The following is a 144179-nucleotide window of genomic DNA, read 5'->3' on the forward strand; positions in this document are numbered from 1 at the left end:
AAAATTCAGCTGTTGTCAACTCAGTAGTAAATTTAGATTGTAAGCGATGGCATGTATCAACAGTATGTAAAGATTGTTTTTATCGCTGGTAGTTTATTGTTGCTTTCTTGTCAATCGTTCGACAGATCGATAATATTGATTGGACGCTAACACAACAGTAATCGGCAAAATAATTGAATCGCTTACTAAAACAGCTGCTTGTTTTAATTAGTAAAATTGAAAACGAGTTGGAAGTCGTTGTGAGAGGTAATCTTTGCATGACATTATTTTCGTTTTGTTATTTATAGTTTCCAAAACTATAGGTTGTATATGGTGCAATCTGACGAAAAGTTTAGCTCATCTCACGGGCAAAAAGTGTATTTTAGACCTTGATCATAGCCTATTCCGACCTAGGATTCGTCTCAACCGTAAAACTTGAGTTAGAGTCGAAAATAATCACTTTACGCCATAGTGATGAAATCTATTATCATTGTTTGAAAACTTTCCTAGTGGAAAGACATCTTTACTATTTCGATGAAAAATGGTACAATCGTGTTATCCTGAACATGTTTACTTATATGCCGTGTCACACATTAAAACAGGTTATCTCCAATATCTAAACAAATATCACGGTCGCATTCGAGATTAGTTCAAACCTTTGCTATTGGATAAAACTGTGAGTAACGGTAAATAAAATGATTTCTTAGAAGCGTGTAGTAACAAAGCGAAAACTGTTACAGCACTGGCTTACTCATTGTAATCAAATCATCTTGAGATCGTTAACGGCAACGATCAGTAGTGGCTTATCAGTGGTGACGCGGCGGAGTTGGGTAGCGTTGTGACGATGGACGACGATCAGTCGTGGGGATGATGAGAAATGTAGTGGCGGGAGCGGGAGTGGCCATGTTGCTGGGGCTGGTCACAGGGATGGTAGGCCTCAGGTACCTTCCCAGGAGGTCTAAGGAGGCAGGCAACACAACCGTCGGTGGAACCGTTGGCGTCTCTTCAACCGACGGCAATTTCTTACCTCTGTCGTCCACCGACGTTGCCACTGTCAACTTTACAGAACATGTTACCGACGAACCCAATCGGAATTCTTCGATTTTCCAGGAAAACAATGACACAGAGGTAAGTAAAAAGTGTAAATTATCGAGGCACTCTTATTTGTATAGGTTATAGTCGTAGTATTTACCTCCTGGATTGAAAATCTATACAGATGATATGTCAAGAGGTTAAGATACCTTTTTCCGTCATCTATTTTTATAGTTGTAAACTTAACAGCACGCAATAATATGGATCCGAAAACACCAAACCCAACCTATTATCTTTAAATGGTATAACACTTAAAAGACTATCCAATTATGTTCATAATAAAGTTGTCGTTTGTACATAGAAGCTCAAACAAATGCAATACAATTCTGATGAATATTGTTTTGATTTTGTGTTGAATTAACGTAGTAAAAATAGTTCATGTACTGAGTTATGATATTGTTAATGCAAGGATTTATGACAGAAAAAAAGGATATAAAGGACAACCAAAAAGCAAATGAAATAATATTTAGTTGTTCTTTATTGGAGAAGTTGTGAAGTGATATTTTTATAGTATTTATCATCTCGAATTTCGTTTTTATATCCAAACTAATTAAATAAGTAGTCCAGTATTAGTTTGTAAAGAGGAAGAAATCTTTTATGTTAAAGGAGATTCTACTCTTTACTAGGATTTATCTCGTTATGGTTCAGAATAGTTTGTATGAAAAAAGGCTGGGTTCAATGTTTAAGTGTATTGAGTTTACATGAATTTTGTCATTAAACACTGGTCACAATGATGTTGTTTTGGCTGGCTGGGCTAGGATTATAGGACTTTGCTCTTTTATATTATTCATTTATGGCCTTTTACTGGCAATGTGAAAAGAGTAGAGCTGTACACAGTGCATTTAGATTATCAAAATCTCAACATCTAAAGTAAAAGTTGCTCTCTGCCTCAACATTGCTCCATATAGTCCATGTATTGTTTGGTAAACATACACCATTTTGAGAGTCGAGGATGGGGGGGGGGGGTGGCATGGTTTTCAACCGAGAAAATATTTGTAAATGTATGTGTCTTTAACACAAAAAAAGTTTTTTTAAAGAAAAAATCTTTATACCATTTCAAATAAGAGTGCTTCCCTCAAAAATCTTTCTATTACAAACTTACACAGTAAAAAATATTGAAGATGTACATTTTTATGTAATTGGTAGTAGGACTTTATCACGATGGAAACTATTTTTGTATATATAATTGTAGTTGTGAAAGCTAATTACGATTTTAGTGAATATTAGCGATAAGGGCTTGAAGGATTGAAAATCTATCGCCCCCGGGGGATAGGATTTTCAATCCTTTGAGGGCCCTCCTCAATGTACAATTTTTTTTTTTATTCGGAAAGAGGCTTCCTCAGGCCTACATCGAGTCTGTTCACTTACGAGTTCTAGAAAATTAGGAAACCATCACAAATTCACTTGAAATTACGGCCTACCTGTGGTTGTTAATCTTACAATGAAGTCAAATCTTTGGACATTTGCGATTTCTTTCATGGTTTAGGCTGCCAGTTGATCAGTCTCGCTTGAGGCAGTTGCCAAAGTTAAACGAAATTTTAATTTTACATTATATCTGCTGGTTGCCTAAAATCTTTAGTTTTCCTTACCCTCACATATGCATAGTAGTAACATTTAATGGGTACTATTGGTGATGGAAATTTCTGATTACAGGTCAGCCTTGTATTGGATGAGTCAAATCGAAATTATTCAATGTCAACAAACTTGACTGAAGATGTAAGTTTTGTTTTAAATCTTGTGCTGTATTGAATGAATGAAAACCTCACCTTGAAAATATTTTCTGTGATTTTAGTCTGATAATTCTTGTAGGGAAAAAGAAAAAAATAGATTTTATTGCACTCAAATTTCTGTACAATGTTACTGTCAAAATACACTTCAACATATTGTATAAACTAATTTATCCATATTCTCCATGCTCAAAATGAGGACACCAAAAATATTAAATCTAAAAAATTAACTACTAGGCAGAGGGCAGTGACCAATATCTTAATGACGTAAATAAAGAGATTATAAAAAGTTCTTTAGAGGATAGCTACTTGACTTTTATAAAAGGGAGTAAGGAGATTCTTCAAAATATCCTGATACTATAGTGAATTCATTAAGACATTTTTTCTTTGAATCATCTGTGCAATCATCTTATTCTGTGATAGGCTACCTAAATCATCAGGATTGTTTTGAGTGAAGTATGCACAAATGGTTGTACATTTAGGAAATAAAATATTATTACAAAATTGCTTTACCAAGACAATAGGTGGTTTAATTTGAACTATAAAATCTTTAGGATTTAGATTATGACAAGATGGGTCAAGAGATGCTCACAGAAGCTACGACGATACTCGACACAGGGATCTGGGACTTTGAGAGACGCACTGAGGATGGAGATGCCATCTTTAGCAGACAGTTGGACAATGGGAACATGGTGTACCGGCTGACTGTGAGTAATCCATCAAATAAAGCTATCAGGAAATTCCTTAAAGCAAGAGTGTCAGGCAATCCTTCTCAAAGATAAAGTAGTACCAGACCACGATGGTCATAAGGTGGCGCTGGGTCAAAAGAATTTTCCATTTCCTTAAACATGAGCAGTTATAATTTCTGTTTCAATTCAATGAATAGTTTGATACTCTTACAATTATTTGAGGAAATTAATACCTATGTATGATTCACTAATAAAAAGTGGTGCACCAATGATCTGATGATCAGGAAGAAAATTGCTCAAAAGAAGTTTAAACCACTGGATGCCTTATTGAGCTTTAGTGTTCCTCCTACAGTTGACCTAAAGGGTAAAGCGGCTTGTTATCTCTCCAGCAAGTGCAATTGGTTTTCTGATAACTTTTTGTCTGCTCTTTGGGACTGTAATGTGCCAATACCATACATTAATTTGACAAAAGCAGGTGACTCTCTTTCTTCAGCTATATTATCTTTGACACTTGTTCAAAAGAAGGTGGAAGCACTGGACGCACTGGTCCTGATGACAAACCATACAAGTGAACTTTGCTCACCTGTTCTTGGTGTTCATCTGGCCATGTTTAATGTATCTGAGTGTAAATAATGTCAAATGCATTTAATTGACGGTATAATGTAAGTTCACAGAAGTCTTTGGGTGAACTGATGCTTGTAGGTGCCAATAAACTGCTATGGAAAATCCTAAAAAAAAACCATCAAGCAAGACAAGCAACAAGACTTGACCTGTCTCATGTGTTAGCAATGAATGTTGTATTTTGTTTTATTTTTAAAATTGTACATTTAAATCTACTTTTTGGTTACTATAGGGTATAGTGGATATGCCACCACAAGATCTCTTAGTCATAATCTGGGATGGGCTACCAGACTACCCCAAGTGGAATCCCTCTCTTTTGGAATGCAGAGTTCTTGAGGTTTGTAGTTTGATGTCTCAGGAGTTTAGCTAATAAATTAACTATTCACTGACCACACCACAGACATAAAAAGAGCAAAATTATTTCAATATCAGTTGTCTACACAACATGCACGGGCCTTATGCATACGCCATATGCCCCTTACTGTACATCAACTTGGAGCCACCATAGCGACTTTCAACCAGCTGGGAATTATTTTAAAAATTGTCTGATTAGACATCACTACTCAGCAGACATAAACAATTACAATCAAAACTTTAATTTTTCACCCTATGATGCTGGCCTTTAAAGTATTAGACTGTTTCATATGTGTCAGTACCATTGGCCATCCCAGCATCAGGGACTACCAAAGTGAAATTTGCTCAAGCTGCTGTGAAAAAGATTGAATCTGGTTGCTCGAGTAATAGACAACCATGAAATAGTCTTTCTAACTGCAAAAGGTTAGGCTTTAATATTTCCATGTTACATTATTTCTCAAAAATCTTTTAGTTGGACTCTTAACACTCTAGTACAATTCAACGAACTTCTGAAGTTCTAAGGTCTACAATATTTGTGTTAGTCCACTGAATTGTTTGAAGCTGCTATGCATGTTAGTCACTAACACTTACACAGATTTTCTGATATGATTTTTTCCAGAAAATAAATGACCAAACAGACATATCATACACAGTGTCAGCCCCAGGTGCCCGAGGCTATGTAGCTAGTCGTGATTTTGTAAGTTTGCGTCACTGGGAACTACGACATAACACTTACATAGCAGCAAGCAAGTCCATTGACTTCTCCAGAGCTCCATCCAACCCTGAATATATTAGGTAAACTCAATAATTTCATTTCTGCACAGTTTAAAGTTGTGATATTTTTCCTCCTTGCCAAATTTCGTTCCACCACTGACTTGTATTAAAGACTTTGATATTTAGAGCATAAATTATTCAGTCACTTAAGGTTGGATTCAATGAAAACTAATAATTGTTGCCAATTCTGTTCTTTATTTCACTTTTGATACTTGCAGATTGCTAAATGAAGAAAATCTTTTTGCAGAGGTAAAAACGGTCCAGGATGTATGGAGTTACGTCCTCTCAGCAGCGATCCGTCCAAGACTGAATTTCGTTGGCTTCTAAATACTAAGCTCAATGGGTGGATTCCTTCCTACATTGCAGATAAGGCATACAAGAAGTTTATGACAAAATACATGATCTTTCTGCGAGAATACTGCAAAATTATAAAACAAAGAACTACAGACTTCACAATATCCACGACAACAACCAAAAATATAACGGTTTAAATTTCATCCATTTAGTTAATTTATCAATACACGAAAAGTGTTCGTCCCAATTTATCAATATTCAAAGTACATTATTTTACTTTATGTATATTTGAAATCTCAGATTTGTCTTTCTTTGTAAAATTTAGATAAGGGATGAAAGTCAAATCCCAAAAATCTGATCATATTAAAATTGAATAACAGGTAAATCCAATCGATCTTCAAAAGTTGTTTTTAGATATAACAAATACATTATGTTTTTTATATTATATTGTTGATTTTTAAAACAAAGCAGTTGTTTTTGCAGAGAAAAAATAGTGAGCAAGTCTTTTTATTTTTCAATACAGTTGCAGGCAGGGGCTTTTCTGCGTTATCCCTCTCCATTGCACACAATAACAAAGTAAAAACTAATTGCTGAGCAGACACTAGCCTTGTAATAACAAGAATACCTGATTAGGTAGATTATATACCAAATAGCCCCTTTTCAGCAAACCTGCATATTAAAACATAAAAAATAACCTACAATGCAACTTTTGAAATTTGAATTAAGATACATCCCTAAACACACAGTCTATATTTAGTAGCTTATTATTCATAAGAATATCATGGTAGCAAACGTAATGGGTTTAGTATCTTGATTTTCTCATTTACCAAAATATGTGTAAAACCAAATGTCTAAACTGAATTGAATAGTTAAATATTTTGGAATTCGTTGGGCAAGAAGTGAAAACCAAAGTAATTAACAAATATTTTAATCCATCGTACAACTTGGTAAGGATACAGAAATCTTATTTACCAGATGTTAAAATAAGATATAAACATACATACATAGCATGATAAAAATACATAACCATTAAAATATTCATAAATAAAACAAGGAGATTGATGGTACTGAAAGCAAACCATGTCTAGTCCTAAATTACAGCTATAGTATAGTACATACATTTATTTAGTGTATAAAGTTTTATAATTTTTGGCAAAATATGCCTGTTCCAAATATAAATTGACTAGTAGCAATTAAAATAGGAAGAACAAATAAAATCATGATGGAGTCTGATAGCATTAACCTAAGTGATAGGTTAAATGTGTAAGTTACTACAATACTAATGAGCAGGGTTTCAATACTACGTTATAAGCTACAAGTTGAAAAACAAAAGAAAATATTACGATTTACGAATTACCGAGGCACAGAGTAATCTTTTAAATAAGACCTTTCACATCTTATAATTTTACACCAAGAGGGAACTATGTATTCCATATGTATAATCACATTTAGTTTGGTATGAACTGAAAAACCTTATTTTACCCATTTAATGATTACAAGCGTGCATTTTTTGTCCAAATGTGAAGAACGATAACAGTCACATAGCAATATTAAAGCGGGTATACTTGTAGAGTAAACATACAAAATAATTAGGAATATAAACTAGTAATTCTGTAATTTTGATTGCAGATATAATAAATATGGTACTTTGTGAAGTTGAAAAATAAAAATTGTTAACTGGAGTACAAATGAAGCCGTCCAACAATCTTCCAGGAAAATTTGATGATCAAGGGGGGATTTCAGTGCTATGTCAGTTACTAGTTTTTAAACAATTTTATTAACAAGAAAATACCCATTCATCGCATACGTTATATCACTCTGTGCCTCTTAAATTAGGCTGTTGTAACGAAATAACCTCAAAATGTTATTATTCAATATATAATAACAATAATGTATTTAATTAGATCATCTAGGCCTACTTAAAATAAATATAACCCACACTAATTAAAATTAGGATATATATGTTGCCCTTTAGTTTTGACTTCCAATCTTTAGTTTTTCCATACCATATTAACATGACATGTCTTTCACAAATTAAATTATTCACGAGTGACACTTAAATTATAAATATGTAGAAAATCACTCTACATATATCAGTTAAAACACACTCGAGTAATTACTTTTAATATACATACAACAAATATGACATGTGCGGAAATACATCGGAATATATTGTGCTCAGGTAGGCTCTAAATAACATCAAATCAGAATATTTGTGCCATTACAGTTAAGAAGTGAGAAACATTAGCTACAGATAGTAGATTGTGTACTTCATTCGGCACGTTTTACAATAATAAAGAAAAAGTAAAAGTACGATTTTAAGACATTACATTGGTCATAGTTGCAAATAACTTATAATAACTGTACACATATACAAAAAGGTTGTAAGCATTGTTGATGATAAAAATTAAAATTTGTGCATATTTTTAAAGTGGAGTTTATTAACTGAAAATTTTAAAATAATTCCTAATATATAGGTTGATTTTATAAAAGTAAAATACTTTTGTATAACACAGTGAATATGTGTTATGAAAAGTTTTGTTTAGTGTTGGCATCCAAGCAACAAAAATGACTAAACAATTGTCATTGTGCAGCATTGTGTAGGATTAAAATACTTTCAGAAATAATATTTAATTAAAAAAAGCTATGTGGACTATAGTAAAAATTTAAAGAGTCCATTTCACAAACCAACGTACAAATCACTGCACAAAATTCAAATAACATTAAGATATTTTGACTAAGGAAAAGAGTTTTTGACCTAAGTCCAAATAAATCTGATTTACAATACAGGATTTTATTAATAGAAGGGTGGATTCATTATTTTGAATTTTAGCCTCCTGATCACATTTAAATACTTAATTAGTGTAAAATACCTGCATCAATGCCATCTGATGCGTTGGCGGTGGATTTATCATCTTGATGAATAGTTTAATTTTAAAGTGATAAAAAGCTGTTAATATTATTAATAACATCCATTCCAGAATTTATAGTCTATCAAGAATTCCTGTTTTAATTGTTATATCCTCCCATAAATATGTATTAGAATTTTTACAAGTGCCAATATTACAGGCAAGCATAATCTAATGGGTACCTATATCAAAGAAATTTTGTTCAGAAGCTAAACGATTTACAAAAAGGAATATGTTAGTTGAAGTCTGATCTAGTTCAAAATAAAAAGAAGATTATATTTCTTCTAATTGTAGATACAATAAAATCAATAAAAATAAGTATTTTACTAATTTTACTTTATTATCTTATCATTTAACAGTCTTCCTCCTTGATCTATACTGCTTCGAGCCTATCACAAAATATTAAAAATAGAATTTTATTTATTACAAAGCTAGTTTACTGATTAATGGAATTTCATACTGTTATCTCTTTTCTTGAGGGTTCTATCTTTACACCGAAACAACAGTCTTAATTATCATCATAGATCGGTTATACTAAATAAACCTTTTGCTTATATATTTGTATGGTTAATTGAAAAAGGATTATTCATTTGTGAACACTATACTTACTATAATTAAGTTTTATAAATAGGGTGGTAAAGTGGATTATATGGATTTATGATGTTTAAACAACAGGTTAACATGAGCAAGCAACAAGACCAACGTTTAGGCTGAGTTCTTTTGTGAAACACAAACATTTCTACAACAGTAGTATGAATAGACGAAGAACTAAAAGCTTGTTTTGAGAATCACATATTATAAAGAGTGAAATAATTAGAGTAGAACCCTCATATCCAACCTCGGCATGACTCCTCACAATACCCGACTTACAGGGTGTCCACCACAGACCGGAAATTCCGGGAATTATGAATTTGTTTTGAATATATTTTGAAATTTCATTAGGAAAACCTGATTTTAGTCTGTGGTCACAGCAAAATTTAGAACATCTCCCGTGGTTACAGCAAAATTATGAATGTGTTCCCATGTTCACAGTAAAATTGAAAACATCTTCTACATCTTTCATGGTCATGGTGAAATCCCGGTGACGTTTACAGCAACTTCATTATCTCCTATAATCACAGTAAAATCATCCATTTTCGATGGCGCATCTTCACAAATGCTTTCAGTGGCAGCAGAAATATGCGATCTGAGCTTTGTTTCACTTGATAGTATTCGTTGTTATATAAGTTTTTCAATTTAAATTTCTTTATTTACTAAGAAAAGTATACATAATACAACATTTGAATCGAGTCAAAGATTACATATCAATGTAAATATAAATAGACAACTCCTTACATAGATGTGTTTCCTTAATGTCTAGTGTTCTTGAGGGATATGGACAGCTTTTTCTTGAGAATAAATGTCCATGTTTATTAAGACATTTTTATTTTGTTAAAAATTTTGTTGGAACATTTTCATTTCTAATTACTCTAGGGATATATATATATATATATATATATTTTATTTTTTAATTACCAGCAAATGATGGTTTTTTTCATAAACTTTAAACTGTGCCTGTTTTTCAACAAAAGATTTTTCCTTGTTTCATATCGGTGCGCCGGTAGGTTGAAGACATCAGATGAGGTTTTAATAATAAAAAAATAGGATCAAAAATAGATTGCCTGTAAACAGTTATAGTATAGTACCTTATTTAAATTAATTTTAGTTGTTGTTTCAAATACACAGATACTAAAGGAAATATGTGGATGAATAAATGCAAAGTAATTTTTTTCTAAGTTTTAACATTACGGTACAGGACAATTTTTGAAAGGGCGAAATTCCAGAATTGATTTTTGAAACTATTTGACTTAGTTCAAATTCTGATCTATTCTTCTGAAAAATGTTGTGCTGGTCTTTTGCTCAATAAATGACGAGTTGTACATTATTTTAGTTTTGTGGTGTTTTAAATTTGATAACTTTTTTCTTAATTTCATATTAGGTTACATTATTTTTTAATTCAATTCAATTAGTCATTGCCAGGTGAGAGCAATGATGATGGTACAGTAGCGCTGTTGGTTATCTGTACTGAGTTCAAACCTGATCTATACTCCATTTTGTCCATACAAATCTGTATCTGTGGTATATTAAATTAATTGATACTATAATTATTCTCGAACCCTGGAAACTTCCCAGCACACTGACTTGGGCAATCTGCTTGCGAGAGTTGTTGACGATTTCCCCGCTATCACTACAAAATTGTGCAAATATCAAATTACAAAATACAGCAAGAAAAACATCACGTTACATTTCATTGGCACCTGAACAGGGATTTTTAGCGCCAATTTATAAAATTCTCCCCCGAAATTAGCAGTTCTCTCTACTTGTGTCGCGTAGCCGTTGTATATGATAGCATCGGTCAGAGAAGACCCGTTACACTGGAGGTGCACTTAATGTAGATTGTTTTTATGTCCAATTTCCTTTCTATGTACATTGCGAAGTCTTTTTTTAGCCATCTGTGTGAAGAGTTCAACAACCTGAAGTGACTATTTGTCTCCAATGGGAGTAGATCAGTTCAGGCTCTTGTCACCTATTTCGTACACAACAATGCAATTCTGTGAGTTATGTCTGAAATCAGTAGCACAGTGATTTTGCGTATCCCCACTTTAACCCTAGGATAGGCCTCAGACGGCCTGCAGCTAATTCCCTTACCAAGATAGATTTAATCAAGTTCTTCTTTCAACTTTGTAAGCACAGCTTCTGCATCAGTCGTCTTCTGTAGATAAAAATAAACTATTTTTGTGTAATCCCCATACCTCCCCATAAACCTTGGCGGAGAATGGCCAAAGCTATTACTCAGGCAAGGGTGGTGAATCACGATCACAAATATAACATCAGGTTCATAACATGCGTACACATTTTCAAAAACGGAATTTACATACCACAAGTACGTCTTGGAATATATGAGGAACAATGATAAAAGTATCCCTCTATAATTTCACAGTCGGCGTAGGTAAAAACATTACCATGACCACTAGCCAGCAAACCTAATATTGTTTTTTGTGAAATAAACTTTCTTACATGAAAAAAAGAGATTTTCCTCCTCCCAATATCCAAAATTTAGGCCATTCTGATCATGGCCCGGTCCCGTTGGTCATAGTTGGATATGAAGGGTTCTACTGTATTACCAGACATCGCATGTTCGAGACCACCCCCTGCATTATGCTTTCACTGTAGTCAACACTGCCTTGCTCTTGTGTCTTACTGTAAGGGTATTTTACTAACTTCAGATCACCGCACAGATAAGTTATCTATGGTGTCGGACATTTAGGGCTTTCAAAATCACCACAGTTTGTCCTGTTTAAACTGAACAAGTATTGTTATCCTGACAAGAGAAAAAACATTAGGAATAGTAGTCCTCTTAATGTAGGAAGAATAAAGAAGTAAATAACAATAATAATACCACTAACATTATTCAGGTCAAATTACAAATAAGAAGAGAATCTACTCGTTTACTCAAATATATTTAGCAGCGTCTGAACTTAAACCGACATTTTATGTAAGCTCAGAGCTAAGTTTGTACGAAACATTTACCTACATTTTACATCATAATTAAAATATCATTTTTTAAACTTACATTTTATAAAAGACAAGCTTGTTAAGCTACTAATACACTCAAATAGGCCTTGATAAATAAGAAGCTGCTTTTGGATGCTTTTATAAAGCCTAAGTCAGTAAATATTTACTTTTTCCAGCTCTACTTGGTGTGGTTAAAGTGTTCCTGTATATCGTATTCTATAAATGATAGATACCCTAAACATCACCCGAGTTGATTAGGCTTATCTTATAACACATACTTCAGTTAAACCACTTATGTGCTGAAACCCATAAAAATACCAGTTTAAAGAGTTTTGGAAAAGTACCCTAAACCTTCTCTTGAGCATAGGCACACAAGTACCTTATCCGTTCATATCAGTATACAGAAAGTGGATATAACTAAATACATCACCAGAGAGTGTCTAGATTGGCTCCAAAGTTATGTTAACCTTTAGTATAAGGCATTATTTTTTAAATTTTTTTGTCCTAGAACGCTAGGCACGAGCCTGGGATTGTTTTCACATTACTTCAGGCTAGACCTAGGGGTTGCGGCATTATCTTTAAAATAAAATCCATTGGTGACTTGGCGGGGATCGAACCCTGGACCTCAGGGACTGAAGTCCCGCGCTCTAACCACTACACCAGCTCGATCCCCGATAAGGCATTGTTTCATATGCAATATAATAATAAATGACGAAGGTAATAAAGGATTACATTCAAATCCCTGTTTGTTTATGGCCAAAGTTTTGCATAGTTTGTATTGATGTATCATGTTATAATCACTAATATTGAAACACTAGAGGTAGTCTAAGCAGGTACAAACAATGCTTTGTAGATAGGAATTGAATCATGAAGTTTTATGTAATATGATAAGACCAGGTTGTGATTTGTAGAGGCGATTTATAGCTTATTTTTTAAACACAGAAAACCTCATATAATTTGATTTATACCAGGGCTTCAATCGTAATTTTGATCAAAATTACATTTTAATAAATTGGTCTTAAAATTCTAAAATCTAACTAAATTAAATGGAACAACAAATTTTGTTGATTACTGTTGGCATCTTTTAGCCAGCCCCATTCTAACACTTAAAATATATCTTTAAAAATTTCCTTTAGTTACTTAAAACGTCAATAGCAAAATAGTCACCCCTACTTAAAACATTATCACTCAAACAGTTTTTCCCATTAATATATCTTTAATGGGATAATTTCTATATCAAAGCCCTGGAAATTAAACGATACAACCGAATCCACCTGTTTGATACAACACATACATCCAGCACATACATGTTGCTTGAACCAACTATGAAGCCAATCCATCACTGCCTCAGAGTCGACAGTATAGTTTGAGGGAAGTCACTCCAACTTAGGCAGGATTACATAGCGTGTACCGTAGTCACTACAACATAAGGCGCTTGGCTGACTCAGACAAAGCAGATCACTTAGCTGTCCTCTGTGACATCACAGCTTTCATTGTCCACAAACTCTACATGAGTGAATGGGAAATTCCCCACCTTTCCATTCAATTCCCCCTCCCACTGACCGTTAATGTTCATTTTTGTCACCTTGATCACGTCTCCTATTTCTAGCTTCAGAGCAGTTTTATCGTAAGCATTGGGTACCCGAGGCTGCTTCACACGGGCATAAGCTGGTAGTTTGCGCTGAAACAGACAAGAACAAAAGTTATTTAGCATTTTATATCCATGTTATGGACTTTAAGAGGCACTTAGTTATAGAATTTTATGCGAAAAAATATTTATTTTAAATGAGAATCAATTTGAAATGATGAATTTAATCATAATCAGCACCAAACCTTAAGCAAACAGCAAAGGGAAAAACTAGGGATGGTCTGGCACGGTAATGTTCAGATAATAGATCCCACACTTATGAGAGGATGTACCTGTTGAATGTTGTTGGTGGGGACTCTACGAGACGCCAGGTCTGGGGCTGTAGATACAGTCGCAGGATGTTCCCTACAGTTCTGTGTGTGCTGGCCTCCATCGTACTGTAAACAGTTGTTTCTTTAGAAAGTCATTGGAAAACTAAGAACGTAAAGTAAGACATTTGAGTACTTGGACAATGGAATGATACAATTAATATTTTTTCCGACTACATTTTGTTTTAGCTTGTAAGAATAAGAATAAGAATAAGAATCGTTTATTGCCGTTAAACATGTACATGCAATGGGCAAAGTCACATTTTAAAAATATCTTAGCCTACTTAAAAATAAACAGATGTATAGGCCTAGACTTTAACACAGAATGGTAACATTGAATCGTTGAAAGTCATTTTCAAGAACTCGTTAACACTATACATGGGGGTTTCCACTAACCAATGTGACAAAACTCTCTCAAATTTACTATTACTAACTTCTTTTGCGCTATGAGGCAGTTTGTTAAACAAATTAATACTAAGAACATTGAAAGACTTGAGGGTTTTACTTAACCTACAATGTTGCCTATAAATATGATGACTAGATCTTGTGAAATGGTTGTGGATTTGGTTTGACAAAGTGAGGTTATCTAAATTCTTCTTAACATAACATAAACACACAAAAATATATACATTTATCACAGTTAAAATCTTGGCTTGTTTGAACAAGGGCCTACAGTGCTCATCAGGGTCTACATTAAATAAAATCCTCACAGCCTTTTTCTGGATCACTAAAACTTCACTTATTTTTGAACTATTGCCCCAGTACAAAATAGCATAGAGCAAAACACTATGAAAAAAAGCAAAATAACAAGATCTTAAGTAATGACTAGGTAGGCTAAATCTAAGGCGACACAATATGTGAACAACTTTGGACAGCTTTGAACAAACCTTAGTAACATGAGTATCCCAAACTAACTTAGGATCAAGATGGACACCTAAAAGTTTAACGCTATTGTCATCATCTGCCTCTTTCGGTGCTCTTACGTCTAGAGAGAAAGTTATATTCTGTGTCTTATTCAAGTTAAGGAGAAATTTGTTAGCTGCAAACCATTCAGCTGCCTCCTTAAGAACTACTTCATTCATGGTGCAACAAAGGTCATTAAAATTTTTCTCGCTTCTAAAAAAGGTCGCATCATCAGCAAACATGACAGTACTAGCAGAGACATTATCAGGCAAGTCGTTAACCATAACCAAAAATAGGAATGGGCCCAGGACCGAGCCCTGCGGTATACCGTAGTCAACCTGGGTAGCGACTGACATTGAACCCTTAACACTAACTAAACAAAATAATGTATAAGTAAGTTTTAGATTAGAGCATATTAGCTGGTCAAGTACCCTTAGGTAAGACTATTTATCACTACTACTCAATTCGGTTCAGCTTTAAAGATTACTACTCACTCAAACCTAATAAATATCAGTGTATTTGAATATGAATATGTGAAACTCACTACCCAACATCGTCTACTATAGGATTTTAATGCCCTATAAGGTGAATTCATCCCCTGCTGAGTCCCTGGAAACCACATCACTCAGAGGCCCTGTCCCTTTTCTATGAGGTTCATTAAGCCTCAAGCAACCCCAGAACAGGGTTCTTTATGACCCAAGTATATCAACAGGCACTGTTCAGTCAGATTTTACTTGCACTTATTTATTAAGTACTTGAATCTATTTGGGCAATTAAAAACTTTTGCCATTTTAATTGCTGGGATACAAAGTAAACACTAAATAATTTCTTGATCAGCAACTCACTGTCATTCACCTATTGCGTCTGATAATGATTGGGGTGTGTAATGAAGGAATGTAAAGATGATATAGTTAACATTTTAAGGTATATCTCTAGTCCTGGTGTAGATATCACCAATGAATGCTGCGGTCACGGAAACGTCTCTGTTGTCGTCCGCGATCACGGCTAAATCATGAACATTTCTTGCGGCCATGTAGACATCATTGTCGTCTCCCACGGTCTCGAAACTTCATCGTCCACGATCGCGGCAAAATCTCGAGTATCTCCCGTGGCCGTGTAGACATCATCATTGTCTCCCGCGGTCACAGAAACGTCATGATCGTCATCTTGCGTGTTAAGGAACACGTGATTGTCGTCTAGAGAGATCGGGGCAAAATCATGAAAATTCCCGACTTTTTAAGACCATTTTAAAATTCAATACTATTTCCCGACTTTCCCGTTTTTCCCGACTACTAGACACCCTGTTAATTTCTGAACAAAATATATTTCAACTATTTCAGATATACGATGTTTACCAAAGCATTTTTGATAAGCCTCTGTGCAGTCTAAACTTGTTTCGAATATCAGGATAGGCTAGATATGATTTCCTTACCTTCTGAACGTATGGCACAGGGATTGAGCCGACCTGCCCAAGAACATTTCTTGCTGTCCACCATTGATCTTCATCTTTTGATATAACTGTGAGAATATCTCCTTTCCGGAAAGGAAGATCGTCTTGATCCTACAAGAAGATTACTCATAAATAATTCTCTTGAACTGAAAAAGTGATTTCACTAGTGATTCAATGATGTTTAGTTAAACCTAATTGAAATGTTTATTAGAGCTTTTATCTCGGTCGCCTACATTACATGAATAAACTTATTAGATATTGCTCAAAAATTAAATGTCAAAATAATTTTTATTCATAGATAGCCTAAGTTAGAAATAAAAGTGAGAAACTTTCTTCACTTCTTCTTGTCTGCTTTTTGGGAGGCAGGTAAATTATCTGAAAACTAGACACCGGTTTAAACAAATATTCATTTGTTCATAGGATAATACTTGGTATAGCCTAGCAACCAGAGAATAACTAAGATGTATCAGATAATAGAGATTGGGTGTTGCTGGCCTAGTGGTTAGCATCTCGGACTTTGGAGCGGGAGGGACAGGTTCAATTACCGCATTCACAACACACATAGGTGTGGACAACTTTACCTGAAAACGTCAAAGCACTTTTCCTGTAACTCATCAAATAAAAATGCCACTTCAAGCACCCTTCTCAAGTAAAAAAAAAATCCACCAGTGTAAAAAACACAAAGACATAAAAAAAGATGGATTAAGAAGAGTGGGATGAATAAAACAGATACAAAAGGGAAACAACCAATCTCATGATGCAAAGAACAGACGAATGTTCCAAATCCAACATCTGCAAAACCAACGTCTTGGACAAATCCATCTAGTGCGACAACCAGCAGCACTTCTGCCTACCTCACATATACTTTATAACACTTATGCCTTCCAACTCTAGCCATGAGTCACTAGCAAGTCAATGTTTACATTTTCTATTATGATGTTAATTGCTTCCAAGAGTATACTGTATTGTTGGATTTTTGTTAAAAAATATTCAAATTACTATACAGCAGACTAGTGGTTAACATATCAGGCTTTGGTGCTGGAGAGACCAGTTCAATTCTCAAAGCGTTCACAGATGACAAGTCTATGTTCGGTTATGTTGTTATCTGGCTGTATTTTATTGACCATAATACATTATAATAATTCTATTTTTTTCTCCTCCTAAAAACCTTTTCTCCTCTGACCATCCTACCTTTCTTGTTTTCCTATTTGAATTCCTGCATCGGATGGATGTCAGTGGTTCTATTGTACGTAATATATTTCTGTTCACATTGGATTGGACAATTTGCTAGGTACCTCCTAAGCCAGTGATAAAGTAGTGCATGAATTTGAAGAATTTTAATCGCTTATCTGATCAACACAAAATAGTGTATACTCACACTGCCGTCAAAGTCATACTTGGCCACAACTTTCTCAATTTTACGAGGTGCTGGCCTGATGAGTGGTGTGGTGTCCAGATAGTGCAGTTTGTAGAAGGCTAACAGATTTGGCAGGTCTGGAAACATTTGGTCTCCGATGCGGTACTTCGTGTGGTCGCTCTGTTGTATCTTGTTGATAATGTAATGGCTTACCTTACTATCTTCTCTGTAACACATAAACATTACATCATTAAAAATTGTTTTTCTTTGTCAAAGGAGATTATAAATGAAGCAACTGGCGAGTCAGAGGCTCAGTTGGTAGTGGGAAAGTTAACAAATCTACATCAGCAATGTCGTTGCTTCGCGTCCTTGCACTCGCCACTAAATGTTATCAGTACAGTTTACTATTCTACTGTACCAGCTCACTTCTTTATTTGCTGGAGAGTTCCACCTTGACTATAGATAGCACTTCACATTCTATTCCATATTAAAGTTGTTGCCAATTTTAGAATTCAAATGGACCTAGTTTATTTGAGCCACCGAAAGAGCTCTAATATAAATTAGTGATTTTGTTGAATACAACAACTTTTGAACGAAGCCAAACTGATAAGATTAGTTTGAGATATAGCCTCTTTCATCTTACATCAACAATCTCAGTAACAAAAACTAATGGTGGAAATTGTATTTTTAGACAGCAGCAAAATCTGTGAGTGGCTCATGCTACAATTTTAATGTTTAATAGTAAATAGGCTATAGCTAATCCAAATAGATGGGATTGTCCATATAGGATCAGACATCTTATGCATCCTAAAAACTTCAAACCCATAAGAACTTTATCTGGTAAAGGTTAATCTAAGACCATTTTAAATCACAAGCCAGCATAGCTCCTTCTCATAGCTGTTATACAGCAATAAAAATGTATTTTCAATTTTTTTAATGGAAAAATCAACTTTTTAAACAACTTTTTACGTGTGTTCTGTGTTTTCTATTTTAAATTTATGACAAACCTGAGATGAGGATAAACCTGATGATGTGGCAGTTGCCATGAAATGTGTAGTTTGTTTACCAACATCAAACAAGTATATTGTAAGGTAATAAAATATTTTTTTTACATTTTTAAACAAGGTAATAAATTGAACTGAAGATAGTTGACAATCAAAACATTATAAAACATAACCTAAAAAACACAGATCATGAACAATGTTTTAATGTTTTTAGAATATTAACCCTTTGCTGACTAAATGGTAATTACAACAGACATCAAACCAAACAAATATATGTATTGATTGTAAATATATTCATATTCATATTCTTTATTCATATTTTTTGTACAAAGGTGGTACAATGAATAGCGTCAATAAAAAGAAATACAATTACAATGATATTAGTAAATATTAACAAGTAAAATAATAACAAGTCTTTAGTTAGTTAAGAATGAAATACAAAATCAAAATAACTTATTGCTACCTATGCCAGGGAGGTGGAGAACTCTTCCATAGAATAAATAGCTAAATTTAATATATAATCTTTGAGTAATTTTTTAAACTTATTAAAATCTGTTTCTTTTTTTATATTTTTGGGGATAAATTTTTAAAATCTTTGGCCTGCATTGGACGGTTTTTTTTCATAAAACTTGAGCCTATGAGGTTCAACAACCCCACTTTTTTTCCTAAGCTTATAGTTGTGGCTTGTCATCGGTTTTTCACTTAATTCTTGTTTTCTAGCAATAAGAATAACTTCATATATACAGGGTGATCAACTCAAGGAGGCCACCATTGGGATATCGGAAACGGTTAGAATTAGAGAAAACTTTAAATGGGGGACATTCCTTTATTTTTTGTAGCAGTTAAAAATATGATTTTAGATTTTTGAAATTCAGCCGCCATTTTCCAAAATGGCGGCCAACTTTGAAATTTCTTATGGAACACCCTGTATTTGATCAGGTTTTCGGATAGAACAGGCAATTTAAAAACTTTTTTATTCTTGAGATTTTTTCGATAAACCCACTCGTTTAGGAGTTACAGCCTATGGAAAAATGACTTCCGGTGTACATTTTACACCATGTAGCTCCAAAACAAGCAGGTTTATAGCGAAATTGCGAAGATTAAATAAGTCAAATAAGTCTTAAAATTGCATCCACATTCCAAACATACCATAAAATCCGTTAAAAATAGGAATTCTGTTGTTTAAAAAATGGCGGCAAACTTGGAAAGTGGAAAACTGTGTATTTTATGGTCTTTTTGGAATGTGGATGCAATTTTGAGACTTATTTGACTTATTTAATCTTCGTATTTTCGCTATAAACCTGCTTGTTTTGGAGCTACATGGTGTAAAATGTACACCGGAAGTCATTTTTCCATAGGCTGTAACTCCTAAACGAGTGGGTTAATCGAAAAAATGTCAAGAATAAAAAAGTTTTTAAATTGCCTGTTCTATCCGAAAACATGATCAAATACAGGGTGTTCCATAAGAAATTTCAAAGTTGGCCGCCATTTTGGAAAATGGCGGCTGAATTTCAAAAATCTAAAATCATATTTTTAACTGCTACAAAAAATAAAGGAATGTCCCCCATTTAAAGTTTTCTCTAATTCTAACCGTTTCCGATATCCCAATGGTGGCCTCCTTGAGTTGATCACCCTGTATATTGTCCATAAACTGTAAAAATTTTTAGATGTGTAAAGTGTTGTTTGGCTGAATCATCCCCCTTTAGCTTGAGCATTATCCTGATAGCTTTTTTGCTGTTTTAAAATAGAGTCCATATTTCTTTGTTTTGTTGAACCATATGCCGAATTGGATATGGGAATGTACGTGAGCAAAATATATATTCTTTAAGGTGTTTATATTGCAATAAAAAGACATTTTTGATAGAGCATAAACTCCAGAATTAATCTTTAGCAGGATATTTTTAACATGCTCATCCCAATTTAGGTGCTCATCTATCGTTAAACCTAGAAAATTTATACTACTTTCCCTGTTGATGTTTTGTGATTTATATTCTAGTGTTGGATCTGAAGATTTTCGGTTTTGTTGTGTTTTAAACGTTATGAACTTAGTTTTTTCAGAATTTAAAATAAGGTTATGATAATGTAAGTAGTCTCCAATGTTATTAAGTTCATTAGAAGAAAAAATTTGTATCTCCTCCAATGAGTCAGCTGATAAAATTAAATTTGAGTCATCAGCGTAGGGACATAATTTTGAATTTTGTTTATGAATTATCATATTTTCCATGCCCCTCAAGTAACACAAAAAGAGCAAAGGCCCAAGAATAGAACCTTGAGGCACCCCAAATTTGACTGGTCTATAAGCTGAGTTTGATTTCATTACTTTATTTTTATCCGTTAGATGAGATATTTCTACATATTGAGACCTATTTGTTAAATATGAAGTGAACCAATCAAGAGATCTTCTTGATACTCCCAGAATTGTAAGCTTTTCTAGAAGTTTAGAGTGTTTGACACTATCAAAAGCTTTTGAAAGGTCCATGAATATACCTGTTGTACACTTACCGTGGTCAACTGAGTTGATCACGGTTTCAACAAAAGATACAGCTGCACTGACAACAGATCTCCCCCTTCGGAAGCCATGTCGATTTTCATCCAGCATTTTAAAACTCTCCAAATATTCATAAAATTGTAGATACACAGCTTTTTCATTTACCATTTACCAATTCTTTAGTAGTTGGATGCTCGACAGAACTAGTGTTATCTTGAAAAAGTGAATATTTTAATTTGGATTAAATAGCTGGATTAAAAGTAGGGGATTCAATAGAATTAAGGTATAATAAGGTAGAATAAGGTATTTTTCATGTAATTCAGTTTAACATAGATTCAATAAATATTATTTTCAGCTTTGACTCAACAATAGACTAATTAAAAACATTATAATCAAACACAACACCAAATAGGCCTAATATTTGAAAAAAAAAAAAATACTATGGTAAATAGGCCTACATTGTCATTACACTATTAACTGTTCAAATTTGATTTTACTAGGAGCCTAGTTCTGGTTTTATAGCCTAAAAGTAACACATTACGTAAAAAAAGCCTGGACATTGTAACTGAATATGAAATAAAAAGGCACTGGTCTCATTTTTTGCTTTCCAATACCTTCTCAAAATATGAAATTAAATGCATAAAACTTGTCATAGCTCTAAAAAGATGACAACTTGGAAATCTAAAAACAACAATCATTTTATCAAATCATTATCATAATAACTTGCATATGTTTATTTAAAGAACTTTATGAACCAGCATGATCAAACTATTAAAACTTGATTTTATAGGTTAAAGATATTTTTTTCTCATTTTTTACCTCCAAACATAAAATTTTACTATTCCTTTCCAAAACATTTTGTAAAGCTTAAAAGAAAATAATTAAGTAAAACATTAACCTGTACGTCTAATGGTTAGGGAAAAAATTCCACAAAACTGTAACTTAAAATTCTCATAAAAATCAAATAAACCGTCGTAGTTTAATGAATCTATTTTGATAAAATTTGGCAACATTTTATTTCATACAAAGCACTTTGTTATCTTCCCTGTGGCAGCAAATCTAAGTACAGTACACTCCCGATTAACCGAGGTTGTTGGGACCGAGAAAAATCCTGGACATCTCCTGCGATTATATCACTATCGTCTACCCCGATTACGGAAATGTTATCAATGTCTTATTGTGTTTGAGGTATGAATATATCGACCTCGCGAGCTTCCTAAACTATTTGCCCATGCCCACCCAGTCTTCCCAGTTGGTAGACATGGTCTTGGGCTGATAAGCCAGATTTTTTTGGAAGCCAGACTGCTGGTTCAAGACCGATCCCCTGCAGTCACCAATGATTTGGATATGTTACTTATACGGTAACGATTATGTATGATTAGCATGCAAATCAAGCAGGCCCATGGTGACAAACAGTTGATAATAATGTGTTTTTTTGTTGAGGCTTGTTAACAAAAAGGATTTAAAGTATGCAAGAAAAGCATAGCATACATACAAACCTAATGTATACAAGAGTACAGGATTATGCTTTTAGCAACAAGCAGACATTAGATAGTAGCAATGCAAGAGTTGGGTTGACCTCTTTAACAACAAAACCTAAAAAATTGGTTACTGGTAAGTTTATATAAGTACACAATTGAACTTTATTCTATGTTTATATGAATAATCCTTTTGGATTTTCTAACAGATATTTTTGTATTATTTCCCATTCTTAAAAATGTTGAGTTGGCCTTAAAAAAGTACCAAGAGCAATTTATTAGGTCTAAATAATATATTTTAAATTGGTAAGCCAGCTCACCTGACACACAGAACGTAGTCTCCATGTATAGAGTTGCTATCTCGTACTAGAAATACCCCTCCTTCCTTCTCTCCCATGAGCAAGTCAGTGGCATCTTGCCTTGACATTTGGCCAAAATACCAACTGAAAAAAAATCAAACATCACCTATAAACGTCTAAACTACAAAGGGTAAATTTTATTCAACAAATACCTTTGATGGGCTGTTTATAAAATTAAGGCTTTCCTCGTGGCCAAGTGCTGTGGTTAGGTTTCCGCAAGAAGGGGATCACACCCCACTGAAATCTATTTTCACTTGAGGGATGTGTGTGTAGACAAGTTTTTTAGATGTAGAAAATGTGCTTTTTAAGTGTTAATGAGATTGAAAAAGACTGTAAACATTTTCACTACATAGCCAGTCCCTATTTATACTGAAAGTAGGCTACCTTACATAAACTTACATAAAAAAATCTAGTAACACAAGAAACATATATTTACACTTACCGGTAGCCTACAAGACTGTAAATGCATATATAAAAGATTGGATGTGGTGATCAATTTCGATTGGACACTCCAATTATAATCAGACCCAATAGGTAAATGATAAATATGTCTATTTAATCTTTTATTTAATCTTTTGATTTAATTTTATTTTTAGTTTAATTTTATTAAATATTTTTTTACAGAGTGGAAAAAGTCTCGGGACGGTTAAATATTTCAGAAAAGTAATAAATATAGAGTAAAAAATTTGGTACACAGTTACTGGGCATTAAAAGCATTTTAACACATTATTCAGTGATACACTACCTCCTCAGGGGGACGCGACTTGTTAGGAGTCAGAAGAAAATCTTAAACGTAAGCATAGCTCGATATGCACATAAAATTAAAAGCCTTACCTAGTAGAATACAATGCCGCAAACTTGAACTCAAATGGACAACCGAGTCAAAAATGGCAGTCGTTCAAAGATTTCTTGAATATGCCATTTGAATCTTTGAGCATTAAAGCATTAGTTAGTTAGCATTAATTAAAACATTAGACTTAAGGTTTATTTTCATTTGTTCTATGACCTTATTTTTATAGTAATTTAGTATAGTTATTTAGTATAATTAAATATAAATATATACATGACAGTTATGTAGTACACATTTAGGCTACCTAGAGTTTCTTCTCTGAACTTCGGTTTCAGACCAAAAATAGATGCTGGTTATTTATGAACTTTGGGTTTTTAATATAAAAAAAACAACTACTAAGTAATTGAAAAAACGGCAAATTACTTGTTATAGACTATACTATTATCATAGAATGATACTAACATATTAAGATTTAAACATCAATTAGTCTTGCTCAATTTTATAAATACAAAAAATACCCGGGTATTTATGAATTCTGGATATTTACCCGGGTAAATACCCAGGGTATGTACCACAAATTTTAAATACCCGGATATTTTACATCTCTAGTTTCAAGTGTTATTAGACATATTTTTGTACAGGACTACTTTTAGTAGATTCATAACACGTGGGGCATACATGTATGCCGATCAAGAAGATAATTCCCCACAGTTTATATGCACCCTAAGCTTCGGTTGACGTGCAAGGTCTCTGAGTCTTACGATTTATAAGTTCTCTTCCTAAAACACGGCATAATTATAACAAGTTCTAGAATTTATTACTGCAAACAGTCATAAATTCTAGGCATAGTTCTCGTTATGTTGTGTTTTAGGTTTTTTATGTGTTTGTTCGTTTTCTAAGGACGCCGAAACCCGGGTCATTCACTAGGCCTATAGGCTAAAGGACTGTGAATGGAAATTCTGGGAAGTATTATATCAAACAGCTCTGGTGGCCGGTGACAATGAATAATAATTATAACAATAAGTGAGAATGTAATATAAAACAGTTACTTACATAATATAATAAACTAACTTGAATGAAAATGTTTATAACTGTAAACTAAACATACCTAGATTTGTCATAAGGATCGAACAACGAAGTCATGTTGATGATCTCTGTAGCAATAATGATCACTGCAGGACAAACTTACTATGTTTCCATCCTGAAAAATAGTTTCAAAAATTAATATTCTTTACTAGATTTTTTAAATAACAGGGTTGTTTGATAAAGTAGTGCTGCAGGGTCAGAATTACTGCAAACGGTTTACATAAAAAATTAAAACGTCTGCAAGAAGCATAAGTAGGTTTCATATTAAATAATAAGCCTTAAGTCTAAAAATATATATTTGTCATTACAGTAAGCTTACTATTGTCAAAAAACAAGGGGCATACAACAACAAAAACAATATGGGTAGCCAGCAACACTCCAAGTAGCAAAAATCCAGGTCCAAAAAGCCAAAGCATAGTTTCAGATGAAAAAAGTTCAACTAAATGGAGACAAAACCCAGGGACTCCTTTGAACTCGCTCAATAGACCCTTGGACAACATGACAACCGAAAAATTCCTTGGTTTCCAGCATGACAACGGACTAGACTGGAACGACCATACTGTCCATGTCTCCTGAGGCGCCCCAGAAATGTGTCACTGAGCAGTGATAAGCAGTGATGAGCAGTGATGAGCAGTGTCACTGACCAGCAAACCAGCTGGTGGTGTGTACATAGCATCACTGAGCATGCTCTGTTCCATTCACTCATTGCGAGTAGACTGCACCTGTGGGGTCAAGGAAAAAGTGGTACTCCAATAGGCTAGAGTATATAAAAAAAGTCCACACCGGTACAAAAAAAAAAAAAAAAAAAAACCCTACAAACCAATTATCCAGAGACTAGGAATCCCAAGAGTCTGCAGCCACCACATTTATGCTTGCCTCGTTGAAATTAAAAGCAGAGCTCCTAGGTCCGCTATAAAATCCTTCAGTAAACTCCCATTCAGTAGGCCATTCAATATCTGGACGTCCAGACGTACAAAACAAATTGCTGTAAAAGACTTGATGGTGTAAAGACCTTACTACAAAACAGCTGAGATCCATTAAGATAATCTTGAATGGGACAAACCTTTCTGCTGCTTGCCCACTATGAAATTGCAGGTCCTCAACTACAGTTTTTGTTTTTATGTTGTACGTGTTGTCGTCAAATATTACTTATCGAAACAATCTTATCTAAATTCATGGATGGCCTCTGGATCAAATTTATTAACTAATAAAGGTTTAAGTTACCTATTGTCTGTCCAAACAATCCATTTTAGCCTCTAGGCCGTTTTTATAGTAGGCTATAGGCTACTAAACTTACAATGGATCATTTTGACAGACCTGGTAGGCCTACAGGAACTGTTTGAAGTACCTTTATGAGTTCATTTATCTAGCTGAACACAACCAATTCAAAATTGACAAAGCAAATTGAAAAAATGATGCTGTATGATCCCGTTTTGCCAATTTGTAGTTTTATAGTAGTTCACGCAATGATTGCGTAAAGATAGTGTTAACGACACGAGTATAAAATTTAAGGTACGAGCCTTAAAAACTTTTACGAGTGTCGTTAACACTATTTACGCGAGTTGCGTACTACACTACTTTACCTGCGACGGTGTTTTAATTACCACTACTCGAATAACTTCTAAGAGAGGTTATGTTTTTGTTTATAACCTCTCATTGCCACTGACAGTGATGCAACGAAACATTGTATCAAACACTAATTCCACCAATCAACAATTAAATTGGCCTGAACAGCTGATTAGTTGAATTTCGAATCATTACAATTTTGCTTCTCCTCTCTCAATCCTTGAACCTCATTGGTTCGTTACCCGTGTTGTTATGAGTAAAACTATGCTGTTATGAAAGTAAACAATGCTGTTATGAGATACTTTTCAATTCTAAGAACTGTACTGAAACGGCTACGGTACTTAAAAAACGGTCGTAGGTAAAAAAGTTAACCTACTCACATTAAAAAATTAATAGGCCTACCTATTCATGGGAAATAAGTTAAGCAAAAACAGCTGACCAATTTTGCACCTAGCATTTTCATGATATGACCTTCAAAATGAAGCGTTTTACTTCATTATATGAAGTAACTAATAGTGTAGAGAGATCTTAGATTTAAACTTAATTAGACCAGCCCTACTGTACTTCATTAAAATTATTAGCTTTCCATGTCCCTTCCAAAACAGAGAAATTATTTTGTTTGAATTTGGATGGATTGAAAAAAGAACCTTCAAAGGCAAAAAGCTGGGACTCAATTGATTCTACTAATATATTTGGACATTTAATAAGCTGGTAATACAGTAGGTTGACTTTAAGGGTAGAAAGAGCTTTGGAGATTAAAGTGCTACCTAGAAAAGAAGTCCTTCATTGACCCTATGATAAGGTTTGGATGTGTTATAGGATTAAATTGGACGTGAGCAAGCTTACCTAGGATGCCCTGAAAGGTCAAAATTGAATCGTTATTGATAAATAATTGAATGATGTAAATTAATAAATAGGCCTATGTTGAATATGTATTGAACATGGAAAAAAAAAAGAATCTTTCTATGAGGTTCTAACTTAATACTGTAGGAAATTGATTATTGAACATAACCTTAAAAATAAGAGCTTGTCCTATCAACCAACTCTGACAGCTATTTTCGATGTCAATACATTTAGATGAAAGACTAAAACTTACATGAATAGCAGTAAATACAAGTCAAGCATATCACTCAGGGCTTATTTTTATCTTCAATCGAGATTTGATCACTAACAAATACACATCCTGTATGTAAACCAAATTGGATCTACACCAGAGGGATCTTCCACTGTCCAAGCTAACTAAACTTGTTCGAAAGCAATTTTCATTGAATTATGTGAGCCATGTTGTATATAGAAGAAGTATACACGTGATGTAAGCTCTTTCCTTGCAATTAAAATGTAATATTATCCACAATTTAATAGATTAAGCGATTGTGAATACCCAACTATAAAAATGCAGTGACATCCCGTCTTAGTCAACTCAACCCTCCAGAGATCCAGAGAACCCAACTATAAAAAAAATCAACCAAGGAATACGGAATCAGGACAGGAGTTTTAAGTGGTTTTAACCATTGTTTTAACTACGCTGTGGGCTGTATCATAGATCGTGTGGTCCCAGTTTATCGACATCCCAAAAGATCGACACTGAAATAGTCCCATATTGTCAATAACTCAAAATGTCGACAGTGTCGGTAATATGGGATGTCTGTAAAGTGGGATGTTGGGATATCGATAAACTGGGACCCCACGTATCGGATTAGTGTGCAGGAGGCCCCGGGTTCGAAACCCGTCGGGGACACTAACTTTTTGTCAAAGATTTTGCTTTACTGTATTTGATTTTTATTTTATATCTTTTTTATATTATCGGCAAGTTTGGTTGGTTAGGTTAAGTTATGACAGTTTAATTTTATAATACTAAATTTTAAAATTGATTTTATAATTGAATATTTTAAGTAAACATTCATTTCATTTTTATCTTATCTATTTTTTATATTATCAGCAAGTTTGGTTGGTTAGGTTAGGTTATGACAGTTTAATTTTATAATTAAAAAGTTCATTTTATAACTAAAAATTATAAAATTAATTTTAATTTTTCAACTTAGCGGTTCTAGCGGCGAACGCTGACACTACAAGATATGTTAGCCATCGTCCCTCCCGTGTGCCCCACCAAGCCACTAGCCTAGCCAAGAGCCAAGCCAGCCAGAGCCCAGAGCCAGCATTCAGCAACCAGCAGTAGCAGTAAGCAGTAGTGTCGCTGTCTGTCGTCTGTCTGTCGTCTGTCTGTTGTCCGTTCTACACTAAACTAAACTAACAGCGACTTAAAGTTAACAACAACACTAACTGAACTAGCACTACTGCTCGGTGACTGTTTTCTACTCTATTCAACAGTGGTTTAAAACTAATCTTAGATGTTAGGGTTAAAATTAATTCTCAGAGTTATTCAATGGCCAATTTATTGACTTGTAAATCTCTAAACGGATGTACAAGATAAGTTAAGTTACTTGAATAGGCCTAGTCGAAACTTAAAAAAAGTCGGTTGGTAACTGAATAACACGTGAAAATAAGGGCCTTACATATTCAAATCATAAAAAAAATATTAAAATGACTGAGAAAGACTACAGATCAAGGCCTACAGGTCTATCAGTAAGTACCCTGATATGTTATCTGCCAGCCGAACATAGGCTATGCTATACTAACCTCAAAATCTGAACTTTAAACCCTATTGTAAGGAACCGTAACTTAGGGGTGCAGTTTCTTAACTGGGCTACCCTACAAGTAATGAAAATTACGATTATATTGATTTATAACTTAAAGCAATTGACTACAGCAAGTTTTATTAGGTCATGTTAGGCTAGGCCTAGTTTAGAACAGTTTCATTTTAGGCTACCTTTAATTGATATAGGCTAGGCCTATATAAGCTAACTTATAGTCTTAACTGGTAAAAGTATCGATCATTTCTAGTTAACACGTTGAGTGTGGGCATTGATTATTGGATACTGAAGTAGACATCCCATCTATATGGACCAGCTACCAGCTGTAGCCAATTTTTCATCATTTCTATTGTAAAAACTTTGGACTTCGACCGATGACTCTGTGCCTCTGCTCTCTCCTAACTTGTCTAGGCCAACTGTCAGTACGTTTGTCAGATGGCGCAGTGTGAGAAAATTATTAACAATTTTTATAAACTCCCACAGCCCAGATGTGCGTGGAATGACTGTCACCATTTTGAAATATGTATCAGAAGTAATAGCCATACCTCTGGCGAAAGCTATTAATGGATGTTTACTGAGCGGAGCTTTTCCAATTCACTGAAGGTGTCCCAGTCTTTAAAAAGGGTAATCCAGCATCCCTCAGCAGTTATCGGCCCATCTCAGTAATTCCTGTTAATACAAAGGTGTTCGAGACCGTTATGATGAGGCAACCAGTGGACTACTTGGAGCGTAACTCCCTGCTTGCGGGTTCCCAGCATGTGTTCAGACGTGGTCGCTCGACTATCTCAGCTATCTCCGAGCTAATAGGAGAGGTCCTAGATACATTTTAGGATAGGGGCTCTGCTGCTTTGGTCCTTGCGGATCTCAGCAAAGCACCAACCATAAACACCGTCAACCATAAGATGCTACCTACTAAAAAAATTAGAAAACGCTGGGATCGGTGGCTTTGATGCTTTCAAGTCGTATCTCAGTGACCGAAGACAAGTGCTGTCGATATCTGGAGCTAACTCCTCACCTGGATTAGTTGAGCATGGTGTCCTGCAGGGTTCAGTATTGGGGCCCATCCGCTTTTTAGTCATGATAAATGACCTTAGTGCCATTGTAAGCGTCCTAATGTTTGCTGATGATACAACAATTGATGCCAGAGGATCTTCTCCAGTTTTGGCCAGCGAAAAGGCTGCAGAAGTTTTTGAGTTGGCAAAGACTTGGTTCCAACTAAACGATTGAGCCTCAACCGAGAAAAAACCCAAGAGATTGTGTGCAGTCTCAGTCGTACAAACGTTGACATCTTGACAGAGGTGAAGCTGCAGGGGTTCGTCATAGATGCAAAGATTAGCTGGAGGGGACAGTGTCTGTACGAAGCTCTCTTGAGTCGTCCATGTACTCCGCAGACTTAAAGCTCTGTTGACGAGGCATTACCTGACCACTGTCTATCATGGCTTGTTTCATTCCCACCTCTCCTATGGACTCCTGCTTTGGGGACACGCTGCAAGGTGTGAAGATATTCTTCTCCTTCAAAAAAAAAAGAAGGCGTTTGGGATCATTACATCGAAGAGTGACAGTGAGCACTGTAGGCCTATCTTTAGAAGCCTAAAAATCCTTACTATCTTCAGCCAGTATGTACTGTTTAGCCTCTGTTATGTGAGGGATAACTTATACCAGCTCACAACAAGGGAATTCCACCACTCCCACAACCTTCATAACAGAGACCAGCTCCACATACCTTACTGCTGGCTGTCCAAAACGCAAAGCTTTTTCCGCATTAGGGCTCTGAAAATGTACAATGATCTCCCCCAAAAATGTAAGACTTGTGAACCGTCCGCTTTTAAAAAGAAAAATAAAGCCTGGCTAGTCGACCGACCACTGTAGCCTACTCAGTTGACGAATATTTTGATGTTCCATTGAGTGTATGCTCAACGCCATCTTGCCTAAAGTATTGTAAATAGGTAGTTTAAATATTATTTTAGTTTATCTTTTACACAGTCTATCCAGAAATTCTGCTCAACGACGTCGCAGCAGGTATTAAAGATATTAGTTCGGTATGAGCACAGCCATTGCCAGGGAACTTTATATTTAATCGTTGCCAGCCTTTAGCTTGGAATGCAAATTTATTTTGGTGTAGGTTGGTACTAAAATTTTCTGTAAAATCCCATCTGGCATTGCTTTTGTCCCGGTTTTAATCATTTTCTCCCTCCGAGTGACAATCACAAAGAGACTTGCTACGAATCCAGGCAGTGCTGCTACCTGTAGGTGTTTCAGTGATCTTCGTCCACTCTCGGGGTAACGCAGCACCATCACTGCCGCTCTTTTGCGACTCGTCAGACTGAAATATTTGATTGCGTTTGCTGATTCGCTGGCGCCTGGGCTTTGCCCCCATTGTCGAACGCCTGTTTATGGGTTTTCAGCACTCAACGTGTTAAGAAACTGTACCCCAGTGGTTTTTTTATAAATAATGAGCAAAGCATGTTTGAAATCTTGTGGAAGTACCTAACTTAGTTCCACAGAGAACCTACGATACGTATAGGATGACAGTTTCATTTCATGTAGGTTAGGTTAGTTAAGTTAAGATCAGTTTATTTTAGTTTATTATAAGTTAGGCCTCATAACAAACAAAGTAGGGCCTAGGCTAACTTAGATTGACCTGTCATTTACAAAGTTTGACCTTTTTATAAACTCAAAGAGGACTTAAATACAAATTGACGTCTTTTTAATTTTATACCTATCTTAACAATTTACATAACATACAGTAAGCTATCAACTTCAGTTTTCATAGTCTAAGTTAAATGTTATATTTTTTGTCATCATCATAACTTACACTAAATTAAGTTTAACTAGGCCTAAGTTAAGCCAAACTGAACAAAAATAAAGCAAACTTAACCGCCTCAACACTGTGTAAAAGGATCTTCTTAAAAGACCCAATTGCTTATAACGTTCATATTTAATACAAACAATCAATATTATATAACTTGAAAATTCTTACCCAGGTTTTTTAAAAGGCCTAATTCTAAGACTTTAGCTAAACTACCCAAATCTTGTTATGCAGGCCATCACAGAGCATGGCCATTTGTACTTCTGAATACATGTGTACAAGACTTATGATGTAGTGTTTCACAGTGACCCGTGTGAGTCACAATTCTTATAATTTAAAGAATTTATTCTATTTTAAAGATTTCATGTGTTTCCCAATGCCAAACAGCTTCCAAAGTTTGATAAGTTTAGAAGAGAGATGTATCTCTAAATGCACCTAATTTCATTACGAAAAAAATTAAATTTGTGATTGAAACTTGTAATTTCAGAAAGAAGAAATTGCCAAACAGTTTCAACTGCCAGAAAGGAAGTCTAAAATCGCGACATTGTTAAAGCAAGATGGACAGGCCTATTGCTTGTGTCGCTCCTCAGACAGCTCTCGCTTTATGATGTGAGTAGTAGAGATTTAAGTTATACAGTAGAACCTCGCTAATTAGAATTTCAGAGGAAATACAATATATTTCAAACTATAGGAAGTTTGAATTAAAGAGGTCAGAATAATTAAAATTCAAATTATAGAGGTCCCAGTTTCAAGTGTAGAGAGTTTGAGAGAACGGAGAACTAATGAACACATCGTGGGATCATCAATAAGAGCGCCAGTTCATGTTTCAACAGGCGTATTTGTTATCCTGAATTGGAATTAGGCTACAGAGGCTTACGGTAACGCAGTTCGACAACTAGACACACACTTAACCATTTGTTGCTTTCACCATTTTGAACCATTTGTCATTTGTTGCTTTTGTGTAGAGGTTGACTTCGAATTTTAGAGGTAACAGTTCGAATTTCGGCAACAAAATTCAAATGTAGAGGCTCAAGAATGTGGAAATTCGAATTGTAGAGGCTGCATTAAGCATAAAAATCACTTTTAACTATCAGTATATTATTTTTAGAATTTTAGAGGTTTTCTGAGGGGAACAGACGAAGATTACTAATTATAGAGGTTCGAATTAGCGAGGTTCTACTGTATATGGTACAACAGGATAAGTAGTAATAGGTTGTTGATCAACAACTGTTGCCAGGCTAACTTGTTGCGGTGAACTTCTTGTTATTAAAATAATGCTTTTGGTTCCGTTGCGACGCCTTGGCAGATCCACTGAACACCTTTTTTAAAACTAATAGTTTTTGACAAAAATGTCATTGATAGGATAGAGTAGGTAGTTTTTGTAGTTGTGTGGGACTTTAAATAATTGAATTGTTTAACCCGTTGCTAGAGGTCGCTTGTTATGGCAACATTGGCAACTACTAGTGAAAAATAAATTTTTGCGCTGTAAAGATTGTTGAGGTTTTGATGCGTAGGCCTATTTACTTTAGTATTCTGCTGCTTCTCGATTGTGCATAGCTGATTTTTAAAGCCTTTTACATTGATTATTATTTATTAGTATGTGGGCCTTAGTGTGATTATATAAAGGGTGGTCCAAAAAGAACTGACACATTGTATCATACATTTTTATTTACAAAATGTTAGCTAAATGATAACATTTACATATGTACAGATAGAAAAACTCAAAAGTTTTTGTTGATATTCAATAAATCTCAATATGGCCACCGTTTAAGGCTCTGTCTGTGTAAAATAAAAATTTAAAACAGCACACACCTTTACTGCATTTCTCGGGGATGGATTCAACTAACGCCGGCAGAGCCTTAAACGGTGGCCATATTGAGATTTGTGGTTTGATTTGTTATATTTAAAAAAAATTCGGAATGATTTTTTTACCTATTATTAAGTCTAATGACCTTTGATATTTATTCAATACGACAACATATTTGTTCATATCCAGAGGCTGTGATAGCTGTGAAGAATGGTATCATGGGGACTGTATTGGCATCACTCAGAAGGAGGCTAAATTCATCAAGCAGTATTATTGTCCGGTAAGTAATTAAGTTAAACAGGTCCAATCTTAGGATATGTATCCAAGTATTTTAACACCTATTATGGTTCCTCATCATATTAGTGGATTCACATTGTTGCAGGAGTAGGCCCTAATGTAAAACTAAATACTAAATGGGTTTAGAAAATAATTGTAATTATGTGGTTTCTACAATCTTTGCGAAATAGCCAAAGCCAGCCTTTGGCACATGCGACAGGTACAGCAGGACAGGGTCCCGCACTTCGGGAGGCTCAGCGTTTGGGACAAAACAAAAATTTTTTTTTAAATATCAGAATTTCACATAAATTGTGTATGGGGGGGGATGCTGGAATTTTGCTGAAATCATGGGAAATTATAACGCATGCTGCTGCAATTGTGTAAGATCCTACAAACACATTGACGGCTCATACGCACTCCCAACAATACACAAATTAATTTAATTGTATATAATATTATTATAAATAATATATAAATAATATTTATAATAAATAATATTTTATATATATATATATATATTATTTAATTTAATTTTTCTTCAGTTAAATCAAATTTAAATTACTTGAACAAGTACAGAAAGTAGATAAAAGAAACGTCTTATAATACTTAAAACATATATCTACGCTTACTCACAAGTTGGTAAATATACATAAAAGATGGTAAGTGGTGATCGATTTCAATTGGACACTCCAATCATCAGACCCAATAGGTGAAAGGACAATAGCCCCAGTAGTGCTTGCATATTTTTTTGGTCATGGTTTGATCCTGAAAAATCTTGGCATTTCTTTAAGGTTTGAAATTGGATCCCGGCTAATGAAACGGCTGTTCTTACAGTAACAAAGCTATACAAGGCATCTCTTTTTATATTCTACACTTATATCCTTATATCCTTACCTCATATTCAGGTTAAAATACAGGTGGCGCCTCCATCTCTCAACTGGTAATAGGCTAATTTTTATGACCCTTCAAGGTAAGAGTTTTTTTTTTAGTTCAAACAGAACCCAGCTTACTGGTGTTCTCCCAATGTCTCACTAACTTTATATAGATCATAGTTTTTCTTCAATTAAATGTGGTATATGCTATATAAACTTAAATCGATTTTATCTAACTGTTCATAGAAAGTCGTGCAGTACAGAACAAAACACAAAAAGTGTGATACCAATCAGTATAAGCCTACCTATTTTATTTTACATAAAAAGTTAATAGTTAATTAATAGTAGTTGTGTGGTACTGTAGAGCGTTGATTATACGAAGACCAGTCATCCAAATTGTCAGTTAATTAAAAGGAAGTAAGGAAGAAAAAGAATCTAATTTGACGCGGCCCAAGTTCAACAAGTGACCGCTGTTGATGGGTGTTGCATCAATCTCGGAAGACGATCCAGTGAGTTGCTAAGACCGTAAGATATGCTCACACGTTTTGCTACGATTGCAGGAGACGATCACCGGTGTCGTTTAGACCACAAGATATGCTCACGGGTGTTGCTACGACTACAGGAGACCTGTTTTTAGCAATCTTACACCTTCTTGAAATCCACCACACATCCTATTACAACAAACTCAGTAATGTGGATAGTTCCAACTATATTTCTCCATTCAGAAAAGTACAAACTCCTTGTTTGTTTTTAAATACAGAATATTTTGATATTATGTTAAATGTCTATATATGAATGATTTTTTTTTACTCAGCGTTGCAAAGAAGAGGACCCCACTCTGGAAACAAAGTTCAAACCCGGCGGAAAGTTGGACAGTGACAGAGACCGTGTGCAGTCTTCTGATAAGGACAAGTCTAAAAAGAAGAAAGAACCTCGATCTTCAGACCATAGTTAGTATTCTTTATATTGTTCCAAGTTTTAAATTCAACATTAATGAATATTTCAGTAGTAGTAGTATATTTGAAATGAAGTTTATTATAGGCCTATATGATAGGTTACTTACCTTTGTTCGTCTTCAGTATTATGGTGGTCAGAGAATTACTAGTTTCAGGTCCTACTGGTAAATCCAACCTCCAATCAATAGTCCATAAAATTTGATAGGCATCTTCATCAATGAACACACATCGACACATAAAGTTAATAAAAAAAAAGTAAAAAACACACTGAAAACATTTGAATATTCGCTAGGCCAGCCAAACTTAAAACATGAGACAGACACAGGCTGCATGACGAACACAATGCAACTTGTTGTTGTCCATTATTTATTGGTGACATTGACCTTGGAGGTGGGGGTTGCGTCTGCTGATTGTAGCTTGTAGTTACTTTGTTGTTTATGTTTACTACTCCATCAAATAAGTGAGCCAAATGTAGTGAGGGAATTTTTAGTCTCAGTGATGCATTCTGATTCGAAGTAACATGGAATTTCTATTCATACTTTTGTCAACAACAATTAAAATTGACCAGACTTGTGTTCTGTAAATTTTTATAAATGAGGTATTTGACTTAAATGTACAAATATATGACATATAATATCGGTAACCTTAAAGTGAAAACTATTCGTTTTTATTAATTTATTAGAAGAGTCTGTATTGCTAAAAATGTTAAGGAGTCGCCTGCCTATTAGGCCTATATAATTTATATGTGTTACAGCATCAAATTGTTAAGCATGGTACCATATTTTGTATTATTGATTTTATTACTGAAGGGAAGATATGTTTTTGTGTGAACAAATGAAAATAATTGAAAATGGATCCTCATTAAGAAAGGAATAAGAGGAGGTATTTCTTAAGTACAGTAGTAACTCATTTCAGTGAGGTAATGAATAAATACATTTTTAAAGTAACCCCGAATAATAATTTATATGAGTTATATGGATAGGCAATGTCTCAGTAATAACTTGTACAGTTGGCTCAAAACGTAGAGAGACACCTCCTCAGGTAGAACAGGCCGTCCTAATCTGTCCTAATCCTCTGTTTACATACCCATAGCCTTCATTCGAGGCGTCCACCCCTGACTTCCGGCATTCCAAGAAGGCGACAACTGCGTTTTTCGGCAACGGTACATCGTAGAACTGTGTTTAAACTTGCTTTTTATTTGTCTAAGTAAGTAAAAATGAGCCGTTATTCGTTTATGTAGGTCTAATGTATCAATTAATTGCAAATTATAGTGTGACTCAGATTTTCTTGGAATGCCGGCATTCAGGGGTGGACACCACTGAATGAAGGCTATGGGTATGTAAACAGAGGATTAGGACGGCCCGTTAAACCTGAGGAGGTATCTCTCTATGTTTTGAGCCAACTGTATGTATATGCAATGTCTAATAATATGAATAGGCCTAGGTAGGAAATGTCACAGTAATAACTTGCATCGATAGGCAATCTATCGGCAATAACCTGTATGGATAGACAATACGTCCTTAGTAGATTTCTCATGCTTATGGAACAGCTGAAGCCAATATTATTGTTGGTTCTGTCTGGTGCACTGTAGGGGTTGTGTTTTGTTTACAATTTGATTCTTGTTATTTCAGTCATTTAAAACCTCTTTTTTACTAATTAAAACAATCTAATCATAAACAATGACTCAGCCTCTAGTTATATAACCAAACAAATCTAATCAAATCAAATCAAAAATTCTTTATTCATATTGTATATACATACATGAATAGTGTCAGACTATAACTAATTTTTATGCATTTTGATTTCGATTTACAGAAAAGTAGAAACCGCATACAGTTTTATTTTTTATTTTTATCTATCTGAGCACCTTAACCTTATTTATTTAGCAGTTTTTACATTGAATAAACTCTTCAAATGAATAATAACTCGTTTGCAACAGATGATTCTTAACTAGTTTTTTGAAATTATTTTGGTTTATTATACTTTTTAATTTTTGTAGGAAAATGGTTTACAAATTTTGATCCCATAAAGGTTCCCTTCTTTTCAAAGAAGCTGAGGTTATGTTTTGATAAATTTATATCATTCTTATTTCTAGTGTCATATGAATGGACATTTTTTCTAATTTCCAAATTTTGTATTTGATTTTTGACACACATAACACATTCTAGTATATACTGATCATAGACAGTCAAAATATGTAGTTTTGAAAATGTATCTTTCACAGTTATTCGTTTGTCCAAGTATAGCATGATTCTTATCGCTTTTTTTTGGAGTTTCAGAACTGTATCTAAATTTTGTTTGGACGTTCCTCCATAGATTGCCAGACCATAAGACAGATGGGAATGTATATGCGCAAAATATATTGATTTTAGGGTGTCTAGGCTACATAACAGTAAAAAACAAACAATGAAATTGACTCTAAAATAATACAAATAAAATTTGGTTGACACTAGCCACCAGTGTCGCCCGCCGGACATGAACTAGACCAGGGTCCCCAACCTTTTTTACTCTAGGGCCACATTGACAATTTTTGGAGGAAAGGCGGGCCGGACCGACAACGTTTCAGTGTAGAAAATACCTCAAAATAACCCACAAAGAGTTAGTTTTCTAATTAAGAGCTCGGCAAAGAAATTTTGAATAATTCTTGCTGAATTTTTGATGCTATATAGCCTAACCAAACTTTTGACTAACTAAAATTCTTGACGTTTTTGCGTGAATGATGCTGTGACCAATCAAAATAATTGACCTACCTTATAATTTTTTTTATGAGTAGGCCTATATAAATTATTTTTGTTTGTCTTATTTATACTTTGTCATAACAAATTCACAAGAAAGTTAGCCTAATTTATTTTTATAGTACATTTACCATAATATTAGATTTGTTCTGTAATGTAAGTTTTTAAGTATGACTGATGAAAACAAAGAATGACACAAAATATTTTTGATGTAGGCATACTACTAAGTTTACTTGATTGAACATTTGATTGTAAATTGTAATGACCATACAAATTACCCCCGCCGCAGCAAACCTGCAGACTAAGCAAATTACAGCTTGTCTTATTACATTTTTACTAAAATATTTCCATAAATGTGACATATTTATTCCCAATTTAAATAACATTAGATTTTACGAGTTCTTAGGTTTGCTGCTACGGGGAAGGTAAAAAGTGTTTTTTGACCAAATGTTAATAGTTTAGGATGAAATAAATAAATTAGCCAAATTTTATCAACATATAAACAAGTAAACTACAACAGTTTTCATTTTCTCCCTAAGAATAACACAGGAATTTAAAATTTTCACTTTTTTGAATTTTCTCCGTAACCATTAGGCATACAACAATGCTTCAATATACTAATTTTTTAAAGCTCTACAAAATGGTTGGGGGAAAAAATTCTAAAATTAAAATTTTTTAGGGTCAAAAATGGGAAAACCCCATTTTTACCCCATAAAACCCCCATAAACCCCCGTTCCCATGGTCAGATCATGCTGATTTGCGATCTCGTTCGAATAAATGTAGGTTTACACATTTATACAAAATTTCATTGAAATTGGATCATTTTTGTTTGAGTTATCGTGCTAATGGACACACATATATAAATAAATATATAGGCCTATATATGAATTTGAACGGATGGGGTTTTTGGTCTCTGGGGACTTCAAAACAAAAAAGTAAGTCGGTCCTGGGTTATATTATATATAACATTACATTGGAAACTGAAGTAGACATCCCATCTTTATAGGACATAGATGCATGACCCACTAATTGAGTCCACTACAGTATAATTATACTTACTCTCTTATTTATTTTACTCTCTGATAGTTTATATGGCATAAACGATTCTAAAGTATACAGAATCTATGTGAAGTAATGGGAATAGCCAACATTTTTTAGTTAGGCCTACCTATATCACTTCTATCTATAATACTATACCTTGTAATCATAAAATCATTCCATGTTTAACATTATTTGTAGTTTATGCCTAAATAAGAGTACAGTTGCAGCAGGAGTTAACTTCTTGCTAACCTCTTTTGATTATCCAAATTTTCTTTTGTAGGTACTGACAAAAAGAGCAAAAGTGCTTGTGGTCAATGCATTAACTGTGGACGTCATGAAGATTGTGGCACTTGCCAGGCTTGCAAGGACGCCAAGAGGTTCGGTAGCAGTAGACAACGAGAGAAATGTTTCAAACGTCAGTGCCTAAAAGTTGCTGTGAGTAATTTACTGTTAAGTTAAAGTAACACATGTATGAATGGCTTCATTAACCCTCCAACTGGCAATGGGTGAACACACACATAAATAAACATATAAATGCTCTAGTGTCAAGGCATATTTTTGTAAAGGGAGTAACATTAGAAATTAAAAAAGTAAGAATTCTTCATGGAAAATGATCATTAGGTCCTATAAATATTTATGACTTTTATAAATCTTTCTATATTTTTTAAGAAAAAAAAATTTCGTTTTCAAATATGAATATTATTTTTCAAACACATAAAAATAGTGATGAACATTTAAACACAACAAACACATAAAACTAGTACTTGCGTCAAATTTCGGTTCCACCGGTTCTTGGGAAAAAACTGGAACCGAGAATCGATGGTGAAATGTCGGTACCGATACCTTCACTTTTTTTTTGTTCGAGGATATTTAATTTTTTGGTTATAAATGGGGTATTTGGCCAAGAAAAATTGATTGGAGCTAGTCACAAGACTTGAAATAATCCAGTTTCCGTCCTACAGCCCTTGAAAGTCCCAATATTATTGTCAATACTTTTTTTATAGCTGTAGTTAACAAAAAACAGCTGATACAGGCTATTGTATTGTCATAATATGATTTAAAGTGTAATCAAAAATAACTGTATTGGTGGTTAGTTTGGACCAAAATTTTTTAAGGATAGTTATTTTTAGTTTGGTTTATTAGGTACATATCAGTGTTAAATGTTTTCAAGGTTAATCTTTAAGGAATCAAACGTGGAAGACCTCGGAAGAAGACCTATATATCTATCCTGACAAATAGTAATTTTGATTCTTAGTTTGTCTAAATATTACAATAACAAATCGGAGTAATATAGTTAGATGGAACACTAGGCATGGGAGGCCCATGGTTATATTGCAAAATCTTTTTGTCTCTAGGCAAGGATTAGGAGCAATCCCACAAAAGGGGGTACAAGTTGTTTAGGGACACCCTGTATAAAAACAAGACATTGCTCTATTTGATAAATCAAAATGTTCAACAATATTTAATGTTAGTTTTGCATATTTGGTCGGCATTACAATTTTACAATTAGAAAATAGACTATTTTAGAGGATTAAACTGTAATATTGTGAGAAAATAGTTGATTGAGTTTAAAATGCTGTCACAGAAAGTCAGTATTTTAAGGGAAGTAGACACTTATCTTAATTAACAATGCATGTAATGATCCCAAGATCTCAAATTGATTAAATATTCAGGTAATTATATGTTTGAACAACATTTACTTGATACAAATTTATATTATGTGCATGGATGTTTGTTTGGTTTTTCATATGGTAGACCTATTGTATAACTTGAAATTTGTAGTGATCACCTAATTTGACTGGCTTGAAGTAATACTGTCTGGAAACATATAAATTATACCAATAAATATAATTAAATGAACGATTAATATAAGATTCCAAACTTACTAATATTATAGGGTTTTAAAAATACTGTATGTTTAATTGTTTATAAAGCATATAAAGTGGACTAATTCATTTAAGATTTGCCCACTTTTATCTGCACTTTTGTTTAAACAATAGAAAACGGCAAATACATAATAATATTTAAGCACATCAACAACTAAACCTATCCCAACAAAAATGGTTGTTAGATTTGTTTTTAGTTTTGGATTCACCCATACTATTGTTAGTGTAGGCCTACTTGAACTGTTTAGTTTGGCTTCTCGCAGCTTCACTAGCTAGCATCAGTGTAATGGCTATTGATAAGCTGAACAATTTTTTTAATTAATGGGCCATTTGTCCTAAGATAAGGGCTCTCTCATACTGTTAGATCAGTGAGTGCAGTTTGTGAATCATCACGGCACTCATGAATTCTCTTACATCTGTAAGTCTTAGTTTTTATATTAACAGATGTAATTTTACAAGGAATTGGTGTTGATGAATGGAATCACTCCATTTTACAACGATAACTGATCAATCTGCTTGTTTGGTTTTGTCTTAAGTGTTGTAGGTCTGATTCTAGAGTTAAGGTGTGAATTCAATTCAATTCAATTAAATTTATTTCTTCAATACAAACACAATGACAAAGGGCATTATAAAACTAAGCTTCATAAGCCTCATAAAAGGCTTGTCCGTAGCATTTCTTGGTTATAAATTAAATTATATTATTTCATAATTTATTAGTTTTTCCTTCCTAAACAGTAACAAAGCTTGAACCAACAAACTAAACAACTACATAACATGAGTGTTAACATATAAAGTTGAAACATAAAATAGTTGAGCAAAGAAAAACAGTAACAAAATAGATATAAGTAATAATATTTTACCTAAAACTTCTTAACATGAGTATAACAAGTTTTAAAATTTAAATATCAACAGTAACAAAGAATTAAAATGACTATAAAGATTAATCATGATATTCAATTATAATTTAGATTTTGAACAAAAACAGACAAAAATAAGCAAAAGAGTTTTTGAATTCTCTACTATTCAAATAAATAAAGATTTTTCAACAATTTATTAGTTTTTACCTCTTTTAGACTTTGTGACAAATTATTGAATAGTGTTGGTACCAAATAACTCTTTGTTCGTTTTGTATACTTATTTCTTATACTAGGAACAAAAAAAATTCCTTCCTGGAGTTATATCTATGGACATTTTTTGTTCAGAACTTATCTGAATAGTAATAATCAACAAATAAGCAAACAGTTTTTCTACTGGCAGAACACCTGTCAACTGATAACACAGCTTTGGAAATTCATTTACAATAGCAGAATCAAGCTTAGTGATTATCTTTAATATTCTTGTTTGGACAGTCTGCAGTTTCTGTAATTCTGATATTGAGGCATTTCCCCAAGATCTTAATTCATATCTAAGAAGTGACTCGCACATAGTTGCATAAATAACTTTTAATGTCTTAAATGGTAAGTAATCTTGTAAGTGGTACAGTTTTGAGGCACATGCTTGAAGTTTATCTTTTATATAAAGTATATATGACCATCCCAATTTAAATTATGATCTACAAATTATTCTTAGATATTTAAAGCTGTCGACTGCTTCCAATGCCTGACATTCACATTTTTCTTTTAAGTATGCTGGTTCAAACAAATTAAATACTGCACGAATATTAAGAACAGGTACAGGGTAAGGATCATAAATTTAAAATAATGATGTCACTATCCCGAATGTAAACATTTAACATTGCTTAAATGGAGCTGTCAAACCATATGTTAATGTAATTTCATTAGTATAGGATTCTTTCAGTTACTTGTTTTAGTCCAAGAATTTTAGGGGTAAAAATGTGATTCGACCTAACAAATTCGGACTAAGTGGAAACATTGCATAGTTGTTAAGTAAGCCTAAATAAAGAACATTTCAAAAGTCCCCATAAATTCCAGCTGTGCTTTAGCCGCCATCTTGGAAAATGGCAGCCAATTTGAACTTTTTGACAATATTTCACAAACTATTGGTACTGTATTAGAGAATTTTTGTAAATACAGCAGTTAAAGAACATCTAAAAATACATTTTTTATATTACAAGGTTTGCTCTATCTCTAAACGTTATTGAGATAAATAATAAAAATAGTATTAAATTTAAAATTCCCATGTTATTCTTATGAAGGAAAAGGAAATTATTGCAGTTTGCGTATTTATGGATATATTTTGATCAAACTTATTTTATTACTACTATTTTATTTACTATTTTATTATATACTAAGCTAAAGATATTTAACATAAATACAGTAGCCTACACACTTTATAACTCTCTCCATAGCAGTAAACCTAGTACTCGTTAAATTTAAAGTTATGGGGATTCTATCTTACATTTTTAGGAAATATTTGAGTAAAAATCCAGACAGGCAAATGGAAATTCATTTTTAGACATATTAAGATATATGATTCAATAAAAGCAAAACAAAGAATCTTTAATGTTTCTATTGAGCAAAATTTTGACATTCTATTAATAGCATGGATACCAGAAGTAATTTTGTTGACTACCTGGTCAACATGCTTATTCCATGTAAGATTTTTGTCTACAATTAATCGTAAAAACCTTGTTGTGGTGATTTCATCCAATTTATTATTTTGAAATTGAATTACAGGCTGTACAATTTGTTTTATTTTTCCTGTTGTAAAAACCATAAAATTACTTTTGCTTAAATTTAACAAGAGCTGATGGGAATTAAAAAAAAATATTTAATATATTTAAGTATCAATCAATCAATCAATAAAATCTTTATTCAAAACGTACAGATAAATCGTACATGAATGCGTCATTATGTTATTTTTAAATAACATAAAGGAATATATTACATAAAGTTAAAAGATTTGTATACTAGCAGTTTTTAGATAAAATAATACATTGCTTAAGTTAGATAAAATAAATACATTACTTAAAGTTAAAAAAATCATCCAGACTATAAAAAGAATTTCCTATTAAAAATTGTTTCAGTTTCTTTTTAAATTTAATTGTGCATTGCTCCTTCCTTATGCTATCTGGGAGTTGATGGATAAATTTAATGCCAATATACTGAGGACTTTGCTTATATTTTTCTTTTTTATGATTTTTAATTGTGAAATTTTGTTTGTATCTAGTATTGTAACTGTGGATATCCTGTTGTCGCTCTAATTTTGATTCATTATTTTTTACATAAAGAATTGTTTTATAGATATATAAACACGGAACTGTTAAAATTTCCAAATCTTTGAAATATTTTCTTAAAGAATTTTTGCTATAGGTTCTTTCTAAATTTAGGATGTGTCTAATAGCTTCCATTTGTAATAATAAAATTCTTTTTTAAATTTTGATTACTCGTACCCCCATAAATTTCAATGCCATAAGTTATATGGGAGTGAATGTGGGCATAGTAAACTGTTTTAAGGGTTTGTACATTGCAAAAAGGTTGAAGTCTATTAATTATAAAGATTCCAGAACTTATTTTCTTACAAACATGATCAACATGTTTGGACCAGGTTAATGTTTTATCAACTATAAGACCTAAAAACTTGGTGTTATTCTCAAAGTTATTAAAAATTTCATTGTTTTTTGAGTTTTTACAAGAAAATTTAACCAAAGTAGTTTTGTTCTTATTTAGTAAAAGATTTTTATTATTGAGGAAAGTGTTTACTATTGAAATGGCATTTTCTATTTTGGATTCTATACTGTTTGTATTCTTGTCATGTATTGACATACTGATGTCGTCTGCATGTAAACATAGTTTGGTATTCTGGATTTTATTAGTTAGGTGTTCCTGCATACCTCCCAGATAACACAAGAATAGGAACGGTCCAAGAACCGATCCTTGAGGAACCGAGTATTGTACCTGCCTTAACTTAGATTTTATATTGTACAAATTTTGCTTCTCAACAAATCTAACACTGACATACTGTTGCCTTTCTTCCAAATAAGACCTTATCCAGTTTAATTGTTTACCATCAATACCATAATTTTTAAGCTTATTTATTAAGGTAGGATGGTGAACACTATCAAAGGCTTTAGACATGTCTAAAAAAGCACGAATAATACAGTTATCTTTATCCAAATTCTCTAAAATATCTTCAATAAAAGATATCAATGCTGTTATGGTGGACTTTTCTTTTCTATAACCATGTTGATCTTGGTCCAACATATTATTATTTTCAAAATAATCTATCAATTGATAAAGCATACTTTTTTCAAAAAGTTTAGAGAGTGATGGTTGTATAGCTAACGGCCTATAATTCGAGGCATCCTTATGTTTCCCTTTTTTAAAAACAGGAATAATCTTAGAAATTTTTAATTGAGTAGGATAAATGCCAGTTGTTAGGGATGAGTTGATTACATGTATCAATGGCTTTAACAGTACTGATTTTGCTTCTTTTAAAATTTTGATAGGTATTTCATCATATCCTGATGACCACTTTGGTTTCAACGAATCAATCAATTTATTAAGTATCTGCTCATCTATTGTTCTGCATCTGAACTTGGTTTCTGAATATTACTTCTATTATATATATATTACTATCAGAACAATGATTTCCTAAATTTGATAAAGATGAATTGCGGATTTTAAAAGTGACATCATCAGGATATTGATATTCGTGGATATAGGAAATAATATGAAGATTCTATAATCATTGCAGTATCAACCTAGGTAATAATGAAATATAAAATCTTGTAGCAGGGTGTCCAGCCAACCTGGAAACCGTGAATTTGATGACCGGGAAAAGCAAAAGATATGTAAAGTTTGCAAGAAATGATCACGGATGTTGCTGCGACCGTAAGAAATGATCTCGGACTTTGCCGCGATTGTAAGAAACCACCACGTGTGTTGCCGTGATCTTGAGAAATTATCACAGACTTTGCCGCTATCGTGTGAGATGCTCACGACGTTTCAGCAATTCTAGTGCAAGTATCTCATGATCGCAAGTAATGATATCAGTCTTTGCTGCGATGGTGGGAAATTATTACAGATTGTATTTGCGATCGCAGGAAATAAACAAAGTGTTGACGCAACCCCGGATGTCTGACATCACTGGATATCATCACGGACGTTGCCACGACTGCGTAAATCATCTCATATCTTATTGCGATCGTAAGATATGATCACTGATGTAACAGGAATCTTGGGGTATTATCTCGTAATTTGCCATGTTTGCGTATGATGCTTAAAACTTTATCATTCCAGCGTTAACATTCTAGAACCTATTGTTATTGTTACCTTGTACTTGCAGTATTTTTTAGAAGTCAAGCAAATTAACATGAAGAATAGATTTTTACAGAAATATCTCCGTTGTATTTGATCACATTTGAATTTGTGTTCTTGGTTTGAGACTTAAGTTTTTTAGGATTAGGATTTCAGAAATTAAAGCCCTGTCTTATACTAATATCATAATGAACTGAAACCAAAAACCAGACTTAAGTCTGAATAATTTTATTAGAATTCAAACTTAAGATAACAATAGCATTGTTCGAGGCGAAACAGGTATATTTCTTGTAATCGGATGGTTATCAGCCAGTCTAATTCTTATTCCTGATGTTACGTTTAAATGATTTTTTTAGATTCTTGGTTAATTTTTCGGTCAGTATACAATTAAAAGATGCATGGATGCTAATTTTGATTGTAATTTTTTATTTTTTGGGTACAGTTTAGTCATCTAAACTTTCCTTTCTTTTTCTCCTAGAAATTTTGAATTTTGAACCTGGAAAACCTGACATTGTCCTTGAATTTTATATTTATGGAACGCTAAACACCCTCAATATAAAATTTATATTGAATATCACTACAGAATAATTATTCAGGAACAAAAATATATATCTATTGTGCCATGATAGTCATATCTGTGTGATCTGCCATAACCCTGTGCTGGAGAAGACCTACTCTGTCCCCGATCTCCTCACTGACAATAACAGAAAGTAAGAAGAGTTCATGGTGTTTTTCTAAATATCTGGCTGATTTTTACTTGTTCCTTGAGGTTATCTGGATAATTGACGATCTTGATAATTGAACTTCTGTAGGCCTACTCACTTGAAAAAGACTTTCTCAATGAAAAATATTTTCTCACTTTTAAATTTCTTTTGGCTTGTGCTTCTGAGATCAATACACAAAGGTATTTAACCGCTTGCCTTTGAGAGTGAGACGCTTATCTTTACCATGCCATGTCATTATAGCATTATAGAATATTTTGAAACACAATTTTAATATGTGATGTTATTGTGGATGTACTTGCCTATTGACAAATTCTTGTAATGTGTTGTCAGAAGGGCAATGTGATGGGACGGAGAGGTCGCAAGACTACTGCCGGGGTTGCTACAGAGAGTAAGAAGACTCAGTCAGACTCTGATGTAGAGTATGTACACAGCACAAAGGTGATTGGTCCCATGCAGTGCTATGGGCCTAACTGTACCCGCCAGAACCGACCCAACAGCAAGTATTGTAGCAATGAGTGTGGTCGTCTCCTAGCCACCAACCGCATCTATCAGGTGAGCGGATGGAAAAGTTAAATGTTTATCCATGGTATAGTTTGTTCAGTTCTTTTAGTTATTTTGTTCTTTATCCTGTTTAAAATTAATTACAGCTGATGATTTTTAAATTATTCATTATACTGTACAAATAAACATTATTCTATTGTGGTTCTTCTTGTTAACATGGCTTACTCATTTTTCTCTCATAATTTTCATTTATTACACACAAACATTTAATTAAATAACTTTTTGATCAGTATCCTATGTGTTATTAAATTACTTGAAAGCAAAAAAAATAGTCAATAATTTTATAACACAATAACACTTATAATAATATATTTAGTATTTACACTTATACTGTTTACTCACAAGACGATAAATACATATAAAATATGTTAAGCTCATATCATGGTTGTGTGTCATTCGCCTATTGGGTCTGATGATGGTTGGAGTGTCTAATCGAAATCGATCACCACTTACCATCTTTTATATGTATTTACTGTCTTGTAGGTAAACCGTATAAGTGAAAATAATATATTATTACAAGTGTTGTTTGACATCTTTTTTGTGCTTTCAAATAGTTAATTAATCAGCCTTTATGTACTATTGGATGGTTTTGACGGGGAAGTTTTATATTTTTGTAATTCCTACATGTACTTTGTTTGAGACTAACAACATTTTATTTTAATAAATATTTTTAAAATGGATAAAAGAATCACATTTACCTTAGACTCGGAAAATCAAACTGGGTTTAATTGGGGTGCTTCATTGCCTCACCCTGTGGTACACATTCTGACCATGAGCATCAAATAGTAAAACCCCTCATCCAACGGCTCTCAACGGCCTTCTTGGGGCCGAGCCCCTGTCCGGATAACATTTTGGCCGGATAAACCAAACTATTATTAAAACGATAATTTTTCTCTAATAACAACTTGTGATGTGTTAAATGTAGTGTTTAAGTCTGTTTTTAGAATCTACTAGTTTAAGTAAGTAGTGGATATATGAACAGGAAACAGACAATCCGTGAGAACGCTCAAGTAATGGAGACTACGTTAGTACGTGTACAGCCAGGGGAAATATTTTTGGTATTGATTTCGGGATGGGACTGGATAAACCGAGGACCTGAAATTCTGAGGCCGAATATGAGGGGTTCTATTGTACATCCTAAAACTTATACTAATGTTTCTTACACACTCTTATTAATAATCAAGATCAACCAACATCAACTCAAGATGGACTTGCAGTCTAGTCAACAGAATTATTCCTCCTACCATATTTTCTTCGTCCCATCTATTTTTTACACATTCTAAACTGACACTTCCCACATTCAATATCCAAATATAGATAATGTTAGTTTGTTTGCAGAAAAGTACTGATTCATGTTTCCATGTGTAGGTACTGCCTCAACGGATACAGGAGTGGGCCGTGACTCCTAGCATAGCGGAGACTATGAACAGACAACAGTTGGATACTATACGCAAGCAGCAATGGGAAGTCAAGAATATATTGCAAGAACTAGACAAACGCCATTTGGTTAGTATTAGTGATGGGTCGGTACCACTTTTTCAAAGTCAGTACCGGTACCGGTTCCTAGCCAAAATCGATTCTCGGTTCTCGGTTCCAGTGCCATCGGTACCTTATTTTAATTTTTTAGGGTAGGCTACTTAATTTTCCAATTTTAAAACATGATATCTATACAGAATTTTAATTTTACAGTATTTTGCATTAGTATAGGTTGGTACAAAACTTAAGGGATTTAAAAAAAACTTATTTGAACAACAACAACAAAAACAAAAACACTTAAATAGCCAAACACATTCAAATAAAAATAACATATAATTAGGGATGGTCAAGTCTCGAAATTTCGGGAAATTTTCGGGAAATTTTAAATCTCGTTACACGAGACGAGATTTCTTTTTGGCCGAGATTTTTATCGAGACGAGAATTAAAAAAAAAAAAATAAAAAAAAAAAAATAAAAACTCCTGCAGAAAGTCAATGCAATACCCGCAATACAGGAGCGTGTTGTAGTTGCGTTTCCTTTGCGAAGGCGTTCTTATTTAAATAATTCTTCAAATGTAAATATTACTTTAATTATTTTAATTACATTTGAGAAGTTTTGTTAAGTGTTAGCAGTGTAAGGAATGTTTTATTACTATAAAAAAAGTCAAAACAAGTAACTATTTTATAAAAATTAATATTTTATTTTATGATTTATTTTATTTTAGGATAAGTTGAACTCTATCCTAACTGATATCACTATGTTTCCTAATCGTAGGCATTTTTAATAATTTAGGCGTGATTAATAAAAAAATGTTATGCTGATGTTTTTTAATAAAGGATTGTAAATATTCTTGCCTATTATCATTATTTTTGTATTTAAACAGTCATCTAACAATGTTACAAAATCAGGTAAAAATTCCGAACGTGCATTTCCCGTTGTGTATGAGAAGGGAAATCCCGTCTCGATCTCGTCTCGAAATTTTATAAGAAATAAAAAATCTCGTCTCGTCTCGTCTCGAACTAAAAATCCAATCTCGTCCATCCCTACATATAATGTAGCAGAAGCGTTAACAATATTTGATGAATTGGTGATGGTTGATGAATTGGTGGTTGATACCAAAATTTATCGATTCTCGATACCGATACCTAAAAAACATTCTCAATACCAGTACCATTTTTTAAATAGTTTTACCAAGTTTTCTGAATGGATTGGTTATACTACAACAACCCCTGTCTTTATGTCTTTCTATTAATATTTTTGAGGTACGCTATTACGGTGTTTTTCAAGTAAAAAAATGCAATGAAACATTCTAACTAGCCAATTTCCAAGTGTAAACCTTTTTATCACATCAAAACAATTAAATATCACAATGCACAGAAATTTATGAGCTTTCAAATGAGATACATTATCATATGGATAACTATATATATCAGTGAATAAAATGTGTTTTACGACTGCGACTATTATAGTTGCTCTGCCACGAACACGTTAAAATTGGTTTTTTTGTTGTAAGATCATATCTAATTATACCCAAATTATTTTTGCACCATAATATGAAAAATTTCTTCCTTATTGCAGTGGTACCACTCATTTCTTTGTAGACATGAAATATATCTTGTTATGATTTTTTGAAACATACCATTTTTGGCAGTTTTGTGACGTGTACATGGTACAACTAACTTTGCTCAAAATTTTTGTTCACTTTATTACTCAATTATAGTGATCCCTTTGTGAGATCAAGTTCATCTATGCAACAAAGACTAAGTTTAGATCGTATTTTCCTAACAGTATAAAACTTATTCCATTTTACAATTGTTTTTAACCATTAATTTGGAGTAAACTAGTGATGAGTCGGTACCACTTTTTCAATGTCGGTACCAGTACTGGTTCTTAGCCAAAATTGATTCTCGGTTTTAGTACCATTGGTACCTCATTTTAAATTAGGCTACTTAATTGTTTTATTTTTGAAACAAAATACATTTCACTATTTTAATTTTAAAACTGATTATTTTTCATTAGTGTAGGTTCGTTAAGAAAATAAAACGTTGGCCTAAGCATATTTTCCAATATTATGGTACAAAAAACATGATCTCACAACACAACAACAAAAACCAATCAATCTATTTTTACTTGTTCGTGAAGTAGTAGAGCGACTATAATAGTCACAGTTTTAAAACACGTTTTATTCACTGAAATATATAATTATCCATATGTAGGCCAGTAAAATTAGTTAAAAAAATCTGGAAATCGTTTTAATCCTTTTGTTTTGTATAGAAGTAAAAGGATTTGAAGTTTGTCCCATTTTTCCAGGTGAGCTTCTGACCTGGGACCACAAAAACCTTGAAATTTAGGGTTATTTTTTAGTTTTTTACTAAAACGTCAAAGAACCGTCCAGCCTACAGAAAAACACATAATAAAAGAATTGTAGAGTATAAAATTCCGCATCCATTGAGTATCTGGTGATGAAAATCGAACCGATATTAAGTTATTTAATAGTAATTTAAATAAAGTTATTTTATTAAGAAATATTTAACATTGCATATTTAACATTTATATTTCTTCTAGAAAATGGATTCCAAGTACATTATTATTTACAAAGTAATTAATACAAATTACAAATACCCTCGCCGCAGCAAACCTACAGACTAAGTGATTTTCCATTTACCTGGCTGGATTTATACTAAAATATTCCCTAAAAATTGTCAGATTTATTTCCTATTTAATTATCATTAATTTTAGTGAGTACTTAGGTTTGCTGCAACAGGGAAGGTATTGAGATGTGTTTTTTATTGCAATGTCAATAGCTTAGTATTAAATAAAGAAATTTTCCAAATTTGGTTGAAATATATCCATAAACAAGCAAACTTCAACAGTTTATTTATCCTCCATAAGAGTAACATGGTAATTTAAATTTAATTTTTTTTTATTATCCCCGTAACCGTTGGGCATACAACAACGCTTCAATATACAAATAAATTATTTATTTTTTTATGCTCTACAAAATGGTTTGGAGAGGAATTATGAAATTGTGTGCTTTTTGGGTCTATACATTTTTACCATATAAAACCCCCCATAAACCCCCGCTCCCATAGTACGATTATGATGGTTCGTAAACTCGTTCGAATAAATGTAGGTTTACACGTTTGTACAAAATTTCATCAAAATCTGATCATTTTTGCTCGAGTTATCGCGCTAACGGACATATATAACATACATAAATAATTAGGTAAATATTTATACATATTCAAACGGATGGTGTTTTTGGCTTCTGGGGACCCTAAAACGAAAAAGTAAATCGGTTCCGGGTCTAGGTCTTACCATGAGACCTGCAGTAATTGCTCATTCGCTATATGGGAAATTCGCTAAAATCTTATAAGATTTTTTTGTCTCTTTCGTGGTAAATCCGGAACTGCAGGTCTAACTGCCTCCTCCTCTGTACGGGCATCATAGCTTATTTGTGGTTTTTCTTTTTCTGATGGATTGGTGCAAGAAACACCCAGAGTTGTAAGAGGCATGTTTTTTTTTTAAGTAAGTTCCGTTTTTAAATTTCTCCGTTCCAGAGCTGCGATTGGCATTTTGGACATTTGCGCTATGTATGTGCATCTACTGGCAAGCCTGCACCGGAAATTCGGCAAAAATCGGCCGTGTTTACATACGGCTTCGAGCATTCAAAATGTTGCCGCCAATTGAGGCTGCCGCCGACTGTGAAGTGCGTGCTGTAATTAGGGTTTTAACTGCTAATGGCGTGAATGCCATTAAAAGTCATCTAAAGACTTATCAAGTGTATGGCGAGAACATTATGAGTGACGGAATGTTACACGAGTGGGTAAGGGCATTTAAAGACGGCCCCACTAACGTTCACGATGAGCAATGCAGTGGGTGGTGCAGGCTTGCCAATAGATGCACATACACAGCGCAAATGTCCAAAATCGCAGCGCTGGAACGGAGAACTTAAAAAACATTCCTCATACATTTGACTCCGTTCTTCCAACAAGTGCAACCACTTTTACATCCTTTTGCACACTTACATGAGATATTGTTAAGAAGATCTTGTGGTGCAGCTTCAACACTTGTTGGATTTGGAAGTATCCCATGCGGAGTCAAATATACAACACTCTAAAGGCGTTTCTTGCACCAACCCACCAGGCAAAGAAAACCCAAAAATAAGCTATGAGACGCGCACAGAGGAGGAGGAAGTTAGACCTGCAATTCATGATTCACGACAAAAGAGACAAAAAAAGTCAGTTTTTTTAATTCGTATTAATTACTTTGTAAATAATAATGTACTTAGAATCCATTTTCTAGAAGTAATATAAATGTTAAATATGAAATGTTCAATGATCCGATTTTGATGAAATTTGGTACGAACGTGTAAAACTACATTTATTCTAATAAGTTCACGAACCATCATAATCGTACTATGGGAGAGGGGGTTTATGGGGGGCTTTATAGGGTAAATATTGATTTTTCCCTTTTTTGACCCAAAAAGCAAAAAATTTTACTATTTTTCTCCAAACGATTATGTAGAGCTTAAAAAATAAATAATTTATTTGTATATTGAAGCGTTGTTGTATGCCCAACGGTTACGGGGATTATAAAAAAAAAATGTAAATTTAAACTACCATGCAATTCTTATGGAGGATAAACAAACTGTTGAAGTTTGCTTGTTTATGGATATATTTCAACCAAATTTGGAAATTTTCTTTATTTAATACTAAGCTATCGACATTGCAATAAAAAACACATCTCAATATCTTCCCTGTTGCAGCAAACCTAAGTACTCACTAAAATTAATGTTAATCAAATAGGAAATAAGTCTGACAATTTTTAGGGAATATTTTAGTATAAATCCAGCCAGGTAAATGGAAAATCCCTTAGTCTGTAGGTTTGCTGCGGCAAGGGTATTTGTAATTCGTATTAATTACTTTGTAAACAATAATGTACTTGGAATCCATTTTCTAGAAGAAATATAAATGCAATGTTCAATATTTCTTAATAAAATAACTTTATTTAAATTACTATAAATAACTTAATATCGGTTCGATTTTCATCACCAGATACTCAATGGATGCGGAATTCTATACTCTACAATTCTTTTATTATGTGTTTTTCTGTAGGCTGGACGGTTCTTTGACGTTTTAGTAAAAAACTAAAAAATAACCCTAAATTTCAAGGTTTTTGTGGTCCCAGGTCAGAAGCTCACCTGGAAAAATGGGACAAACTTCAAATCCTTTTACTTCTATACAAAACAAAAGGATTAAAACGATTTCCAGCTTTCCGAGAATTATTTCCGGGCAAAAACCTATTTTTACTGGCCTATATGATAAAGTGTCTCATTAAAAAGTCCATGAAATTCTGTGCATTGTGGTAATAAATTGTTTTAGATTGCACCACTGGTGCTGAAGTTATCAGCTGTTACTTTGTGAATATTTGTCTGAGTAACTAACCTGAATCTCTGTTGACCAACAACTAACAAGTTTTGGTGTGATTTTACTTTGTATCAGAGTTTACGTCGTAATTATAAGTTGTACAAATATTATACAGTAAATTCTTTACAATTTTATACATATGTATTGGGGTAGAGTTTCTAAAAGCCTCAATCGTCAATTTGAATCGTCATTCATGAAAAAATAGTTTTTTTTATAAACATCAAAGTGTGGGGAATATACTTTTTACACAATGATAAACACAAAAAATATTTATCATAATAATTATTCTCCTGTTTAGTGTCCTCGAATCCAGGTTATTCTTTTTTGCTCTACAGATAAAAAGTAATACTGTAGCCGCAACTCATCTAGTGAAAACAGCCAATTTTGCTTCAATATAACCAAAAGATTGTTATATATTCAGAAATATTTCAATGTTATCGTTAATTCATAATACAAACAACTTTTTTATATTGGGGGGCGAATCAGAGAATAATTTCATTAGTTAAGTTTAGCTGATTATCAATATATTCTTACAGGAGCTAGATGCTATCCTAGAGAGAGCTAAGAATGCGCTGATAGAAGAAAACGAAGAGGAGACAGAAGAAGAAGGAGAAATGAGTATGTATTGTATTACCTGTGGACACGAGATCCATTCACGCACTGCCATCAAACATATGGAGAAATGCTTCAACAAGGTAGGTTCAGAAACATACTAAATGAAGAAGCAAAATGATAATAGCGTATGCCTCAAATTTGGGTACAGCGGCCCAAGTTTTTCAGCAATGCGCGAAAAGCGTGGAATGATGCTTTTATGTTCTGTGACAAAGTCATAAAAATTTGACTTAAATACATCACACCATAATAAAAGGGCTGTTCAGCTGGTCAGTGCAGGCCTCGCCAAGCAGGAGGCTGAAAAAGCCAAGCAGCAAATGGAGGCAAGAAGAAGGGGGCTTCTCAAACCCGACAATCGCGATTTGCCCAACAAGATCGCCTTACTGCATAGTTACTCTGCTACGCTAGGCTGGTTTGAGCTTAAGTACACTGTCGTTGAAGTCGGATGATCTTGAGTCTACTTTGCTACTGTTAATGGTCAATGGAGGTGGTAATAACTCCTCCACTGTTGGAACGATTCATTTTGATCAATGCGACCAACTCATTGCCAAGGGCTTGGTAGCTCCTACCTTCGGATCTTCAGAAGACTGTCCATGTTTGGCCGTATTTGGCTGTCAAAAGTAGCTGTGAGAGCAATCTAGTGATAAATGTAGATTCCTCCTTAGATAATAGCTTACATCTGTCTTTAAACTAGGATATTCTGATAACTAAATGCCTGCTTAACTACAGTAGAACCCTGGTTAACCGAAATAAAGAGGGGAGAGCCGTTTCGGATAACCAATTTTTCGGTTAAAAAATTTTTTGGTTTACCCGTCATATGCTAAAAACAGCCTATGTATTACCATGGTGAGTTAGAAAATAAATTTAAAACATTGTCTATATAACACAGTATTTTATTTTAGCTACAGAAATTTAACAATGGGTTAGAAAATACTTTAAACTAAACAACTGAAGTTACTAAAGCATTGGTATTACTTATATTTTAGCCCTGTATTATTTCATGGAGCCGTTTCGGTTAACCCAGGATTTGGTTAACCTGAATTCGGTTAGCCGGGGTTCTACAAACATCAACAAACAACAAATTAATTGTTGAGATTTGTGTGGTCTTTTCTTATATTACAATTATAAGGGTATAAAAGCTCAGTCACGATGTCCAGCCGACTCCGAAGCCACAAAACCCGGGAATTGTAAGTGAATTTTGATGACGGGCTAAAATCTGTGAATTGTGCGTGAGTTTGTAAATAACCGGGAAATTTAAATGTTTGAATAATTGCTAAAATCTTCCTGAAATCGCCGGTTTTTTGTTTGTTTTGCATATTTGAAAATAAGGATCCCAGGAAACTATCACGAATAATAGACGTTGCCCCAGTTGCAAAAAATATGTTGGGAGTTGCCGCGATGACAAGAAATCAACACGGATGTTACCTCGATCGCTGGAAATCATATTGGATTTTGTCGCGATCACTGAAACTCACCATAAATGTTGCCGCAATTGCAGGAAATCATCAAGGATTTTACTGTGATTGCAAAGAATCGTCACCGATATTGATGCAATTGGGGGAAATCATCCAAATTTTTCCTTGACAGAAAAATAAGATCACTGATTTTGCTGCTAGATGAACCACTTAAGGGGAATGTACATCTGGATTAATTTAAAAATTAACTTAGATTCATGTCAATTGTAATTTTGCACACTCAAGGGCCGTTTATCATGCTTATATCAAATTATAAGCATGTATTGAGGTATTGTATCAGTATGATCTCATGGGGTCAGGCTACTGGAGTCAAGTAGATATTGAGGTTACAAAATTCAGGATATAGCCTGCAAGCTGTTAACTGCTAAATGAAAATCATTTCTAAGATCAAATAGGCGATCACCTAATTGGCAGAGCCTTTTATTCAATTGTAGATTGTCTTAACATCTTTAGCTTAGAATCATTCAATTTCGTTAATTTAGATTATCTTCATGTTTTCTATTTTAGTTTATATTAGGATATTTTAATTAATACATTGCATATATTCTTTACGTACCACCACATGTAAAGAATGGTATGTGCAAATAAAATATATCTATGTCCATGACTATGTCTATGAAACAACTGATTCCAGCACTGTTTGAGTTGTTGACAAATTCTATGTTTTTGTCCAATTGATTTTCATTAATTGAGACAGTCTTGCTTGAAACACTCCTTCAGGGAAGGAGGCACAATCTCATCTCCTGAGTCCTCCTCAGGTGTTATTTCATTTTCTGCTATTGCAGTGTTTTTACCACAAAACAAACACAAAATTGTACATAAATATCACCAAAATGTGAACATCCAAATTGAATCTGTCGAAGCTTGTTCCTCTTCTTAGTATCGGCTTAGAGATGACTAAGAAGGAGGGAGATGACTAAGGAGAGAGGACAAGAGATAGGATGAACTACTATTGGATTTCACATTCTTCAGTGAGGAAGTTCTTCAAGAGCTTTTAAAGCTGCTAAGCCTTTGACAATGAGTTGATAGTGAGGATCAAAAGGGATCGTGCTAACTGCAAAGGAATTATCACCACCCCCCCTGACTTTAACAGCAGCAAAGAAGACTCCAGATCGGCCGACTTCTAAGACGGTGTATTCATGCTCAAACCAGCCTAGCGTAGTACAGTAACTCTGAAGTTTGGCGATATTGTTGGGCAAATCGCTGTCCGGCTTGAGAAGCTAACTTCTTCTTGCCTCCATGTTATCATCCACCGTGTCAGGCAGAGGGATTTCAAGAAGAGAAGATGCTGAGTCTTGGTATTTTATACAAGTAAAGCCTGTTGCGAGACAATCCTCTCCACTTGTAGAATACAGTAATAACAAGTTGTTTGAATTTAACTGCTGCTGCTTTGCCTTATCTGCCTGTTGCTTGGCAAGACCTGAACCTAACGGCGGCCATAATTTAATTACTTAAAATATGTTTTAGCGTTCCATGTTCCAACTCAGTTAAAGAGCGATATAACACAGTGATGTGTTTCGGGACTTGTAACAAGTGGTAGTTGCATGTGCTAAGATATCTAAATTAGAATGAATAAGACAAATGTAGTCTATTATAAGTATGCAAGGTGTAAAATGGTTCTGTGATTTATGGTTGAGTCGTGTTGTTGTTGAGCCAGTGAACAACTCCTGGAACAGCTCTGCCAATGACTCTATATCATGATCTAGTTCATCTTTTGAGAATTACTTAGAAAACTAATATATGTGTAAACTACATGTCACATGGCAGTGATATTAGTGTCAAAAGTATAGCTATGTCCAAAACTGTAGTAGACTTGACAATGAGAATAATAAAGTTATTAAATTATTTTTTAACAAATTGATTCAAAGGAACACTTTTGATTCCGAAAAAGCTGGCACTTGACCTAGTGCGGGCAGCGTAGGTGGAAGGAGGGTGGAGGGAGGTAGGGACCGGAATGCAAATATTTCCGCTGCCTCACAGGGTTGACTCCCCAGGATTCCCTTGTATTATGTACTTGAGTGCCTTCATATGGGTAGCAAGGTCAGTAGATGCAACCTGATACTAGATACTAACTAACTAGATACTAGTAGCGATCGGCCAAGTGCCAGCTTAGATGTCACGAGCTGTACTATGACGCGAAAGTAGTTAGGAATAAATTTTCTGGGCCATTAAATTTTTTTGTGAGTGAAGATTTTTTTAATTGAGTAAAGTTAGTAGTTTAGTTTTTAGGTTTTTGGTAAGCAGTAATTTTCATTTGACAGTTGATTTTTATTTAGACAAATTAATTTAAAAACACATTAATATTTCCTACTTAGCTTTTTTACTAGTTCAAACAATTAATAATAATATTTTTTCAAAATAAAACAAATCATCTATATTACAAATCAGATGTAAATAAACATTTGGTATGTCCAGTTTCATAGATTTGCCACGGTGTGTGTACAATACAAAACATAAATCCAATGAAATTTAGAGATAATTAGTCTGGAAGGTACCTGACCACTAATGTAGGCCTAAACATTTTTTTACATAAGATGACTAACAATAATTAAATAGGGTTATTTATGGGGGGCAAAAAAATTTGGGGAAACTGTGTATTTATTTATTCAAAACTATTTTTATATCCAAATTATTTGGTTTAATTTTTAGTCTGTCTAAGGTTTTTTAATCATTTCTTTTACAGTACGAAAGCCAGGCTTCTTTTGGGTCAATATACAAGACAAGGATTGAAGGCAACAATATGTTTTGTGACTTTTACAACCCTGCCAACCGCACTTACTGTAAACGCCTGCGAGTACTTTGTCCTGAACACTGCAAGGATCCCAAAGTCAGCAATACAGAGGTAAGAAATTACAACAATAAGCAATAGTTTAGGTGAATGGTATGCTCCCGAAGGGAATGAATGCACTTTAAACAATATATGTTATTAACAATATATGTTATATGTTATTAATCTATTTATAGTAGGTTAAAGCCACAGGGAAGGAGGATTTGGGTCATTTGGGTAACAAACAATTTATTAAATGAATGATAGAAGACTTGGGTTTAGGATTAAAATTGTAATGTACAGTAGTGATCGTCAAAACCAGAAATTTTGAATCTCAAAACCGAAACCGAAACTTTAAAAAATCGAATCCCGAATCTCGAATCTCAAAACCTAAACGCGAAACTATTTTACTTAGCTGGTTACAAAGGTCAAACAACATAAAATGTTTAAAATGTTAAGTATGCAATCAAAACTGAAAGAAATCGACTCCTGACATAATATAACATAAATACAGTATGTGAATGTGCCTGATAATAGTGATAATCTTAAAACCCAATGCAACATAATTTTTCATAAACAACAAAAAACAATTAAACTTCTAACACCAACATAAACATGAATATTAGATTAATTAGAACATTTAGTGGTCAATATTTCTTTGCGTTTAGTAAATATTGATGTGAACTAGGGATGGACGAGATTGGATTTTTAGTTCGAGACGAGACGAGACGAGATTTTTTATTTCTCATAAAATTTCGAGACGAGATCGAGACGGGATTTCCCTTCTCATACACAACGGGAAATGCACGTTCAAAATTTTTACCTGATTTTGTAACATCGTTAGATGACTGTTTAAATACAAAAATAATGATAATAGGCAAGAATATTTACAATTTTTTAAAACATCAGCATAACATTTTTTTATTAATCACGCCTAACTTATTAAAAATGCCTACGATTAGGAAACATAGTGATATCAGTTAGGATAGAGTTCAACTTATCTTAAAATAAAATAAATCATAAAATAAAATCAATATTAGTTTTTATAAAATAGATACTTGTTTTGACTTTTTATAGTAATAAAACATTCCTCACACTGCTTACACTTAACAAAACTTCTCAAATGTTATTAAAGTAATATTATTAAAATAATTAAAGTAATATTTACATTTAAAGAATTAATTAAATAAGAACGCCTTCGCAAAGGAAACGCAACTACAAAACGCTCCTGTATTGCGGGTATTGCATTGACTTTCTGCAGGCGTTTTTAATTTTTTTTTTCTCGTCTCGATAAAAATCTCGGCCAAAAAGAAATCTCGTCTCGTGTAACGAGATTTAAAATTTCCCGAAATTTCGAGACTTGACCATCCCTATGTGAAACTGAATTGTACCAGTTATAGTATTAAAGATACCTTTTGAAGTTCAGAATAAAATTTACTTGTTTCATTAGGTAGGCTACTCTTAATGGTGATGTTTGCTCCGTTTCTACCAGCATGATTAAAAACAACATTGAAAACAATAACAATGGCACAAAAAAATTTCATTAGTTTAAAAAATAAAACTGCAAAAATCTTCAATTTCGAAACTTTTGAATCTCGAAACTTGGTGATCGAATCTCAAAACCGAAACTTTTCCTAAGTTTTGATGGTTTTGAGATTCGGTTTTGACACATCACCAATGTACAGAAATTTCACTTACTCGACAATTTGTGGACCCAGACTCCAGAGGTTGTTGATTTATCTAGAACATTGAAATGTTTAATGGGTTTCAATAAATGAATACATAATAGAGTAATTTTACATATAAATTTAATACTTACATGTGTTTTTTTTTTCATATTGAGTAAACAATCTTTATAGAAATGTGGAATATTTAACAATCAAAACTTGAAAAGTCTAACAGGATTAGTAAGACAAAGACTAAGTAAGACTATATGAGCCTCCTGTCAGCTGTTGTCTGTCGAGTTACCTGGTGTCGAGTTTAGCGAGGTTTTACTTAATTTAATTGTCAACATTATGAATTTCAAAAACACTCAAAAGTATATTTGTAAATTTAATGTTACTGAAGTATTGTTGTAACAGTAGGAATCATTAGCACACAAACTAGTAATATGCTATTGACTGTAGTAAGCCTAATTTATTTTAATAAAAAAAAAATAAAAAACCTACACTAATATGTGACAGATACATACAGCTTGTGTGAAAAAGTTCTCATATCAGATAAGAAGTTTAAGCTGTACAATGCTATGTTATTTATAGAGAAATGTATTAAACTTTCAAAGGTAACATCTCGAAAACTGTTTACAAAAAAATCTGAGAAAAGTTAAACAAGAATACTGTGGACACTCAGAACATTTAGTTTTACAAAGATTACTGTTTTTTTATTTGCCTCTATTTAATTAGTCTGTAATCAATGTCGAGCAGTTATATTTTCTTAGAATTTTTCCAAAGAAAGCTGTTTAAATCAAATCAGAGATAGTATGTTGCCCAGTTGATCTGCTTCCAGATAATAGAGGTTCTACAGTATTTAAATTATTTAGCTTGTCTACACAATCGTGATATACAGGGTGTCCCGGAACTCTCTACCAATATTTTAGGGCATTTTTCCTGGGTTGTTTACATACCTAAATATCATATTTAAATTGTCCGGAAGTCCTTAGTTACTCACACAGCCGCCATTTTGTTTTTTTAAGTTATTAATTTTTTCTAAGGAATGGTTAAACATACGAAATTGAAACTTTGCACAAACATTTATGACAACTAGACAAAGCTACCAAAAAAATTATGACGATTTTTAAAATTCATAAAACAAAATGGCGGCCATTTTAAATTTTGTTTCTTAAATAACTCAAAAACTGTTTATTTTAAAAATATTTTACAAGAATAACTTTTTTAAGGCAATTTTATTACAAATCAATTAACACCTTAATTTTGAAGATTGGACAAGTATTAACTGAGATATGGTAGTTTTACTGATACGTAACCGCTGGAGGTTAGTTGCAGCGCATGCTAAAAGCGGTCACGTATCACTAAAACTACCATATCTCAGTTAATACTTGTCCAATCTTCAAAATTAAGGTGTCAATCGATTTGAAATAAAATTGCCTTAAAAAAGTTATTCTTAAGAAATCTTTGTAAAATCAACAGTTTTCGAGTTATTTAAGAAACAAAATTTAAAATGGCCGCCATTTTGTTTTATGAATTTTAAAAATCGTCATAATTTTTTGGTAGCTTTGTCTAGTTGTCATAAATGTTTGTGCAAAGTTTCAATTTCGTATGTTTAACCATTCCTTAGAAAAAAATTAATAACTTAAAAAAACAAAATGGCGGCTGTGTGAGTAACTAAGGACTTCCGGACAATTTAAATATGATATTTAGGTATGTTAACTAACCAAAAACAATGCCCTAAAATATTGGTAGAGAGTTCCGGGACACCCTGTATAATTAGGTCATGTTCTCATCATGTGCGCAGGTTTGTGGCTGCCCTTTGGTCACAAATGTTTTTGATCTCACCGGAGAGTTTTGTCGACAAGCGAAGAAGTCCTGCCTCAAGCACTATTGTTGGGAAAAATTAAGACGAGCTGAAGTTGATATGGAACGAGTCCGGCAGGTGAGTTTTTCAGATTCATCATCCTTGTAGCATGTCTCTGTCTGACATGTATCGATTGTTTTTCTTGACAATTACATCAACTTGTTATTCTACCAACTTCAAACCTGTTTTAACAAAATATTAAAATATATTTGAAAAGTAATTAGCCACAGACTATATAACCATAGATAAAACATACTCCCTTAGTAGATTAGTCATCCTAATGGAACAGCTGAAGCCAATTTGATTGTTAGTTCTGTACGTCCAACTACATAGGTTATGTTTTGTTTACAATTTGTTTCTTGTTATTGCAGTCATTTAAAACCTCATTTAACCTAATAAAACGATATAATCATAAACAATAACTGGTCTCCTAGTTATATAACCAAACAGTAAAGCAAAAATCATGAAAATAACCCTAAAATAATAGAAACAAAATGTTGTCTACACTAGCGATCAGTGTGGACGTACATGAACTAGACGCAAAAAACAAGCTTCAAAATTTACAATGGGATGAGGAGTCTACTTGTGTTGCTTCGTCTATGATATAACCAAAGAGTAAAACACACATCAAATTTACTTTTAAATGGTTTACGATACTTAATCAGACCTACAAGGTGTCAAGTAGTCACCTCATTTTGTCAAGGACATTGACATAAGCGAGCATGACCGGGCTGAAGTATAGTCTAGACAGCAATCAAGAATTACTATATTGCAATAATCTTAAACAATTTTAAGTATAATACAGTAATCCAGAGGCTAAACAGCTATATGAAAATTAAATTTACCGTCAAATAAGAAAGAAATATACAGGGTGGCTGAAAAGTAACTTGCGCCCCCCTTAACTTTTGAACCATTTGAGATATTTGAAATCAGTTTGCGGCAACCTACTTAGATATGAGGGGCTACAATAATTATGGTCAATTTTGAAAATTTTGCCCTTAGGGGTAGTGGGGGTAGGGGGTAGCTCAACATTTTCAAATGACAAGTATAGTCGAGTTTGGTATCATTTTACAGGTCTTGACGAAACATAAACATTGACATAAAGAAAACCAAAATCGGCTCACTAATAACAAAATGGCGCCCTAAAACGTTTCAAATCCAAATAACCATGAGGGTGGCAAACAAATTAACTTGCACCCTCTTTAACTTTTTACCTATTCGAGATATTTAAAATCGGTTTGCGGCAACTTGTTTGGATATGAAGGGCGACAATAATTATGGTAAGTTTTGAAAATGTTGCCCTTAGGGGTAGCGGGGGTAGGGGGTAGCTCAAAATTTTCAAACAGCAAGTATAGTCAAGTTTGGTATCATATTGTAGGTCTTGACAAAACATAACAATTAACATAAAGAAAATAGAAATCGGACCATTAATAACAAAATGGCAGCTAAAAATGATTGAGACAATAGTTATTTAAAGTAATTTTGAACTGGCATTTTGTTATTATTATTATTATTATTGTTATTACCCCTAAGGGCAAAATTTTCAAAATTGACCATAATTATTGTAGCCTCTCATATCTAAGAAGGTTGCCGCAAACCGATTTCAAATATCTCGAATGGTTGAACAGTTAAGGGGGGGTGCAAGTTACATTTTTGAGCCACCCTGTATATAAATATTAAATATTGACTATGCTTAGCAGACATCAAAGAGGCATAAAATCCTGCCATCAAATTTGGCCTTAAGATAAAATCGGTAACAGTACGTTTTTGTATACAAACACATAGAATCACTAATGGTAAATATTAAAATGGTCTGATTAGACAAGCCGAAAACCTGATGGAAGTTAAGTCTAAACTGTAGGTGGCCAGTAAAGTTGTTATTAAAGATAATTTCATTTAATTTCATTTTCAATAATCTATCACCAAGGTAATATTATTTTGTGATGTTCGCTGTAAACGGAAGACGTGATAAGCGGGACAGTTATTTTATTCGTTCATTTAAAAAGTTCAGATTACTAAATTAATAGGGTATTCTGAGTAATATATCACCACGGTAATAGATGACACTTCAGTAATAGTATTACCGTATTACTTTAAATAATGCCAACCTCTAGTTTGTAAAGAAAAAAAGAAAAAAGGAAAAGGGTTTCCCCTTTCTACTACTTTTATATATTTAAATATTGTATTTAAATATATTTACTCCTTGCAATGCTCTTTAATGAATTCTTTACAAATGTTGGTTGCCCCTAGGTTGGAAGAACTCTAGAAAATAAAAATATCAGACAGAGCTTTTGGCAGTGGAAGTTTGATGTTATAAAAAATATGTGTGGGCCCTGCAAAATATAAACATTCCCCAAAGGTCCTTAGGGGACGCCCTTGGTACTGTTATGGTTCTTCCAAAAATGTAATACCTTTAATGAGAGCAATTTACCAGTCTTAATTCTACACTGAATTTACTTGCTCACTACTACACTAGTGTTTAGTGTTGCACTTAAAAGGTGAATCTTTTGTAGTGGCTTATGATTTACTGAATTACCTTTTGTTTACCAATTAGATACTATTGCATATACTGAATTTCCAAGGTTATTGAGAACTAAAAAGTGAGTAACAATTTGATTTATTAAGCAGTATTTAAGATTTACAATGATTTCGGTTTGACAATTTCTGATTGTGTGATGTAATATAAAATATGACCGTGAGTGATACAATCAGACTGAATTGTTTTGTTTGAGAACGTTGAATGGATTTATCAAAGGGGAATATTTGGCGCGGTTTCACACCGATCTCGAAGGTGTCAACGGAGGAGTGGTTTTTTAATTTAATTTGAGATGACCAGTGCCAAGCAAGTCCTGTTCGTTGGCCAACGATGTAAATATGAAGGTCGATTCTCGAAGGTCAACTGATTAAACAGTATTGCGTTTAATCGTAATAATATATACTGGAACGTCGCTTATTGTTTTATGGCTAATTTGGCACTTTGGCGGTTCATCTATATGCAAACTGGCATAGCCTCCGATAACACTTCCGGATTCAGCCGAACCAGCTACCTAATCCCTCCTTTGATATTAATTGATTCCCCCAAATTTAAATACTGATTGTGACACTCTTTGACGAATTGTACCTTTAATAATGACTCTGTGCAAAATTCAAATACTATATAAAAATATTACAAAGCAACTCTGAATTACCCTATAAAAACATTTTCATCTATTTATTCTTAATGCTATTGTATTACCACAGTCTAATAAATAAAGAGGATTGTTACAATATGAATGGATATGAAAATCAGCGAATTGGGATCGAACTGGGGAACATGTGCTTATTCTACATGAATTAACAAAACAAGACAGGAAAATTTACAAAGTATGCGACTCACTGAAATTTAAATATATAACAAATAAATAACACAAATTACTTACAGTTTGGACGTCCACAAATATAACACAAACAAAGGGATCAGGATGAGGAAATGTAACTAGTCGGTATTCTACAAGACGCGATCAATTGAAACTCGTGTGAACGTTTGAGAAATTTTCAAATGGCGGACCGCGTTTGGCCGGTAACGAACTTTTGCACTTTTTGACAACAACACAAATTCTAATTTCCGATCGCGAGGCAATTATATCCCTTAGGGATATAGGCTGAACGACTTTAAGGAAATTTGAGATTGCCCGACCAAACGCCGCGAAATGAATTTAATTTGCACAAACGAAAGTTTTACCGAACTAGTTACGTTGAGATTTGGAGAGGAACTGATACTGCTGGAAGCAAATGACCATCCGACTAGACCTTATCCCCTCTACTCCTTTAGTGTGTGGTGCATTCTGGTCTATACTGATCTATTGTTCAAAACAGCTGACTGTTCTTCGCGTTAACTTGTATTGATTTGTTGCCTTTTGCAACAAAATCGGTACAAGTTGTGCGTCTTTTGTTATCTTACCTATTAGGCTGCGTTCTTTCTTTCTTTCTCATTGTCCCTCATTATCATCTTCATAGCAGTTTAAAAAAAACCTCACAGCGGTCATCAACAGATGACTAAAGTAGGATGATGTATGTATACAGCCTGATGATGGATTCATTTCGGAGCCAAAACTAGTTGCTAGAGGCAATTTTAAGGATTACTATTAAGTATAAGACTATCATGAAAATATAATGACATTAAAAAAATGGTGAGTTGAAATGAATCAAGGACTGTAATAATGAACAGTACTGAAAAATATACTTTTTGACGACTGCACTATGAGTAAATCCAGGCATTAGTTAGTAATAATATCAATTTCACAATCACAATGCAATATCTTGTTGCCTCTTTGTTATGTAGGTCTACATTTTAACTTTTGGTTGAATTTGTGATGAACCTTGTACAACTGTATAGGGCATAATAAAGTTACTTTATTATTTCAATTTCCATTGTCATGTTTCAGTGGATGAAACTAGATGAGCTGGTAGAACAGGAAAGGCAGATTCGGCAGAGAATGTCTGATCGTGCTGGAGTACTTGCGTTGATGTTGCACTCTACCTACGACCATGAGATCATGGAACAAGTCAATACTACCTCACAGTCTAGCAGTGAGCTAGAAGAACAGCTTTCAGTTGCAACTTAACCATTGTCAATTGCCGATCATAGATTGCTAATGAACAAACCCAAATAATATCTGCAATTCCTAAAATCAAAATTTCTTGTCATGCGAGGAACCGCTGAATTGTCTGGTCATCTTTTAGTCCAGCCAAGGGTGCAGTTCCGAAAAGTGGATTTTAGTTATCAAACTTATCAGGGTGTCTACCAACCGGGAAATCCGGGAAAACCGGGAATTGTACTTAATTTTTTACTGGCCATGAAATGTACGGGAATTGTCCTTAAATGCCAGACTATGTCCTTAAATTTTTAATGGGCCATAATTTTATCGATCGCTAGTTGGTTAGGAGCACATAAAAGGTTTATCAGATGTTTGTTTACATTTTCATAATTTATTACTAGAGTAATAAAAACCCCAATAAAAACCAAATATGCAATAAAAACCCCATTAGATTTCTCAAACCCATTAATATTTTATCACAACAATCAAGTGTCAAATCAAGTACTTCCAAGAACTGTTGACTCAGTAGTAGTTTAGCTCATAAAAGCTGTATGACTTTTATCCCTTACAACATTTATTTATTACTAGGGTAATCATTATTAGATCCCAAACATATTTTATCATGGAAATAATAGTTTTATAATGGCTGTTAAATTTCGCTTCTTACTTGTACTTCAATTTGCCGCTGGCCATTGCCTAGTGCCATAAAACTGTTTATGGTTTCATATAAAACATGTAACTAATCTTAAACATAACTAAGTTAAACCCTTTTTCTATGGATATTTTATCTTTCAATTGCAAAACCAAAAGCATCGGTTGTTTGCATTAAATTTTTATCACTACGTAGGCCTACTTGGTTTCAAATGATGTCATAGCATTTTCTGTATCTTTGTACATTGTTGGCAGTCAGGTTTCAATTTTTTTTATTTCCCATATTTATTTATTGAGTTGTATGCTTTAAGCAATCTAAATCTTATGAACTAGAATGATGATATTGTTTGTAGTGACTTTGCTGATATTATAACCTCATTGTTTGTTACTCAGTTAATATAGGCCCTCCTAAATAGTTAGGTCTAGGCCTGGGTATTTTGATTCTTTGAAAGTGCTGTAAAATTACTAAGAAAATGTAATTGAGCCTAAGATAAAGTAATGATTGCTATGTGTCGATATTAACTTTGCAGATGAAAAGACAATAATCTTACTCTGTGCTTACTGGTAGCCGCTTACCATACCGATTTTGTACCTAGAACCGAGTTACAATATATTCATTATGCATTAAAGATTTTTTTTTCAAAAGTAGTCGAGAACCTAACGTTGTGCCAGGGTGAATAATGCCAAATTAATCCGCCTGGATCGGATAAGCTATGTTATGATGTTTCCGTGACCGATGGAGATATTTAGGATTTTGTCGCTATTGCAGGAGACAATGATTGCATTTTCTGTTACACTATAAAAGCTGTACCTAAAGTATATGTTTGTTTACTTTCAATAAGTTTCTATTTTGAAATTTAATTCTTGTCTATTATTATTTACTTTTCTCTCTGGAAAAACTACGAAGAACAAGATTAATACAGTTTGACAAATCAGGAATATTATTCTGCAATCACGCCGACAAAGGTCCTTAAATGTACGGGAATTGTCCATGAATTTTTTATCCAGAATGTAGTAGACACCCTGTTAATACAAAAGACTTCGAGCCCAGAGAGCTTGGGACTGTACCCTTGGCTGGACTAAAAGATGGCCAGACTATTCAGCGCTTCCTTCAAATCCTTAACTGTATAAAGGTGTTAACCTTAACAATACTGACATTTTCCTGACTAATGATTTTAGACAGATTCACTCTTGCGCCTCTTGGAGGGGAAGGTCATACGTCTCGAAGTTATCAGCAGTAGGTGAATTATTGAAGAAGGAACCAGGACTCCTTGGGATTTCGGACATTCAATAACTTTTTATTCATGACAGTAATTTTGATCTGAGGAATTGCAGTTAATATTTGGGTTTGTTTTTCTTCCCTCAATGGCAAACGTTGCTTAACATGTTCTTGTTTCCAAAATATTTCCTGAGGTGGCACAAATGCCTTGATTTGAATGGTGTTTCTTGAGTGATCTTTCACTTTAAGATTTTCATTTTCTTGTTTAAGAACATCATAGTTTAGCTTTTGAATAGCTGTATACAGAGTTTACAACAGGAGTGACAGGCCTAGGTCCGGATGTTAGACTCTCATGTATGTTTTTATCACTTATGGTTTGTGCCTTTCCAAAGAGTATATATATAGAAGTGGAACCTCTGATATGGTATTGAATGGGGGATACTATGGTTTTATACCTGTTTTTCATGGGTATAGTTTTCTCAGTACTTTGGGCAGTTATGTTCACATACAGCTGAACCAATAGGGTCACCACTCTCTTGATTTTGGTGTCACAGAGCACCGCTCTAGGAATGCCTTCTGGAGCAGGAGTTTTGAGCAAACCCTTTTTGGCTGGAATTTTAGTACCAATTGTTTGAGCAGGTGTTTTGATGACCGCTGAAACACTGTGTGAAAGAATCCTGCTTTTGGTTAGTGAGGTTCCTGGCCTAGGCGTTAATTTGTTTGTCTCTGGGATATAAAATTATTGACTTTGTAGTAGGGTGAAGCTTTGACGAGGTGATATTAGTCAGGGTTTTGATGGGTATTTTCTTGTCCTTGCTTAACAGAGAATGACCTTGTTTGCCTACCAAGGCGGATAGTGTAGTTTTTAGTGATACTAGTTTTGGAATATTGGATGTGTATTTATTAACTTGTGATATTTGCTTGGCAAATTTAAAGCTGCTGGCTTTCAAGGAGTCAGATTTCACAAGCAGTTTTGAAGGTCTCAGCATACTTTTTCAACACTTTTTCAGTATACTTTTTACTTTAGTAAACAGGCAGTTTGGACAGTTTTGATGTTTCTTTCTCATCAACGTCCTTGGATTTCTTCGTAACAAGTGTTTCATTCAAAGAATTCTGACGGGATTGCACCAAGATTTCAAAGCCTGCTTCATCGACATTATCTTGGTTGGATTTTGTGCTTACTGCACCCTCTTCACCACATATATCCTAATCAGACACATCTCTATAATTTTAAAATGAATTCGACTGCTCAGAAGAGGACTGATTTCCGTCACAAGTTTGGTCAAAGGTCAAAAGAGGGCTGGACCGGGTTGAAATCGGTAAAAAATGAAAAATGCTGAAAGCTGTCAGAGCTTAAGTTGAGGCAGACTACCCGACCTTGAGAGTGTAACAGGACAATTGCTAGGCCGACCCTCCAAGTAAATCAAATTAACCATGCATTGCTGAATACTCCACTTAAAAGTGAAAAGCCGCCATTTGTTTTCAATATTTATCTCAGAGTATACTTCATGTTTTCCGTAAATTGGTAAATGTAATCATTGACTATTTAACAGTAGTGTTATATAGTCAATGATGTAATGCTAGTATGTAATTTTTAATAGTGTTTTTTTTTTATTTACATATATGATTTAATTTATTATTTATAATTTATTAGTACTGAACGTCTAAAAAATATTTATTTCAAAGTTACTACTTGTCAAGTTTTAAAATTTTGGTTTTCAGTATCTATATAAATTTTAACAATTAGATATAATTCATACACAAACATTTATGAGGAGTACACAAGGCCCAGAGTACAGTATTTGTTTTTATTCATAAAATGTCTTAAAATTGTAAAAATACTGTCTTTTATGTCTTATGTTTGTTTTTACCAGGGTTTGTTGTTTAAACATGTTTAACTGTTGTATGTAAAGTACTGTTTGTAATTAGTTGTATTTTTTTACCGAAATAAAAATATTTATATTTTTTGTGATATTTCTTGGTTCTACTTTTAATCTCTCTTTGATCAACTACTACTGTTAGGGTTAATTTTAAGTTTTGATCTGGCTACAAGAAATCAGTAACAATAAGATAAATTTTACTTGGGTTTACAAATAATTTTAAAGTGCAGTTTGGCTTATGTTTAGGATGCTTATAGGGTTATTTTGTTACTAACTCATAACCACAACTATTTTATATTTATTTAGCTCTTTTTAGTATGGTGAGCTGGAACACCTTTTGGTCTAGATATAATCTACCAATCTACCTTTCAAATGCTGTAAATGGTGTATGGGCTAATTACTATTTGTTAGGTCAAACTTAAAAAAAAATGTTGCTCAGTTATGAGTTATGCAATAGAATAACCTTTTCAAAATCTTGTCTTGCCTAGCGATCTATTTGAACAAACTTGAAACTAATCTTGATTCACAAACCTTGTTTGGTTTTTTAAAGAGGTTTGTAAGTCGATTTTAACCTTGCATTTGTATGTTTACACAGGCCTCACAAAAATACAAATGCCTGTGTATGGAACGTACAAATGCCAGTACAGTACAAGAGTGAACTGATAAAATTAAGTGGCAGGTGCCAGGAAGTGAACCCACAACATCGCTGTCAAGGATTCATAATTGGTCAAACTACCGACCGAGCCACAGATCCAGCTAACCACTGTATAAAGTGTACATTGGTTACGTATAATTACAGTATACTCACATAATCAGTGTAGAAATGGAAAATATTGCTTGAATAGGTGGTGTTTACAATGTAGGTGTCAGAGGTGTAATTAGAAATTTTACAATGCGGGAACATTCACTAAGATAGAGGAAAAATATAGGTTGCTTACCTAAAGTTTTGTAAAAAGCATTCACACCCCACTATGCCTTTGATAAGTGTCTAACCTCCCTTAATCCAGGCCTCTTATGGTGAGCTATAAACCAAACATTCCCAAATGACAAGTCGGCTAGATCTACAGATCTCTCAAAATTTTAAAGATCATTATAACATAGAGTAAAAAGTCAGTTAACCGAAATAATCTTTAAAAAATGGTGTTCTCTCTCACATGAGTTTTAAGTTGAAGTAGCGTGTGCCAGTTTTAGTTATAACTCGTTTCAATGTTGTTCAGGATTATTATAGATTGTTATATCCATTACAGTATGTAACTAATAATAACAGTATTTTTATTTTTTATGTATAGAATTTGTCTGTATTTGCAAAATAGTGGTTACCTGTACTTTTTCCTCTTAATACAACGTTGACAAAAATCTTACTTTATAGAAGCTATTGGATAAATTACTTAGTCCCAAACACCAGAACTCCATAACACATTCTCCTAGAATATTAATTTCAAAGTCCAATATTAATTTCTGACAATAATTATTAAAGCTGTTTAAACCTTTTGTAAATTTTAAACTTTACCTTACTTGAAAACTGATACCTAAAACGTTTGTAAGAGAAATTAGAATGACCCTAATGTCTGTCCAAACAAACTGTTTTTTTAGTAAAATGCTCTCTATTAAACTAAACAATTATAAAAAACTGTATTCTGAAAACTGTATAACATTTAAAAAATACAGTGTTTTAACCTCTGAAAGTAATACTTCAAGGATAATATGCTAACAACGAATACAGTTTTGGTTAAATCTAATAAACAAGAAGACAGATTAAAATTACTTACTGGGAATAATTATTAATTACAAACATAAACAAGTTCCAATGTGGAACCAACACTATTTTATTTAATTGTCTCTAACACATTAATACCAGACATGGATAATTAACTTCAGTTCCATCAGGCACAATGCCATTGTAACAGTCTGAAACATTTACGCCGTTTTAATGAGCACCACAACATGTACATGTAAATGCTTTTCCCCAGTCGCTGGCCTTATTCATTGTGTCGCTTTGCTAAACAGAAAGGCTTGGCTTGCGTATGTAACTTTATGTTATTAATGGTCAAGGTGACTATGCTAAATCAATACCTACTTTGTTTGTTTGGGTAGTGATTTAAAGATTGTTATTATTTTTTACGCCACACTACATTATTTTGACGAACTTCCCACGCAAGGATATAGTCCAGAAAACAGCTGTTTGCCGCTAGCTTATTCAAATGGGGTTTCATTGCGTACTACTGTACTGTAATGAGTTTTACCAGACACCAATCAGCTGATTATACTGTATTTAGGTGGCAATGAATGGTTATAAACAAAAACATAACCTATCTTAAAGGTTATGACTAGTGATTTTTAGTCCTTTAGTTGGTGGAAATATATAAGGATTTGTACAGATTTATTATTATGGCATAAACTATCGTACGTAATTCGTCCAAAATGTGTGTACCGGACTCGTATGGTAATCCCACACTCGTCCGGTAAACACTTATTTTCAGGACTAGTCACGTAATATACTATTACATAAAATAAAAATACTATTTGTTTGATAAATTTTGTTTTATTGAGGTATGATTTGATTAAAACAATTAAAAGAAGCCAACCGTTAATGTGTCAAAAGTCTCACGATGAATCTAGCAAAAAAGGGAAGAATCTTGAAAACTTGCACCTTAGGAAAATGCAAAATTTTTATTTTACAGTAAATAAATAAACTTAATGTGTGGCTCTCTAATTGTGCTTCGCCGCTTAGTGGATAACGATAACATACTCTATTTTAGTGTCACAAATGGATCTCTTAATTCCACAGGTATACAAATAGGTACACATTTTGCAACACTCGTATATCAATTTAGGTGGTGTCTGTCAGTCCTTCAAATATAAAAAATATCCCCGCTGCAGCAAACCTGCCAACTAAGCGAATTTCCATTTGTCTGAATAGATTTTCAATTAAATCTATTTATATAATATTAGGTTTAACAAGTACCTAGGTTTGCTGCTACAAGGAAACTAATAAAGTGAATTTTTTTTGTAAAATATCAATAGCTTAGTATAAAATAAATAAAATTGCCAAGTTTGATCAAAATGTATCCATAAACAAGCAAACTACAACATTTTACAATACTCTCTATAAGGATAACATGGGAATTTTAAATTTACAATTTTCTCTGTTACCAATAACCGCACAAAAACACTTTGATATACTAAATTATTTGTTTTTTTAAGCTCTTAAAAGGTCCAGAGAGAAATTAGGAAATTTTGTGGCTTAAGGGTCAAAAATGAGAAAAACCATTATTTACCCCATAAAACCTCTCGTATAACCCAGTTCCCATGGTCCCATCATGCTGGTTTGCGAACTCATTCAAGTTTATCCTGCCTTACATCTTTAAATAAAATTTCATCAAAATCGGACAAAAATTACTCAAGTTATTGTGTTCAGGACATATAAATATATATAAATTTATATATATATATATATCAATTTGAACGAATTGTGTTTTTGGCCTCTGGGGACATCAAAATGAAAAAGTAAATCGGTCCTGAGTCTAGGTCTTACCACCTACGGTACTTATGCCACCTACGGTAAATGGTAATAGCTACTTCCATATAGAGAAATTCGCTAAAAGAATTATTTGAGACAATGAAACATTCCAGATTCTAAGGAATACCTTAGGCAAAATTTTGTTCTTTGGATCTAGAACTTTTCCCCAGACCTTAGTTTCTACGAAGGGTTTTTTGCAAGGTTTGTTGATAGATCTCTATGGCAATAAATAGAAAAACCTAATATTTCAGTTTTTTTTAACTTTGAAATATTTTTCATTTTATTACGCTACAGAGCTAACTGCATAACAAAGGTAGTTTTATACAGGGTGTTCAAAAACGGTGGGGACATAATTTGCGTAGTGATTCCTTGGGTCAAAATAAAGAGAAAATCAAGAATAACATTTGTTCAAAAATAGCTTCTTTAACCAGATATCCACCATTTAGTTTTTTTTAACATAAACATTTTTATCTTTGAACTTGTTTATACCAATTTTTATGAAACTTATTTTGTATGTTAAAGTAGAAGAAACCTATGTAAAAAAATAAGCTTGTTTCAACTTAAAATTTCTAAATATTAGCTATTTTAAATCTTAAATTACTAAGAAGTGGCCGATTTAATGAGCAAATGTCAAGGACACTTTTATATAGCATTTTTAATTCCCTATCAAACGATGCCAAGTTCAAAATGATCTAATAAGAAATAGCTGAAATATTAGGATTTTTAGTTGTAAAATGGGGCAAACCTGACTAGCTTAGCCGTATTCTACCCTATTTTACAACTAAAAATCTCAATATTTCAGCAATTTCTTATTAGATCTTTTTGAACTTAGTATCCTTTAGTAACTAAGTATCTTTTTGAACTATAATAGGGAATTAAAAATGCAAAATAAAAATGTTTTTGACACTTTTTCATAAAATCAACATGTTTTTACTAATTTAAGTTCAAAAGTTGAAAATGGCTACCATTTTAAAATTTTAGGTTTAATCAAGATGATTTTTTTTATAACATGGGTCTCTTTTATCTCAAAATAAATACAAAGATTCATAAAGACCGGTTGAAAAAATTTAAAGTTAAAAATGTTTATGTAAAAAATACAAAATGGCGGATAACAAAGCGATAAAAAAATGTTATTCTTGATTTTCTCTTTAATTTGACTCAAGGAATCACTACGTAAAATTATGTCCCCACCTTTTTTGAACCCCCTAAGGTAACTATAAAAATAGCTACATGGTTTTCTCCTGTTTTGTGTCTGAAACCCATTGTAAAGAATGATTAAAACTAAACAAGTTATAAAAATTCAGACTAAGGAGCCTAAAATGTAATCTTTATCTCCTAATCCTATAAGAGGAAACATATTACCAAAATAAAATGTAAAAAAGATACAACTACCAAAAACATTGAAAACGACTTAAATACAGTTAATATAGAGGACTAAAAATATGCTTAAGGGTCTATTTTATTTGGAACCTTTGTATACTATGTTAAGTTTCTGATAATGACTAGCATCACTGAGTCAATATTGGCTGTGGGCCAACACAACAATAGTGTTGCAGTAGGTCTCATTTAGTGTGTTTATTACTTTAACCTGCTTTAGTTCATTGGATGAGCATATTTTCACAGTTACCTCAAACATAACATATTAGTGTTAATTATCGCAATATAAACTACATCCCATAAACAACTTTTATAACGTGCACTATTTCAACATGTCTGTGTGTTTACCATATATGCTCAATTTTGTGCAATATTCAAAGAAAGACAAAAACCAATTTAGAATACTGTGCAAGCTGTTGGATCAATTAGGCATTAGTAACATTCACAATTCTGTTGAATACATAATTTTAATTTGGCTTTTGATGGATAGAGTTATAAAATAGGTGAAAATAGAGAGAATGCTTTCGGATTTTGTCCACATATTACATAAAATAATAACTAATCTAATAATAAAGAAAGACGGCACTATTTTAGAATTTTTCAGGTACTCTTTAGTCTTTGTTAGCAAAAATATCCACTCCTGCTATGAAATCAAGAAATAAAGATCTTTCATTCCACCTTCTCTTCTCAGAACCAAGTAAACAATTTGCGTACAATAATTCCTTAATGAGAATAACTCCTAAAATCCTTAAAACCTAACGGTTTTATAAGTCAAAATAAAGAGAAAATTAGGAATGATATTTTTTTTAATCGCTTCATTAACCAGATATCCGCCATTTTGTACTTTTTACATAAATATTATATTTGGATTGTTTTGACCAATCTTTATGAAACTTGCTAGTATGTTAAAGTAAGAGAATTATGTTAGGGAGAAAATAACTTGGTCCAATTTAAAGTTTTAAAATTGCGGCCATTATAATTTTTACCATTTAAATGTAATTATTTATAATCAGGGTGTCCACATTCTGGAAAATCAGGGATAGTCATGGAAAGTCATGGAAAAAAATGTTGGTCATTGAAAGTCATGGAAATAGGCAAGAAGTCATGGAAATCCCCAATGATGGATGGATTTGACGAGACCTTTCAATGCTCTAGTCGGCCGTAACCTCGACTGTTGTAGCATTTTTCAGGATTTTTCACAAATGTTCGTCAATTCAATTTATTACAGTTTTATTATATTATGAGTTTTGAGTTTGTTTTAGTCAATTGTTGTACCTATTCTACTCCATTGTTATCTGTTATTACATATTTCAGTATTTTCTGCAAAATAAACATGTCCAGGCAGTATTATTTGTGAGTGTATGTTTATTATAATTTTCGAGTAAAGTTCATAAGTCATGGAAATCATGGATAGTAATGGAAATTACTGACAAATTTTCTGTGGACACCCTGATAATTTTCAGATATGAGGCACTAAATATATTGTTATGGCCTATTTGTATAGTCACATAAACACGAAAAATGCAAATTCGTACGTTATTCCATATAACATGCTAAACACAAATTTGTTAGGCAACTTAATAATTCACTGTTAATTTTCATACAATTAATTGTGAGTATAAAGTAACTATATAAAGCTATTGCATCTTCTTGTGAAAACAAGTAATTTAAAATTGAAGTAACATTTCTAAAAATGTATGAAAACTCTTTTATCCTAATTTTGCTCTCAGTTACAGTGCTCAAACTTAGATAATGCAGCGTGAGATAAACTTATAATGTCAAATGCTTGTCAAAAGCGAAGGGCCTTAGGCAGCTACCTCTCCCCAGTCTAACTTAAGAATATCTTTTACAAAGTTACTAACAAGATTGAATATCTTTGGCCGTCTGGAAAACTTCTAAGAAGTAAAAATATGGCAGAAAATATTTACAGATAATAAGAACACAAATTTAGTTTAGTTAAAATTAAGGAGTGAAAATTTTATGTTACATTTTATACGGTAGATTCAGTTTTATGGTATCCTACATGAGGCTATTTAGCAGCTATTTTTACTTTCTCCCCATATACCATAGTATATGGAGAAAGTATTGTTTTCATCAAAATATTTGAGTTTGAGTTTTGATTGGATATATCCGTTTTGGGTCCCCCTGGACCAAAAAAGTGGTTTTCAAAGTGATGTCTGTGTGTCTGGATGTGTACAAAGCTACAGACCACACCTGTAGTCCAATTTTGATGAAATTTGGTATGTAGGTACTACTAATCCATGGTATCTCCAGGCGTTTTTTATTTTTTAGAAATTTTGATTTTTAATGTTGATTTTCACATAAAAACCCATAAAATAACGGAAAAATCGAATTTTCTCAAAAATGGCCCAAAAAATTTTTTTTTAAAAATTAAGTATGTTGTAGCCCTTTAAATTCTGAACAAAATGGTACAACTCCCATTTCTGTAAAAATTACGGTTCAAAAGTTATTGTAAATTATGTTATTTTCTTATTAAAAATCACCATAAAATAAGAGAAAATTGTATTTTTGAAAGAAAAAACTGTTTATATTGATAACCTACGTGATAACGTATGTCATAATCTTTATAATTCCAAACAAAATAGTGCAACCCCCCATTGCTGTAAAAATTATGGTTCAAAAGTTATTGTAAATTATATTATTTGCCCATTAAAAATCACCATAAAATAAGAGAAAATCGTATTTTTGAAAAAAAAACCGATTCTGATTGAAATTCTTCTGTTATGGTCCTTATAATTATAAACAAAATATTGCATCCCTTCATTCCTGTTAAAATTACTGTTCAAAAGTTAATGAAACTTTTGTGATTTTACCTATTAAATATCATAGTTACTCTCATCGCTTACCCATGAAAGGTTGTTGACAAGCTAATGGGAGAAAGTATGTGTCAGATTGCTGATACAGTAGAGTCCCATAAACTCGCCATAATGTGGACTGGAAGGGTGCCGAGTTTGTGAAATGCCGGGTTATCGGGAACCAGAGTTAAAAATAAGAACTATAGAATTTTTAAGTTTTTTAACTGCCTTTTTTAATTAGATTTATATTACAAATCAGTATTAAGTCATCAGATATAGTTCAACAAATCCTTAGTACGAGTTGCAAATGATTATACTTGAGCTGGCTTGTGTCCATTTTTAACTTGGACTCAAAAAATCACTAATTTTCTGAGCCAGGTGATGGCCGAGTTATCCAGACTGCCGGGTTATCGAGTGCCGAGTTTGCGGGACTCTACTGTACCGTTTATTTAAATTATGCTGCTTAGCATATTTTAAGCATCCATATTTTTTAAATCCATATTTATTACATTTGGATTGTAAAGTTTTACAGAGGTTTTGTCAGTTTTCTGTGGTTATTTTTATTTAGTAAGTTTAGTTCATAGTACCAACTGTAAAGGACAAAGAAGTGTTTTAATAGCATTAATATACATTACAAATAAAAATATATTAATACTAGACACTTTGCTTTATTAACAAATAACGGTTTCGAAGCTGTAATGAAAACTCCATTTGCGTATTAAGTTCCGTAATGGAAAGGTCAGTATTGAAACTGACCTGAAATGAATAAATAATTAATTGTTAAATGAAAATAACATAGCACTTAAACTATACTGTTGTTTTTGTAAAGGAGCTTAAATAAAGATAATATTTCATTATGTGAATGTAAAATATGAAAAAATCAAGTTGAAAGTTATTGAATCGCAGAAGTAATACCCTTGCTAATTTTACAGACAGTAGAAGTAGTTTGGTATTGGCCATGTATTTTTTGGTCTTTTTACAACCAAAAGTAGATATTTCTCTAGGAAACAAAAGCATGCAACCAATCATACAACAGCTAAAATAATGTTATGAAACTTCAGTTATCTATTTCATTTCACATATAATTTTATTTCACAGACTCGAAAATGCACGAAGCTGAATATTAAATCATCTTAACACTTTCCTTTACACGGCAATGCACACTTAGCAACCATGTAAATCTTGTCTAACGGGTATGTTAATACTGTCAAGTCAACCAAATACTAAAATGTTTTACAACAAGTTTGTTACTTTTCATTCTAAACATAGGTATAGGGCAATGTATACATTTTGCCACAGGACCATTTTGTAATTACCCTTCATACAGTAGAATGATACAAAGTCCACATAGGTAGCTGTTTCAATTTATAAAAGAGCTTAGTGTATGTAATTAGATCAATGTATTCAAAATTGTGTGCGCCGATAATATTTTTACTAACATCTATGAATTGTAACATGAGGTAACTTAAAAATACCCCCGCCGCAGCAAACCTGCAGACTAAGCGAATTTCAACTTGTCTGATTACATTTTTACTAAAATATTTCTATAAATAAGACATATTTATTCCCAATTTAAATAACATTAGATTTAACAAGTGCTTAGGTTTGCTGCTACGGGGAAGGTAAAAAGTGTTTTTTGACCATATGTCAATAGTATAGGATGAAATAAATAAATTTGCCAAATTTTATCAATATATATCCATAAACAAGTAAACTACAACAGTTTTAATTGTCTCCTTAAGAATAACATGGGAATTTTAAATTACAGTTTTTTTAAATTTTCTCCGTGAGCGTTAGGCATACAACAGCGCTTCAATATACTAAATTATTTCTTTTTTTGTGCTCTACAAAATGGTTCAGAAAGAAATTGCAAAATTTTTTGTTTTTAGGGTAAAAAATGGGAAAAACCCATTTTACCCCATAAAACCCTCCATAAACCACTGTTCCCATGGTCCGATTATGCTGGTTCGCGAACTAGTTCGAATAAACGTAGGTTTACACGTTTGTACCAAATTTCATCAAAATCGGATCATTTTTGCTCGAGTTATCGTGCTAACGGACACACACACACACACACACACACACACACACACACACACACACACACACGCACACACACACACACACACACACACACACACACACACACACACACACACACACATATATATATATATATATATATATATATATTTAAATATATATATGAATTTGAACGGATGGTGTTTTTGGTCTCTGGGGACCTCAAAACGAAAAAGTAAATCGGTCCCGGGTCTAGGTCTTACCATGAGACTTACGGTAATAGCTTATTCCCTATATGGGAAATTCGCTAAAAATAAGCAAATATCAACCTATTCATTAATTAACTTGGATTACATGAATAGATTTTGATAGGGTAAATTTATATAAGTGACTATTAAATATTGATTAAATTATAAAACCTATTCATAAAATTATATTGATTATACAGGGTGAGGCAGACCACCCGTACACATACTTTTACGAGAGTATTTTTCACCTAAAAAAGCGAAATAAAATTATTCCCTGCTTAATCACAACGAAGAATTCATTTAAAATACTTAGAACATGATCCAAGCACAGGGTGTTCCAGAAATGAAGGTCACAGGTTTGAATCTTAAAATTTCCTTGTAACAAACATATATTTCATTTTACAATTTTAGAAAGGGTTTGCTTAGAGCAACATTTTGGTGATAACAGAACTCATTATCTCAATTTGTTTCAAAATGGCGGTCATTTTTGGGAATTTTTCACGTATTGACGTAATACCCTGTGTTTTCCAAACCGATTCAGTTTTCCATTCTGATTGAAAATACGTAATCTTGATAAACACAGCTTTACAATGATGTGTCACATGTTAAAATTTTCAAAATGATAATTTTTACCAAAACTTTACGTTTTTGTAATGTTTGTCAAGGCATTCCTCTTAATCCTAAGAAATGTGGTAGCACTGTAAATAATAAATTAAATTGCAACATATGTCAAAAAGCATATTATTTAAAGCTTCTTGTTAAGATAAACAACTTTCCAATATACACCTACTGTGTATTTCTTTTAGTATTTGAGTAAAACACCAAAAACTAAAATTTCCCATATTAAATACATATTAATTGCATTACCAAACAATACAATTATATTTTTTTATTTTTAGGTCTTTGAAAGTAACAAGGTCCGCTTCACCCTGTATGCATATTTGCATTTCAACTCTAGTTCATGCCCCCTTCACATTATAGGAAGCTAGGATCCAAACAGGGACAGGTTTCCACATTACTTCAATCTAGGTCTAGAAGGTTGCGTCATCATTTCATAGCTAGTAATTGGTGATTGTTAGGATTTAAACCCGGAACCTCGAGGACCAAAGCCCTGCGCCCTACCACTAGACCATGTCGCTTTCTAGTATATGTTGTACTACTTATTTCGCACCTGTTTCGCTGTTTGAACATTACTTGTTTTCGAATGCAGAATTATTGAAACTAATGGAAGTATCAAAATTTTAGTTAGCTGTGACATGGTAAAATAAATAAACATTATGATATTTACAGCTAAAGATTCATAAAATTATATTTAAAACTATTACATGGGTATTTTTTTATCACATTTTAACACTAAATGTATGACAACAATGAACACAATTAAAAATAAATAAATTCCATGATATTATTTATAGTACAAATCATACAATAATATTCCAAACAATGATCAACAACCAGATTGAGATGAGTAAGTTTCAAGAAACACGTTTTGCACAACATTTCAGCCATAAATGTATAACATCCGTGTAGGAACTACTCTGTTAAAGTAAATTTCCAGATGTCACGCAAATAGTGCTAGTGTAAAGTGTTTTAGGTGGGAAGAGCAAAGTGATTTATGATAAAGGTTATCCTGCGAAGAGGATTTCAGCGAAAGAAAGTTTCTCCTTGTTATTCAGATATTTATCAATGCTATCTCTCAGCTCAACTCTTATCTTCACCAGTTTAGAATGTTTATAGCTTAACGTTATTTTTATTCCGTTTACCTAAAGTGCAATACCTACTAACTAATGCAAATATTATATAAAAAATAAAACCACATAGAATCTATTGAATGGTAGTTATAACGTTAGTAAAAACAACTCAAACAAAATTGTTTATCCATCCACTTTACACATTATATACAGAACATATTTTTTTTTTAAAATATCTGAGTTTGAGTTTTGGTTGGAAATATCCGTTTTGGGTGCACTTGAACAAAAAAATGGGTTTTAAAGTGATTGTAAGGAGTCTGAGGGTATATTTGTATGTGTGTGTAAATGTATATAGATTGCACCTGTGGTCCGAATTCCATGACATTTGGTATGTAGGTACTGAATCCATTGTATTTTTAAGCGTTTTTAAATAATGATTTTTAATGGTGATTTTTCCATAAACAAAAACCTTAACCGCACTCCTCTGAGTAATTTATTATTAAGGTGTGGATTGTTTCGTTGTTAAACGAAAAAATCTACACAGTTCAAAAAATTTTCATTCAAGACTTAACAAAATGGTGCGACTCCAAAGGCACTAAAATTACTGTTTAAAAGTTATTGCTTTTTGTGATTTTACCCATAAAATATTATAGTTACTCCCACTGTTCAACCATTATCAGGATTTTTGACATGCCAATGGGAGAAAATATGTGTCAGTTTGCTGTTATCGTTTATTTATAATTAATAAAGCTACAAAATATAAATATTCACAGTAAAAAATCATTGGTCCTAATAGTATTTTTAGTCCCACATATTATGTGCAATTTGAAACTGAATCTCTTATTAAAACATAACATACAGTAGACATACATTACTTTACTGGCAGAATCTTAAGAGTCAAAATACAAAATATTACTGTTGTGAGACTGATACATTTAACACATTCTAGTTTACTGCATAGCGACGCTATTATGTACACTTGGTGTGAAGGCGCAGTATGCAATAACCGCAACACAACACAGTGTCTGGATTGCGTTGATGCGCCGTTGTATTTTGCCGTTGGGGATAAACTTTACTATAAGTGGTTTAAATTTCCTGTATCATCGGTTAAAAATTACCGTTCAGATGTTACTGTAATTTTTGTGATTTTACTCATAAATCACCATAGTTACGCCCACCGCTTACCCATTGTAAGGGTCGTTGGCACGATAATTGAAGAAAGTATGTGTCAGTTTCCTGTTACCGTTTATTTAATAAAATTGCGCAATAAAATCGTCAGTTTTTTTTGTTTTGCCAAATAGTTTGATTAAATTTAAATTCTTTAGAGAACAAAATCCAAGCTGTGGGTGTTACTCTAGTACCTACGATGTAACCCAAATGTAAAAAAATAAAGATTGTAATCAAACAAAAAATCTTGTATAGTATAGCATTTACCGTAATCGTCATAAGTTTAACATGAATCTGGGGTATTCAGGTATTTGGTTATAGAATCACTAAAAGCCAAATCACGTGCTATTAATTCAAATTGTTATTTACTACAAACGTAGGAAATATACAATAGGTTTCTTCAATATGTTATGTGCACAACAATATTAGTTTTAGAGGATGAATATTGTATGTTTAATATTTTACTTGGTTTTTTCCATAATACCGAGAAACGTTGAAATTAAAGACACTTTTGAGCGACACACAATATACAGCTTAGGTGAAAACAATATTCACCTAGTTAATACCATATTTTTGCATTAATATTATGCATTTTTTTCTTTTAGCGAAATTCCCTATAGGGAAGTAGCTATTACCGTAGGTCTCATGGTAAGACCTAGGCCCGGGACCGATATACTTTTTCATTTTGATGTCCCCAGAGGCCAAAAACACCTTTCGTTCAAATTTTTATACAGTATATAAAATTCCGTGAACGTGATAACTTGAGTAATATTTGTCCGATTTTGATGAAATTTGGTTTGAAGGTGTAAGGTGGGATAAACTTGAATGAGTTCATGAACCAGCATGATCGGAGCATGGGAATAGGGTTTTACGGAGGCTTTTATGGGGGTAAAAATGGTTTTTCTCATTTTTGACCCTCAAAACACAAAATTTCCCAATTTTTCTTTAGACCTTTTCAAAGGGCTTAAAAAAAATAAATTAGTATATTAAAGTGTTTTTGTACGGTTATCGGTAACGGAGAAAATTCCAAAAATTGTAAATTTAAAATTCCCATGTTATCCTTATGGAGAATATTGTAAAATGATGTAGTTTGCTTGTTTATTGATATATTTGGATCAAAATTGTCCAATTTATAATTTTATACTAAGCTATTAATATTTTACTAAAAAACACGCTTTAGTTTCGTATTTAGTTTTAGTATTAGTTTCATTGTAGCAGCAAACCTAGGTACTCATTAAACCTAATGTTATTTAAATAGATTTTATTGAAAATCAGTTCAGACAAATGGAAATTCGCTTAGTCGACAGGTTTGCTGCGGCGGGGGTATTTATGTCACATTTTCACATTCGTCAGTAGGCTCAGGCCCAGAACAGTTTTGCCCATTACTTAAGGTTAAGGATAAGCCTTGAGAGTGGCACTATCACACAGCTAAACACATTGGTGTTTGGCGTGATTTGAACCCTTGAACTCGTGGACCGAAACTCCGTTACTGGACCAGCTCACTTATCTATATTTCTATACCAAAAGGTTTATCATTGGTACGCAGATACCGGAATTCAACAAAGTAGAACAAAGGTATAGTGCATCTTAAAACTACTATCACGACTTTTCCCTAGGATTAAATCAAATACCAACCATATTGAATACAAGAGATAAGTATAAAACGTCGATACCTAGTGTTCATCAGACACAGTGTTATAGAGTGTTAATACGGTAAAGAGCCTAAGAGCCCAGAGTCTCTCCATTATTGGATTCCCTTCGCATCCCAGCAACAATATAGCGGGGATTATTTGCAATGTTACGTGATTTTCATCTCGTAGCGACGTGGTAGGTAACTTAATGCCCCAGCTTCTTTCAACTTGTCGTTGGTGTTTAATAACGTGGACATTATATTTCAGAGACTTTGACGTGAGTTACATAAACCTTTGGACGTCATTGGGACGATATGTCATGTAGTATTAGACTCTCCGCAGCAAACCTGCAAATTCTAAGCTAATTTTCATCTAGTTGGATTTTGACTAAAATATCCCTTTAACATTGACAGATTTATTTCCTTTTTACATAACATAAATTTTAATAAGTACTTTTGCTGCTAAAGAGAAGGTAATACAGTGTGTATTTATTAAAATAGATTAGTGTCAAATAAATATATATCCGAATTTGATCAATATATATTCACAAAAAAGTGAACTTACATATTTTATTAATATTTATTCTCCATATTGAGAGATTGATATAAGTGCTCCAGCTTTTTTATTCGGAAGTTATAAGAGATATAACAAAATGTTAAATTGTAACTGCCTTGGATTTTTTATTTTAAAAATTTTGGTCAAGTTGAAAAATATATATCTTTAAGATTTTGATATAGGAACCTATTTTTAAAATAGTGATTCTTGTGCAAACACCCAGACATTGTTTGGATCACATTCCATACTTGGTCAATATGGTGCTGATCCAGATCGGAAAAGGATAGGGGACTGGGTAAAATTATTTAGGATAACAGCTTAAATCCTAAAAATAATCGGTGGATTCCTGAAAACTCCTTTTACTCCAGCAAATTTTAAAAGAGTGTGAGTCGCAGTAACTTGAAATCCAAAGTAGTTTGCCAGGAAGCTTTCGTTTAAATTCATTGTTAAGCCCCTGAGCTGTAGATATTATTGTAAGACTAGATTACTTACGTCAATAGCTCATTGAATTTCATTTCATGTTTCAGTACATGTTTCGACACATTGTCATCCTCAGCTGAGTACTAGTGAAGTTTTTATTCACCATATGGTTTCGTCAATGTTCAATTAAAACGATGAAAGACGAAACCATATGGTGAATAAAAACTTCACTAGTACTCAGCTGAGGATGACAATGTGTCGAAACATGTACTGAAACATGAAATGAAATTCAATGAGCTATTGACGTAAGTAATCTAGTCTTACAAGCTTTCTTTGTTGAAAGCTTTACGTTCTCGCACTTTTTTTAGGGGTTATTCCGATAAGCTACTTGAAGCTAAACGTTTTTCAAAGTCGCCCCACAGGTTTTCTTAAATCGAAGCTTAGAATTGTCCAAGAAACTCAAGTGATTCCTGAAGAAATGCTGGAAGGAGTATTCGTTGGACTTTTCAAATGACTAAAAAGGAATGTCAAGTAGGACAAGGACGCCACTTAAAGGATTTTTTATTCAAAAATGGAAAACTGACTTTGCTAAGTTAAAAGGACAAAAGATAAGCTGTGCTTTTGATGTGCTATTTATATGGATAGGGTAATTAGTATTGAATTAGTACTATTTATAAATTGGGGCGCTTTCATTGCCTCACCTTGTACTTTACAATGACTAAACTTGAGAGGTCTGTCAGACTTCATAAAAGTGGTCATAACCACAGTCGTCTGCATTCAATAGACTGTTACTATGCCAGTCGTTTGGCTGACTTCGCTTTTGCATATTTACTTATCCCAGTTAATACTTTCTCTATCAAATGTATTGTTTTTTTCTATTAAAAATAACTTGAAAGACTATACTAGATGGTTAATAGGAATAAATTAAAACCTGAAATAACCTAATTCCTCAAAGGTCCACCATCTAGTATCTCTTTACTAGATGAAGACACTTGGTGAAAATTTTATTCATGTTAATTACAAGATATAGTTTAAAACAATTATTAATAGTAGCTTGCTTTTTACATGGCAAATAAATATAATTAGGATTAATTACAATTACAATTTAATAAAGAGATGAAAAAATCAATCATAGAGAGTGCCGTGAATGCCTTTTTGGGAAATGGTGGCCATTTTTGAAACAATGGAATCAATATTTGTTACGTATGTTATGGTATTTCCCCCTTAGAATGTAAATGAAGTTTAAAAACCTTTTTATTCTTCACATGTTTATCTCTAAAGCTACTCACATAGGAGTAACAACGTGTTACACCTAAATGTGGCTTGTTGTGTACATTTTACATGTACCACATAAACTAGTAGCTCTAAATTTGGAGAGGAAATACAAAGAATAAAAAGATCATAAAATACAGAGTGTTCCTATTATAAAGTTAGCAGTAATATTTGAAAATTCCGGAAAAGGGAAAAGATAATATTTGTGATTATTTATAAGCCTATAATTACCTTCGTATGGTGTATTTAAGTTGATACTGCACTGTACCTTTCCTTATCCTTATCTTTTTAAAGTATTAGATACAAATCTAGTAAATTATTTCCAGTGAACTAGCTGTGTTTATTTTAACTGTATATTTAACACTATATGTTACTTAGAAAAATATTTTTTTAAGTTTAGGAATATAGTTTCTTTAACACCGCATTATTATATGTACTATTCTGATGAGTACATTGGGTCTGACCAATATCAATAAAGTTTTTCACCAGTTTCAAAATCTATTCTGTCAGTGATATCAGTCCAACGAATTCAGACAGAGTAACCTTTATTACTTTATTTTTGAAGAATTTATATTTATGACAATATCACGTTACATTTTTGTTTAAACATATCAATGACAAGGAAACACTTACATCCCCTATATTGAACGCAAAAAACTCTATGTAAATACAGGGTGATTCACCCAAAGTGTTACAATAGGTAACTTGTCAGGAGTTTATTTTACAGAGAACTTTAAATGAACAACTTCCCTTCTTTATTTGTGACATTTTACGAGATGCTATTTTAAGTTTAAATTTTTGCCGCCATTTTCCAAAATGGCGGACAACTTATTTTTTTTCAAGAGCAACTCCCACTTTTTATGATATTTTTTGATTTTACGTAAAATTTTTAGAAATTTTTTACTCCTGTCATTTTTTTTATAAACCTAATCGTTACGGATTTACAGCCATTATAACCCACACATAACCATCGATATTGTATTACTGTTTACAACAACATATCAGTAAGGCTTTCGCATTAAAGAAGAAGATAATCAGCTGACATAAAAATAATAATAAGCTGGATTTAATAATAAGCTAATAAGCTGACTGTTTATTTAGGTTTTGAATAGTTAACAATTATTAGTATTCATATAAGTTGTCCGCCATTTTATAAAATAGCGGCAAAATTTAAACGTAAAATAGCATTTTGTAAAATGTCACTAAAAAGAAGGGAATTTGTTCATTTAAAATTCTCTGTAAAATAAACGCCTGAGAAGTTACATATTGTAACACTTTAGGTGAAACACCCTGTATAAAATATATGCATGTTTGACTATTGATAAACTACCAATCATGTCTAAAGGTCTGTGGAGACGCTTAGATTGAAAGCCATCATATGGACTGTTTGATAAACCAGAATGGACTTCCTTTGGTTTTCACAGTGCAAGTGTACATTAGTTTTATTACCTTGACGGCTGTCACTTTTAATTTATGTCCGAATACATACTGTTTATAAATGCTAATTTGATATATTACGATTCAATACCTAAATCATAATGCATCTATCTTAATTTTTAAATTATAAGTGCGGCCTTAACTATCCATATTTTTCTCGGTAATATAAGGAAAAGCTATTCACTTCTTTCAAATCAATTGTACAAGAAAAATAATTTTTCTCTCACCTTAGTTTGTTTCTAGAGTCTTGGCTTAGTTGATTTTAAGAGTTTATATAAGCCTTAATTTGATTTTAATTGTAAATTATTATTTTCAGAAACAAAATTTCAGTCAGCAACAATAGTTTTAAAATTTAACTGTATTTATAGACCAAACTACATTTTATCGTTAATAAGATTTAATATGGTTTAAAATACTTTTATTATACATAATTCTACACTTCGTGGATACACAGATTTTAATGGATAGTTAAATAAGCCAACAAAATATAGCTGAAAGCTATTAATAATATTGTTGAGGGTCAACATCTGTTTAATACTTAAATGTTATCAAATTTACCTTATCATTATTTTTATACTGTATAGTTTAAATTAGTTTTTTAAGAAAGTTTTTTTACTATTCAATAAATGTTCGATTATATTTCAGTTTTGATTGTTTGGAACTAAAATACTAAAATAAATAGTGTCGCAATTTTAAATGCTTAAAGAAAATAATAAACATGTGTGATTTCAAATTATTAATTATTTTATTGACATCCATTTAATCTACATAATATGAACTTTTTGCTTTACGTGCCGAGGTTAAATTTTATCGTCTCTTATTCCATTACTTCTGATACGCCTTTTAGGTAGATGTCTATTTAAAATGTTTTCTACTGAATATGGCTTAATACTGTAGGCAGTATAATAATGAGGTATTTTTAACTGCTAAATGACTTTTATTGAAATTAATTAACTCATTTTATTTACAAATTCAATTTACTCAAATCAAATAACTTTATCCAACATGAAACATATACATACATACCATACTTAAGAATAGTATTCCCCCAAATGCACTACAATCACGTGCTCGGGGAAAAAGCTCTTAGCAACAAGAAACGCGTGTTGCCTACTAAATATTGGTAAAACACTAGTGCACAGATCATAAGTCTTATATACGTTTAGAAATATATTATACTACTCAAGTGTATGCATCAAGTTAAGAGTTTAACATTGTAATTGTATTCTTTTTCCTGCGCCTTCAAAGTCTACGCCTCCTTTATTCAAATTACCTCAACAAAGTTAATGTGCATACTCATCCCGTTTTCTGTGAGATTCTCTATGTTTAAGAGAACCTTTTTGATAAAATATTATAAACTCTATTAAAATTTGGATGAAGTACTTCTTGCATGATGATTCTTTGGGTGACAGAATCATACACTACAAGAAAACAATTGGTAGAAATAGTTTGGAAAGTAACTTTACTTTTCGTTGTAAATCTTGCAGTAGATGTAGTAATCTGTTTTTAAAAATCGTATAACTTGCCTGTAACGTACAAGATCACCTTGTGTGCCAACCTAAGTCACAAATAAAAAAATGAAGAATTCATAATAATAATGGATTATATATATAATAACTTGTATACTAAGGTACAATGTTTGCTGAAACGTAGTTTAAATAAGTTTGTTTCAATGCAAACTGTCGTAGGTAAATAAAAACTAAGTAAGACAACGTTGTAGAGATGGCCGTATTACGTTTTTAACGAACAATTAAGAGCCTTCATTACACTTCTGGAAACTGTAATAACATTCTTAAGCTGTCTCCGGCTTTAAATGTAAATTTAAAAAAATCTACAATCTAACTTCTTCTCTTAAAAACTTGAAGTATATTTATCCTGTCCTCCGTTATGGCAAACCGTTTTATTATTGTAATATAAGATAATTTTGTCTTAGGAACACAATTGGCTTCATCTAAAAATTGTAAGAGCACTGTTATATCGAAAATTTATCTTAATTAATTAGGGTCTAAGCAAGTACGGAAAAATTGATTTACTCAAAAAGATTTAGTTTTCAATGTCAGAAGTCCTTGTTATTTTACAAAAAATAAAAATAAACATTTTTAAAACACCTACTTTGTTGTTTGACGTTAAACTTTAATCGAACGTTTCTTCATTTTGTGGTTTGTTTATTGCATTTTCTGAGAACCTCCAGTGAGCTGTCTCATAAAGGTTATTGGATTTATTTACTTCCGTGTTTTCAACTAAATTCTTAATAGTTCAAGGAATATTTATGTTTAAGGTGTAAAACATCTTTAGTAATCGATGGTAAACGATTTGTCTTGTACAATTCCCTAACATAAAATATTTCATTTAAAATTCCCATGTTATTCTTATGGAGAATAAGTAAACTGTGGTTGTTTGTTTATTTATGGATGTATTTTGATCAAACTAGGCAAATTTATTTATTATACTAAGCTAATAATATTTTACTAAAAACACACTTTATCAGCCTCCCTGTAGCAGCAAACCTAGGTGCTTGTTAAACCTAATGTTATTTAAATGGATTTAATTGAAAATAAAATCAATAAATGGAAATTCGCTTAGTCTGTAGGTTCGCTGCAGCGGGGGTATTATCTACTTAACGCTGTATACATATCCATTTGTATTCTAGGGCCAAAAATTAATTCTTAGCTACAACTATAATGTTACTTACTAAAAGTTTCATAAATAGTAATATTTTTAGTTTTATAAAAGTTCTGCAGAACACTTAGGTTCTAAAGTTAAATGTTTATTATAAAAAATTTCCTTTTAAAAACAGCTTTAATATAAAAAATAATAATTGAAATCTGACCATTGGAAGCTGAGATACAACAAATTTGGCGCAGTCCATGGCCATATGGTAGCCATCTTTAATGACCGCCATTTTGGTGCTCTATACGGAATTTTAAGTGGCTCCCTATCTGAAAAGTTACCTTTTTGCATCAGCTGTGACCACAGAAAGTGGCATATCCCAATCAAAAAGTGCAGTTTTTATTTGTGTACCCACTGTGGTAACAACGGTAAAAAATTATTACAGCGTATGACAAATTATTTCATTCAAACAAATTCTCAGACGGCTTCTGGTACCTAGTTAAATTAGTAATTAAATTTAAATATAAAAACATTAATTTTCGTAGAAAAATAGACAATATTCTACAGTCATGACAACTTATAAAACAACACAGAAATGAGTTAAATATTTGACACCAACGCTGACATTTCCGCGAAGACAAGAGAGTAAGGGAGTTGAAGGAAACATTATGACGGACAGATATACGTGATGCTACAACCTCTTAGCTTTACCTTAAAATTCTTTCTTCTTCTTTCTGTTGTACTTTTATTTTATTTTGAAGACAGTGAAATAATCTGACAATTTTAAAACTCTAATATCATCCTAGTTTATGGACGTTTTCAAATATATACATCTATCATGAATTAAATTATACCCAGTAAAAGACAAAACGTTGCTAATGGCAACAAAACAGTGATTATGAATCTCCCTTTCCAGAGGTACATTATAGAATGATAAATCATAGAAATCTCAGGAGTAAAAAACTTCCGCTTATTACGCAAGGCAGTCACAAAAATCTTTGAAAACTCTATTAATCACTCGTAAAAATCTTATCAGGAACCAGTATAGTATTTGCAGATGGTAAGTAATAAAAGTTTTGGTGAATTTTATTGGTTTACCCAACCCGCTATGTTAAACGTTCCTATCCCAAGCGTGATGTAAACCACTGCTTTACTTTACTCGTTGAAGTAATAGAACCCATTCAAACAAAATTGAGTCCTCAACTTAATAAAATATACTTCTATAGAGCAAACGACGTTCAACGCTAGAAATCAGCTTTGCACTTGAATGTTATTATTGCTTTATAGTATATTACGTTACTAGTCCTGAAAATAAGTGTTTACCGGACGAGTGTGGTCGTTCCCGTGCAAGACGAAGTCGAGTACGGGATTACCATACGAGTCCGGTACACACATTTTGGACGAGTTACGTACGATAGTTTACGCCATACTACTAAATCCGTACAAATTCTTATATATTTCCACCAACTAAAGGACTAAAAATCACTAGTCATAACCTCTAAGAGAGGTTATGTTTTTGTTTATAGCCACTCATTGCCAATGCCACTTAAATACAGTGTATAATCAGCTGATTGGTGTCCGGTAAAACTCATTGCAGTACAGTAGTACGCAATGAGACCCCATTTGAATAAGCTGGCGGCAAACAGCTGTTTTCTGGACTAAATCCTTGCGTGGGAAGTTCGTCCAAATAATGTAGTGTGGCGTAATAGTATATTACGTTACTAGTCCTGAAAATAAGTGTTTACCGGACGAGTGTGGTCGTTCCCGTGCGAGACGAAGTCGAGTACGGGATTACCATACGAGTCCGGTACACACATTTTGGACGAGTTACGTACGATAGTTTACGCCATACTACTAAATCCGTAAAAATCCTTATATATTTCCACCAACTAAAGAACTAAAAATCACTAGTCATAACCTCTAAGAGAGGTTATGTTTTTGTTTATAACCACTCACTGCCACCTAAATACAGTCTAATCAGCTGATTGGTGTCCGGCAAAACTCATTGCAGCACAGTAGTACGCAATGAAACCCCATTTGAATAAGCTGGCGGCAAACAGCTGTTTTCTGGACTAAATCCTTGCATGGGAAGTTTGTCAAAATAATGTAGTGTGGCGTAAAAGTATTTTCCTAACCTAGCTTTTATTTGTAAAAGAACGTTACTGTTAGAGTGAAATGGATGATGAAAAACATTTTATGTAACCCCCTGTATATTGTCGGGTCAGATAAAATCCTGCACGTTTGCACAACATTCACCTGCGTGATGTAAAAACGCTCTTACTACACTAAGTATCGTTAATAGCTATAACAGTCATCTTGGAAAGAAGATGATCTTCTAGTTTTATTATGGATTTTATTTTAAGACTAATTAATGCAAGTAAATGGAAATTAAGCATTTTTACTTATTGAATTATCTCTAGGCTTAAGAAGCCATGTGATACATATGATGAACATATACAGGGTGACAATTAAGTCTTAAGACGACTTTATAACTTTAAAACATATATAGATGTCACACAAAATTTTTCATATAATTACTATTTGCTAGTAAACTACTTGTTGGTGTACATGGTGATCGGATGTCACCTTTGGGAGACGGCCCATAGGGAGTAAGTTGAAAATCTTAAAGGTAAGCATAGGTCGATATGTGCATAAAATTAAAGGTCTTGTTGAACTAAAAACAATGCCGTAAACTAAACCTTGGACAACCGAGTCAAAAATTACAGCTGTTCAAAGATTCATTAAATGTGCCATGCTATATGCTACCTGTTCAGGTCCGCCCGCTAGTAGACGGAAGAAAATTATAAACGTAAGCATAGGTCGATATTCACATAATATTAAAGGTCCTTTTTCGTCGAATACAATGCCACAAACTTGAGCTCAAAAGATCAACTTAGTAATAAAACACAGCCGTTTAAAGATAACAAATGGCAGATTCAAGAACTCTTCAAACAACTGCCATTTTTTACTCGGTTGTCTATTTGAGGTTCAGTTTCCAGCATTGTTTTTAGTTTAACAAGACCTTTAATTTGATGTACATACCAACATGTGCTTACCTTTAAGATTTTTAACTTACTCCCTATGGGACATCCCCCAAAGGTGACATCCGATCACCATGTACACCAAAAAGTAGTTACCAGTAATAGTATGCCAAATTTGGTTGTGATAACTCTTTTCGTTTTAAAGTTATAAAGTCGTCCTAAGACTTAATTGTCAGCCTAGTGTTTGTAAACTAAGATAACGTTCTCCGTGTAATAGATTATGTAGTGAAACAACCGAAGGTTTATTGCTCATCTTCACTTAGTCCTTTAATATTAATTTGAATCTACATTTTATGATACTTTTTTCTATAACTTGAGTATACATTGTTGTTATACCTAAATTGGTTTAAATGATATTTCTTATATATATACATTCATGAATTATTAATATTTGAGATTGTATAACCCTGAGTTACACAAGTAAACAAACACACGACAAACAAACGCCAGAAAAACTGGTATGAGTTTTTGTTCTTATAAATCCATGCGTAAGAAGTTAGAAAGCAAAAAAAAAAATGGGGCTGCTTATACAGATTTGTACTATTAACATTTAATCTGGATTAGTGTAACTAATTGCTCTAGACTTAAAACATGTGAATCATAAACATAATCCCACCAAAGAAGATTTAGTGTTGAGGTAATTTGAATAAATACCCCCGCCGCAGCAAACCTGCAGACTTAGCGAATTTCCATTTGCCTCATTGGATTTACACTAAAATGTCTCCTTAAATATATCACATTTATTCCCTATTTAAATAAAATTAGTTTAACGAGTACTTAGGTTTGCTACAACAGGGAGGGTAAAAAAGTGTTTTTTAATGTAAAATGTTAATAGGTACTGTAGTTTAGTAAGAAATTAATGTATTTTCCAAATTTGATCAAAATATGTTCATAAATAAGCAAACTACAACAGTTGACTTATTTGTTTACATGTTTATACCATGTTTATAAGAATAACATGGGAATTTTAAAATTAAAATTTTTTTGAATTTTCTCCGTAACCCTTAGGCGCATAATAACGCTTCAATATACTAAATTATTTGTTTCTTTAAGCTCTGCATAATGGTTTGGAAAGTAATTGTGAAATTTTGTGTTTCTTGGGTTGAATATGGGAAAAACCTATTTTTACTCCATAAAACCCCCCATAAACCCCCGTTCCCATAGTCCGATCATGCTGGTTCGCGAACTCATTCAAGTTTATCCTGCTTTACACCTTTAAACCAAATTTAATCAAAATCGGACAAAAATTAATCAAGTTATCGCGTTCACAGACACACACATATATATATATATATATATATATATATAGACGTTTTCACAGAACTTCGGCGTCACGGGCGATTATACCATGACTTCAAAATGCTAAAAGTTTGGATCGAAAATGGTATGATTTCGTTGCGAAAATCCAGAATTTTGAAGTCATACCTATTTGCTCATAATTGTTAACGGGATTATTAAGTCCTCGCTTACATTGCACATAATCACTAGATCTACTTTTTAAATACCTATATTTTCAAGAAATATAAACATTTATTATGTTAACCTTTTTATAAGCCAATTTGTATTATTTGGTCTTGAAGACTGTTTGTACGAGCATATAATAGTCAACGTACCTCCATTGTCTTTAGATTTAAAATGCTATGGTGAACGGTTATGTCTACCAATATTATCATTATTGATTATTTATTTTCTAAATTAATTGATATGTGAAGTCGTATAAGAAGGTATATGTTTTGCGACACATTTTTACCGTTTGGGGTTAATTTTTTAGCCAAGTATTGGTCTACTTAAAATTTTTTTTTCATATTACCGTTGATTGTTCTGTTGGTTGGTAGTAACTGGAAAATGCAAGAACTTTTTTGCCGGGAAACAAGCATTCAGAGCAGGCGACTATTTGGAGGTCAAAGGCCGTTCCGTGTCATTTATTATCAAACGCTAGAAATCAGTTAAGTTAGGTTAGGTTAGTTTAGTAAGTTATTTTATGTATCCAGTAAAAATATTTGGATTATAAATACTGCTACATGTGCCTAAACTAACCTAACCTAGTAGTAACAGGACAATGCTGGAATGTTTTGCCATAATGAAATTATTTGGAGTATAGGTTAGGTTAGGTTATTTTAGTCAGTTATTTTATGTTTCCGGCAAAAAAAATAGGGTTAAAAACTGCTAGATATGCCTAACCTAACCTAGTAGTAAAAGGAAAATGCGAGAATGTTTTGCCGGAAAGATAGTATTTGGAGGTTAGGTTAGGTAAGTTTAGTCAGTTATTTTATGTTTCCGGCAAAACCATTAGCGTTTAAAATAGTGCTAGATATGCCTATAAGCGAACCTAACTTAAAAAACCTAACCTAACCTAGCCTAACTAAACCAAACCAAACCTAACCTAACTGATTTGTAGCTGCTAATAATGAATGACAACGTGGAACGCCCTTTGACTTTTAATAATCAATTAGTCAATTAGTCACCTGCTCCGAATACTTGCTTTCCCGCAAAAAGTTTTTTTTTCAGTTACTACTTACCAACAGAACAATCAATGAGTATGATACATAATAAAGGCTATATCACAACGTTGGATTTATGCATTATATAAAATTGTTCTCCTTTTAAATAAATTACAGTATGTGTATGACATCTTTGCACTCCGGAATTAAAGTGTAGCATAATCAAATCAATAGCTGCAGTTTTTAGCTTTTAGCTTTGGAAGACCTCTGAAGCGAAAATTCATACATAATCTGCAAGAGAGAGAAGCTACAACTGATCGTAAGGAAACTTTAAATTGATACTTTTCGGTGTCATTGGTTGCAATATAAGCTATAATTGTCTATAAATTATTTATACTGGGTGGCCCATAAGTCAGTTGACAAATTTGCATTTAATGAAATGATACACAACAAAATGTAATACATGTCTATTATTAATTCATAACTCAAAAACAACATTTAATGTCGAGATGGAGGTTGAACTTTCGGAAAACGTTCTACAAACAAATTGCACACATCACTATAACTATGGCCATGTTTCCACCATGTTTGCAAAACAAATACACGCTGTTCTGTTGTTAACTTTCTATTCATTGTTTATCGAATTACAATGAACACACTATCATGAATAACTATCAAACATAACCTCAAACTAAACAACAACAATTACTAAACACAACTCCTAACAGCTGTGGTATTACAGCTGTGTATGGTACCAACTGCTAAAATTAAAAAAAAATTGCAAGCGTCAACTGACTTATGGGCCACCCAGTACTTATTAACTTTTGATTGAAGGCATAACCTAAAAAACTCTATGAGTTTTGTAATTAAGAAAATAATTATTCTTTGTAGTTTAGCGAAAAGTGACGTTCAAAACACGAGTAAAATTTGGTATATACATATTCTCGACCCGATAAATCTCGCACTTCAAACAAGGTCTCAAATATGAAATGACTCATTTTCCACTTTTGCTATTAAATATACTTTTCTGCGAATCATGTTCAACAAAATAAATAACTGACGTCATTGTGATGCATACAATTATAGAAGACTAACAGCATTTTGGCGTCATAATTGCACTCTGGTTTCAAAGAACTGTGAAACGTTTTGAAAATTTGCAGCACTGTGGCGTCATTTATCGATTTATGCCCTATTAAGGAATTGGGATTTTATCGTAAGCAATGTGTTATCCATCATAAAACATTCTCGAGTTACGTACCATATACAAAATCCTATACTCTAAAACAAGCAAGTTGACGGACACATTTTTTTCGTACTACGATATTTGATTTTTTTTGTTTAAAATGAGTATTTGACCACGAAAAACCTATTGGAGTTGTTCACATGGCTGGGAAAATCAATTTACCGTCATACAGCCCTTTAAAAGTGCCCATGTTATCGTCAACACCTTTTTGTACCAATATAATTGCACTCTGTGTATTATACAATCTGTATAAGCATACACAAATTTCTAAGTTTTGCGGAAAATAATAGAAATTGTACCGCATATCAGCGTCAATATTGTTATCTACCAATCTACCTCAATTAGCGGAGTACTCGCTCAGCATTTTGGTGTCATTAGTTTTATTTATAGCCCATACTTATTTGTTTTTAATATAAATCATTCAATAAATCTATAAATGTATGTCTATGGTACATATTCTACGAAAAAATTAAATACAACTGCTGACTTCAATGTGCTGCGTAAATTTTACAAATCTTACAGCATTTTGGAGTCATAATTGCTCTCTGTATATACATTCTTTTCTTATGCACACACTAATTTTTTAAGTGTTGCGGGAAATTATAGAAATTTAACAGCGTATTAGCGTTATTATTGCTGTCTTACTCTATTAGCTTCGTGCCATATTCAATTTCTAAGCATTTTGCTGTCATTAGTCTTAATTTATTACCTATACCTACTTGTATTTAATAAAATTGTTCAATAAATCTATAAACGTATGTCTATGGTTCATATTCTACGAATAAACTAAATACAACTGCTGACTTCAATGTGCTGCATAAAATTCAATAAACTTACGGCACTTCGGCGTCGTCAATGCTCTCCGATTTCGAAGTGCTGCGTAAATTTTACAAATCCCACAGCATTTTGGAGCCATAATTGCTCTCTGTATATTATACACACTTTTCTTATGCACACATTAATTTCTAAGTTTTGCGGGAAATTATAGAAATTCAACAACATATTAGCGTTATTATTGTTGCCTTACTCTATTAGCTTCGTGCCATATTAAAAATCTAAGCATTTTGCTGTCATTAGCCTTAATTTATTACCTATACCTACTTGTTTTTAATAAAATCGTTCAATAAATCTATAAACATATGTCCATGGTTCATATTCTACGAAAAAACTAAATACAACTGCTGACTTCAATGTGCTGCATAAAATTAAATAAACTTACAGCGCTTTGGCGTCGTATATACTCTCTGGTTTCGAAGTGATGCGTATACAAGCTGCTATACCCGTGCTTTGCAACGGGAAGAATTAAAAAAAAGTTGTGCTGATGTGTGTTTTAAAATACAGCAACTCTATGATTTAGTTTGAAAATATAAAATGATTTAAAAGTGTAATCCTACTTTCAAACCCCCCACTTTTGATGTTAATAGATCCAAAAGAATATACCTACCTCCATACGGACACATACCTTAGCATTAATTTCTTCATATTGCTGCTTCATGAATGACGTTTTACCATAATTCTTCAATTTTAGTCAAGCCTCTTTCCATGTAGCTTACTATATAAATTACAAAATAAAAACTTTGAGCAATACTTAAACAAAACTTATACAACCTTTCTTTAAAACCAAACATAACCCTCCTCAATCTTCATTTTTCTAGTAAATAAACAAACACCAATTCATTGCACTGACCAGCTGTTTCATGAACTAAATTGAATTATATCACTTGAACTTTGGAAATATGCCAGGGGTAGCCCTTTGGAAATCAGCCTGTGGGGCAGAGCCCTTAGGATATTCGTCAATATAAATACTTTTCGGCAAATCTACACACTCTAAGCTTCATTTTGATGTGCCATATGCCTATATTTTTATTTGGTAAATGGCCTTAACCGTTTACATAAAATTTGATTGTATCACTTTAATAATATAATAGATTGCTTATGATAAAAAAATATATGGGTGCTAGTAAAAACAAACTTTTACAAGTATAAAAGTACTATTTATTTATTTAAAATTGTATTATAATTTTTAATTTTAAATAACATCATCTTTACTTATCCATGAGTTTTTACTTGATGGAAAGCCTAACCACTTTAGGAGAACCTTATTGTCTTTTTTCTTTATGACTTTTTCAACCAGGCATGTATCACTATGTTTCACCTTTGTTAACTCCTCTTGATAGAATCCTCCAGATATTGGCTGATTTTCAGCATCCACACGTTTGTAAGTGATGGGATCTGTTGGTTGCACTTGAATGATGCGGAATATTTCAGTTGAATAGTTTGGAGTATACCCCTTTTCAAATTAACTTTTGTACTTGCTTATTCGTACAAAATCATCAATATCAAATTTTTGTTTGCTTTTAAGTTTTGACCGATTGTACGAGTAAACTGTTTGAAGTAATTCACTTTCATGCTTTTTAGTAACATCACAAGGTTTCTTTTTGATGGTAGAGTGTTTTTTGTATTGTAGAACCTCATCAATGTTTGAAGTATATTGATCCAGTTGTAATTACCATTTATTGTAAATTTTTTCCACATGATATTCTTTAAAGTGCGGTTAAACCTCTCAATCATACTAGCTTTTAAACAGCTAAATTTAGAATAATGATTTATCTTATATTTTATTATTAATTTTTTGAAAATATCATTATAAAATTCAGTCCCCAAGTCAGACTGAATATTTTTTGGAAATCTACCCTGTTTAAAAACCTCTTCCATAGCTAAAGTAATTTCCTTTCCTGTTTTGGTTTTTAATGGTTTTGACCAGGCATATTTAGAAAATACATCAATTATCGTAAGGATGTATTTTAAACCTTTGTTAAATTTAGCATATTTAGTCATATCAATTAAATCATATTGCCAATGATTATCATATCCCTTTACAACTACTTTACGTCTTATTAAGTTTCTTCTCACTGGTTTGTGTAGCTCATTGGTAATATCTTCCTTAACACCCATCTTACTTAATATATAACTCCACAATCCTTAAGTTCTGAAATAATATTGACTATTTCGTTGTTATGACTGTTATTACCAGCCGCCTCGGATGCTTTTAGTATTCGCAATCTTTCTACTATTTCATTGACATCATTATAATGGACATAGTCTGGAGCGCATGGATAACTATCAAGTTTTATGTATGGTGTTTTTAAACCACTTCCTCTTTTAAATAAGCTTTTTATATAATTTCTATATTTAAATGTGTTTGTCGCTTGAATCCTCTCACCATCGGTGTATTTGGCTAAGTGAGCATTTGTGAGCAGTAGGATTACTTTATAAGACTCCAAATCATTTTTCGTGACAATTGATTTATTCGGTTTCTTTTTAAACATCAATTCTAACAATCCTTTAGTAGGTTTAAAACTTGAGTTATTAGTTTTTATAATATTATCCGATGGTGAATATCCGATTTTACTTTTACCAATCATCCATTCACCATCTTTTCCTAAATAGACTCCATATGTATGATCCATCTCGTTTTTTACATTCTTAATAGATTTTTCTAAACAATTATTAAAGGATTCACCACTTTCACTTTCAGACTGCGATTCCTCTGATATTTGTGAGCTAAACTTTCCTTATCACCATCTTCTTGGTTTTCCAGTAGTAACAAATGTTCAGTTTCACTGTCATACATTTTGTTTTTAAAAATGCTTTTCTCATTTTTCTTTCTTCATTTTTTTCTTTAATATTTTTCACAATTTCTGTAATTGGCTCAACAATTGGTTTGAATTTCTTTTTAAATATTTCCTCATCATCAATAGTACCTCTTTTTAAAGTTAAATATTTTTTTCTAACCGCATTGCTGGTTTTAACTCCTTCTTGATGTCCAGACTCATCTAGAGATGAATGTAAACTGTTTAATATTCCCACTTTTATTCAGTTATAATGAATTTATCAAAACCATTACGATACCTCCCATTATTCAAATCATTTTCCTTATCGATAACAAGAAAGCCGTATTTTTCTTTCCAACAATTTTGACACATTTTTTGAAAATTTTCAAATGTCATGTCTGGGTTAACATGATTGTTAAAGATATGTTTGAGGTGGTTACTATCCTGGTTAAAAATATTTAACATATTCGCATTATCTCTTATTAACTGTTTTGGTACTCGGGTGTATGATTGGCAAAGATAAAAACAGTCAACATCTTTATGTCGACCCATACTAAAAAAAGCGCTTACGTTGTTTTGCTTAAAACATATTATGTCATCAAATATTGAGCTTTTCTTAGCATCACATGGTTTAATTACTTCTTCGTTTTCTGAATATTTGTAATAACCAACGCCTTTAACTTTACTTAAAACATTTTCTAAAAATTTATATTTTGGCTGATATAATGATTTTGAATAGATGTAAATATTATAAAACCTTAACCCGTTTGGGTCAGTAACCAGCTTTAATAATACTGCAGTTTTACCACAGGATGATGGCCCTGCTATTATACACCTAATAGAGTTAGGGAGGAGATTACTATGCCTCCGTCTGGAAGATGCATGTTTCCAATCAAAACTTTCAATATTAATTTCCTGTTTTTGTTTTAATATTTTCCTTTTCAAATTTGCAAGTTAGGGGAACCTTCTAGTTTGAAGACTTGTTAAAAAATAATAATAATGTATTAAAATACTAACTTATGTTAACTTAAGAATAAGGATGTATAAAATATAAAAGAGAAATAAAATTAAAATACGTTATTTCCACATTGTCCTATTTTCCATTCGATAATATAACAATTTCATTTTTTCTATAGCAAGTTTTACAGAATGTATTATTGAACTACCAAAACTATTTAAAAACAAGTTGTCAATATGAATGTCTTTATCCTCTTCGGTATGGTGGGTGAGTTTGTAAATGAAGTCAACAGTTTCTTGATTTGATGAACGGTGTTTCAAGTATAATAATACACATTTTCCAGAAATAATGGAACATTCACTTTGCTCTCTCACATGGTTATAATCCCATTTTGTACAAAAGTGTTCAAGAAACAGAAAGATCTTGTAAGGAGGAGGTAGGCCGTAGCTATCAAAATATTCCCCATGATGAAATTGGTCAATAAATACTGCAACCCAACGATTTCCAGTATTAAAAATATACGAACTTGGATATTTGATGAAGCGATGTAGATTTACTCTTGTGTCAAATATCCCATTAAAATGTTGAGTGATATGGGAATCTCCGGAGATGAAAAGTTCTAGTTCTGCTGCATACATAGTTGGCAATGCTCCTTCTTCGGTGGTGGTCCGTCGATGTGGTCCACGTCTTTAGGCTTATTATTGTGACCGGTACAATAGATGAGATCCCTCAGTTTATTCTTCGTGCAGCTCGGAAGAAAGTCCCACACATACTGTAGGTCGGGCAGTGACACGTGATGGACTATGTACTCCTTTGGGAGATATGATATTTCCGGTTTGTGCAGATTCGATAATGATGGATTTCCATATTCATCACGTTTATTGAATTTACCAATTATTTCACCAATTTTTCTTATGACACCTTCTTCAGTTTGCAAAAGTGTGGACGTTTTTAAAACGTTATCCGTAAACCAGTTTAGAAGCAATCAGACATGTTCACTAGCACATTGATCTGTTTTTTGTATGTGATAAAAGCATTTTCTAAAACGTGTTCGTTTTTTTAATTCGTTTATTCGAGGGCAAAAGATTGTGTCTATATCAAAAACATGTTTATTCTTGTCTGTCAAAATACCTTTAATAACAGTTAGTTTTTCCGACCCTTTGACGTAAATAGAGTCATAGTCTTCTAAAATCTTATTAAAAACGTTCTTTATTTCATTGTATGGGACGTATCCACCATTCCAATCCATTCCGTGATAAAAATGTTTTACCCATGATGCGACCTTTGGCTAACCTACCTTTATATTACCTTTTAATTTTTTTTGTCATGAGTAATGCCAATAGATTGACTTTCCTTGCATAAGGAATGTTAGTTTTGAGATTACAAAGTATAGAATAAATTAGAAAATGATATAACTTCCGCACGACTCATAAAGGCTCTAAACAGAAAGATAATCCTTATTACTATTTTATTGTTCGTTAATGTAATAACTGATGAGATGGTGGAATAGTATATTACGTTACTAGTACGGAAAGTCAGTGATTACTAGGACAAGTGTGGTCGTTCCTGCGTAAGTCGAAGTCAAGGGTGTGATACAAATACGATAAACACATTTTTGACGAGTAACGTACGTTATTTTTAGCCTTTACTACCCTAAACTTACCTAACAATAAACCAATTTTCAAAATCTATTTTATGTTACATTTGACTCAAACAGTCACTACCGCTACCCATATCTTCTATGAGAGATTGTACTTTCGTTTGTAACCACTACATTTCATTGCAATGCTACACTAAGTTTAGATCTACTTATTCCCAAAGAATGTTTGCAATATATTATCTTTATAATTAAGTTTATTAGTCTCTTTCACGTTCCGAATCCATATTTCTAATGATGTGGATGTTTTCTTCCTGTAAAAGTATTATTTATTTACTTATTTGTTTCCGAAAATACAAAATTACAAAACTTATACAATTTAGCTACAAAAGCTTTTAATGGCTTATTGGTAGCAATTATTATAAATTTTTATTTCACAGTGCTTTTTTATTCAATCGGTCTTTTCTTTTTCAATCAGTCTTTTGCTTACCTTGTTCTTCTGTAAGTAAAATACCATTAAACACTTAACTTAGTACCATTAAACAGAATACAATAATATACCAAATTATAGAACAAACCAATCATAGAATTTAAAGTAGTCAGATATGAACAATTATTGATAAGCAATGAATAAGGTAACAGTGATAAAGGAATTTTAAAAATTATTAAACTATTATATGGTAAGTAACAATAATAAACATTTGAAGCAGTTAACAACAAATATAAAGGGAACGAAACACAGTTGGTTTAAAATCAGATCTAGATATAAATTCTTTAACCTTAACATAGTCAAAGCTTTAACTTTAAAACTCTACAGTAACATATATTCCTCAGCTGTATCGGTAAACTATAACATGAATGGAACTTAATATTCCCTTGTTCTTTTAGAATATTTATTTGTTGTTTTAGGCACAATAAAGAGCATTTGTCTTGAGTTGTAACTGTACATTAGGGTTTTTGTAAATGTCCCTGTGTGGTTAATAATGGTAATAAAAATGTTAAAAACTTATAAATAGGCCTAACAACAAAAAGCTGCAATTCTCAACAATTTACTCAGCACATTGAAAAATTAAGCTAAAATGTTGTAGGTTTCATCACATTCTTCATCAGATGAATTAGGTTTTTTTTATATTATTTTGTTTCGTGGAATGTAATCCAGTTAAAATTATTTACAGTTAAAAAGAATCAAAATTGTGGGAATACTTTATAGATACCATTTTTGTAGAGTTGTTTATAGTTAAACAGATAATAATAGCTCATATAGAATGTAACTATAACACCGAAATGCTGCAACTTTTAAGGCTTTATGCAGCTATTTGAGATCAGAATGCACTGATGATATCAAAATGCTGTACCTTTTTCTAATTCCAGGCAAAACTTAAACATTAGTTTTTCCTTATCTATTATATTATTAAAGTGATACAATCAAATTTTATGTAAACGGTTAAGGTCATTTACCAAATGAACATATAGGCATATGTCACATCAAAATGAAGCTTAGAGTGTGTAGATTTGCCGAAAAATATTGATATTGACGAATTTCCTAAGGGCTTTGCCCCACAGGCTGATTTCCAAAGGGCTACGCCTGGCATACTTCCAATGTTTACATGATTTAATTTAATTTAGTTAATGAAACAGCTGGTCAGTACAATGAACTGGTGTTTGTTTATTTACTCGAATAAGATGTTTGTGACTTTTTATGTAGATTGAGGAGGGTTATGTTTGGTTTTAAAGTGAGGTTGTATACGTTTTGTAAAGTATTGCTCAAAGTTTAGTTTTTTAATTTATATAGTAAGCCACATGTGAAGAGGCTTGAATAAAATTGAAGAAGATGGTAAAACATGTAATTCACAAAGCATCAATATGAAGCAATAATTTATGCTATTGCTACACTAAGGTATGTTGTCATATTCTTAGGGATCTATTAACATCAAAAGTAGGGGTCTGAAAATAAGTAGGTTTACGCTTTTTAATCAGTTTATATTTTCAAACTAAATCATGGAGTTGCTGTATTTTAAAACACACATGAGCACTACTTTAATAGCTCTCTAGGCACAGACCATATAATAATTTCCATTGTCTGTGCTCTAGGTCATATTTTCTTCCCGTTGCATAGCACGGGTATAGCAGCTTGTACAGACATACGTTTAGAAATAAAGGAGCATCATTTATAATGGAAAAGATAAAAACATAGCTTAAGTAATAATCTTTGATTCCTAATGCATCTTTCCATGATGCCGAAATGCTGCAACATTTGAACAATGTACCCAGCACTTTGAAACGAGAGTGCAATGATAACACCAAAATGCTGAAGGTTTTTTTATTTTGCACAGCACATAGAATTCAGTATTTGCTTTTATTTTGTTTTATAAAACATGGTGAATATACATTTAGACGTTTATTGAATACTAGTGAACCCGAGCGGCTAAACCTGCCGCAAAATAACATACGAATTTAGACAACAAATCCATCGTGTTATATATTGACTCTTAAGTCGAAAATAAAGTAATGAATGAAGCCTGAGAAGGAAAGTAGTCCATCCATTTTCTATCCTATTTTATTAAATAAAAACTATTGTAATGGTTTAAATACCTTTAGTCCCCAGTTCAAAATAAGTCGATCTATGCGATCTAGGTTTCGGTACGTTGTTAAGCCATCTGATGAATTTACAACAATTGTTTTAATGGGGTTACGTTATAAATATGTAAGATTAAGGTAAAAGTTTATGAGTTTCTGCATGCTTTAATGCATCTCTGAATATTTTACTATATATAGGGCCTTTTTTATTAAGCTTTGAAATCACGGACACCTTTTTCGATGACCCTGTATTTTATGCACCTAATATAGGTCAGAATGCAATGATCAGCTGACATACTGTAATTTTTCTATGATTATATGCATCACTCAGAAATTAGTTTTCATAACTTTACACTACACTTAGAAATATTTTGTCAGTATAGAGACGTATGTTTGGAAATTAAAGAGCGTGATTTATAATGGAAAACATAAAACATTGTTTAAGTTGTAATATTTTCCTAATTCTATATCCATGACGCTGAAGTTCTGCAACATTTCTGAAATTTACACAGCACTTCAGATTCATAATGCAATGATGACGCCAAAATGCTGTTTGTTTTCTATATTATCACGCAGCACATTGAAGTCATTATTTTTTGTTTTGTTTGTTTCATGCAATATGATCCAAAGACATACATTTATAAGTATACAATAAATAATGTAAGCAATGGAAGCTTATATAACCTCAAATTTACGACATGAAATGCTCCAATTATCCATAATTTAATGAAAAACTTATAGAGATAAGTGTTTTTTATATATACTACAAACACATACACATGTTTTGAAACTAACGAGAATATATCTATACATAAAGAAAGTAATTGCCATGTACTTACTTACTGGACGAATGACTGATTCAGTCACTGATGGCATTATTTCAAAATCTACAATCCGCAAGAGCTCATGAATTGACTAAGGTTCAACTTAAAGCAATTGATACGCAATTCAAAGCTTTAAAAAAATCTATCAGGGCTCTGCCCCATTGTAAGCTATCCTTACGGAGAACAATTTTTTTTTACATTTTAACAGGTGTATACTTTGTAACAAGTTGCAACTTTTTAATTTAATTATTAACTTTGTAAAGAGTTGGTTATAATTAGATTGTTTATAATGGAAACATGTGTTGATCTATTTGACTTAATCAATCAGTTAAAATCAAAATATTTGCTTTGCCTCTTTGGTTTGAGATTTTGTTTGAAACTGCATGACACTTTAAGTATTGGTTAAATTGACTTAGAAAAGAATACATAACACTATTCAGGAGTTTTGAAAATTTGAGTTTCACTCCGACAAAAAACAGTTATATTACATTTTTTATACATAAAGTCGGTAGATTATCAATTTTAATTCAATGAACAATTATTTACTATATACTCATTTTTCTATCAAAATTTCAAGAACTTGGATTATATGAGATTGTTTATGTTGCCTGTACTTCTTGAGTAGGTAAGATTTTTGTTTCACACTAGGCATTTTGCCAGCTTGTGTAGCATCTTAAGGAGTCTTATTGAGGATAATCATATTTACACAAGCGCAGTCATTCACGACTATTGTGGCTGGGTTGATCGGTCAACTCAAAGTTGGATATGTGGCGTCTATATTTTGTAATTATAGACCATAGTGTTCGTGATAAGAAGATAACTTAAGAAGAACACTGAAAATGCCACATAAGCTGGCAAAATACAATGACGCTGATATGCTGTAAGATTTCTTTAATTTTCCGCAACACTTAGAAATTACCGTATTTGCATATCCAAAGTGTATAATATTTAGAGTGCATTGACGACGCCAAAGTGCTGTAAGTTTATTGAATTTTACACAGTACAATGAAGTCAGTAGTTGTATTTCGTTTTTTCATAGAATATCAACCATTGACATACATTTATAGATTTATTGAATGATTTATAGTAAAAACAAATAAGTATAGGTTATAATTTAAAACTAATGACACTAAATTGCTGACATTTTAATATTGTACGCAGCATATTTTAATAATGGAAGGTACCAATAATAACGCTAATATGCTCTGAAATTTCCATAATTTCCCGCAACACTTAAAAATTAATGTATGCATAAAAAAGTGTGTATAATATACAGAGTGATGCCAAAAGGAGACGCCATGACATAGTGATGCCAAAATGCTGTAAGATTTAAAAAAAACTATGCAGCACTTCGAAAACAGAGTGCATTGATGACGCCAAAGTACTGTAAGCTTATTGAATTTCACGCAGCACATTGAAGTCAGCAGTTGTATTTAGTTTTTTCATAGAATATAAACTATTGACATAAATTTATAGATTTATTGAATGTTTTATAGTAAAAACAAATAAGTATAGGTCATAATGTAAGCTGTAAATTAAAACTAAAGACACCAAAATGCTGAGATTTTTAATATTGTACGCAGCTAATAGAGGAAGTTAGCAATAATCACATTACTATGCTGTGAGATTTCTATAATTTCCTGCAACATTTAGAAATTAGTGTATGCATAAAAAGTGTGTATAATATACAGAGTGAAATTATGACGCCAAAATGCTGTAAGATTTCTGAAATTTACGCAGCACTTTGAAAACAGAGTGCATTGACGACGTCAAATCGCTGTAAGTTTATTAAGTTTTACGCAGCACATTAAAGTCATCAGTTGTATTTAGTTTTATCATGGCAAATCAACCATAGACATACATTTATAGATTTATTGAATGATTTATAGTAAAAAAATGAGTTTAGGTAAAAAATTTAAACAAATAACACAAAATCTCTGAGATTTTTAATATTGTGCACAGCTAATAGAGGAGGGTAGCATTAATAACGCTAATATGCTGTAAAATTTCAATAATTTTCCAACACTAGGAAATATGTGAATGCTTATGACGCCAAAATGTTATAAGTCTTCTTTAATTGTACGCATCACAGATAAGTCAATCATTTATTTGGCAGAGCATGATCCACGGTCAATATATTACCTGTTTAAACAATTGCTTTGGTTAACTACAGCTACAAAAAGACATTGACGATAACATGAGCAGTGTAGGACGGTATCTGGATTTTCCCAGCCTTGTGACCAACTTCAACCAATAGTTTTTTCGTGGCCAAATACCCTATTTTAAACAAAAAATCAAATATCCTGGAACGAAAAAACTTTGCCCGTCAACATGCTTATTTTAGAGTATAGGATTTGTAAAATGGTAAATAACACGAAAAGGAATGGATGACACATTGCTTACGATCAAATCCCAATCACCTAAGTAAATCGATCAATGACGCCAAATAGCTGCATTTTTTTTTTAAAAACGTTCGCAGCACTTTGCAACCACAGTGCAATTATGACGCCAAAATGCTGTTAGTTCCCTATAGTTGTACCCATCACATTGACGTCATTGATTTATTTCGTAGAACATGATCATGGAAAATAAATTATAGACAATTATAGCTTATATTGCAACCAACAACACCAAAAACTTTCAATTTCTTAAGTTATTTAGAGCCAATTGATCTCGGTGTAAAATAAAAATGCTGAAATCATATTATTGTTCTAATATTCTAAAAAATACTTAGAAATTCCCGTGTATTTTTGAATCATATGCTGATAGTTTTACACTCGTTAATAACAATAGAATAAATAAGCATTGCTTTAATTATGACATATTGGGTTTTGAGAAAAACATTACGCAGCACTTTGAGGCTAGGCTTGTTTTTTTTTACTTCTTTATCATGTATAGTCATTTATTGTTTTCTTCTAACTAGTATTGAAACACACACGCCTACTTTAAGTAAGCAGTAAGTTTTGCATGACTTTAAGTTTATGAGGGCTCAGATGTTTTTTTAATCGAAAAAAATATTCTGAATATAGTCCTAAATGAATTATTTCACAAGAAATGCATTGCACATACAAAACCCCCAAAATGCATATTATAAGCCATAAGCTGACGTAGCCATATGAGAACGTAAATGTCAACCACACAATTTAAAGTGAGTTTTTCAGACCTAATGTAGCAAGCTAAATTCCTCTCTTGGCGCCAACCAGTATGGCACGTTAAATAGCATTGTTAAATTATTTCTACGATAGGTTCTGTTTTTGTCTTATTTAAATTAGGGGCCACAACCAAAGTGCCACAACCGGCGGGGAAAATTAGAGGATTAGCAAGTGGATCTAACGACGGATCTAGAACAGATTCGCGTTTAACATTAGTTTATGAAAAAAGAAACTAAGATTTATTCGGCCAGGTGGTGCTCTGTTTTCAGCTTTAAATAGCTGCATCATCTATACAGGTAGCACCATTGGTAGCGAGGAAAGTCACCTCTTTTGTGTCTTATTATGTACCTACATAAGGATCTCACTTGACTCCTCGGAGCTCTCGTCCCTACACATTTTTCTGTCACATTTTTAAAAGATTGGGCAAATGGGTTGGCAATGTGACCCTATTTCCCGCATATTTTTTTCATTGCATTCTTTCTTTGAATTGTGTTTCATGCGCTGTTGGGTTCCAGAGCCAACATCGTCCTTATTATACATCTGTGTGTGTTCAGGATGACCTTCTTAAGGAATTAGATTACCTACTCGGAGGTAAAACCTGTCACGGATCTTGAAATTGTAGATCCCCTGGGTGATCCTCTCATATAAATGAGCTTCAGAGCTGACCATGGCAAAGGCGGAATTGAATTGACGATTTTTTTTTTCAAATAATTTCTAGATCTAAGCCTCAGAGCTCTGTTTTCAGATTGGGAGTTTCCAATAAGTTCCTGAAAGTGTGGTGAATACCGCAGATAAGGTACACGGTTCTCTCATTTATGGCAACAAAGAGTAACAATTGAACTGTCTCGGCCAGTTTTTTTTTTTTTTTTGCTTAAAATGTAAGCCATCACAATGTTATCATTTAACGTTCATTTTTCCGAGGTTGGATGTATCACCACGGTGGTACTGCCACTTGTAACCTTAAAATGTTCCATTGGGAGGTTGATGCAAGCGGCCACGTTCAAATTTCCTCCAGCTACTCAAAGTTCTTCGTCTTACTATTTTTGTACAATTAAAGCTAAATAGTAGCTTTATCACGTGTTGTCTAATTTTATTTCCTTTTTAAAACGATATTCCTTCATACGATATTTCATTACTATAAACCTCATCTAAAACTATCTAGAACAATATTAGGTTTACATTTAGTTTCGATTTTAATTTTCCTTTTAAATCGTTAATACGAATGATTGTTCATAATCAAAACTAGCTTAAATGTTGTATACGTGAGTAGGGGATGAATAAAAGTCACTAATAAATCCTTCGATGACACATAAATTACGTAAACATATAAATACACGACAACCGTCTTAGCACTATTTTGAAGCCAGAACGCAACGATACTTATATAACACAACGAGTGCTACGCCAAAATGCTTTAAATGATGTAAGATTTGACGAATAAATATAAAGTCAGTCAGTCAGTGTGTTGCATTTTCACTTTAATCTTGCAAGATTATATAGGTAGATTTTAAATTAACATGAATGACTTATAAATTAAAAGGAAACGTAGCTCTGAAGATTAAGAAAAGCAATTGAAAACATTAAAGACATCGATCGCTCGAAAAACTACAATTCTTCCATCTTTTATGCAGCACTTTGAGGCCAGGCATTTTATGTTGTGGGATTTTTTAGTTCCCAAAGATTTCAGCTTTCAGATGTTTTACAAAATAAATTTAGCCCGCAGGTGTAAAAAAGTTTCTAATGTACAGGGATTAATTATGACGCCAAAATGCTGTAAGATGTCTAAAATTTAAGCAGCATTTCGAAAACATAGTGCATTGACGACGCCAAAGTGCTGTAAGTTTATTGAATTTTACGCAGCTTATTGAAGTCATTAATTGTATTTAGTTTTTTCATAGAATATCAACCAATTTTATAAAGTTTTAGATTTTATGAATGGTTTACAGTAAAAAACAAATAAGTATAGGTTATGATTTAAAACAAATAAAACTAAAATGCTGAGATTTCTTTACATTGCAGACAGCTAATAGGGGAAGATAGCAATAATAACGCTAAAATGCTGTAATATTTCAATAATTTCTCGCAACTATCAACAATTAGTGTGTGCATAAAAAAGTCTGTATAAAATACTGAGTGCAATTATGACGCCAAAATGCTGTAAGATTTCTGAAATCTTCGCAGCGCTTTGAAAACAGAGTGCAATGACGACGCCAAAGTGCTGTAAGTTTATTTAATTTTACGCAGCACAATGAAGTCAGCAGTTATGTATTTTTTTTAACAGAATGTCAACCATTGACATACATTTAGAGAATTATTGAATGATGTATAGTAAAAATAAATACGTATAGGTAATTATTTTAAACCAATGACACTTAAATGCTGAGATTTTTTTACATTGCAGACAGCTAATAGTGGAAGGTAGCGCTGGTAAACACAAGATGGCTTTTAAAACAAATACCGTGAACACATCTTTGATAAGTAGCTCGGATGAGCAAGAAAAGAAGTTGGAAGTAGAGCGAGACCCTTTTGGGCGAAGCTCCAAGGTCCAGAGATCGCCAACATCGAAAGGCGTGAAGACGTCCCCTCCACCTGCATCTTTCAGGTGTACAAAAGACTTGACTTTGGGATCTCCCTTGACAAGTGGACCACCCTCTAAGTCTGGTGAAGGGATGCCGGAGGAATCCCTAACAGCAGCGTTAGATTTGGAAGTGTCGGGAATGGTACTTCTGCGTCAGCAATATCTTGACGCAGAAAATGACATTGAAAACCGGCTTCGAAACATGGAGCAGACCATAAAGACAATGCTTGAAACCTTTAAGACGCAACTGAGGAGTTAACCAAGTGGTTAAAAATGGTATGGCTAAGCTCGAGGACGACCTTGGTTTTGTCTTCGCCTGCCGGCTGGTGAGCAAGGCGGCCATGGAAAGGATCGCCGAGAAGGCGGTGTCCCTACCTGACGACAATGCGCGACCTTCCAAGAAACACAGGAGGCCTACATCAGAAAGCCCTCCAAAAAGAAAATAATTTGTTCAGACAGCAAAGCCTAAAGTTAAGGTCAAGGTGACCCAGACTTCTAGGTCCTTCTCTGACGTAGTTGCCGCTCCAGTGAAACCTCAACAGCCACAGCAACCTGTGACACCCATTGAGGGTAGCTCCCGAAAGGGGTCAGTCGTAGAAACACCATCTGGGACTGTGTGGGAAAAGCGCCTTACGAAAAAGGAGAAGAGGAAATTGAGGCACGGGGAAGTCGGCTCCAAGACATATGTAGCAGTGAGGGCGCAGTCGACCGGCGTGGCCCAAGCTGTGCCTGGCTCGGCACTCGCTTCTAAAAAGCCGCGGCCCAAAAAGCCCAGGACTGAGGCAATTTTGGTCAAGCCTTTGGAGGGAAGATCATTCGCCGAAGTCTTGGGTGTTATCAAGGCCAAGGCTAAGCCAGAGCAAACCGACACGGTTGTACGGTCGATTAGACAAACCCGGGACGGGGACGTCCTCCTCGAACTGGGTAAGTCTAAAGATAAAGCCGCCTTTTCTGCCGAACTAAAGGCAGCTGTGGAAGGTCAGGGCACCGTTCGTGCTCTCGAACCCAAGACGTCCGTCGAGGTTCGGGATATGGATTGTGTGTCAACGGAGGATGACGTCATTGATGCCCCAAAAAAGCTGTCCCCGAGCTTGCCGGACAAACGGCTAGTCTGAGGATGTGGCTCACGAAACCAAACCGAAGTCAACAGCGGATGGCGGTCGCCGAAATGGCAGACGCAAAAGCCAATAAGGTTTTGGCACTCCAGCATTTGAGGGTTGGATGGGTTAATTGCAGGATGAGACGGAGGGTGGAAGTAACGAGGTGTTTTAAATGCCTTGATTACGGCCATTCCTCCCGAAACTGCGAAGGGCCCGACCGAGGCAAGAACTGCCTTCGATGCGGGGAGGTGGGTCACACTCGTAGGGACTCTAAAGTCGAGACCTGTTTCCTCTGTAAGGAGAAAGGCCTCAATGATAAAAACGCTAAACATATAGCTGGGTCTGGGTGCAGTGCATTTAAAGGCGCACTACAACAAGCGAAAGCCCAACCACGAAGATAAGGATCCTCCAGTGCAATGTAGATCGATCCAGGACGGCTGACGCGCTTCTCAGTTAGCTTGCCCTCGAACACGGTGTTGACGCGCTCTTGGTCAGCGAACAGTACCAGTACCGGGACAGGGACCCATCTCTTTGGTTTCCCGATACACTTGGTACTGCTACGTTCTGGGTTCGTAATACAGCCAAAGTGCAGGCGAGGAGTCAAGCGAAGGGCCGAGGATTCGTTTGGGCCCGGTGCGGGGATGTCACTTACTTTAGTTTATACCCAACCCTTAACGAGGCTATCCGTGACTTTCGTGGAAAGATAGACCGCCTGGAAGAGAGCGTGCGCGATACCGCCGGGCACGTTGTCGTTGCGGGGGATTTCAATGCGTCGAGTGGGGAATGACTCTCACTAATTCCCGGGGGAAGTACATCCTGGACTTTGCTGCCAGGGCTGAACTTGTTGTCATAAACGAGGGCAACACACCAACTTTCCAGCGTCCCGGAATGAGGGGAACGATTCCAGACATCACGCTTGCATCTGAGTCCCTCTTGCCGAGGATACGAGCCTGGAGAGTCCTAGAGGATTATACGGCCAGTGACCACCAGTACATCATTTTTGATGTCCTGGATAGTCATCAGAGACAAGCAACCGTGTCTCGGCAGGTGCCCGTTCGGTGGAACACCATAAACCTGGACGTGGCCAAATTCAACGAAGTTATACTACGGGGAGAGCCAGTGGTACCTGCTGCATCTGGCGTGGCTCACGCAGAGACATCAGTTACATCATTGATGAGGCTGATAGTCTCGGCCTGCGAAGAGTCAATGCCTTGCAGGAGATCCCGGTGCGTTAAGCGACCTGTGTACTGGTGGATAACCGAGATCGCAGAACTGCGACGGGCAGCATTGAGAGCCAGACGTCTTGCTACCAGGGCCAGAGAACCTGAAGATAGACGTCTTAAGTGAGACGCTTACAAGGTGGCTAGGGAGTCTCTTCGCCGAGCCATTAACCGGAGCAAACGCAGTTGCTGGGAGAAATTAAGGGACGATGTCGATTCCGATCCGTGGGGCCTGGGTTAAGATTGTAACCAAGAAGCTTGGCACCCGCTCTCCACCTTCCGTTATGGACGGGGCCTCTATGGAGAGGATCGTAAAGTCCCTTTTCCCGACTCACACACTGCGCCCATTGCGGGAGTTCGGAAGGGTGGACGACGTACCGCTGTTCAGTCTCGAGGAGTTGGAGGCGGCCGTTCTATCCCTGAAGAACAACAAGGCTCCTGGACCGGATGGGGTACCTGGTGAGGCCCTGAAGAAAGTCTTTTCAATAAATCCGCAAATCCTTTTGAGCACGTACAATGCCTATCTGGCCGAGGGGAAGTTTCCCTTCTGCTGGAAAACAGCTAGGCTTGTGCTCGTGGGGAAGGGAAAAGGAAACCCAGACCTACCCTCCTCTTACAGACCTCTCTGTATGTTGGACACTGCTGGGAAAGTCTTGGAAAAGTTGATCCGTTCCCGACTGAATTCAGCCGTCGTTGCTACAGGAAATCTATCCCCTCGTCAGTACGGCTTCAGGAAGGGATGGTCAACGGTTGACGCTATTGAGGAGGTAAAGCGAGCCGTAATGAGAGCTGAGGAGTTTAACAATTATTCTCGTCGGTTTGTGCTGTTTGTAACACTTGATGTGCGAAACGCATTTAATTCCGCGAGGTGGTGCGATATGCTGGACGCACTGGAGAACACTTTCCACGTCCCGGCATACCTCATGCGCATGATAGAGAACTATCTCCGGTACCGCCTCATCATCTACGACACTACAGAAGGCTTCAGGACGATGGATGTAACTTCTGGTGCTGCTCAAGGATCCATACTGGGCCCGGATCTCTGGAACGTCACCTACGACAGCCTCTTGAGATCCGAGATGCCTGAGGAAACTGTCCTAGTTGGGTATGCAGATGACGTTGCGGCTTTAATAGCTGCACGTAGCATTGAGCTTGCCCAGCTGAAACTAAATCGAGTCATGTGAACCATTAACGCATGGATGGCAGAACATGGTCTCTCGCTCGCTCTGAGCAAAACTGAGATTGTGATTCTGACTAAAAAGAGGATTGACACCATCGTGGTGGGGAACGTTGAAGTCCAAACCACTCGTGCCGCAAAGTACCTTGGGGTCATGGTGGACAGCAAGCTCAGCTGGCGAGACCAGATCACCCGTACGGCGGACAAGGCCGCTAAAATGGTTTCTTCCCTTAGTCGGTTGATGGCCAATGTCGGAGGTCCACGGTCCAGCCACAGAAGGCTGTTGATGTCTGCGGTCCAGTCCGTGCTCCTGTACGGTGCGGAAGTCTGGGCAGACGCTCTCAATAAGGAGATATATAGGATGCGGCTCGCCCGAGTGCAGCGTCAGGCAGCACTAAGGGTAGCATCTGCCTATCGAACAGTGTCCGAACCCGCCGTCCTGGTGGTTGCTGGAGTCATCCCCGTCAAACTTTTGGTGGCGGAGAGGAAGGCAATTTATCAGCGCCGTGGGGAGGACCAGGCAAGAATTGAGGAACGCGCCCGGACCTTCCAGCTGTGGCAGGAGAGCTGGGAACAGGAGTCAAGGGGGCTCTGGACCAGGCGACTTATACAACAGGTGCAGCCTTGGGTTGATCGGCGGTGCGGAGAGGTAAACTTCTACCTCACCCAATTTCTGACGGGTCACGGCTTTTTCCGGTCGTTCTTGTTCAGGATGGGCAAAGCCGTGTCACCCGATTGCATATACTGCCCAGGCATTCCCGATGACGTGGAACACACTTTCTTCCACTGCCAGCATTGGGAAAGGCCCCGCCTAGAGGCCAAACAGTTCGTAGGACTGCTGTCGGTTGACACGGTCGTACCGATGATGATGGAGGGTGAGGACAATTGGAACTGTGTGTCACTTTACATCCAGGGTGTTCTTCGCGCCAAGAAGCTTGACCTCGACCGGGATGCGGTGTAGTTTAAAAAAAAAAAATGCCAGAAACGGTGCGAGCCCTGTGGGCTTAGGTCACATGTTAGCCTGACTTGAAGTAATGTGACAAACTATTCCAGGTCTGTGTCCAACAGAGTAGAGGGGGTTTTTTAGTGAGTAGTCTGTGATAAACTCAGGAGTCTCACATAACAGGCTGGCTACCTGTGAGCGTAAAAGCATTTTCCCTCCTCACCCTAAAAAAAAAAAAAAAATAGTGGAAGGTAGCAATAATAACGCTAATATGCTGTACAATTTCTATTAGTTCTGTCAACACTAAGAAATTAGTGTATGGATAAATAAGTGTGTATAAAATACAGAGTGCAATTATGACGCCAAAATGCTGTAAGATTTCTGAAATTTACGCAGCACTTTGAAAACAGAGTGCAATGACGACGCCAAAGTCCTGTAAGTTTATTAAATTTTACGAAGCACAACGAAGTCATCGGTTGTATTTAGTTTTATCATGGAAAATCCACCATAGACATACATTTTTAGATTTATTGTATGATTAGCAGTTAAATAATAAGTATATGTATATAATATTATTACTATAATATTACATGGGGAACTACGGAGCCACTGGGGCGGAGCCTGAAAGGATTTTTGAGATTAGAATATGCCCACATGTTAATCGGGAATATGAGCTATCATCATGCCAAATTTCAGCCCATTCCGTCCATTAGTTGTTAATGCGTGATTGAACTTCAAACAAACACAAACTTTCACATTTATAATATTAGTAAGATTGGGTTTGAGAAGAAACCTTACGCAGCACTATTTTATTTGACTTGCTTAGTAAAAAGTTATATATCCTGACTTCGAAGTGCTATAGCATTTTGAAGTCACGAGACACAAAGCATTTTGGCGTCACAGACTTTCGGAGTCTGATTTCAAAGTGCTGTGAAATAACTCAAAGTGCAGCATTTCGGCGTCATGCTTTCGGCGTCACGATTTGACGCCGAAGTGCTGGATGTCAGTGCAAGTTGACTTCAAACTGCTGCGAATTCAAACATATATAAATATATATATATATATATATATATACATATATAAAAATTGTAACGAATGGTGTTTTTGGCCTCTGGGGACATCAAAGTGAAAAAGTAAATCGGTCCCGGGTCTAGGTCTTACCATGCCACCTACGGTAATAGCTACTTCCCTATAGGGAAATTCGCTAAAATGTGTCCTTGATAGTTCGACAATATAACATTGAATTTCAACTATATTTAATCCAATGTAGCCCTAAGGTATCGTCAGATATACTTAGCCTAAAAGATCGTTAAACACAAATAATTATTCTTAGATCCGTTGAGCATTAAAAATTATTCGTAAATCATAATAAATCCATAAATTGTGTGGTTCCATCCATTTTGCATACTGGTACCTAAATGTCGGTGTTACGATCAAGTCCTTAATCAACCTAAGCCTTTGTAGAGAGTGCAAGACAGGTTGTCGATTACGATTGATTTCAACTGTCTCGAGTTTGATCAAAACTGATGAGAAGATTTAATTTGTGTCTTCAAACGTGATTCATCATCATCAAACACTCCGACTGTATGGAATTATTACAACTATCACTAGAATTTATAATATTTGGGATGCAAACACATTACAAACTTATAAACTATTTTATTTTTTAATATTTTCAGACCAAGATAACTGCGTAGTGACTAAACCACAGGCTTTTAAATGCATTTAACGCAAGGAAAATTGTCCCATTGTTGTAATTTTTTTTTATTTGTTATTATTATTTTTTTTGTCCTAGGACGCTAGGCACGAGCCCGGAATTGTTTTTCACATTACTTCAGGCTAGATGTAGGGGTTGCGGCATTATCACATGGATAAAATCCATTGGTGATTTGGCGGGATTTGAACCCGGGACCTCTGGAACCGAAGTCCCGCGCTCTAACCACTAGACCAGCTCCCTCCCCATCATTGTCAAATGGAATAAATAAGTTTTGTTGTTCACAACAAGCGTTCCTTAGTTAGCCATCACTATTTTAAAAGTCCTAGGGAACATATTTACAACCACCTTTGAATATTTGGCCTCATAAACATAAAATAGGAAAGAAATCGAAACTGAAAAACACTTACAACTTACCAAGTAATAAACTGTTTATATCCTATTGAAATATTTGAAATTCTGCATTATAATTTGTAAGTAAGTAATGGTTTCAAAACACATGACACATGACAAGCGGGAATTCCTCATATGGGAATGCAAAGCAATATCTCGATTACATTGATTGTACTTTTCCCATAAGACCTGTACAACATATGTATTTGATGTTATCTTGTTTTAACGCATTGTAATTTACCAAATTATTTTCTGTTCCAGAACTTTAATTTTTGATTTTAAGATAGGGCATACCTGCTTTGATCATAAATAGTAAATTTACATTTTAAATCGTATATCGCAATTTTAAATTACGATTTACTATATTTATGAGAAATTGAAAAAGCAGTAAAACCAAAATTAAATCATTTTAATAAAGAAGAAGATACAAAGAAACAAATAAAGACAATGGTTTACAGTTTTTCAACTTCGTTTCAGATGCAAATAATTTCAATAAACTGGAATAATACAAAATGTCGAGAATCTGTAAGCATAAATTAATTGTAAAAAAATAACAATTAAGCCGTATATAACCTAGCCAAGATTTAATTCCTATTCATTTAAAGTTTGAGTACAGTTAATAATGGATGGCTTAATCTGTTTTTACACTTATAGGATTTATTCATAAAACACGGAATGCATTAACATTGTATTCGAAAGTGGGTTTGGTTACGATTCACTCCTTATACAAAAACCGTCATTTTAATCGTAGCTTTTGAATTTACAAGATTCGATTGGACTTCCTTTACGGAAAATTCAATGACACTCCTTCAAGTTAAAAGCTGCTTTATCCTAAACTTATTTAAACCTTGTAGAGCTTAAAAAAAAAACAAATAATTTAGTATATTGAAGCGTTATTATGCGCCTAATGGTTACGGAAAAATTCAAAAAAATTTTAAATAAAAAATGTTCATGTTATTCTTACGGAGAATGAGTAAACTGTTGTAGTTTGCTTGTTTATAAACATATTTTGATCAAATTTGGAAAATGCATTTATTTCTTACTAAACTATTAACATTTTCCAAAAAAATAAAAATAAAATAAACCCTTTTACCCTCCCTGTTGCAGCAAACCTAAGTACTCGTTAAACTAATTATATTTAAATAGGCAATAAATGGAAATTCGCTTAGTCTGCAGGTTTGCTGCGGTGGGGGTATTTTTCCAAATTTTAAATTCATTTAAATTGTGTTTAATACAACAATACATTGTAATACATTATTTCGTAGCGCATTAAGACGTTGGCTGGGAAAATAACCAAAACCTATTTCACTGTCAGCTGATCAGCAAGTCCGCCACTCGCATGACGTAATTGTTTCTTATTGGTTCATTGTTGTCTTGTAACTGTCGTTGAACTGTACGATGTATTTTCATGTTACTACGCGTAGTATTCTTGGTTGACCTTGTAGTGTGAATGTTAGTACCTGTATCACGTAGTGTTTGTGAGTGGTTTTAGTAGACATTAAGTGAAAAGTGTTGGTGTCCAGTGATATTATTTATGCAGATTTTCCTGTGGCAACATGCATCTTTGTTCTGGAGATTAATTACAATATTAATTCTGGTTAGTATTTTTCAATTATTCAGCATTAATAAACAAGCTTATTTTTTCTGGAAAAAACCAAAATTTACTACGCAATAGTCTAAATATGATCATATCCTAGTTTAGAATATATTAGAATTATTAAATAATAGATTTATAGTTCATATGGCTTATTTTGTATTAGAAAATGACTAGGTATTTGCTGAATCAGTGCTTTATTTAGCCTACTAAAACAACCGATAACATAACATAACATGTTGATAACGGTACTTCAAATGATCAAATTAATATTTTTGCTAAGATGAGAATCATTTTCCCCTTTTGGTGAAATATTTACATAACTATTAATCTGACCTGCAAAGAAGTGATACAGTTTCAGTTTTATAAAATTTAGGAATCATCAGCTTAAATGTTTCCCTTTTCACCATCTGTGACTTGATAGTGTTAACATTGATTGTTGTCGTTTTTTTTTACAATTAAAAGCCATATTTGAAGGTCGTTGTATTTGAATTATGACTAAGCCCCAGTTAATCTGTTTTCAAAGTACGATTAATATAATTATAAATCCATACTATTATGAAATTGAGGTGGTGTCTGTATGTCTGTCCGTCTGTCTGGGCAGCTGTCGTGACTAAATACTAACAGCCAAATTTAAGCACAAAGATGGTCCACATTACTAGAAATCTTATAGGCCTATTCTCTTCCTTGAGTTCCTCTTGGGCTACGCCCCATGGATGTCCATAGTTTTGAGGTGAGGTTTTCAAAAGTAAATATTAATATTGGTCTCAATGGAAGCATGAAAAATGTCACCTTTGCGTTGGCATTTCAATCTAATAGAAAAGAGCAGAACTGCCAAATTGCTCATTTTAATATTTTTGTTGAAAAGAAAACGTGAATTATTAAGCTTTTAAAACTAGCTTTAATTTTCAGTTACTTGTGGGATATTACAATTTAAAGAATATTTTACATTGGATCCATGCGTTGTATGAAATATAAAAACATAAAAATAAATTATTAAATATTATTTTGTTGCGTCAATAAAATATTAAGAATGGATTGCGAGCAGGCATTAGGGTGTGTAGCTCCAGTTTATTGGAAAGTGTTCCAGTAATACTGTTTTGTGTTATAATTTTATAATTTTAGAATACCTCCTGTAGGCTACTAAATTCTATGGACAAAGTACCTTTTTATGTACTTTAGATGAGCTTATAAAGCTTATCCAAACGCACCATTTAAGAAAAACTATTTTTGTTCGCAGGTTAGTGGTTGCAGTCGTACCAAAGGTAAGAATTTATACTTTCGAGTGTTTAAGGTGTTAAAACATTCCTTGTATCCTGGTTTCGGGTAGGTTTAGGCTACCATACGAATACGTTCTGTCGATTTAAATACCTTATACAAATGTTAAACATACGTTTAATTGAAAATGTGGTACTATTTTAACCGCGAGAAGTCGAGAAGTGTTTGACAGTTGTCATTGATGGCTAGTTAACCAAAATATCAACAGAAAGAAGACTATCGACAAACGCAATTTTGTACATAATTCAACAACACGCCGGATGATTTAACTATTGATATTTTGTTTGAATCTACACTGACAGTTTCAATTTAAAAGTCGTCGAAATTAACATTTCTTGTGTCTACGTAATTCTAATCTATAAGCAACGTTATATATTCTATTGTTATTATGCACATTTTTATATATTATTCATGTCTATTGGCATTATAGGCCTACACGTTTCTACGTTATTTCATTGTTGTTTGATGTTCATTGTATATTGTTGCTAATAAAAGTCCGATATGATGTGATCAACAATCATCAAGTGTCATAGTGGTAATAGTAATTCAATGTAACCAATTCGTCTATCGTACTAATCTATTTAACGGTAAATAAAAATAATACGAGAATTCCCAATACGGAATAATATTACTAGCTGAAGACATTAAAGATTTTATAAAATCTGTGTAAAATAAAATTACTTTGATATAGAAAGCGGATTTAGATTATCTATTAACTTTTTTCTAAATTGATTTTGTTTTAACTTACTTTTTGGGACTAAAGCGAAAAAAAGTATTTTTTTGCATATGGGTTTAACTAAATCTTGGGCATCCTTATTAGAGAATGCTATGCATTATCCCATTGGTATATTAGTGTTGGAAAACAAACAAACAAATAAATAAATAAATGCATATCTATATATTAATATAAATTAATTATAGTGTGGACCTGTACCATGATAAATAGCCGGGTGTCTATTTCTCAATTAACATGGCTTTCTTCACATCATATCGGTCAAATTTCAGCTGAAGCCAACAAAAGGTAAGAAGCATTCAATTTTGTTTATCTTAGATTTATGTATTTTTATTTAGCCGGGATACAAGTAAATATATCTGCCAACATAAAATCCATGAATAAGATTCACTAAATTGAATGACTTAATACTCAAGGCAATGATTAAAGAATGTCTTGAAATAAAATTTAAAATAATATATGTTGTGCAGATACAGCAATGTTATGTTTTTGTTAACTTTGGAACCGTGAATAGTGCGAAAAGAGTTCAGAGTTGCAAAGTTTAGTTAATTTTGAACTATGAAACCTACTGTGACTTCTGCATCATTACCAAGAAAGGTTGTTTTAGTTTAAATTATTAAACTTTTTTGTTTTAGTAAATATAATTAACTTTATTTGTATAGGCTGGTATCTTGGCCTCAGTAATAAGTGTTATTTCTATCAATGTTAGTACGGTATAATTAATTAAAGGCTCAGTAGTATTTTTTTAAACTGTTTACTTTTAGTCCGTTAGGATATTAACTCAATTTACTAACGTACTAATGTACATAACTTTGTAAAACTGAGCCTTCAAAATGTATCGTTGTAAAATATATGTTATAAACAGGTGTGCCGATAGAGATTAAATTAACTGCAATCGTTAAAATATTGCATTACGGAGTAATGAGTTTTCAAGAGAAAACATTTTTTCGATCAGACTCTTCTTGAAAATATCCCTATAGTTAGTAAAGGGTGATTTTTTAATGGCACGGTTTTTAAAACTAAATAAAAAATTAAAAACAACCTGCATTGACATAAAAATGCATTTATTTGAACTACAGTGTCATGACATTAACGTTTAAAAATGATTTCTGGCATATGGGCTCCATTCCATTCGCGTAGAAAGCCCAATCGAGAAGTCCAATTTTCGAATACTCTTTCCAGCAGCTGTTGTTGAATTCCGCCAATAACTCGACGAACGTTAGCTTCCAAGTCATTTAAAGTTTCAACACTATCGGGCAATGTTACGGGACTTTTTCGTTCCTCAGCTAAACGAACTTGAAGTGGATTTAGAAAATGTCTGGTTCCAACAAGACGGCGTGACGTGCCACACGACAAATGACACAATTGGCCTCTTGGCAGAAACATTTGGTGAACGTATCATCTCATTTAGAGGTAGTGTCAACTGGCCCCAACGGTCGTGTGATATCAGGCCAACAGACTTCTTTCTGTGGGGATATGTTAAGTCTCAAGTATACACTGACAAGCCACAAACCTTAAATGACTTGGAAGCTAACATTCGTCTAGTTATTGGCCGAATTCAACCACAGCTGCTGGAAAGAGTATTCGAAAATTGGACTTCTCGATTGGGTTCGCTCCGCGAACGGAATGGAGCCCTTATGCCAGAAATCATTTTTAAACGTTAATGTCATGACACTGTAGTTCAAATAAATGAATTTTTATGTCAATGCAGGTTGTTTTTCATTTTATTATTTAGTTTTAAAAACCGCACCAATAAAAAAATCACCCTTTAGTTATAACTAATCCCTATGGCTACACCTTCATAGACAGTACCAAGTTAGTCAAGTTAGGTTAAGTATTAGAGGTGGCTGGAATAAACAGAAGTACTGTATCAGGGACCAGAAGGGGGCTTTCAACTTAAGTTAGGTTAACATTTATTACCGATAATTGTTTTGGAAAGGTTCTTATTTTATCTAACAGCGCAAGATGTATTTTTCCGGAGTCATCTTTTATCTTTGGGAGTAGCACTAGGCTCTGGGGAAGCAACAGAACTATTATACCCCACGTGATTTTTTTCCCAAAAAGTATATAAGTTGTTATAAACTATGCTAATTAATAAACTATTGGACGTAGTAAACACAATGTTATATCCCTTGAAACTTAGGGAGTATTTGAACAGTCCTAAGTTTAAAGTTTAATAAAACTTTGGTACTTAAGTATTATACGGAGGCCAAACTTATACAGCGCACTGCGGTGGTTATGTTAGGCTGGGTTATCTTAAATATAGAGCATGACTCATCTGGTATCGTTCGATTCATAACGAAACGAGGAAAGTCCTACAAACATATATAAGATAACCCAACCTAACATAACCACCACAGCGTGATGTATAAGGGTGGCCTCCGTATAATACTTAAGTACCAAAACGTTCATCAGTGGGTTTGTTGTTGGAGAATTTACTTTTTCAAATTGCACTCCTGTAATACATCTAAATAAAACGAAAATTATTGCAAATTCGGCACCCTATTCCAGTTTATATTTCCTCTTATTTGTGCTACTTGTGGCTTCGTCACTTAATTACAAACTGATGACAGAATGGTGGTATAGAAATGATTAATTCCGCCCACCTCTAAACCATATTTTTCCCGTGTGGAGTTGCTAGTCTCCTATCGGGCGCCTCCCCAGGTGGCGGATAGGGGAAGGCTCGTCAGACATGGCGGGTACTGGGAATGGACCCCCAGGGTCGACCAAAACTAGCACAGTGTAGCTCGTGTCAATTGGAGTGTCAAGAGGGATGCGTATAAGCGAAATTACCCTTCTTCCACCGTCGCTATTGTTATTTTGTACAATCATCTCAACAAAATCACGTGAACGTCCACGTGATCACAGTGGACCACCGTGTGCTTTCACTCACATCACGAAGAGCCGCTTTTGATCTTCTACTACTCTTCAAGACCATCAATGGTCAGGTGGACAGTCCTGAACTACTTGAAATGATTAACTTCCATGTCCCAGTCTCCACCCGGAGATCTCGACTCTTCTCCAAGCATCACCAGCCAACTGCCTACGCTTACCATAGCACAGTTCCCCGTTTACATCGTCTGGGGAATGCAGCTCAACTTGACTTCTTCGGGTCTTCCTTGCCACTCTTTAGTAGAATAGTGTTTAAGTGGGCTGCTGACCAGATCCAGCTTTAGTCGTTGTGTTTTTGGTGGTGCCTCTAGAGGGCCACACTTCAAGTGCCATATGTGCAGTGAAGTGAGTGTTTTTGGTGGTGCCTCTAAAGGGCCACACAACCAGTGAGAGGAAGTGCCAACTGCCAACCAATATTATCTCGTAAATTTAAGTTTTTCTTTTTGTCTAGAGTATTTATCACTGTATCGTTTTCATTTTTAAATATTTTAATCCTTGTTATTAATTTATAAAATCTTTATCAATTGTTGTTACTCTTTGTTGTTGTTTTTGTATAGTTTTTAATGATATATTTCTTTCTTATATTATTAATTGTGTTCTTTGTTATTGATTATCTTGAATATTGATTGATCATCTTCTTAAATATTAATGATCTTGTTAAACCCACTTGTAAAATGGTGTTTGCCGTTTAATAAAAAAAAACAACAAAAAAAACACCTAATTACGTATAAATGAATGTACACTAGCGTTGACTCTAAAGTTGTTAAGAGCCTTTACATTATTCCACCCACATGCCATCATAATTGATACGATCTATAGCTGAGCGATACAAATTTGTTTTGATTTTAACCTTATGGTACCAAACATAACTGAAATATTAATTAGTTAAAACCATTTGATATTTATTAAATTACTTTGTACGTAATTAACTTTGTAAATTAGCTTTTACATTAATCTTTTTTGATTCTCATTATTGAGGTTAAAATTACGATAAAGGTATTCGGCTACTTTTGATTCTACCTCACAGTTTCATGGCAATACACAAGAGATTTTCATTAAAATTAGCAATAAGTAAGACAAAGTTTTGTCTTTATGTATATAATTAATACCTGGTAAAGTAAAAGTATCTGTTATTAAATGTTTACGGTAGATTTAGAGACCCAGAGATTCTATCCCTAGGCGAAGCACGGGCAGAACCACTGTTTGGTTTGGCCTGAAACTGTCAGATATAAACTGTGTTTGCGAAGGTAATGATGTGTTCTTAAAATCTTAAAGAAAATAATTTTTATAATTTTTTGTATTTCCATATGTTTATACTGTACTTAACCATTAATCAATTCGTACAATATTTAAATAAAACTGTAACTTTTATTAGCTTTGAAAGATCGTTCAATCTATACTATACTATCAGGTATAATGTTACATTATGTTAAACATCTTTGACTAGTTTGTTTCCTAGGGCTTTGTTAAAATATACCTTTTTTAAATCATAAACACTTTGATTTTCTTATACAGGTTGTATGATTACAGTATTACGTTTACTTTGTGTGTTGAAATATCATGATAACGTTTGTGCGAGGGGATCAAAACTTACCGTATGTGTAGCTTTTGGTGCAGACTTTACCACACATACACCAGCTGAATAGAAACCAGTAAAGGTTCGCTGGGTTCTGTACAGAATGTTATTAACTTTGTAAATAGCCAGAGTGAGCTGCTCTGAAGCTGCACAAAACTCAATCCACATACCTTTTGTTACAAGGTTCCGTAACATAATAAGATAATAAGAAACAATAATGAATGAAAAATTAGCTTTTTCTATAAGGTGTATATGTATACAGCCACAGGCTAATAATTATAGTAGTAGTAACAAAAGTTGTTTAAAACTGGTATTTAAAAAAGGTGTAAGACATAAATAACTAACGTGTAAAATTTTGAGTGCATGAGAGTCTTTATTCAGAAAATCGACATACTGTAATGGCAAAGTTATTGGCAGGGAATTGAACCCACCATCTTTAGGCCAGGGACTTTTAGTTAAAAAAAAAAAAAAAAAACATGCCACACATTTAAAAAATATACTATATATTGAATATGATTTGCTGATTCGTAAATGATGGACTAGTTATCATATGATTTAATTATCTATTGATACATGATCACCAAACACTCCCAATACTGTAGTTAACAAGTTTATGGTGGTGATAAACTTGACATTTGCATTGTGAGTTCTTCAGGTTTATGCGGTTTATGTAGATGTTAACATAATGTAGGCATTCCAAACAATCACACGCATGAATGTATAATCTGTTCTGTTTATTGTATTTAAATATTTATCAAGTATCCATAAGTAATACTAAAGATTAGTATATACATAAAACCATAATAATTCATATTGAAGATCCCCTCACTTACTTAAAAATAATTCATGTCTAAGCTGCACCTATAGTTATGAGAGAATCCCTTGAACAGACTGGATGACTGTTCAGATGTTGAACTGTACGGTTTTAAGGATTTAATTTTTTCTTGAAAGTTGTGGTTTTGTTGTAGTTTTGTTTTATAAATAATTTGTCAACGCGTATATGTTTGTTTTCCTATATTTTTTTATAATCCTTCAATGACAAGGACGACCTAGCAGTTTAAACAGCATCTTGATTGTACTTCAGAAAAACGTATAAAATTATGATTCGTGTGTTTTAAGCATCACAGGTTAGAGCAAGAGGGTATCAAATATTTTAAAAAAATTACAAAATGCTTTTGTAAAGGTAATTGTTAATTACTTCTACCTTGAGAATTCCAATTGGCGCCTTAGCAGCAAATGGTGTTATATTCACATAATAAATAAGCCAGATTTACAAATGTTTTAATGAATAAAATCGTCAAGATAGTCTTACAGAGATATGAAATCAATAAGCAAAGATTATATTTACTCCATTATCATCCTTAGGGTTTATATTAAGAAAATTGTAACGTGTAAATCTGACCAGTATACGTAAGGTGGCATTTTACCTACAGGAATGTTATTGTAAATACAGGTTGTTTTTTTAAAAACTTGCATCTTTATTTATGTAAAAACCGCAATAGATAGAAATATGCAGTTTGCGGGAATCATCTATTGACGTAGGGGGCCCAATTGTTTTGAATCCAACGTTACATTCACATTCCTCCCCATTCCCTGCTTCCCATAACTTAATTTTTTTAAATAGCAAGGTACCCCTTGTGACATATTACATAAAAGAGCACGAAAAAAGAAAATGTTTGATACAAAAATATTGAAAATCGGTTCATAAATTTGCGAGATATTCCCCCCCCCGGAACTTAATTTTTTTTAATCGCAAGGTACCCCTTGTGACATATCAAATGAAAGAGCATAAAAAAGAAAATGTTTGGTGCAATTTATTTTTCATTTGATATGTCACAAGGGGTACCTTGCTATTAAAAAAAAATAAGTTGGGGGCAGGGGGGGAAAGGGGGGGAATGTGAATGTAACTTTGAATTCAAAACAATTGTGCCCCCTACGTCAATAGATGATTTCCGCAAACTGAATATTTCTATCTATTGCGGTTTTTACATAACTAAAGATGCAAGTAAAAAAAAAAAAAAAAACATCCTGTATATAACAAGTCATTGAAATGTTTGCTATTTATTTATGTTTAATTAAAAGCAAATATTCCTTGTTTATAATAAAGTTCCCATTCAAATTTGCAAGATAAAAGTATTCTTATGTTGTTTCTTGTTTGCTGCCAAAGGTGTAAAGTGCTGTTGTTTGTTTTACTACCTACGTAAGAGGATGTTTTTATTGAGGAATAAAAAGTATTAAGTATTTTCAAATTTTAATAGTATCCTGTCTCTGCAGATAAAGTATATTATTTATTATTTTAATAGCAATATAAATTTTAAATGACCTCATTCAACTCTTAATCTAGCTACTTATATTATAATTCAGTTTTAAAAATCTGTGTACAACTAAATCTAGAGTTCTACTTGGCCGATTTTATTAATTAATAGGTCTTTGGAAAGCTTAATTCATGTGGTTTTGCAAATAATTATGAAAGTAAGTTTTTAATGATTTATGACAATAAAAAACTTGTTTTATATAAGAAATACATTTACAAATTTTTAAATTTTTTGATTTTGGTGCAACTTTTGCCAACATTTTCAAGAACTGCATGGTATCAAATTGTGGGAATAGTATATTTCATTAATAGGAACGAAAGTGGCACTTTCTGACGCGCGCTCAAGTTTTAAGTGTGAGGCAAAGCCGAGCATGTGAGAGTTATTTTCACGTACAAGGCGAAGCCGAGGACGAGAATAATGGAGGAAGCGCAGGAAAATAGCTTTCGGTACGAGTTATGAACGATACTTTTCATCACGATGCAAAAAAATACACACATACAGAATAACATATCTCAGTAGGATTAAACTAGTTTTAGACTACTCTTTATCATTGAAAATATACTTCACAACGTACATTTTATATGATTTTATTAATGTAGATTGTTTAGATAAATATAATAATAAATACTTCGTCACTTACTTTAATTGACTTAACATTTTGTAATTTGTACCACCAGTTTCTAAGCTTTCCGTATTCCTCTTCTTATCTTCCCCGTGATTTATCTGGTGGAAGGTGATTAGTTAGTACCTCTGCCTCTGAAGCTGTTTTCATCAAATCATCAGTAACGTTAGACATACTTTAAGGAATTTCAAACATACACCATGCTAAAAACACAGAAATACAAACTAATACGTGTTTCTGTATAGCTTTAGATTGTGCAACAATAAAAACAGCTGATTTAAATCATTAAAACAACCCTAACAAAACACTAGCACGCATAGTGGATAGTGGGAACTAATCGAGAGCGAGGGAAAGTAAATTTAGAGCAAGGGAAAATCAGCTGATCGTTTTTCCCTCGATCTAAATTAGAGCTTGGGAAAAAACTACTTTCTTTCAAATCAGCTGTTATTAAAATTAGTTACTTTCTGTACGGAGTGATGAACATTTAATTTTCTTTCAGAATATCATCATCTCCCACTTCGGTCGATTTCTTCACTATTAAAAAGTTATTTGCAAAAAAGCTAAGCAACCTCCAAATTTATAGTAGTGAGAAAATACTGAGTTAGTGATAATTTTGTTAAACTTTGTACAACTAAATCTAGACTTCTACTGGACCGATTTCGTTTAAAGGGTCGTTGAAAAACCTAAGTCATGTAAATTTGCAAAAAATTATCAATATTTGATTTCATTAAATATTTTAGGTAAAAATACACCCGCCGCAGCAAACCTGCCGACTAAGCGAATTTCAATTTGTCTGAATTGATTTTCAGTTAAATATATTTTAATAACATTAGGTTTAACGAGTACCTAGGTTTGCTGCTACAAGGAAACTAATAAAGTGTGTTTTTGAGTAAAATATTGATAGCTTAGTAAAAAATAAATAAATTTGACAAGTTTGATCAAAATATATCCATAAACAAGCAAACTACAACATTTGACAGTATTCTCCATAAGAATAACATGGGAATTTTAAATTTACAATTTTTTAAATTTTCTTCGTTACTAATAATTGAACAAAAATACTTTTATATACTAAATTAAAAAGGTCTAAAGAGAAATCGGGAAATTTTGTGTTTTCAGGGTCAAAAGTGAAAAAAACCAATTTTTACCCCATAAAACTCCCCGTAAACCCCGTTCCCATGGTCCGATCGTGCTGGTTCGCGAACTCATTCAAGTTTATCCCGCTTTACAGCTCTAAACCAAATTTCATCAAAATCGGCCAAAAATTACTCAAGTTATCGTGTTCACGGACGTATATATATATATATATATAAGTCTATGTATATATACATATATAAAAATTTGAACGAATGGTGTTTTTGGCCTCTGGGGACATCAAAATGAAAAAGTAAATCGGTCCCGGGTCTAGGTCTTACCGTGCCACCTACGGTAATAGCTACTTCCCTATAGGGAAATTCGCTAAAATAACAAGAATACATTAAAATCTGGGTTTTTTTTTAAGTTTCAATTTCCAAGCTACTATTTGTAGCCAACTTAAGGCTGCATTTATTGAGTATTTCCAAAAAAACATATTAGAAGTTTGTAAGACATTTTCTTTTCTTCCGGAATATCACCTTTCACTTTGGTCGATTTCCTCGCCATTCAAAATTTATTGTGTCGTACAACTAAATCTACAGTTCTACTGTACCCATTTTATTAATTAATTAATAGGTCGTTGGAAAGCTTTATTCATGTAGATTTGCAAATTATTATGAAAGTTTGTTTTTGTTATGAATTGTGGTGAGAATGCAAAATAAAATATGTCTTCCATAAAAATCATTTTAAAACTGTGTTCGTAATATTTTTATATTTTTTAATAGACTGCAAGTCTAATAGACTATAGTAAGTCTAATAGACTGTAAGTCTAGATTAATTTCATATGTCCTCCGTTTGATCTGTTTGATCTTGTTTGTCTATTTAATTTTCCGGGGGGTTAGGGATTTCTCGTAAAATAATATCCGCTTAGGAATCAAAACTTCTATAAGATAAGAAGAATCATGCATTATCTTAAAAATGTCGTCATTCTAGTCTTTACACTGGGCTTATTTAAAACTTTCCAGTCTTTGCTTAATGTCAGACTCATCCAATAATTATGTTCTCTCAATAAAATGTTTTACGCATAAAAAAGTATCCTCGAATACTGCTTAGGTGATGGTGTAAAAAGTATGTAAAAGCTTTAATGTCCTTTATTCAATGGGATTTCACCAATTGTCATTTCAATTTTCAACAAATGTGAGACAAAGTGCAATGTTTTCAATGGTTAAAAAATGAATTAAAATACATTAGTAGAATATCGCTTTTTAATTTCATAATAGTTAGAATATACAAAAGGATGAAATATAACAACAAAATAGAATAAACAAAGTAAGCAAGTAAATAGGGTACATTTCAAATTATTGTTACTGCCTCCTGTGTGCTGACAAATAATTGACAAGATTTCCCAATGATAAAAGTCATTAATGAGTTAATTGTCAAGCCTGTCATTAATATTTCACTGAACATGCATCAATCATAATAAAATATGCTGCGGTAATTGATGGCGATTAGCTTAGTCTAAATTATATTTCATTCGTCAGATAGATCTTGTTTTTATAAAAAACATCTTACTTTAAACACTTATAGTTAAAATTTTACGACACAAGAGAAATATCATTAATGATATTTATATAAGCACAATAAAAAAGCATAAGGGTAATACTATATTCAGTATAACCTTTCTGTGTTTTCTATAGAAACTAAACTATATAAATGGTAGATTTCAAGTCACGCATCTCTGTTTGTGAAAGGTCGTTTTCTGAGAAAGCGTGACATGTGATGATAAGCTTTATTTATAACAAAAGCGTTTCTCAGTCGAATTATATACATTTATGGATGATTTAAGATTATATGATCATTTATAAAGTTCTTACTTGATGGATGCGTACTGATTGTACAATAAATTCGTAAGCATAAAATAAGCTAATTAAAAACAGTCTTTAGTTCAAAAACAGTAAAGACAGTGAGACTGCTACGGAAAAAATATATATACTAAGTACTTTATGGAAGATTTTTTTTCATCGTAGGATTAAAATATAACTACCAGATACATGATAACTAAATCGAACTAATTCAAAATGGACAAACTATTCATTAGTTCTACTAAACAAATTAAAATAGTCATTTCTTTCACGTCACAAAAACCTGGATCCCATAGAAAATATTTCTTTTGAATCCCATAGACATTTAAAAAACTGTAAATATGATACTTTAATAATTTATTCCGTGGTATCTTAACACTTACCTTAACTTATCCTTACACTCACATCTCACAAGATAAGGCTAAATGTTACACATCCGGCCTAACTCCAAAACGGAAACTGAAATTCCAAGGTTCCTGTCTCTAAGCTGTTCAGTAGCAGCTTTACCTAAAGTTTATTTTCCAAATTTTTGTGTGAGTATTATTTTCAATTTGCTTCAATAATTTTATCATACAATGAGGAGGAATCAGTCAACCAATTGTATTATCCATCTACACAATATTTTAATTCCAATAAATATGACATGATTGTATTCTTTATCTAAGCATTGTTGTCATCCAAAGCTATTATTATTGTTTTAGACACCAATCTGTGTTAGGTTGAATTTAATAAATTGTTAAATTCAATAGTGTAATTTATTTTGTAGATGTCTGTCGTTGTTAAAAGATCCCTCTCTTTACTCAAACAATAAACATGATAGACTTCCCTAGTTTGTGGCAGATAAAAACCAAACCCTAACTAAATTGGTAATGCTGGTCTAGTTATTGATCCGTGATACTTTAGGTAGCGATGACTGTGGTTATAATCCAGCTAACCACCGATTGTGTTTAGATAATGCCATGACCCGGTGGTTCCGAGACTATATCTACGTGGTTAAATTTTGTAAGAACCGATACCTTTAATTTTGTTATGATTAGATTCATTAGACCATAGATTTAATTATTTTGAAGATTTTTGATTTTACGGTTTTAATAATGACTTGAAGTTTGTCATCGAAATGATTGCAGTTTCTCAGGAAAAAACCTGTTGTTGCACACAGCTGTTGATTTAGGAAAGACTCATACCAAATTTCTAGAAGATTTTCCAAAGCTATAGGAAGATAAAAGATTGTGTGTAAGTAAACATTTTTGGTCCGTGAGAAACTGTGAATTTGGAATCGATATTTTAAAATATTTGTATTTCGCCTGCCTAGCAAATATTTTCCAAATAACTGTCGGATGGTTCTTAAAAACCTTTCAGTGTAAAATCAATGGTGGAAACATGATAATTTATACTTTTGCATACAACAAAAGCTATATTATTATGATATAAAACCATTTTAATATACTACTGTTTTAATTTAAACCATGCTACCATTTTAGAATACAATGTAGGTTTAAAACCCATTTTATTACATGTTATTTTGACACATGCGTTAGTCAAAACACAAATAAGATCAACATCTTTATGGTAAAATACTTGGTGATATGATGTTTATTAGACATGAAGGCAGTAACCGCCAGTATCTATGACTATTCTGCTTTCAACGGATAGCCACTTAAGAATGCATGTGTTACTAGAAGGCATTAATGTGAATAAATGTGGTGTATTTTGGCTTCTAAAATGATTTAAATGCAATAAAAGCTGTCAAAGAAGTCGTCTCAAAGAGTTTTGGAAAGTCGCGTAAACTTGTGTGAATTCTTTAGCTGCCTTGTTTGAGCTTACGTGATGTACTGCCCACGTTCTAGAAGTCTTTACAAACTATTTGTTTTATTGTTCTACGTTTATCGTCGTAAGTATTACTTAAGCACCATTAATTGACAAATCGAGGATATGTATAAAATTAGGCTACATTCTAAGAAGGCTTACACTTATCAAATATACAACAATGACAGTTAAATTTAACGGTGAAATTATTGGTAAACTGAAGTAGGGGACATTTTTAGAAAATAAATAAGAAGTTTTATTTTATCTTTATGAAATAAATGGACTGTTATTAATAAAACCTAGTTTTAACTAGATTTTATTACTACAAGTACTAACATAGTTAAATTAACCTTTACCAATTCACATCGTACTTTGAGATTCATTTTTAATCGTGTTATGCTTGTCACTTACCTTTCCTATCATAAAATATAAAACTGAAATATTTTGAAACATGTGGCTGCTTTAGTGATTACAATGCAGGGCTTCTATCCTCAAGCCCTAAGTTAATATTCTCCTAAACACTAAAAAGATTCAACTTTGTGATAATGGCTTTGGTGATGCGAAGGTGATCTTAACGTGCATGTCCATCTTTCATGTAAAAATAAGTATATTTATCCAGAAAAACTGTCCGTGAATTGACAAAATAATTAAAAATAAACCTTAAATATTTATGGTAAAATTGTTTTCCTGATTGTCATTTCAGCGGTCCATATTATTTATGATTAAGAAATTACTCTCTTCTAAACCTTCAAAACACATTTTGTATACTTTCTTGATATAGAATCTTTGAAAATACGACTAAGTCTAAATAACTTTTAAAATATCACTCACCGTTTAAGAAGTGCAGTTCGCCGTGTTGAAGTTGATATTCCCACTTCAATAATTTAGAGCGACGCTATTATGTACCCTTGGTGTAAAGGCGCCGTATGCAATAACCGCAACACAAAACAGTGTCTGGATTGCGTTGATGCGCCGTTGCATTTTGTTGTCATGAATAAACTAAATTAAATTCTGAATTCACATTTCTCCCACTCATATATCGTCGGAATTTGTTCATTTTAGTGTTAATATGTTGAAGACATTTGTCTAGCTATTTTAGTGTACATAGTCATATGACACGTAAACAAGTATATACAAACAGAAAGAACAGAACAAAGTCAAGGATAAATATTACACATTTTATTTTATAACTACGTACACTAAAATACAAAAGATTACAAAAACCTTTTGATATAAAAAATATAATTTTTTGTGTTAAATATTCCTTATATACAGGGTGTGGCAAAAATCCGATATATTTTATGCAGCGCACTGTTCAGCGACAGGTTGTCTGAGAGTGGTGGGGTTAGGCTCGTTGGAAAGCCTACACGATGCCATTAAAACAAGTTTACCTTATAGGCCTACCGTAACGTTAAACATGGCTGAATAATACGTTTGGATGGAAATGAATAAAACATTTGACCGATTTAGTCCAATAGGTCCATAGGTTATGTTGTAGACTAGTAATTGATGTTCAACACTAAACCTTTGTACTAATCCCAGGTTCTTGCAGAGAGTTTAACTAGTGTATGAATTCAACCAAAATATGTTTTCAGCAATAGTTTCCTATTATGGTATATTTTGTGGCCAAGGTCAAAGGTGAATTACATCTAACAATTTTAACAATTTTACCTTTCTATAATACGCCTCACAACATTCAACCTTATCTGTAGTCACAGAACAGTGGTCACCCGAGCAACGTGCGTTTGTTATCGAGAGGAATTTATAAAGTAATGATTTAGTCATTGCAACTTAGCAGAAGTTCCATGCATTCTTTTAACTATGGTGACGTGGATTCCGTTAAGTAGCAAAATCATGTGGTGAGTTACCAGCCTTAGAACAACGGCTTCTTTGTTCAAAAAGAAGCTGACAAGCCGTCCAACGCAGATCGGATGCCAGACAACTAACATTCGATAGAGTTCGTGCTGCTGTTGAAAACAGTCCTCGCAGACTCGCCCGTAAAAAGCATCTGCTTTGAACATGTCTGACCGCTCGGATACACTTATTTTGAGGCTCGATCTTAATTCTTATACCTACAGATTTTTTTGTATTTATTTGTGTAAATTTGTCGATTATCCATACGGAATCTAATCGCGTCGGAGCCTCTCCATGCCGACCTAATTTAAAGAATGCATTGAAATACCGCTGCCTTGCAGTGACTGAATCATTACTTTCAAAATTAGACTCGATAACAAACGCACGTTGCTCAGGTGACCACTGTTCTATGACCACAGATAATGGCATCGTGTGGGCTGTCCAAGAGGCTGGGCTAACCCCGCCACTCTCAAACGACCTGTCGCTGGACAGTGCGCTGCTTAAAATATATAGTTTTTTTTGCCGCACTCCGTATAAGGGATGCCATATTGAGATTCTTGTCATTCGCCTATTAGGTCTGATGATGATTGCAGTGTTCAATCGAAATCGATCACCACTTACCATCTTTTATATGTATTTACCGTCTTGCGAGTAAGCACTATAAGTGTAAATATGTTTATTACAAGTGTTATTTGACGTATTTTTGTACTTTCAGGAAATATTTCTTACAACAACCGTCTTATATGTCTTTTTATTGAAGCAATTTCTTAATACTCAAAATGCCAGCCTTCTAAAACAGAGGTCAATAAGAATATTTCTGTGTTAAACAGAAAATGTATCTAGTGTTTCATTTTGGATCACAAAATGCTTTAAAATTTCTATGTTTATTAACAATGTGTCTCGGAGCTATACTATAGCATATAAAAATGATCTGATGATATGTTGTATTGTTACTGTTTATTATTATTAACATAAAAATACCTAAGCAAACAGGTGAGGAAGTAAATTGGAAGTCCGTGAGATATTTATCTAACTAAAGTTTATAAGAAGATCACGGAATCCAACGTAACAGGTTTTCAGCTTTTATTGGTCCAACTCAGGACCTGACCTGACAGTGACAGTCCCAGAGGTATTTAGACTCTAACAGAACCAATAATTCGTCAAACCATCGGCTAGTAAATGTATTTGTGTCCTTCAAATACCTTTTCAATCAAGTCAATTTAACTTGTATAGAACCTATGAATTTTTCTGTTCCTCTTTTTTGGTTTTTACTATTTAAATAAAGTGATTGCAACTGTATCATCACGTTTATAGTATCAAAATAGTATCACGTTTATTCCTTGTTGAAGAGTTATCTTGCACACTTTTCAACAACACAGCACTGTAAATATTTGTTACGTACTTAATCTAATTGATGACGTATAATTGCTCATGGGATCCATATAGATGTATGTTATATGTCGTTACTTGCACCTGGCCTCAAGCAACGCTTAATGGGTTGGAAATGAGCCGAGAAACAACTCAACGTGGTTGATATTTTGTAACAAAACCTCGTACTCTAATGATGCAACATTTGTGAGTGTCAAGAGTGGCTTTTTGTATCAGTTTTTATCCTTGTAATTATCAATTTATTTCGAAAAACACATGAACAATATTATAAAATAACTATAGGTATTAATACAACCCAAGTTTGTTAGATGCCAGAGTCTGTAATGTAATTTTATTGAAATTAAATACAGCTTTTCGACTCCAAAAAATTTCCTTTGGGAATTCGTGCGTTATTTATAATGAAATTTACAATTCCAGCTTAGAATTGTAACGAGGGGCAAGAGTCGCCACAAGACGTGAATAAAATCAGGATGGATAGTAAAGTATAATATATAGTGTACTGAGCAGTGGTATTGCATATAATCTTAAAACACCAATCTATATGTTAATAGACAAGCATGTTTCTTTAAACGCTTTTTCCTCAGCTCGTTTGCATCGTAGGGGAAATCTACGCATACTGTTGGAAAGCTATTTTCCTGTAGATGTGCATAATCCCTTTATAAATTAAAATAGGCTCAAAGATAAGCACAAAAAATTAATTTGAAACTAACAAACAATTAACATGGGCTTTATGTGTTGCCATCCTGGTGACGAAATAACAACAAAATATAAACAGAAAATCTAAACAAATGTAAGAGATTCCAATCACATATTTTATTTACAGTGTGAAATGAAAAATATAGTAGTCTGTACAGTGCGATTGGAATTTTTTAGCTAGAAGCGGGTAAGGTGTGGTGGAATATCTTTGAAGATGAACCTTTTTAGTGCTATCATGTGTTTATTACGTGTCAGATTTTGAGGTTAAATCAAAACAAACAAACTGGCATAATATATTCTTGGAATTTGATAATAGTTAAAAATACTTACTCTACTTTGATAAAATCACTTTGTCATTATAGAATATTTACTGTGAAATAGAGACATTCATAATTCCAAATCAACTGATGAATAAATTGATATTTAATTATTGCCTTCAAATTAAGTGATGGTTGCTTTGAAAATAACTGATTTAACATGATATGAAAATATTTAATCTTCCTGCAAAATCAATTTTGATCATTGTACAGGGTGAGTTTTAAATGAGTTCCCCCCCTACTTTTTGCTACATTTCTTAAGAAATCAACTCTTGACCACGTTAGATCATTGTAGAGTAGTAAGTACTTTATTTTGACTGGGTATACATTTTTGGCCGCAATCTTGGATCCACCATATTGGATACAAAGTTTTTTTTTTATTTAAAGGTAGGATTGTGACCTATTATTTAAATCTAGAATTTTAATTGAGAAATTTTTAGAATTTTAATTACCAATACTGTGGTACTTCAATAAACAATATTGACTCAATGAAGACATGCTATTGGTCAGTGTTTGAAGGTCTTATATCAACAGGTATTTCATTAAATGGAGTCTGCTCTGGGTAACTAGACCCTACAATGAACACTTGCATGTAGGGTGTTGATGACATAAGTCTCTCTCATGACAGTGTTTTATCAATATTGCCTTGACCGTCAGAGACCTCATAGAGCAGAATTTGATATGCTTTGATATAATATTAGTTGATTAGTAAATACATCCGTAAAGTGTATACTTACATAGTAAATATATTTGTAAAGTGATAATTTGTAAAGCTTCCCCTTCTCTTAGTAAATTGTTGCTTTAACTCACAATCACTGAGCTCATTATTCTCAAACATGTTAGGCCCACTTATAATTATTATTTTAAATACTACACTTTATGTTCAAACCAGGCGATGAACGAAAATAGAATATAAACACGAAATGACAGGTAGTATCAATATTCAATCAGCTGATCATAGTAGCAGTATCCTTAAGTGTTGCCAACCTATCTCCAAGTGTACATGGATTACGGGCATAATAAAACGACGATGTTTTGTGTTGTTTGGTTGGAATACTGGTGTGCGTCAAATTATAAACCGTGTGACAAAGTATAAACGGTGCGACAAAGTAAGTAAACGCAGCAATTAGCAGCTTTCTGTAATATAATCAGTGCAAGGAAGCTACAATACCCAAAACCAATGTTTTGGGAGTCAGTGCTTCATCGGGTGACTATAGGAAATAGTTATTTGTGTAACTAGTGAACAAAGACCATTTGCACATCCTTAGTCCCACTATAGTATATATCATAATCTTTGGTGTTGATTTTTCCTGCATATGGCCATTTTATTTCTTGAAGTGCTACAATATCCATTTCATAATTCTTTAACTCTTCTGCTAAAATGTCACAGCCACCTGGTACAGCAAGAGTTCTAGTATTCCATGATCCTATTCTCAAGTTCTTAGTGCGTATCCGATTCGTTTACCTTTTGGTATGTTCCTTTTCCGAGGCTTGGTAACTACGTTTCGTGACTGGTATGTTTTCCGGGACGGGTTGTTGGCCCAACGCCCAACCCCCACAAGCCCTTGGAAGACCGGGCTCCAGTTGCCTGCCTTTCGCCTACCTCATAAGTTCCAAACCAACCGAAGAGGCGTTTCCCACCCTGCACTACAGGGAAGCATCAGACAACTCTTGCTAACACCTTGGATTGCTCTACTAGGACTGGCAGTGATAGTGTTTTCCCTTGATGTTAGCCATTGGCAGGGCTAGTTAAAATCAGCCCATCCAAAAAATCACCATCCTAAACTATCGGACAGTTATGCAAAATAGGTATTCATCCGGTTATAAATACCCGGTTATTTTATGCCATGCATCTTAATTGAATTACAATACGCCTAATGCACACAGAAAAATATATTTCACTAAAGACTTCCATTATCTAATTTCATACAAACGTGGCTTGTTGTGTTTACAAATCAGTAAACTTTAATATATTATTATAGGGGAACAATGAGACAATAAAATACGCGAAAAATAATCGTTTTGGACGTTTTGGTTCAACCTTTTTTCACGATCATCCTATTGTATGGTAATAGGCACACCACCGCGTACGCTTTGGTTGGCAACACTTAATAGAAATAAGTGTTGTAACTACAACTGTGATTAGCTGATTACTATTTATACTTCGATTTAACCTGTCATTTCGTGTTTATTCTTCTAATGTTTCTATTCTTCTATTCTAATGTCTCTATTCTGCCTTACTTTCATAAGTGCCATGTGGTTGTGGTCTGTTCCATATTCGGCTTCCCTGACACTTCTTATTTGCAACACTGCTGATGTGTCTGCTGTCCACCAGAACTTGATCGATCTGATTTTCGGGTTGTCCGTCTGGTGACATCCAGGCTGCTTTATGAATGTCTTTTCTTTATGCACGGGTCATAATAGGCTGGCATCAGCGGCGAATTGAAAGAAGCCGCTACTGTCAGCTTAATGTGACCACAAAATTCGCAGCTGACAATGAGCTGACACAGCCTGGATTGGTGAGCCGGTGATGCTGGTGCCAGCTGCTGATCACCAGCGGCTGGCAAACAGCCTAGTGTGACCCGTGCTTTTCAAAAATTGTGCTACAAACCTTCATGTCCACTGCGCTTGCAAACGTGACCAGTCTTAGTCCATTTTCATTTGTCTCTTCATGTAAACTATTACTTCCTGCAATTTCTTTCCAAATATCTTCTTTTCCCACTTTTGCATTCGCATCCACAATAACTAACTTGACATCATAGTTTAGTAACTTGTTTTCATAAAAGAAATCTTTCTTTTCATCTTCAGAGTCTTCTGTTGGTGCATACATACTTAACATTGAAATATTTTTGAATCTTCCTCTCAACCTAATATTGCATATTCTTTCATTCTTTGGTGTAAAGCTTATCACACTTTCAGCTATTTTTTCTATTTACAGCAAAACCCACTCCTGCATAATGTGTGACTGTAGGAAAAGAAACTTTGTGTCTAGAAGTATTACGCCCTGTCGGCTCTCGGATATCAAAACTTGTCATCTCACCTCGTTGTGCTGATACTTTTATGTTTACTTTTTGCTTGACATTTGTCAAGTCATAACTTGACAAATGTCAAGCAAAAAGTAGTCTATAGACTACTTTTAATATTTCAAATTCTTAAATTATATTTTCAAATAAATTAAGTATAATTTAAAAATGACCACTCTTCCATTCGTTAAAACCAATTCGAAGACTGGAGCTTTACAAATCCTT

General features: G+C 33.4%; 3 protein-coding genes across 3 annotated transcripts; 2 read left to right on the top strand and 1 right to left on the bottom strand.

Annotated features, from left to right (window-relative positions):
• Window positions 1-854: 854 nt before the first annotated feature.
• On the top strand, window positions 855-5972 carry LOC128998556 (steroidogenic acute regulatory protein, mitochondrial). The gene is made up of 6 exons (XM_054424741.1): window positions 855-1107; window positions 2725-2787; window positions 3353-3505; window positions 4341-4445; window positions 5082-5257; window positions 5484-5972. The coding sequence occupies exons 1-6, from the start codon at window positions 883-885 to the stop codon at window positions 5725-5727; spliced, it is 966 nt and encodes a 321-aa protein (XP_054280716.1). The 5' UTR covers window positions 855-882; the 3' UTR covers window positions 5728-5972.
• A 470-nt stretch (window positions 5973-6442) lies between these two features.
• Window positions 6443-27845, bottom strand: LOC128997908 (adapter molecule Crk). Its single transcript, XM_054423730.1, has 7 exons — window positions 27528-27845; window positions 24888-24980; window positions 22951-23073; window positions 17682-17886; window positions 16286-16414; window positions 13915-14019; window positions 6443-13675 (listed from the first exon to the last, which is right to left on the bottom strand). The coding sequence occupies exons 2-7, from the start codon at window positions 24920-24922 to the stop codon at window positions 13457-13459; spliced, it is 816 nt and encodes a 271-aa protein (XP_054279705.1). The 5' UTR covers window positions 24923-24980; window positions 27528-27845; the 3' UTR covers window positions 6443-13456.
• Window positions 27846-28670: 825 nt separating this feature from the next.
• On the top strand, window positions 28671-71646 carry LOC128998534 (CXXC-type zinc finger protein 1-like). Its single transcript, XM_054424705.1, has 11 exons — window positions 28671-29014; window positions 32379-32500; window positions 33888-33978; window positions 35661-35796; window positions 39859-40013; window positions 47739-47960; window positions 49338-49475; window positions 55410-55568; window positions 59644-59802; window positions 63199-63336; window positions 67683-71646. The coding sequence occupies exons 1-11, from the start codon at window positions 28973-28975 to the stop codon at window positions 67860-67862; spliced, it is 1542 nt and encodes a 513-aa protein (XP_054280680.1). The 5' UTR covers window positions 28671-28972; the 3' UTR covers window positions 67863-71646.
• The last annotated feature ends 72533 nt before the right edge of the window (window positions 71647-144179 follow it).

The sequence above is a fragment of the Macrosteles quadrilineatus genome, unplaced genomic scaffold (genome assembly GCF_028750875.1).
Source record: "Macrosteles quadrilineatus isolate MER2022 unplaced genomic scaffold, UCM_ALF_1.0 Scaffold_7__1_contigs__length_78375512, whole genome shotgun sequence".
NCBI classification, from domain to species: Eukaryota; Metazoa; Arthropoda; class Insecta; order Hemiptera; family Cicadellidae; genus Macrosteles; species Macrosteles quadrilineatus.

What these genes read in the sequence shown, in the direction of transcription:
- LOC128998556 (XM_054424741.1), top strand. Translation starts at nt 883, where the DNA reads ATGTTGCTGGGGCTGGTCACAGGGATGGTAGGCCTCAGGTACCTTCCC. An exon ending in CAACAAACTTGACTGAAGAT is followed by an intron (nt 2,788 to 3,352) that starts GTAAGTTTTGTT and finishes TAAAATCTTTAG; the next exon opens with GATTTAGATTATGACAAGAT. An exon ending in ACATGGTGTACCGGCTGACT is followed by an intron (nt 3,506 to 4,340) that starts GTGAGTAATCCA and finishes TGGTTACTATAG; the next exon opens with GGTATAGTGGATATGCCACC.
- LOC128997908 (XM_054423730.1), bottom strand. Translation starts at nt 24,922, where the DNA reads ATGACTTCGTTGTTCGATCCTTATGACAAATCTAG. An exon ending in AGTATGACTTTGACGGCAGT is followed by an intron (nt 16,415 to 17,681) that starts GTGAGTATACAC and finishes ATCTTCTTGTAG; the next exon opens with GATCAAGACGATCTTCCTTT. An exon ending in CTGTGCCATACGTTCAGAAG is followed by an intron (nt 14,020 to 16,285) that starts GTAAGGAAATCA and finishes AACTGTTTACAG; the next exon opens with TACGATGGAGGCCAGCACAC.
- LOC128998534 (XM_054424705.1), top strand. Translation starts at nt 28,973, where the DNA reads ATGACTGAGAAAGACTACAGATCAAGGCCTACAGGTCTATCA. An exon ending in GACAGCTCTCGCTTTATGAT is followed by an intron (nt 32,501 to 33,887) that starts GTGAGTAGTAGA and finishes GTTCATATCCAG; the next exon opens with AGGCTGTGATAGCTGTGAAG. An exon ending in AACTAGACAAACGCCATTTG is followed by an intron (nt 49,476 to 55,409) that starts GTTAGTATTAGT and finishes ATATTCTTACAG; the next exon opens with GAGCTAGATGCTATCCTAGA.